Genomic DNA, 136,764 nt, shown 5'->3' with positions numbered 1-136,764 from the left:
CTAATTCCAGAACATTTTCATTACCCCCAAAAGAATCTCTCTACCCAGTGGCACCCACCAACCCCATCCTAAGCAACTACTAATCTACCTTCTGTCTCTGTGGATTTGCCTATTCTGGACATGTCATATAAATAGAATCAGACGCTATGTGGGTTTTTTGTGTCTGGGGTCTTTCACTTAGCATGATGTTTTCAAGGTTCATCCATGTTGTTTTTTTTTTTAATTTTTTTTTCAACGTTTTTTATTTATTTTTGGGACAGAGAGAGACAGAACATGAACGGGGGAGGGGCAGAGAGAGAGGGAGACACAGAATCGGAAACAGGCTCCAGGCTCCGAGCCATCAGCCCAGAGCCTGACGCGGGGCTCGAACTCAGCCCAGAGCCTGACGCGGGGCTCGAACTCACGGACCGCGAGATCGTGACCTGGCTGAAGTCGGACGCTCAACCGACTGCGCCACCCAGGCGCCCCAAGGTTCATCCATGTTGTAACATGAATCAGTACCTCATTCCTCAGTATCGCAGAATTATACTCCATTAGGTGGACATACCACATTTTGTTTACCCATTCATCAGTTTATGGACATTTGAGTTGTTTCTACCTTTTGGCGATTATAAATAAGACTGCTGTGGATATTGTGTACAAACATTGTGATGTTTTTGTATGGACATATATTTTCAATTCTTTTGGGTATACATCTAGTAGTATGATATGGGTCATGTGGTAACTCTGTGTTTAACTTTTTGAAGAATTACCAAATTGTTCCAAAGTAGCCTGTACTACTTTGCATTCCCGCCAGCAACGTATGCAGGTTTCCACTTTTTCTACATCCTTATAATTTATTTGTTTACAAAGAAAGATAAGTCTTTGTAGCTGTTTTAAATTTTTTTTTAATGTTTATTTTTGAGAGAGACAGAGACAGAATGCAAGTGGGTTGGGGCAGAGAGAGGGAGGCACAAAATCCACAGCAGGCTCCAGGCTCCAAGCTGTCAGCACAGAGCCCGACGTGGGGCTCGAACTCACGAGCTGTGAGATCAGGACCTGAGCTGAAGTTGGACGCTCAACCGACTGAGCCACCCAGGCGCCCCAGTCTTTGTAGCTGTTTGAGCTGGGCCCCACACCCTCAGTTTCCTTTTGGGAAACAGGGCCTAGGGCAGGGGAGCCCTGTGCTCTGAGTCCATTCATTACCTGCTCTTCAACAGGGATCTCCCTCCACCTCCCCGCTCCCTGAGCCTGGTCTCTCTTTTCCAGAACCACCTCTAGGGGGCAGCTCACAACAGTTCTTCAACAGTTAAGTTTCTCTCCCCAGAAAAGGGTTCAAACTGTGGCTGAATGTGAAGGGAAAGAAACAGGATTTAATTTCGTGTCTCTCCTACCAGTGAGTGCTGTTCTCTACATTTTAGCTCAGGGAATAGTCAACCCTGATTAACCATCAAAAATCATATGAAGATCTTATTACAATGCCTATTTCCAGGTCCTTTGTAGGAGATTCTGACCCTGTTGGTTTGGAGTTCAGCCCAGGCATTCTGTATTTTTTCAACAATTTCCTTAGGTGATTCTGATGATGAACCATGGTTGGGAAGCAAGGTATTATTATATCCTTTATCCCACAGCAATCTGGCCCATTTTGCAGAGGAGAAAGCTGAGGCTCAGTGAAGAATTAAGTTGCCCAAAATCACAGTCAACTTGACTTTCTCCAAAGCCTATGGTATGTTCTATATGACACTAGGCATTACATTTGCTAGCACAGGCCTGCAGAATAGAGATCCTCTCTCCACGCAGGACTGGGAATTCTGATAGCAAGGACCTTGGCAAACACCCTGCATTCCTCTTCCCTGTTTCCACTGGATATGGTGAGAATACCTATTGTGTTTGATTCCTAAGTCTGCTGTAACAAACTACCACAGACAGGGTGACTTGAAACAACAGAAATTTATTCTCTCATAGTTCTGGAAGCTAGAAGTCCAAAATCAAGTTGTCGGCAGGACCATGCTCTCTCTGAAGGATCCAGGGAAGAATCTTCCATGCATTTTTCTTAGCTTCTATTGTTTGCGGGCAATCCTCAGCATTCCTTGGCTTGCAGCTGTGTAACTCCAATCTTTGACTACGTCTTCAGATGTTGTTTTTCTCTCTGCATGTCTGTCTCTTTTTATAAGGACACCAGTCATATTGGATTAAGGACCCATCCTACTTCAGTATGACCCCTTCTTACATATTAATTACATCTGTAAGGACCCATTTCCAAATAGTCACATTCGCAGGTACCAGGATTAGGGCTTCAAAATATCTTTTGGGGGTGGCGGGGGAGACACACTTCAACCCACAATATCTATGATAATCAGCAGATGTCAAACAAAACCAGATATCCTTCAGATACTTGTATCCTTCAGATCCTTGTGGCTGCCTCAACACGAGACAGAGCATCACCTCTCTGTGCTCTGCCTGGAATTGCCAGACCAGTCCTACTCAGCTGGCTAACTCCTCTGGTTCTTGGGGAACCAGCTGCATCAGCACCTGTGGGTGCATTAAGCGCCCCTTCTCAGAGCTCCCACCTTCTCCCACTACCATTGCATTGTGTTATAACTTTCTTTTCTTTCTTTCCACTAACTGGGACGTCCTCGAGGCAGGAATAATGTCTGATTTTACTGTGATTCTTTCCCCTAGCCCCCTGCCCTAGCCCCACCCTGTGCCTAGACTGGGATCTGGTACAACAATAATGAAGTCCCTTAATGCCCAGCTGGAGGTCCACTGCCCATTGACCACATGCTCCGTACTTGTATTATATACATTTATGTTCCCAAATGGATTTTGACTGTGTGACCTGACGATGTTGTGGATGTGAGACTTCACTGCCACCCCTAGCTCCAACTGCCCCAAGCCAGGGCCCAGGAAGCTCCTGGATAGAGGTCACTGTTGGAAAGATGGGGTCTTTCAGAGGAGCTTCTGCTCCCTCCGGTTCTGCCACAAGTCAGGGAGCCATCTCTGAAGTGCTCCTGTAGCCACTCCCCCCTTATTCCAGCACTTCTCAGGTTCCCACCTCAGTCTTGGGGGGGGGGTGTATATGCATATCTGTCACCTTCCTTTGGAGCCTGCTCCTGGGTCAGCAGGGCCAGAGGATCAGTAAGGCAGGGATGGGGTGCTCATGGGTGCTGGGTTCCACTGGCACCCATAAGCACCTATCAAAAGCTTGGGAACTGAATGTGCTGGGGTGGAGTGGGGGTGCAGAAAAGAAAGTGTTTCATTACTTGCTTTCTGGTATGGGGGGCAGCTCAGCCCACCATCAGGGCAGGTTAATGCCCTAAAGGTGGGGAAACAAGCCCCTCTCCCCATGCCACAGGATGAGTTTCTAGGCAGGAAAGGGACTTCGCTGATCCTTGCCATCAAAAAAAGAAAGCCTCTGCAGCCTCCCCTCCCGGACAAGCCTCTGCTTGCATAGTCTTGGTGACCTGGCAATCAGGACTTCAGATACTGGTTTTGGGAAGTTGGCCCTTTTCCAGAACCAAGACCAGTCTTCTGTAAGCTTCTACCATGCAGGGCCTCTTCCAAGTTTTATCATTTCCTTTAGAGGCACAAAGCCCAGGACCAGCCCAGGGCACCTTAGCTGGCAGGATAGTGCATTTTTTCCAGCTTTCTTGGACCACCTGTGAGAGGGTCAGACAAGTACACATAAACCCCTTGGCCTTTCCCAGGGACTCATCAAGAACAAGAAATTGGGGAGGGTAAACCGTGCCAGAGTCTAGATGACAGGGCTCACTGATCCAAAGCTCAAGGAGAAATATAGGTGGGGGACAACTCCCTGAAGAGCCCCTCCTCTCAGCTGCAGAAACTCACCTCTTGTCACCGGAAGAATTTATTCAGGATTCTGCCAGCGAAGTGACTTACATTCTCCCCATCTCTTTTCCAGAGGTGGTGTTGAGTTGCACGTGGTAGGGTCTGTTTCTGAGATCCTGGAGCTCTGTGCCGCCCCCACCCTCACCTGCTAGAGTCCTTCTGTACACAGCACCCCACCCCCCACCCAACTATGAGTTGGGCAGAATGGCTTATGAGGCTGTTATCTCTCAACAGACAGCTGTGCAGGGCTGGAGGCAGCAGCTTATCAGGGAGCCTGCAGTGATTCACAGCCCAAGTTCCAGCTTCTCTGCTGAATAGTAATTTCCAGCAGTGGATTTGTGCTCATTCTTTCTCCTCACCCTCACTCCTCCCCCTCTCCCAAGGGTGTGCTGTCCTTTCTGAGAGAGAGAGCAGTGAAGGGGAGATCCTACCGATGGCGATGAGGGGTTTTGTGCCAGCTTTCTGGATAAGGCTGTCAATTGGCAGGAGGCTGCGGGTTTAGGGAACCCAGTGGGGTATGCTTCCCTTGGCAGTGACCCTCAGGAGAGTTCATTGGTGCTTGCCTTCCTCCCCTTCTCAGAAAAGCAATGTGGTAATGCATCAACCCTCAGAGGTAATGCATCAAGGGACAAAGGCCCCCTTCTGGCCACAGGCCCCTGAGGCTAGAGCCAGCCAGGGAAGGCTGGGAGAGGGAGAAGCCAGAAACTGGACAATGTACCTCTTGCTCCATTTTGAGGCGATCCAGTCTCTGTGCCTGAGCCTGAAGACTCCAAAGGCCAAGGACTCCAGGCTGGTGGGGACTGAGACACAGGGGGGCAGGCCAAAACAGCCTCCACCTAGGTTAAGTGATAAGGAAAAAACCTGGGGCCAGAGCCATTTTTTGTTTTTGTTTTATTGGAAGCAGGACTCCAGCTGTGAGATTCAGGGAGTAGGCATAGACTCCTGTGCTGGGTCTCTCCCTCTGGGCCAGTGGGGAAGGTGGGGGGGGTGTTAAAAGAGCTAGAGTCCATCCATGGAGGCACTCCTGCAGTATGATCTCAGGATGCTCCTTAAGAGCAGGGTAAGGAAAACTAGAAGGGAGTGGTGTCCCAGGGGACAGTGCAGAATACACTCCTCCCCCCCCCCCCCCCCCACTCAGACTCCCCTGCCCTCCAGCAGTTGCCTTCTCACCCTTGGCCCTTAGCCACCAATGAAGATGATTCCAAGAGCTTTCCCGGGCTTCCACACTCCAGCCCCCCGCATGAATACTGGATGCCTTTAACCCTTGGGGGTCTTGAGCAAGGCTCAAGAGTCCCACTGCCCACCACTACCCACCTTCGCCCCCCCCTCCAAGAAGGTCCTAGTATGGCTCAGAAAAGCTGAAGGTGGGAGTTCTGCGTCTTCAGGCAACACAAGTAGAGAAGCAACCACCCACGAAGCTTCCCTAGGGTCCCTCTCTTGTTGCCTTGTGCTCCACGCTGACAGTCTGAGGAGCTGTGTCCAGAGCACCGAGGCGTAAAAGGCTGGAGATATGTCTCAAGGTCGAGGCGCTGCGGGTGAGACCCAGCCGGTGTAGGTGGCCCAGACCCACGAGTTCTCAGGCCGTCTGGTCCTCTTCCGTAGCACTTGGCTCAGGTTGTGACCGCTTCGCAGAGCCTTCTCCAGCTGCGGGTTCCCCTAGGCTCCTCTTGGACGTCGGTGCAGTTGGCTGGGACGAGGGTGCAGGATGGGAGTTCGGGGGCTGATAGCCGGGTTGGCAGGGATCCAGTGCATCCTTGGAAAGTAGGATGGCGAGGCTGGGCACGTTCTTAAGTACACTGAGACTGGCGGCCGGCTCACCAGGCTCCTGACCCGGTGTGGGCCCCGGCGGGAGGCTCTGCCACACCTCGCGCACGCTCCGGTAGCGCAGCCGCGTGACCTGATGCAGGCCCGCCAGGCGGCGCTTGAGGATCTCTGCGCACGTGACGGTCTTGGTGGTGGCCCGACCGCAGCCGCTGAAGACGATGGCGCGCGTGGCTGGCTGCGCCATGCTGGCGGTGGCGAAAGCCAGCAGGTTCCGGATCTTGCTGCCCTCTTTGACCCGCATGTGCACGGCTCCAGGCGCCAGGTCCGCGAAAGGGCCGGGGGCCGCGCCGCCCCCCTCGGCCCCGCCCCCCACCGGCGCCTCCTCCGAGCGCACCTTACGGAAGTTCTCCATGCGCCGTCGTTGCCCGGACCGCGGGGACGCGGGCTTCGCCATGGGGCCGCCTCAGCCCCGGGGCTGCATGGCCGCCGGTCGCGCCCGGCAAGGGCCGGCAGGGGTAAGGGTGCGGGAACGGCGTGGACGCTGTTGGGCGGGGTGGGACGGCGCGATCCTCGCCTCCGACTTCTCTCCAGTGGGCGCTGCTCTACGCCGCGCTCTAGGCGCGCGGTGCTCCGCGCCTTTAGCTGAGGCCCCGCCTGGGAGCCTGGAAGCCCCCGCCCCTGCCGCCAGGCCCCGCCTCTAACTCGGCTCGGCCCGCCCGCGTCCTAGCCTCTCCCGCCTCCAGGATCCAGTCGAGTCCAGACACTGGGGCGTGGGAGCGGTGCGCACCGGTAGGTGTAATGGCAGCGCCAGGGGGTGACTTGCCAGAGGAAGTTCCCGCATAATCGCCAGTGCCCTCCCTAAGCCAACCCTCATAAACGGACAACCTAAATAAAAACTGCGTTTGCGATGCAAAAGCCGCTTCAAGCCGGTCCCCGAGCCCTTGCGCGTTCCAACTGAAGGCCGCCCCTTGTCCCCTCTCAAGGAGGGATTTCCGAGAGGCCTGCTGGGGCCTCTCCCCCCCACCCCCCAGCTCCTTCCCTCCCGCGCCGGAGCCGCTCTTTTCGCCTCAAGGACAGCCTGTGCACGGTCAGCAGAGTGTGGAGACGCTGGCTGCCGCTGCGCCCCGTGCCGCCCTCGGACGACTACGTCGCGGCGTGGTACTCTCAGTGCGGCCAGAGAATGGGGTCTGAGCTCGCCGCGCCTGACCGGAGCTGGAGGCTCCCGGACCCCAGTACACTCCTGGGCCGAGGGGGTGAGGCTCCAGGCCAGGCTGACCCTGAGGCGAATGGGAAGAGAACAAGGAGAGACCTTATCAAGAGGAGTTAAGCTCCCTCCACCCACGCAACGTCTACTATTAAAGCTGCAGGTTTTAGGGTAAAACAGGCACTGTTCCCTGGTAATGTGGAACCCCCTTCTTCCCAGGTGGTACTCGTTGTTAGTCAGCCTGAGACCCAGTGGGGTCCTTTTTCAAAAAGGAGGCTGGATGAAGGCAGGTTTTGAGAGGGAGAAGAAAGGTGGGAAGTTGAAGCCTCGGGGGCGTTATGAAACTACTGGGTGCCCTTCTCTGGGAACTCCACAGGACCGGGAGGGTGGCCCGACCTCCTACCTGGAGAGGTGGACAGTGAGAGGTGAGGCTGGGATTGAAGGACTGGTGATGGGAGGGGAGTTAAAAGGAGCTGGACCCTCCCTAGAAGTGCCCTAGGGCCTTGCCCTTCACCCTTACACCCCCTCGCTCACGCGCACAGTCAGATAAAGCTGTGCAGACCTGATCCGGGTAGGGGGTACTACCGCCGGGCGTGGCGGGGAGGCTCCCGGAGAGCTGCGGCGGGCGGGAAACCTCAAAGCGTGGGCGGCTTGACGGTGCCTGGGGGGAGCTGGGTCCCAGTCTTGAGACGGAGCTGCCAGGGTCTCCTTCTCCCTTCTCACAGCTGTTCTCATCTCCTCGTCATCTTGTATGTCCTAGCTCTCGGCCCTGCTGTTCAGAACCCGGCTGACCCCATTTTCGCCCCTTAGGGGAGTGGCTGGAGCTAGTGGACCTTTGCGCCCCAACGTATGAGTGACCGACTCCGGCCTGGATCTCCTGATTGCACGCTGGGCTCAGGAGCTCTCGGGGTCGCCTTCCACTTGGAACCGGGACTTCAGCTGTGCCCCAGCTCCCGCGAGCCCCACGGAGAACGGGCACGGCAGCCTCGATAGAACACAAAGACTGCAGCGCGTGGCGGGGCGCAGGGAACCTCAGGCAGCAATTTCGGCTAGGCCTGGAAGAAAGTCCTGGAACGGGTGAAATCTACGTTAGAACGGACTGGTTAGGGAAGAAGCGAGCACTCCTTGCGCAGGAGTATGCAACCCTAGGCTGAACTTTCACTTGGAGGAGATACGGGCAGGGTCTGCAATTTAGAGGAAGGGGCCTGGGAGTTCCGCGTTTGCGTCGGGTTAGCCCGCGGCTGTTCTGCGTCCGCTTGGGTTGGCCCTCGAAAGCACCCTTCTCCCCCTTCTACTACTGCCAGCTGTAAAAGACTCGGATTCACTTCGCTCCCCAGCGAAGCGAGAGCGCCAAACAGGCCCGCATTCCCTCCGGGGCCCCTCCCCTTCCCCGCTTCCTCTGCAGCACTTAAAATGTAAATGTACATCGTGATTAGCCGCCGGGTCGCTAATTACCGCTGAAGCCATTCATTACCCTGTCAGCGCGCGTCCTAGCCTGCCGGCTGTGCGCTCCTGCTGGGCGACAGGGTGGCTGGGCTGGAGGGGTGGAAGTGGGAGGGGTCAGGCGTGGGGGAACTGTGAGTAAGGGTGAGGGAGATTGGCCGGGAAGAAGCGGGGGCGAGAGAGGGGTCAATGGGGGTGTAAAAAACGGGCGGTGATGTACCCGCGCGAGGCTGGAAGAGGGGAGAAATGCTCGGGCAGCTAGGGAGGGGGACGGAGGGGAGGTGGCGAGGATACGAGGGAGGGGGCGATGTGAGAGAGCAAACGGGGACGAGGAGCCGGACGAAGGCAGAACACGCGGGGAGGCGGCCAGGAACCCCGGAGAAGGGGCGAACGCGGTTGGTAGAGGAGTAGAGGGCTGAACTCTGGGAAGGTGAGCAAGTATCTGTGCTTTTCTGTGGCGCATGCCCCGCGAGGATTAGAAACGGAAAGACGGTCAAGGCTTTCAGTGAAAAGAGCTGGGTAGGACCATAAGTATTTTTTTTTTTTTTAAGCGCGCGGCGGAGGGGTGGGGGGATCTATTTCCATATGTGTTTGTAGATGTAAATGTATTTTTAAAATATCTTTAAGAAAAGAGCATACTGCATCTGTTGCCTCTGAGGCAGCATCCAGATTTTGTGAGCCTCTTTAAGAAAAGCACTGCTAAATATGAATACAGAATTAAGCAGAGCCTTGGAACAGCCTGTGTAAACGAGGTACTGACCTTGGAGTCTGAGCTTCGTTTAGCTTCTTTTTGCCTCTATGTGACCTTGGGCAATTTACTTAACTCCTATGCCTTGGTTTTCTCAACTGTGAAATGGGGCTAACATAGGAACCTGCCTCATAAACTGGTTGGGAGACACATAGCATCTTAGAAACTTAGCTGGTAAATTCTTGGGAAATGTTGGCTAATATTTTTCATATATTATTTGAGATTAAGATAAATTAAAATTTTTAAAGGTGGGGAGAAAGCTGCTGAAAGGAAGGGAAAATGGGCAAAGCCTTGGTAAGAGCAGTTTTCCTAATATGTTAGGGCCTAGTTAGTGGCACCGTAGACTCCTTTCATCCTTAGAGGACCTGATGGGGTGGTTAGGCTGGAGCCCAGCTCTGCAAAAGGGCCTTTCCAGCTGTACATCCTGCCTCTGGACAAGTCTCTTCTCACCCCAAGACTGGGAGAAACCCCCAGGCTCAGGACAGGTCTCCTCCTCTTCTGTCTCCAAAGGCAGGAAGAGAATGGGGAGCTCCTAAAGCTGCTGGTCCTAGTCCCAGCCTCTGTGGGCAAGGACTTGGGAACATGCAAAGGGGTCAGGAACTGGAAGAGTAGAAGGGGGCCAGAGGGAGCTCAGATTTATCAGGTGCCTACCAAACATCCAGCATTGGGCCAGGTATTCTCACAGATCTATTCCCTGATTCAGTCTTTATTATCTTCCTTTTCATCATTGTTTGACAGATATGGAAACTGAGGCACAGAGAGGTTAAGTAACTTTGCCCAATGCACCGCAGCTAAAAAGCAGCAGTCACAGGTATTTGAATGCAGGGTTTGCTGACTCACTTTACTACCTCACCTGAGTGTAAGAGGAAAGGAAACTTAAATGATTTGAGCCGCTTGGGAAAGGTATGAGTTGGTTTTGGGGAAAGTGGGGGTTCCTACAGTGAGGAAGATATATTGGTTATCTATTGCTGCATAAAAAATTACCCCCCAAACTCAGCAGGTTGAAACAAAAACATTCACATCTTACACAGTTATTGAGAGCTAGAGATCCAAGGGCAGCTTGGGGGGGGGGGGTTCTAGCTCAGGACCTTTCCTGAGATTGCAACCAAGATGTTGGCCAGGTCTGGCAGATCTCCCCTGCTTACTCACATGTTGGTTAGAGGTCTCAGTTCCTTATCACATTGGATGTCTCCATAGATGTGCTCATTACATATCAGTGGGCTTCCCCCAGAGCAAGTGATCAGAGAGAGAGTGAATGAGCAGGAAGCCACAGTGCCTTTTGTAGCCCAGCTTCCTCTGAAGAGAAATTAGGTTTTACTTCTTGAAGGGAGCAGTGTCAAAAAATTTGTAGATACTTCAAAGCCACAGCAGAAAGGGGGTGTTTGGGAGGCAAATTTAGGAGGAGGGGCAATCAGGAATCAATATATTGAAGCAAATATGTGGCAAGACCTTAAATCAGGAAAGCCGGATTTATTTCCTGGCATACAGAGAGCACTTAATAAATTTTGCCAAATGGGTGCATGCGTGACAACTTTTCTAAGATCGTTTTCAAGACTTTGGTCATGAGCACAAGAGCAGCCGCCACTTTAGAGGGCTCTCCTGAAGGATGCATAGGATTATAGCTATCAGAGCTCTTTGCAAATTTAACGTGGCTAGGCAAAGAAGCCTGGAGGGGAACTTGGCCTGAGAGAGAGCTCGAGGGCCTTGGAGGAGTCCCTGCCCAGGCTGGGTTCCTCTTCTCTAAAATGAGTCTCAAGCCCTAGGGCAATGCTCTAATTCCAGCTTCCCATCTCTGTCTCCCCAAGCCCAGCCCAGCCCAGCCCAGCCCAGCTTCCTTAAGATGTCTCATCTCTAGTTATTGCTTTTGCCCTTGGGCCAGCCACCACAGCCTAGGAGTTCCAACAACAGCCAAGCCTCTGCCTTCAGGCTGCTCCTTCTGTGCTGGCTCTGGCCCTACAGACAGGAGAATAGGAGTGATTCAGACCCAGTGAACCATCAACCTTGCATGAAATTCAGTTGCTTTCCTAGCATCAGGCCGAGACACCTGAGTCCCAAGAGGAAGACGAGGAGAGGGGATATGTGGGGCCTAGAATAAGTGAGGAGATGGGAGTGTAGGAGGGGGAAGGAGAAGCAAAAAACCAACAGAGCTGTTTCCCCATCTTCCCAAAAGTTGGGTGCTGCCACTACCCCCCGCTCCCCATCTTCCTTCCAGACTCCAGAGGCAAGTGTATAAAGCCACTCACCTGGGCAAAGTTAAGAGTTCCCAGGAGAGTGAGTGCTGGTCCCTAAAAGACTTCCCAAGAGCCTGCAGTGATCCCTGAAATCCCCATTATTGTTTACACCTTTGGAGCAGCTTTACCCTCAGAAGAGAAGATTATACTTCTAAGGGGGGAATTGACCCCAAACCAAAGAAACAGGATGCTTGAGAACCTTGGGGGTAGAGGAAGGTAGAGAGCTGATAAGGTGAGGGAACAGTTACCAATAATAGCCGACATTTACTTAGCACTTACGGCGTGCCCCACACCGTACTCTGCACTTACCACATACTAACTCGTTTCATACAAGCAGCACTATGCAGTAGCCGCTACCCATGTCATAAGTAAGGTAGAACCAGATCCAGAGTCAGACAGCCTGGCTCCAGAATCTGTCCTTGACCATGGCACTTGACCCCCTGCAGGAGGAAGGGCAGCAGGGCTGAAAGCCATCAGCTTTAGGCATCCTAGTTATCCATAACGAAGTTCCTGGAACCCCCGGGCACGGTTCTGCTCTGCCAGCGCTTGCCTGGGATGGGGGCACCGAGGCTGCTCTTCCTCCTCCAACCTGGAGGTTCTTAGTTTATGCCTTACTAGAATTAAAACTGTCCTTCAGGGATACACTTCAGGGGTGTGAATTTTTCTACAAATTGCAAAATGCTTGCTCATCTGACATGCAGATGCAGCTAGTGCAGCGGTTCAGGGCATAGACTCTGGAGCCCATTCCCTGGGTTTGAATCCCCAGCTCTGCCACTTGCTAGCTGTGCCCTTGGTCAAGTTTGGAACCTCCCTGTGCCTCAGTTTCCTTCCCTGTTAAATGGAAATGGCGATGTTGGTGGTAGTAGTACTTACCTCCTGGAATTGTCGGGTTATCCTCCCAATACTACCATGAGATCATCACTCCTGCTTTTCAGAGACAGGCTAAATCCCTTGCCCAAACACTCAGGTACTGAGCAATAAAGCTTGTAGGCAAACAGAAGGTGTGATAAAAAAAAAAAAGAGAGAGAGAGAGAGGCAGAAAAAAATGGTAGCCTCCAGGGGCAGCCAGGACTGTTGGGCCCCAGCTGTTGACAGGCAGGAATGCAGGCCCAGTGGTTTTATTTGGCTTGTGTGTGATTTAACGCTTTGGCTTCATTTCAGTGGGGAGTGACTGCATCAGCTTTTTTGCATGCTACATATAGAGAGCCCTTCTCCCATCATATCCTGTTGGAGTCAGGCTTATGAAAAACGATGTCATTTTGTTGCTGTAGAGACATCTAGGGTCTGGAGCACTGGGAAGGAGCCAGGAAACAGTTCTCTCTTCCCTGGGTCACCTCTCTTCCTGGCAATTGCCCCCTTCCTCTCCGTGGTGGTGAGAATAGAAACAGCTCTTTCTACATGACACCCTGTCACCCCATCCCCCTGTCCTACCAGCCTAGAACAGAGCCCCCAAATCAAGCTGGATGAATTGGGGCTCCTTCCAGTTCAGGGAGCTACCTGGTCAAGTCCCTTGATGGCCATGAGGGTTCCCTGTTCTCACCAGGTAATTAATTTTGTCTTTCCTTCTCTTGAGCAGAAGATGAAGTTAACCAAGTGTGCCTGCTGTCTATTGTTCTGAAGTAAGTCACAAGGTGCCCTGTACATACTGTCCCGGAAGATTAATTGTATATATTTCAACAAGGGAAAGAGCATATTTTGTTTGCAGAATTTCTGGAAGAACTCTCTCTGCCTAGAAATAATGTGTATTTGCTGATTAATGACCTTCCTGGTGAACCTGCCTCAGGAAAGGTAATAGAGTTAGGAGTGGATGTCACTAGCCCCTGTCATTTCTGCCCTCCAGGAGAAGTCATGAGGACAGACAGATCTCTGAAGTACTTGTCTTTTTTTTTTTTTTAATTTTTAAATGTTTATTTATTTTTGAGAGAGAGACAGAGCACATGCTGGGGGAGGATAGAGAGAGGGAGACACAGAATCTGAAGTAGGCTTCAGACTCTGAGCTGTCAGCACAGAGCCTGACGTGGGGCTCAAACTCATGGACCGTGAGATCATGACCTGAACCAAAGTCTTGGATGCTTAAGTGACTGAGCCACACAGGTGCCCCTGAATTACTTGTCTTTTGTGCCCACATATCTTCACTGTGGGTTGGGGGTGCACACTTTCTGCCCTGAAGTCCAAGTGTTTTCAAAAAAACAAGTTAAGGGGCACCTGGGTGGCTCACGCGGTTAAGCGTTTGACTTTGGCTTAGGTCTGATCTCACCAGTTCGTGAGTTCAAGCTGCGTGTCTGACCCTCCCCCACTCCCACTCTGTGTCTCTCTCTCTCAAAAATAAACATTAAAAAATTAAAAAAATAACACGGTAAAAAATTTCATGTTTTTGTGTTACAGTTTCATGTCCCAAAATGTTATCAACCTGTTTCAGCTCCCTATTTCTGGGTAGCAAATCACCTTAAAACTTCATGGCTAAAAATAATAATTTATTATTTCTTTTAATTTAATTTAATTATTATTATTTTTTTTTTAGAGAGGGAGAGAGAAAATCTTTTTTTTTAATTTATTTTAATGTTTATTTATTTTTGAGAGAGACAGACAGAGTGCGAGTGGGAGAGGGGCAGAGAGAGAGACACAGAATCCGAAGCAGGCTCCAGGCTCCAGGCTCCAAGCTGCCAGCACAGAGCCAGATGTAGGGCTCAAACTCACGGACCTGAGCCAAAGTCAGACACCCAACCAACTGAGCCACCCAGGCACCCCTAGAGAGAACAAATCTTAAGCAGGCTCCATGCTCAGGGCAGAGTCCAACACAGGAGGGTCCGTCCTTGGGATCATGACCCTAGCTGAAACCAAGAGTCCCATGCTTGGGGCTCCCGAGTGGCTCAGTCAGTTGAGTGACCGACTCTCTATCTCTTTTTTTTCATTTGAGGTAATTTATTTTTTAACAGTTTAAATGGTTTTATTGTGCCCTTTTGATGCTAAGGATACATAAGATGAAAAAGATATAGTTTTTCATCTTATGTATGAATGGTTTAAACTGCAGTGAGAGATGATTTTTTTTAATTTTATAATTTGTTTTTTTTTTAATTTACATCCAAGTTAGTTAGCATATAGTGCAACAGTGATTTCAGGAGTAGATTCCTTAATGCCCCTTCCCCATTTAACCCATTCCCTCTCCCACAACCCCTCCAGTAACCCTCTGTTTGTTCTCCATATTTAAGAGTCTCTTATGTTTTTGTCCCCCTCCCTGTTTTTATATTATTTTTGCTTCCCTTCTCTTATGTTCATCTGTTCTGTGTCTTAAAGTGCTCGTATGAGTGAAGTCATATGACATTTGTCTTTCTCTGACTAATTTTGCTTAGCATAATACCCTCCAGTTCCATCCATGTAGTTGCAAATGGCAAGATTTCATTCTTTTTGATTGCCGAGTAATACTCCATTGTATATATATGCCACATCTTCTTTAGCCATTCATCTATCGATGGACATTTGAGCCCTTTCATACTTTGGCCATTGTTGATAGTGCTGCTATAAACATTGCCTCTTCGAAACAGCACACCTGTATCCCTTGGATAAATACCTAGTAGTGCAATTGCTGGGTTGTAGGGTAGTTCTTGTTTTAATTTTTTGAGGAACCTCCATACTGTTTTCCAGAGTGGCTGCACCAGTTTGTGTTCCCACCAGCAGTGCAAAAGAGATCCTCTTTCTCTGCATCCTCACCAACATCTGTTGTTGCCTGAGTATTTAATGTTGAGTGTCCGACTCTTGATCTCATGGTTCTTACGGTTCATGAGATCGAGCCCCACGTCGAGCTCTATGCTAAAATCATGGAGCCTGCTTGAGATTGTCTCTCTCCCTCTCTCTCTCCCCCTCCTCCGCTCATGCACACACTTTCCTGCTCTCTTTCACTCTCTCTCTCTCAAAATAAATAAATATACATAAAAAAAAAGAGAAGCTCAACCAACTGAGCCACCCAGGTGCTCCATTATTTTTAATGCTTATGTAGTTTGACTGGACTCTGCTGAGCATTTCTTCTGTACCACATCCTGGGGTCATTCACTCCTTTGTATTCAACAGGGAACTTGACTGGGGCTAAAATACTCAGTGTGGCTTCCCTCACATGTCTGGTGCCTAAGGTGGACTGGTTGGAATGGCTGGGGTGCTGGCTGAACTTCTCTCCATATTGTCCCAGGTGTATTTCTTAAGTGGCTTGACCCCCAAAAGATGAAAATGGGGGCTGCAATGCCTCCCTGGCCTCGGCCTCAAAGTCACACAGTATTACTTTCCCTGCATTTTGTTAGTCAAACCAAGATAAATGTCCAGCCTGGATTCTAGCAGTAGGGAAATAAACTGCACCTCTCAGTGGAAGGCCTGACCTGTAGTACAGGCAGGGGAGATAGCAGCCATTCTATGGACAGTCTACCACATCAACTAACTCATGCTTTAAAACAAGACCTCATGCAGGTCTGTGTGGCCCACAGTTGCAATTTCTACTTGAAACTTTTAAGGAATTCACCTGGAAGTTCTTCATGACCAAGAACTTTTTTTTTTTTAATTTTTAAACAAATTTTTTAATGTTTATTTATTTTTGAGAGAGAGAGACAGAGTGTGAGTGGGGGAGGGGCAGAGAGAGAGAGAGAGAGAGAGAGAGAGACAGAATCCAAAGCAGGCTCCAGGCTCTGAGCTGTCAGCACAGAGCCCAAGGCAGGGCTCAAACTGCGAGATCATGACCTGAGTCGAAGTCGGACACTGAACCGACTGAGCCACCCAGGCTCCCCATGACCAAGAGCTTTTTTTTTTTTTTTTAATTTTTAAACAAATTTTTTAATGTTTATTTATTTTTGAGACAGAGAGAGAGACAGAGTGTGAGTGGGGGAGGGGCAGAGAGAGAGAGAGAGAGAGAGAGAGACAGAATCCAAAGCAGGCTCCAGGCTCTGAGCTGTCAGCACAGAGCCCAAGGCGGGGCTCAAACTGCGAGATCATGACCTGAGTCGAAGTCGGACACTGAACCGACTGAGCCACCCAGGCTCCCCATGACCAAGAGCTTTTTTTTTTTTTTTAATTTTTTTTAAATGTTTATTTATTTTTGACAGAGACAGAGACAGAATGTGAGTGGGCTAGGGGCAGAGAGAGAGGGAGACACAGAAGCAGAAGCAGGCTCCAGACTCTGAGCTGTCAGCACAGAGCCCAACGCGGGGCTCGAACTCACGAGCTGTGAGATCATGACCTGAGCCGAAGTCGGATGCTCAACTGAGTGAGCCACCCAGGCGCCCCAACCAAGAGCTTTTTAATGGCTAGAAGAAGGGGTGAGAATAGCCTGGGAAGGAGACCCTTAGTTTTCTTTTGTGTTTATGTGGCCTGTGTTCATTGGAGGAGAAGAATGTCAGGAACTAGGCACTGCCCATGCCAGGCAATTACTACTTCTTATTACCCTGCTTTGGGACTGCTTCCATTTGTTAGCCTGAATCCCAGAGCTGCCCAGTCATAACCTGGTGGGAAGAAGGCCAAGTGATCGCTGACATCTTTTCTAATACCTTAGTGGGCTCACCACCTTTGACTTTAGCCTGCTAAATCATTGCAGGATTAAAAAAAATTTTTTTTAATGTTTATTTATTTTTGTGCGTGCACGACAGAGAATGTGAATAGGGGAGGGTCAGAGAGAGAGGGAGACAGAATCTGAAGCAGGCTCCAGGCTCTGTGCTGTCAGCACAGAGACCAATGTGGGGCTCAGACTCGTGAACCGTGAGGTCATGACCTCAGCTGAATTGAGACACTCAACCGACTGAGCCATCCAGGCGACCCAATCTTTGCAGGATTTTAATCAGGCCTATATTGATTATATTAGTAATTTGGAAAGGTCACACAGAATGCCAAGAGCCCTCTGTTCTAGTTATCAGTTGCTGAATAACAATTATCCAAAATTCAGTTGTGTAAAACAATCATTTGTTATGCTTAGGAATTTAGACAGGGCATTGTGAGGATGCCCTGTCTTTTCCATGATGTCTGGAGCTTCAGCTGGAGGACTTGAAGGCTGGGGACTGAAATAATCTGAAAGTTTGTTCACTGGCTTGTCTATTGGTTCTTGCTGGCTGTCAGCTGAAAGCCTCAGATCTCCGTGGGTCTCTCCATGTGGTCTTTCTGCTTGGATTAGTTTGGGCTTCCTCACAGCATGGTGATCAGGTTCCAGGGTGAGCATGCAATGACAGAGAGACAACCAGGCATAAACCATACTGTGTTTTACGACCTAGCCCTGGGTGTCACACAGTGTCATTTCTGCCACATTCTGTTTATCAAGGAAGTCACTAAGGCCTGCCTAAGTTCAAGGGGAAAGGAAGTAGACTTTATTTCCTGATTGGGAATGGCAATGTTCTGGGAGAGTATGCGGGGCTAGAAATATTTCTGTGGGCGTTTTTGGAGAATGTAAACTGCTGTGGCCTCAAAAAGGAACACGAATGATAGTGAAACTCTCATTACCCTTTTGAAATATACCCAGAATCTGAACACTCATCCCTCCTCTGACCTCCTCTCCTACTCCCCCGTCACTCATTCCACTCAAACATCACTAGCTTCCTTGCTTTTCCTCAAACACGATGAACATACTTCTGCATCAGGGCTGTTGCAGTTGTTGCCCCTTCTGCCTGGAAGGTTCACTCCCTGACTCTCTCCCTCATATCCTTCAGGCTCTGCTCAAATATCACCTTCTCCAAGAGGCCTCCCTGACCACCCTAAAATGACATTCCTTCTCCTTCAATCTCTGTTCTCTTCTCTGGTTTTATTTATTTATTTTTGTCATGGCATTTGTTATCACCTGACATAACTATATTTGTTTATTGCCTTCTTTTCCCACTAGAATGTAGGCTCCACGAGGGCAGGGACTTTCTTCGGTCCCCAGCTGCGTCTCTGGCACTCAAGAACAGTGTCTGATACTCAGTGAACAGTAGTTGTTGAATGAATGAGTGATGGGCTTCTCTGGATCTGAAGAGTCAGCATTCCACCCCCAGGACATGGTCTAGAGCAATGAGTGGTTCTTAAAGTGTGATCCAGGGGAAGCCCCGAGGACTTTTTCTTGGTGGGGGGAGACCATGAAGTCAAAACTATTTTTATAACAATGCTAAGACATTATTTGCCTTTTTCATTCTTATTATTTCATGAGTGTACAGTGGAATTTTCCAAAGGTTGCATGATGTGTGATACTGCAACAGATTTTTTTTTTAGCTGTTCTTTTTTTAAAAATAGCATTTTTTAATGTGTATTAATTTTTGAGAGAGAGAGAGAGAATGAGCGAGGTAGGGGCAGGGAGAGAGGAGGACAGAGGATCTAAAGTGAGCTCCGTGCCAACAGCAGAGAGCCTGACGTAGGGCTCAAACTCAACAAGCTGAGATCATGATCTGAGCCAAAGTTGGACGCTTAACCGAATGAGCCACTCAGGCGCCTCTTTTTTATTAAGTTTATTTGTTTATTTTGAGAGAGCATGCACACATGTATGCGTGAGTGGGGGAGGGACAGAAGAGAGTCAGAGAGAGAATCCCAAGTAGGCTCTGCTGTCTCACAGAGGCTGAGTCAGAACTCCATCTCACAAACCGTGAGATCATAGCCTGAGCTGAGACCAAGAGTTGGTCGCTTAACCAACCGAGGCACCCAAATGCCCCTATTGTAACAGATTAAATGCAGAAGCAGATATGGGACTTCAGCTGTTTCGTATTCATGCAGACATTAAAGAGATCTGCAAAATTGTAAAACAGTGCCACACTTCTCACTACTTTTTTTGTGTGTTTGTTTTGGAAAATAGAATTCTTTTATTATTATTTTTTATTTTTATTTTTATTTTTTAACGTTTATTTATTTTTGAGACAGAGAGAGACAGAGCATGAACGGGGGAGGGTCAGAGAGAGGCAGACACAGAATCTGAAACAGGCTCCAGGCTCTGAGCTGTCAGCACAGAGCCCGACGCGGGGCTTGAACTCACGGACCACGAGATCATGACCTAAGCCGAAGTCGGTGGCTTAACCGACTGAGCCACCCAGGCGCCCCAAATAGAATTCTTTTAAATAAATATATTTTTTTATGTTACCATGTGATGAGTTTATTGTTATTTTAAATGACTTTATGAAGAAACATTTTTTAGATTCCCAATTTTAATTTATAATACAGCAAATCTCGGTAAATCATGCTTACAAAGTGCTATGGTGTCAGGAATAATTTTTAAAAATGTAAAACAGGGGCAACTGGGTGGCTCAGTTGGTTAAGCATCTGACTTCGACTTAGGTCATGATCTCACAGCTGGTGAGTTCCAGCCCCACGCAGAGCTCTGTGCTGACAGCTCAGAGCCTGCTTTGAATTCTGTGTCTCCCTCTCTCTCTGCCCCTCCCCCACTCACACTGTGTGTGTGTGTGTGTGTGTGTGTGTGTGTGTGTGTGTGTGTGTCTCAAAAATAAATAAACATTTAAAAAATAATAATAATAAAATAAAAATGTGAAATAGCTCTCAGACTAAAATGTTTGAGAGAATAGAAAGTAGAGGCTAAACTATTCTTCATGCTACAGAATTGGGGATTTGGGAGCTGATCACCAGCAGTTCCAAAAAGAGATGAGGGTTGGGAAGAGGCTAGGGGCCAGAACCCAGGGAAGAGTTGAAGTGTGCAAAGGAGCCCAGCATCAAGTGGCCCAAGCACCATTGGAGGAACAAGGCCAGAGCAACAAGTCTCTGAATTTGATGATAATCAAAATTGTTATCTAGGGACAGTCATGTATGATATTAACTGTTTTGATTGGTCCAAAAAGATGGGATGCCTGAGTGGCTCGGTTGGTTAAGCATCTGACTCTTGATTTCGGTTCAGGTGATGATCTCATGGTTCATAGGTTCGAGCCCCACATTGGGCTCTGCACTGACTGTGCAGAGCCTGCGTGGGTTCTCTCATCCCCACTTGTGCCTGCACATGTGCATTCTCTCTCTCTCTCTCTCTCTCTCTCTCTCTCTCTCTCTCTCTCAAAATAAATAAATAAAAACTTTAATTGCTTCAAAAAGATTTAATTTTTCTGGAGGAATATGCATAACCATGTTGTTCTTTTCATAGTAAGTTGCATATAAAAACAAAAGAATAAAGCAGCCAGATCCTTGAAATCAAAAGTGAAAAGCATAACACTAGTGCTAGAAGCAGTTCATACTGGCTCATAATAGCCAATTGTTAAATTTTTGATTTTCAATTTTCAATACAGCCATTATTAAAATTTTAATTATATTGGGGGCTCCTGGGTGGCTCAGTTGGTTAAGCGTCTGACATCAGCTCAGGTCATGATCTCGCAGTCTGTGAGTTCGAGCCCTGTGTTGGGCTGTCAGCACAAAGCCCACTTCAGATCCTGTGTCTCCCTCGCTCTGTCCCACCCCCACTTGTATTCTCCTCTCTGTCTCTCAGAAATAAATTAAAAATATATATATTAACAAATTTAATTGTATTAGCTTACAATTAAGTGTAATGGATTAAAAGAAAAGTAATATTCAACTCATTCAGAACTCATCACTTTTTTTTAAATTTTTTTAACGTTTTTTAATTTATTTTTGAGACAGAGAGAGACAGAGCATGAACGGGGGAGAGGCAGAGAGAGAGGGAGACACAGAATCGGAAGCAGGCTCCAGGCTCTGAGCCATCAGCCCAGAGCCCGACGCGGGGCTCGAGCTCACGGACCGCGAGATCGTGACCTGAGCTGAAGTCAGACGCTTAACCGACTGAGCCACCCAGGCGCCCCAGAACTCATCACTTTCTGATAACTTTATGACATTTTACTATTCATGCTCTTGAATTAATTTATGCTTCTCATATTTGTGTGATGGAAATACTATAGGAGGGTGCATTATGGTGTATCTTTGCCCAACACAGCATTTAGTAACATCATATTGGTAGCTTGAAATCAGCCATGGGAGAAGTACATCACAGAAATCGACAAACACTATAAATACAGAGCTTGGGGGACCCTGGGTGGCTCAGTTAATTGTCTGACTCTTGATTTTGGCTCAGGTCATGATCTCAGGGTCGTGAGATCGAGCCCCATGTCGAGCCCTGTGTCAGGCTCCTTGGTGAACGTGGAGCCTCCTTGGGATTCTCTCTCTCCCTTTTTCTCTGTCCCTCCCCCCTTCTCTCTCTTAAATAAATAAACATTGAAAAAAATACAGAGCTTGATGTATTGTTTTTTGTTGTCGTTGTTAATTATCTCTGCTCATTCATCAGGTATAACTGTAGGCTGCTATGGATAAAGGACAAACCAATGAAAGTATTCTGTGAGACTCAATTGGCTATATGGAATTTACAATAAGATTTTATTGTATATTTGATTATGCTTGTTATGTTATACATCCTTTATATCAGTAAAACTTACAATAAATATATATATACTTTTTTTCCCTGAAGAGCTGGTTGTTAAACATTTACCAAACACACGCTCAGCTGAGGTCCCCAGTCCCTGAGACTGGCAGTGGGTCGTGGTGTGCAACACAGATGTGGGCCTGCTCCTTCAGCCCTGGCCCTGAACTCAGTCTGATGGGGAGTCAGAAACCTAGGTAACAACACAGCACTGGGTGGCGGGGAAGGAAGATGCTGAGGTATTTAGTCCAGGGAAGTGTTCAGAGAATCTGAGACTCGTGGGCACTCAAGGGATGAGTAGGAATCAGCTAGCCAAAGGACCAACATGAGCAATGCCCAGCTGTTGACAAACAATAGGGACAGAGGATGGGAAGTTGAGGGACCCAAGGTGTGGTATGCCTTCAGGTAGGATAGAAATCTTCAGGCCATGTGAAGGTGGGTAAAGACCAGCTTTTACTTGACAGTGTCTTCTGGAAGAGTAAGAATTTCTGAGCAAAGGAACAAGGATGGGAGTCGGATGAGGGGAAGAGAGGACAGTGTGCGTGTGCTTAGAACTGTAAGCAGTACTGGGTGGCTGGAGTGTCTGTAGGGGAGGGTGTGCAAGAGGTGAGGCTGAAGAAGTGGCCAAGGGTGAGGTAAGGAGGGCTGTGAGCCAAGCCTGGGGAGAGGGTATGTATCCACAAGAGCAGTGGGAAACCTCAGGAGGGTCCTACATAGGAGAGTGGCACGATTAAGATCCCTGTGGCTGCTTGCAGGAGAATGGCTTGAGAGGGTATCAGGTGGAGAAAGACTGGAGGAGGTGATAATTTTGGGGACACTAACACAGAGATGATGGAATTGGGGAGTGGGTATGAGGATGGAAAAAAGAGAATTGATTCTGAAGGTATGGGGAAGCAGAACTGATAGGACTTAACTTCCAGGGGTCTGGCTTAGAGGACAGAAGATTGGCAGAATCATTTTTTTTTTAAGTTTATTTATTTTTCAGAGAGAGAGAGAGAGAGAGAGAGAGAGAGAGAGAGCACATATGAGTAGGGAGGGGCAGAGAGCGAGAATCCCGTGCAGGCTCTGCACTGTCAGAGCAGAGCCCGAAGTGGGGCTTGATCTCATGAACTGGGGGCTGAAATCAAGAGACACTTAAATGACTGAGACACCCAGGCAGGTGCCCCATAATCATTTTTGAACACTACTGGTCAGTTATTTTGTAGAATGTCCCTCAGTTTGTTTTTTCTGATTTTCCTGTGGTTAGACTAAAGTGCATTTTTTGGCAAGAATATCACAGAAGTCAATCATATCAGGAGGTACATGATGCCAATATGTCTCGTTACTAATGATAGGACCATTCTTGGGGGCAGGATCACTGGAGGAAGAATATAGGGAAAGATCTGGGGTTCCAGTTTGGGATAGAGCTGGAGTGCAGAGAAGAACTCAGACCAGAGACAAAACTCTAGGAGTATCAGGCACCACAGATGTGGCTGAGGACTTGGGAAGGGGTGAGATTGCCAGAGCAGAAGGGTCAGGGGAGGGTAGACCATGGGGGTAAAAGCAAGACTGGCTTTGCAATATATCTAAGTGGTCAAGCAGGTGAGGACTGGAACAGGTCCTATGGATTTGGCATCTAGGGGCTCAGCCGGAGCCCAAGGTCACTACTGCCGAGGCCAGGATCAGGCTGGGACTTGTGAAAGGCATTTTTTTTTTTTCTTTTGGCAGTTGGTAGGAGCAATTTTGGATGGGTAATTCTGTTTTGTTTTGTTTTGTTTTTTGTTTTTATAAACGACAAGATCATGACCAGGGCCAAAACCAAGAGCCAGCTGCTTAACCAACCTAGCCACCCAGGTGTCCCAAAGTGTTTATTTATTTTGGGAAAGAGAGCACACATAAGCTGGGAAAGGGGCAGAGAAAGAGGGAGTGAAAGGATCCCAAGCAGGCTCTACACTGTCAGCTTAGAGCCCGATGCTCGAACTCAGCATTCTTAGGGCTCGAACTCAGGAACTGTGAAATGATGACCTAAGCCCAAATCAGATGCTTAACTGAGACACCCAGGCGCCCCTGAAAGGGCACTTCTGTTCTAAATTGACAAGTAAGCAGTGCGTGTTGCATGTTCAGAGCTGCTGGCTAGGTTATCAGAGGTGGCGGTGAGAAGATGAACTGTGTGTAGGCCAAGGGGGTACTCAGCGCCCAGTACTTACAGCTGCCAGCAGAGCAACCTAGCGGTGGAAAATTAGCTCTTGCAAGTTTTAGTCACTGCAGGCGTGGGTGCCCCCAAGTGGTCTATTGGAGGCACTGATTGTAGAAGGGAAGCACTGAGGAGTGGCTGTTGACTAGGGCTTGTTACACAGCCAGAGGTTGGGGGCTGGGAATCATCCTTGTTTCTTAGGTGCAAGCTGCTCCCAGGATCCCCATCTTTTTAAGCTAACAATACTTTACTGAGTTATAATTTACATACAATAGAGTACACAGATGTTAAGTTTTCAGTGTAATAATTTTTGACAATTTTATATAACTTGTATCTACCACCCAAAACAAGATCAGGAATATTTCCATCACCCTAGAAAGTTTTCTTCTGTCACTTTCTAGTCAGTCTATCTCCCAATCAGCAACCACTATTCTATTTGTATCACATTAATTTTCCTGTTGTTAAACTTCAGATAAGTGGAATCATAGAGTGCGGTTTTTTTGAGGGGGGGCACTTATTTTACTTCGTATAATGTATTTTAGATTCATCCATATTGTTTGCACGTATCAGTTACTTATTCATTTTTATCCTTGAGTCATATTACGTTGTATGAATATACAAAAATTTGTTTATCCATTCTCTTATTGATGGTTATTTCCAGTTTTTAGCTACTATGAATAAAGTTGCAATAAATTTCCAAGTCTTTTGTGAACCTATGTTTTTATTTCTCTTGGGTTTATACTTTGCTAGGTCAAAACGTAACTCTATGTTTAACTTTTTGCAGAACTGCCAGACTATTTTCCAAATTGGCTAAACTATTATACAATCCTACCCACAGTGTATGAGGGTTCTGATTTCTCCACATCTCCATTAATACTTATTATCTGTCTTTTTGATTATAACCATTCCAGTGGATATGAAATGGTGTTCATTGTGGTTTTGGTTTGCATTTCTCTGATGACTAATGATGGTGAGCATGTTTTCATGTGCTTATTGACCATGTGTATATCTTCTTTGGAGATCTTTCTTTCTTTCTTTCTTTCTTTCTTTCTTTCTTTCTTTCATGTTTATTTCTTTTTCAAAAATTTTTAATGCTTATTTACTTTTCAGAGAAATACAGAGACAGAGACAGAGTATGAATGGGCGAGGGGTAGAGAGAGGGAGACACAGAATCCAAAGCAGGCTCCAGGCTCTGAGCTGACAGCACAGAGCCCAATGCAGGGCTCAAACTCACTAACTGTGAGATCATGACCTGAGCTGAAGTCAGATGCCTAACCTACTCAGACACCCAGGTGCCCCTAAAATGTTTATTTCTTTATTTTGAGAGAGAGAGAAAGAGAGAGAATGAGAGAGAGAGAGAGAGAGAGAGAGAGAGAGAGAGTTTGAGTAGGGAGGAGGCAGAGAGGGAGAGAGAGAGAGAGAGTGGATCCCAATCCCTGACTCGGGGTTCAATCCCACAAACTATGAGATCATGACCTGAGCTGAAATCACAAGTTGGACACTTAACTGGCTGAGCCATTCAGGTGCCCCTGTGAATCCTTCATATATTCTACATGCAAGTGTTCTATCAGATATGTGATTTGTCAGTATTTTTTCCTATTCTGTGGGTGTCCTTGGGGAGTTTCTAGTCTGGTTGGGGAGAGAAGACAAACACAAGGAGCAGGGTGGTAAGGAGGAGGTGTGGAGAGGAGAGGCACTGTATGGGGAGACCTAAGGTGAATTCTCTGAGTTTCAGGGTTGCCCACCTTTGTAGTAAGTGAGCTTGATGAGCTACTCGGACATTTCCATGGTTCTGGAGGCAAGAATATGTATCATTGTAAATGCAGTGCTGTGCGATTAGAAACATATGCTAAGTATAGGGATTTGGCATCTCACAAGACCAGGAGTATGGAGTGGGATGCGGGGAGCAGGGAGTTCTTTCTTAACTAAGGAGACTCCACATTGCAAACTTCCACAGGACTAATGGCCTACCTTGGAGGAAGCACGATGTGGCTTGAGAGCCAGGCAGACTTGGGTTTACATCTTGGTTGTAGTAGATGCTACTACATAGTGCTGTCTTCATACTTCCTTAACCATCTGATGGCTTCTTACTGAAGGTCCCTGGAATTTTCTGCATGAGGGCTTTCTTTACTCAGAAGGCACACAGGAAAATCTAGAAATGCCAGAAGCCCTCAACCTTTAGCTCAAACAAACCTCATTTGTCTGGTGGGACAACTGTGTTGTACTCTGCACTGTGTCCCAGAGGTCCCCAGTAGGATGGACCCCTGCCCCCCGTTGCCCATAGTGGTAACCTGCTCATTATTGCACTTTGCTTTTATTATTATTGTTGTTGTTGTTGTTATTATTATTATTATTATTATTATTATTATTATTATTATTTTATTCATTTCTTTGTTTCAACTTCTTCCACTCCTCTACTAGTGCTTCCCAGGATCAGCTCTCAAATAGACTATTTGTACTCACATCCTTATCATGGTGTCCGCTTCTGGGGAAACTCAACCTTAGGTATTTTTAAACCAGGTATTTTTTAAATACCGGTTCTTTCGTTTCTTAGATACATCCATTTTGTTTCCTTGGGCATATCACTTTACCTTTCTGAACCTCACTTTCCTCATATACAGATTGGGGATAATAGCACAACTTTATGGAATAGTCATGAGGCTTAGCATCTCATTTGGACACATTAAATGCTATTTATTTAGTAAAATGCATTTATTTAGTAAATTCTAGAGAAGTCCTCTTGTATTTTCAGTTGTTTACTGACCTGTAACGTATATATTATCCTATATTATCCCAGAGACCCTTTGTTGGACATGCCTCAGCAGCCATAGCTGGGCAAGAAAAGAGAAGCAGCCTGGAGCTGACCCTATGAGTGATTGGATTATTGCTCCCAGTTACTTTCTCCCCCCCTGCAATAGAATTAGACATCCTCACTGTTTTTCATGCCTTGCATCCTCTAGAGAGAGCATGTCTTTCTGTCTATCATGAATTAGCCATATGACAAGGTTTGGTGAGTGGCATGTGGCATTCACCATATTTGAGAAGAAGCCTTATATATATTATTGCATGGTTTGGCCCAGGCTTTCTCATTCCTGCCCTCAACCATCAGAAAGACATATTCCCAGTGTACACAGTATAAACAAATACTGTAACAGGCACTGTCCATGTGTTACATGTGTCTACAGGTGTTAATTCATTTCATCATCACAGGAAACCTAAGATACAGGTCCTATTATCACCTGATAATATCACTGAACTAAGTTTCAGTAAGAATGAGTACCTTGATCAAACTAACACAGCTGGGAAAAGCCAGGTAGTCTGCTTTCTACGTCCATATTCTGAACCACTGCACTATGCTGTTTCTCATAGTAGGTGATCAACAAATAATTGTTGAATAAAAGTTTGTTTAAATGGTTGTCATTACTGACAGATTATTCCCTTCCATTTACCCACATTCTAAAGGTGTAATCTATTGGGACAAAGATGCGCTTATGACTTTAGACATGGATACTTTTCTTTCCTTAGTTGTTGGAGAAATTAAATGCCCTTCTGATTCTCCTGACTGGGAAAAAGTCATCTGTGGTCATCAGATGGGAACCCAAACATTTCTCCTGTAGGACCCACATTAACCACAAATATCTCCTGTAAATTCCATGTGGGTCCCAGACATGTACTCTGTAAGCTCCAATGTGGACCTCAGACCTCTCTCCGAAAGGCTCATGGGAATCCCTATATCTTCCCTGAGGCTCACGTGGACTCCCAGAATCTCTCCTGTAGGAGGTTTGACAACCTCCTCAGGTTTCCATTCATCATCTTATTGGGTCCTCCCCACAGCTCTGTAAGTCAGTTAAAGCTTGCATTATAGCAGGGACAGAGAGCAGTGACCATGTGAGTGAACCAGGCACAGGACTAACAGCAGAACCCAGTGTCCTGCCCTGTAGCGCATGACTTTTTCCTCCTTATTGGCCTGGTGGCTAGATTATGGTTCCTGCTCAACCCTGCATAGCCCCTGAGTCTCCCTCCCTTCTCTTCCCTCTCCCTCACTATTTCTTGTGTGCTTTTCTTCACTCCTACCCCCTTTCCATCCCAGCTGTGGGAGTGAGGCCCCACTCCCAGCAGGCTAGAGCCAGACAATGGGCCCTTATTCTGGGCAAAGAATCCCCGCAGTGTCTCCCACCCACTGAGGCCCCCTTCCAGGCCTAGGATAGTGTTAGTGGAGGGCACTGTGGAGGGCAGGAGCCATTTTCTGGCAGGACAGAGGGTGGCTCTGGCAGTAGAGATCCCACAGGAGGTTTACAATGTAAACACCATTTACAATAAAAGCTTATCTTTCACTCCCAGCCCCACCCCGTCTCTCCAAGTGGGTCTCTCAACTGTCACTAGTTCTGGGTTGTTAAATATTAACTCTGGTCTCTACTCTCTTTAGGTGTTCACCTCTGCCTATCACAGTCTCTTTCATTCTTTATTCTGTGTCTCTCTTTCTAAAGTTCTGTCTTTCTATTCCCTTGTGTAGCTTGCCTGTCCCTGTTTCTTTCTCATCTCTTTCTCACTTCGTGTTTCTCTTTCTCCTCTCTATCTTTTCATGTCTCTGTCTCTCCGTGTTTCTATGTCTTTATACTCGTGACTCTCCTCGTCTATGTCCATCTTTCCATGGATCTATGTGTTGTTCATTCTCCTTATGTCTTGTCTCTGTCTCTTCATGTCTCATCTAAGATTTTCCATCCTCTGTCTTCTCTCTGTCACTTTGGGCCTGCGGATCTGAAGGACCTTCATCAGTTATCCTGCTCGCAAAGCTCTTTCTCTCTCCTCTTTTCTGGTACGTCCCAGCAGCCCCTGGGGTCAGCATGGGAGGTTATTCTTCCCAATTTACAGACTTGTAAGCTGAGGCTCTGGCTGCTGGTACCAGGCTCCCATCTTTGGTTCTTTTTCTCTACGTTCTAGTTCTCCATGTATTCTTGTTCTCTTTGTACCCACCAACCACCTGATCGGCCGTGCCTGGGAACTTAGCACCTCGGACAGTTCCTGTAAGGTGCGGGGGTGGCCAGGCCATCCTTCTCGCGAGCGCGGGAGGAGCGGCCCTAGAGGTGCCGCGGGAGTCTCGCGAGAGCGGCTGCCGCTTCGGGCGAGGGTGGCGCGGGCGCGTGAGGAGCCGGCAGGAGGAGCGCGCGCGCGCTCCCCGCCCCCAGCCCCGGAGCGGCTCGCGGCAGGCTCCGCGCCGCATCGCTGGGTGAAGCGCAGAGCAGGGCGACGGCCTTTCGGCAGCCGAACGGCAGCGGCGGGTGAGTCCTGGGCCTGAAGGCCGGGAGAAGGGATTTCCAGGGAAGCTGGGCGCAGGGCGAGATGCGGTCACCCACTATCCAGCTTTGTACCCCCTACGCTTCACCTTTGCATGCAGGGGCAGGCAGGCCGAGCTGCTAGAGAGGTGGGGAGTCGAGGTGACCTTCCCTGATTGGGGCAGGAGAAGAGCGTCCCAGGTGCTTCCAGGTCCCTCTAACCCCCACCATCCCCATTCCCAGCTCCCGCAGAGGGAACCTGGGTCTCGGGTGACGTCAGACCCCTGGATTCTGGAGCCTGGGCCTTGGGCCCTCCTTTCCCCCAGCCCCACCTGGTGTTCCCTGGAAACCGGCCTCTTCCCCCTGTCGGGGGGTGGGGGAGATGTTGCACATGGCCGAGGATGGGGGCGACTGGAGACGGGGGTGACAGTGGCCTCCTTTGGGTCCTTTCTCACAAGAGGTCCCTGCAGATGGACCCAGGCTGTGTCCCCTGTCCCTCTCCCGACCTTTAGTCGGCGGGTCCGAACCGCCTAAGGGTTATGGGGGATGGGTACACTGGCTTGATTGAGCCTGGGCTCCACCAGGGTTTTGGGGTAGTGAGTTGGGGACGCAGGACGTAGCTCATTCCAATATTGGCAGGAGTTGGCTATGAGGGTGGGGGTGAGGCGTTTGGGAACCCATCCCAGCCCCTACCTCAGGGAGCTCCTGCTCTGGGGGTTGGGGAAACCAAGTAGAGGTTTCTACTGAGAATTCATCACAATCTCTGGCGGTTCAAACCGGTAATGCCCCAGCTCCGGGATGGGGAAATCAGCTAGGGCCTGGCAGACTTTCCCAGGGACATAAGGAGAAAGGGAGGCGAGAGTCAGTGAATAGACTTCTGGGGGGAGGGGAGATTTGGATGGGGGAGAGTGAAGAAAGAGCATTCTCTGGGAGTGGTATGGGCAAAGCGGTAGGAACTAAGCACAGCTGTTGGGGAGGCCCCCCTGGGACCCCAGCCATGTGAAGGTGCCCACGGGGTGGCGGAAGTCTGGAGAATTTTGACCTGTGCCCTACCTGTTCTATCTGCACAGGCGCAGGGCTCTGAAAGAGAAATGGTTCTTGTAGGAGCATGACTGACAGATTTTGTTTGGGGCTATACAAATCTTGTTAGTTTAAATTTAACCTGGGCTCACTTGGTGAGCCTGAAGGCAAAGTCCCTAGAGCTGAGAAAGGATGTCTCTGGTAATAGGTCACAGAAAGAGTTTTCGGTGTAGCAAACCTGTGGAGAGTTAGTGGGATCCTGGGAGGAGAGCTCTGGATAGGGGCCTTGGGCTCTGTAGCTGTTTCTTTCACTTTTTCCCTGGCTAATTGGCTACCTCTGAACAAGTTGGTTCCCCTCTTGGGTAGCTCTTTGCCAGCACTTTTCTCTGGGGAAGAAGTAACAGGACTAAGTACTGTCCTCCCTTGAGGAAGGGACTTGTTCTAGTTTAGAGTGTCCCTCCCAGTTCTTCTAACTTTTCCTTTCCTGCTCCCTCCCCCCCACCTCTTCCCCCTCCCCACAGCATTTCCTCTACTGACTCCACTTTGTTCCCTGCTGACAGCCTGGAATCTCTGAAAGTTTCCAGGAGGAAGTGTGGTAGAGCAGGGTTGACAGAGGTTGTGGGCTTAGCCTGACTGGGGAGAGGGCAGCAGGCACTCCACTCTCACCCCTTGGGAGGGTACTCAAAACTTAAGCAAGAACAGGGATTGACTGTGCTCTGTGCCCTGCCCTGTGCTGCATCCCTGTGCTGTGCTGTGCTGCATCCCTCCTGGAATACTCATCCATGAGGGAGTGAGGAAGAGATTGGATGAGAATGAGTGAGCACTTGCTGCCCAATAACAGATTCAGAATTGAAGCAGTGGGATGTGCAGCAGGGATGTCTGGAAAGTCTTCCCAGAAGAGGTGGGATGTGAAAAAATAGTAGGACTTAGAAGAGGTGACAGGTTATGGGGCACTGGAGGCCAAGGAGGTGGCTGGACATGATCTTCTGCGTGGAACTTGGTTGTGTCAGAGGCAGGTCAGCCTATGGTGGAGAAGCAGAGGTGGTGGTTTGGGAAGTTTGTAGCTGATTGACACGAGGCCTTGAATGTCAGGCTCGGGATCAGCACGGGTACTGAAGAGTAATCACACGACAGTGATAGCAATGCCAGATGAGTGCTGTTTTCTGAGGATGATTCATAGTTCTGGGACTTCAGGGCTGGGGATGTGGGGTCTGGGGTGGGATAAGGGGACCAGAGGTAGAGCAAGAGGGGGGAACTTCCATCTTAGCAGATAGGCTCTGGACAGGCGGGAAGAAAATGACCATTACTAAGCCAAGGATGAGAGACTCATGCTAGAGAGGAGGGAAGGCTGGTAAGCAGGAAGCCCTTGAACTAGCCCCAGGTCTCTAGCCTGATCTGAGGCCAGGCTTGACTCCCTTCTCTCTGCCATGGACCTCACTCTCTCCACTTCAAGATTTTCTGTCCTTCCAGCTTCATAGTAAGAAATGGAATAAATGACAGTCTGGGTTCTTTGGAACAAAATTCAGGTAGTGTTTGCTATCTTATTAATAACTAAGGAGGTGCTTCCTTAGACCTACATTTTTAGGAGGTATGTAGCACCCCTCTAGCTCTCTATCCAATATTATGAAAGCCTCAGTGGAACAACAGATTGTTCCTTCTCCCATTTTGCAGTCTAAGAATTTTGGTTTGCAGAGACCAGTGACTGCAGGCTTTCTCTCTCTCTCTCTCTCTCTCTCTCTCTCTCTCTCTCTCTCTCCCTCACACACACACACACACACACACACACACACACACACACACACACGCTAGCCCTGAAATAAGGGCAGAGTAGCTTAGAGCCCTCCATTACTGTGACCCTAACCTTCCACAGCCCTCCCAATCCTAAATTCTCTGGATTAACAAAGGAAACAGTCTTGCTCTGTCCTCTGGCTTCTCCTGCACTGAGTCATCCATAGTCTGCTACACTGACTTCTCTGTAACCATGGGCACACCTTTGGGTGACAGCCTGGGAGCAGGATGGGAGTCAGGCTGGAGCAGGGTTAGAGTCTCCTCCTTTGAGTCTCCCACAATCTGAGTTATTACCTGCCCCCTATGCACACACACCTCTCTTCTTTGTTTTCGTGGAGGACTTTAGTGCTGGACCACTGTCATTCACTCCATTGCCTCCTTCTACAACCCTTTCTACCAGCCACATTTGAGTCTGGTCATCATTGGCATGTGACTACCTCTGAAATCTTAAGCTTCGGTCTTCTTGAAGCACAGTTTAACTTCTATTTTATCTGCTTTGTGACCTCGAGGAGACCTCTAGTTTTCTGACATCTCCATTTTCTCTGTCCCACACCTTCCATGTCCTTCCAAGACCCCATGGCCCACGGCCCACGCTCTCAACAGCCATACAACTTTGCTAGTATGTCCCACTCTAACAGCAGACCCCTCAAATCTGGATTCTACACTCAGAATGTGGAAGTTTCTGGGGGCTGTCACATACCAGAGCAGTCTGGTTCTACCTCAGAGCATGGTCTACAGCCTCAGCTGTCCCTCCGTTACTTGTAGAAACCCTTCCCCTCTTCCCATCAGCTCCCCATTCCATTTCATGGGAGGAGTTTTCCAAACTGGACTACTCTCCTAAAACTCTACTCACAGAGAGGGTGGTTGGTTAGGTATGTGGGAGGTGAAGCCGCAACCATGTTTCCCCATTTCTTGAATTGGATTTCTCAAATCCTAGGGGAAAGAGGGCTCCTAGTCTAATGCTCCTACTCTGCGCTATGGATGCTGGCCCTTTCTGTCTTCTGAGGTCCCCCTGGCCATCAGCTATTTTCCCTTCTCTTGTATCTTCAGCCTCTCCACTGTTTTCCATAATGCCTTCCTCCCGCTTCTAAATATATATGCTCAAGTATTCTATCTGGATAAATCTTTCTAACCCTATGTCCTCCTCCAGCTGCTGCTGTTGTAAACCTGTTGCTTTGTCCTCCACAAAAGTGATATGAGACCATTGTGGAAATTTTAGAAAATAAAGATAAAAAGAAAGAAAACCAACCACTTTAATTTCACTACCCAGAGGTGACGGCTGTTCGTTCTTTGCTTTATGGTGTTTCAGTGTTGTCACTGATATTCTGTGTGTGTGTGTGTGTGTGTGTGTGTGTGTGTATTTAAAATTTCAGCCAAGGGTGCCTGGGTGGCTCAGTTGGTTAAGTGTCTGACTTCGGCTCAGGTCATGATCTCACAGTTCGTGAGTTCAAGCCCTGCGTCGGGCTCTCTGCTGACCACTCAGAGCCTGGAGCCTGCTTTGGATTCTGTGTCTCCCTCACTCTCTGCCCCTCCCAGCACTCACTCACTCTCTCTCTCTCTCTCTCTCAAAAATAAATAAAAAACATAATTTTTTTTTTTTTTAATTTCAGCTAAAAGTTTGGAAAAACTAGTCTGCTAGACTTGTTCCTTTCTCTTCCTCCTGTTTTCATTTCTTGGCAGCTGGCCTCTACCCCACCCACCACTTCCTGAAACTGTGGCCTCTGAATTGCCAAATCAGCCCATGTCACACCTGCTTCATGGCCGTGATAGCGTCAACCCAGTTGATCAGTCATTAAAAATATTGAGATAACCTGTATTCATTGATATGAAACATTTTCAAGAGATATTGTTGAGTGGAAAAAAACAGGTTATAAAACAGCATGTATAAAATGATCTCGTTTTGGTCATGTATGCTAATATATACATTAAAAACAAAACCCTAAAGGTCAAACTGTTAAAGGGGTGGCCTCTGAGAAGGTGGGTTTAGAAGAACTTTTATTTTCAACTTTATGCACTTTGTTTTTTTAAGATTAAAAACATTTCTTTTAGAGAGAGAGAGAGAAAGAGAGAGTGAGAGAGCACGAGCAGGGGAGAGGGGTAGAGGGAAAGAGAGAGAATCTTGAGCAGGCTCCATGCTCAGTGCGGAGCCCAGCATGGGGCTCAATCCCACATCATGACCTGAGCCAGAGTCAAGAGCCAGATGCTCAACTGATTGAGCCGCCCTGGCACCGTGTGCACTTTGTTTTTTATAACTTGCAAATATTTTTATACATAGCTAAAAAGCAACATATTTTCATTTTATATATAAAAAAAAAACCAAAACGGTGAGGCTATACAAATATATTTTTACTTTTTATTTAAATTACAATTAGTTAACAATGAGACTTTCTCTCTCTCTGTCTCTAGTTCTCTGACACTAAGATTTTGTTTTTAAGTAATCGCTGCACCCAACATGGGGCTGGAACTGACAACCGTGAGATCAAGAGTTGCATGCTCTGCTGACTGAGCCAGCCAGGTGACCCCCCGCCCCTATTTTTTTTTTCTTTCTTTCTTTCTTTCTTTCTTTCTTTCTTTCTTTCTTTCGTGAGTTTTATGCCCAATGTGGGGCTTGAACTCACAACCCTGAGATCAGGAGTCACATGCTGTACTGACTGAGCCAGCCAGGTGCCCCATCAGGCTATATACATATATATATTTTACTATATATTTTTTAAGTTAATTTATTTTTTAGAGAGAGAGAGCTCCAGTGAGTGAGAGGCAGAGAGACAGGGAGAGAGAGAGAATTCCATGTAGGCTCCACACTGTCCACGTAGAGCCTGAAGTGGGACCTGAGCTCACCTGAAGCGGGGCTCAAACTCATGAGCCATGAGATTGCAACCTGAGCCGAATTTGGACACTCAACTGACTGAACCTATTTATTTATTTTTGAGAGAGAGGGAGAGAGAGAGAACATGAGTGGGGGAGGGCAGAGAGAGGGGGACAGAGGATCTGAAGTGGACTCAGTGCTGAGAGCCCCCAGTGTGGGATTCAAATTCACGAATCATGACCTGAGATCATGACCTGAGCCAAAGTTGGACACTTAACCGACTGAACCACCAAGGTGCCCCAAGGCTATATATTTAAAAAAAATTTTTTTTTAACATTTTTATTTATTTTTGAGACAGAGAGAGACAGAGCATGAATGGGGAGGGGCAGGGAGAGAGGGAGACACAGAATCGGAAGCAGGCTCCAGGCTCTGAGCCATCAGCCCAGAGCCCGACGCGGGGCTCGAACTCACGGACCATGAGATCGTGACCTGAGCCGAAGTTGGACGCTCAACTGACTGAGCCACCCAGGCGCCCCAAGGCTATATATTTTAAAAGAAGAAGAGGAATGTAATATTTCAGTGGCTCACAAGGCTCCTGAGGATAAAGCCCAAATTCTGCCGGTGGCCTTCAAGGCCAGGATGACCTGGCCCCTCCTACCTTCCAGCACTATTTTTGCCTTTCCTTCTCTCCCTTCACTTTGAGCTTCATTCTTGCTCTACCCTTTCAATCCCCTGAATATGCATGCTGTGGCTCTCCTGACCTTCACCTGCTTTCCTATCCTCTCCTGGCCGACTCCTATTCATCCTTCAGGATTCAGCTCTGATATTGCTTCTTCTATGAAGCCCTCCGTGGCTCCTCCAGGACAGACCAGGGAGGTGCTCCTCTGTTCCCACAGCTTTTTGTACTTGTTCTTCCAGGGCATCGCTCAGGCTGTGTTGTAATTGTCCATTGACTTAACTGGGTTCTCCACCCTTACCTCTTCCTTCTCAACCCCATCCTGTCTCCTATACAATAAACAAAATTGAGGCAGATACAAGGAGGGGACTCTTACTGTCCTCTCCAGGGTCTCAAGCCTGTATGTGCTTGCATCATGTTCTCCTTCCCATCTGCTAGCTTTGGGGCTTGTCCCACCTCCTTGACCCCGTGCTTCTCCCCTTTTTAGGGGCTTGTTTTTCCGGTTAACCTCTGTGTCTGTTGTAAATGCAACCTTTCACATCCCTAGCTTATTTCCATCTTGAACAATCATCAGCTGCAGCCCTCTCTGGATCCCATATCTCACCTATCTCTATTCTCTTCCTAGGCAGGCTTCTTCAAAGAGCTGTCTGTGTCTACTCTCAGTTTGCTAGTTTGTTCAGCTAGCTGTAATTTGGCTTCTGCTGCCCACCCCACACATCTCCATGGCCATCAAAACAATTCTTGCGGGGTCACAGATGATTTGAGGTTTTTGAGTGTTATATGCACCTCAGTGTTCAGCTCTTTTCATGCCAGACTTCGCAGTGGCACCTGTCATATTTGTCCACTGTCTGCTCTTGGCTTTGGAGACCCCATGCTCTCCTGGTTTTCCTCCTGCCTCAGTGGCTGCTCCTTCTCATTCTTTGCCAGCTCATCCTCTTCTGCCTTTTTTTGTTTTTTCCATTTATATTTTTGAACAGATAATACATTTACGTGATTTTTAATTCAGAAAGATGTCTCGGGGTCACTTGGGTGGCTCAGTGGGTTAAGTGTCTGACTCTTGATTTTGGCTCAGATCATGATCACACAGTTTGTGAGTTCAAGCCCCATGTCAGGCTCTGTGCTGACGGCCTGGAGCCTGCTTTGGGATTCTTTCTCCCTGCCCTCCCCTGCTTGCACTCGCACACTCTCTCTCTCAAAATAAATAAATAAAACTTAAAAAAAACTATTTCCATAATAATACTAAGATGTAATGATACCGAAACATCTATAAAAAACTTGCTTTTCCTGGGCTCTTACTTTCCCACATTGCATATTCTCTCTCCAAACTCTTAACAGTGAGAACCCAGGTTCCAACGACATCAACCCCGGACATCATATGTCCTCTCTTAGCGTACACATGACAAGGTTTCAGCATTGCTACACTATACCAACAGTAACAGTAAAGTTGCTTATACTTCAGGTTTCTTTCCAGTTATTTTTGTCCTTGAGATGTATCCTTTTAAGAGAACACAGAGTGCTCTGATAAAGTTACTTGGCCAGTTCTTTTTTCTATGTGGTTGTTATCAATTTCCTGTACAGTTAGCTTCATTTGATTTTATTTCACTTTTAGAATTGCTTTTCTTTCTGGTGTACATTTTTGAATATGTAAGATATTATATGTACAAAGTATGTATAAATTCTTGCCCAGGGAAGTCTCACTACTCATCCTAGCTCTTCTATCACATTTTTTGGTGGCCATTTTTTTTTTTTTTTTTAGTGTCTGGTTTACTTTTTCTGTGCTTCTTTTGCAAAAATAAGCAAATTTGTATGTATATTCTTTCCCCTTCCCCCCCTTTTTGCACAAAAGATAGCATAGTATTTATACTTGTTTGTATTTTGCTTTTTTCATTTAACGGTATATCCTGGAAGTCATTCCACAGCAATTAATAGAGATCATCTCCATTCTTTTTACATCTATGTAGTACTCCATTGAATGATATACCATAGTTTATTCAAACAGTTGCATTTAGGTTACTTCCAACATTTTGCTATTGCAAAATAGTGTCACATTGAATGACATATGTATTTATTGTTTCTTATTTGTGGGTAAATAACCAGAGTAGGATTATTGGGTAAAAAGGAAAAAACATTTTTATTCTCCTCTCCCCTCCTTTTTTTTTTTTTTCTACTATGAAAGGTAGCATATTGTTTTGACTATGTCTATATCTTTTGTTGTCTGTTGTCTAGACTGTTTTATGTCTGTCATTTTTTCAATGACTAGTAATCATGAAGATCTTCATGTTTTGTTTTGTTTTTTTAAATAGGTGTGGAGCCCAGTGCGGAGCTTAAACTCACTAGCTTGACATCAAGACCTGAGATGAGATCAAGAGTTGGATGCTTAACTGACTGAGCCACCCAGACACCCCTACATCACTGTTTTTTTTTTTTAATAGCTGCAGAGAGGGGTTGCCTGGGTGGCTCAGTCTGCTGAGCATCTGACTTCAGCTCACATCATGATCGCAGTTTGTGAGTTCGAGCCCTGCATCGGGCTCTCTGCAGTCAGCACAGAGCCCGCTTCAGATCCTCTCTCTCCCTCTCTTTCTGTCCTTCCCCCACTCACGCTCTCTCTCTCTCAAAAATAAATAAACATTAGGGGCATGTGGGTGGCTCAGTCGGTTAGGTGTCTGACTTTGGCTCAGGTCATGATCTCGTGGCTCCTGAGTTCAAGCCCTGCGTTGGGCTCTGTGCTAACAGCTCAGAGCCTGGAGCCTGAGCTCCCCCACCCCTGCCCCGCCCCGCCCCGCCCCGCCCCGCCTCTGCTCCTCCCCAGCTCGTACTCTATCTCTCTCTCTCTCTCTCCCAAAAATAAATGAACATTAAAAAAAAAAATTAAAGAAAAATAGCTGCAGAGGACTGCAGAACAGTCCATTGTATGACTGTACCATTTATTTAATCAGTCCCCTATTGATGTGTAGATTGTTTCCAATCTTTTGGTGTTACAAACAATGCTACAATGAATGCATCTGTATAAGGGTGTCATTTCTTGTGGCCCTCTATCATGCCTATCTTTTTCCCTTTTATAGTAGGTGTTGTTGGGTTTCTATATAGGTATTTGATTTAATATCACAGAGGAGCCATTAAAGATTATAACTGCCCGGGGCGCCTGGGTGGCTCAGTCGGTTGAGCTTCTGACTTTAGCTCAGGTCATGAACTTACAGTTCATGAGTTTGAGCCTTGCATCAGCCTCTGTTGACAGCTTGGAGCCTGCTTCAGATTCTGTGTCTCCCTCTCTGCCCCTACCCCACTCGCACTCTGTCTTTCTCTTAAAAAAAAAAAAAAAAAAAAAAGCATTAAATAAAAGATTATGGGGCGCCTAGGTGCACAGTTGGTTAAGCGTCTGACTTCAGCTCAGGTCATGATCTCACCACTGGTGAGTTGGAGCCCCGCATTGGGCTTTGTGCTGACAGCTCAGAGCCTGGAGGCTGCTTAGGATTCTGTGTCTCCCTCTCTCTCTGCCTCCACCCCCCCACCCCCATGCTCTTTCTCTGTCTCTCAAAAATAATAAATAAAAACATTTAAGAAAAAAAAAAGATTATAACTGCCCAAACCTTTAGTTGGATCCAGAGGAGTTTGACTGGAACTCTACGAGGGTTTTGTTTTTTGTTTTTATTCTTGCTTTTTATGCAAACTTTTAATTTCCTAACACACAGGAAAGTGCACAAATTGTAATCTCATGCTTGATGAATTTGCACAAAGTCAACACTATGTAACCGGCTCCCAGACCCAGTAGCAGACCATTACCAATACTTCAGCTTATGCTCCCTGCTCCCTCAATGGTAACACTATCTTGACTTTATTTATTTATTTATTTTTTGTTTCCCTGCCTCTTGACTTTTTTTTTTTTTTTTTTGGAAATTCTCATGGATGTAGGCCTATGTCCAAACTCATTTTTTTTTTTTTTTTTTTTTTTTTTTTGGAAATTCTCATGTGCCTCTTGACTTTTAACACCATAGATTCGTTTTGCCTATACACACACACACACACACACACACACACACACACACATATATATATATACACACACACATATATAATTAAGTTTATTTATATATTTTGAGAGAGAGAGAGTGCATGAGAGCAGGAGAATGAGAGCAGGGGAAGGGCAGAGAGAGAGGGCGGGGGGAGAGAGAATCCCAAGCAGGCTCCGTGCTGCCAGCACAGAGCCCTACATGGGGCTTGATCCCATGAACCATGAGATCATGACCTGAGCTGAAATTAAGAGTCCAACATTCAACCAACTGAGACACCCAGCCTCCCCTTGTTTTGCCTATTTTTAAGCTTTATAGAACTCTCTACCCAACTTTTAAGTGTTGCATCACCTTGGTGCTTGGGCATAGACCATTTTCTGATTTGAATATTCCCAATGCCCACAAGGCAGCCCTGGACTTAGCATGTCTGTAAGGCAGCAGCTTCTTGTATTTCTTGGGACCCTGTGCCTGTTCTTTTGGTTTCTGCCCATGATGGAGATCTCAGTTAATAGCCCCACCATCATGCAATCAGTGGTTTAAGCTGGCAGGAAGTCTTCTTGATGGTCTCACTCCCCCCACTCCCCAGAGCCACCTCTGAGCCCATTCAAACTTGCCTCCTAAGGGCCTCAAGAATCATTCCCTGGTTCCTTCACCTCCCCTCCAGTCTCACTCCTGCTGCTTCCCATTTGTACTCTTTGCTTTGGCCAAGGTCGCCCTCTTTCCCATAAAAGTGTGAGACTTCTTCCTGCATCAGAGTCTGTGCTTGCCTTCTGCTGTGCCTGGACGGCTGCCTTGCTCTGGGAAACTCCTCTGTATTCTTCAGGTCTTTGCTCACTGCTTACATTGAATTTCCCTGACTTCCCACACTGGGTTAGATCACCTTGCTCTATATTGTGCATATTTTCATGGTGGCCACCCTTCCCTTTTAGCGTAGGTACTCCACAGGTTATTGACTGTTTCATGCAGAGGGCAAGAACCACATCGTGCTGTCTCCCGGTGCCTAACATATTACAAATCCTCAGTAAGTGAACAACTGACGGAAGGCAAAGGCGGGAGAGCGGGGAGGCCAGCCTGTGACTGATGCCAGGTCTGCCATGTTCAGGGTCAAGGAATAGAATTTTCTCTTTCAGAGGTCTCTAGCCTCCTCAGGCCTTCTCTGTCATTTGCCTTCCCTCATGGGGTCCCCTCCCAGGTTTGTTTCTGAAGATAGACTTTATGCCTTGAAACAAAGGGCAGGAGTGCTTGGAAGGAGGGCTGGTGGCTCAGTATGGGAGCTGCCTCCATTGGGTTCATCCCACTGTGGGGGGTTACAGCTCAGTTCTTCCCTGAGGAGCTTCTAGCCCTACCAGGGCTGAGAGAGGGACTGGGTTGGGCCAGTCCTGATCTTCATCCTTCTCTGGCTTTTCTTTCCTTCCAGGTCAAGACAAAGAGGCGTGGGCAGGCCTCTGGGCCAGCTGGTGCCACCCGTTCCATCATGGCAGGTAAGGACAGGGTCATGTGGATAGGATATGCAGGTGAGCACAGGGTGGGTGGCCCCCTTCCTAGTTTCCTTATCCCTTTTAGTTTTTGGAGGTCAAGTTGTTTCTGTCCTCCTTTCTGTCCTCCCCAGGCTTTCCCTGGTCTCCCCCTGAGGCTATCTATTTGAGACCCTCAACATGACATTGTCGAGCTCTCTGTCAGATCTCTGACCCTGGGGACCAGAGATTGAGCACCCTGATGCCTTGGTCCTGCTGGCCATCTGAGTGATAAGCAGCAAGGGTGGCTCAGTCCCTGTCCCCTCTGTCACTATTGCTCTTTAATACTCTGAGACCCTTTCCTTCTGATTTCTGAGTTGTTTGGTTTCCAAAGGCTCAAACACAGTGCCAGAGCTGGAGGGACCTTTAGAGACTATCTAGCTCAAGCCCTACCCGACTGGATAAACAGAGGTCCTGGGAGGGGTGGTAACTTGCTCCTAAACATGAATATTGGAGTGGACACGGGAACTCCTGTCTCCAGGCTCACCCATCCTGCTTCATCTGCCTGGAACTGGCTCCCCCACCATGGAGGCAGCTGTGCCCCTGATGGACAGTATTTATTGTTTCTCTTCTGAGAGACAGCAACACTGCCTCAGGGCCTTTGGTTATTTTGGGAACCTTGTAGCAGACTTGAGGAAGCAGGGATGGCTGTGTGGGGATAGCAAAGTAGCCTGTGACCACAGGGGCCGGGGGACCGCTGAAACCAGGGCAAGAGTGATCACACTGGGTCATCGGGGAGTGGGACGTTCAAGGTGATGCTATGTGATATGCTTCACCCACAGAGAAAGTGAACAACTTCCCACCATTGCCCAAATTCATCCCCTTGAAGCCATGTTTCTACCAAGACTTTGAGGCAGACATTCCTCCCCAGCATCTCAGCATGACCAAGCGCCTCTACTACCTCTGGATGTGTGAGTGCTGTAGGATGGGGGTGGGCCACGGGGGCGGGGTGGGGGAGGGAGGACGGCTGGTGCGTGCCAGACATCAAGGTGGGGTGCCTGCAGGCTTGGCTGTCCACCCTTGCAGCATCTGCATGGGCCACCTCCCAGCAGGTTCTGCTCATGGGTTGACTACCCATCTGGGCCCTGGTTTCCCTCATCCTCCCTGCCCCCCATCTAGGCCTCTCCTCCCTTCTCTCCCTACACTTCCCATTCACAGAGCATCTAGGTGAGGGGCTCTGTCTGTAGCATCATTTCTCTTTTTGCTCTCCCTTCCCCTTCCCACTGGAGTGGTTCTCCAGGTGGCTGCCAGGACCTCAGGATTCTGGATTTGGACAGGAATCCTTGTCTCAAAGCCACATTTGTCTTGCTTTCTTTGGAAAACTGCTCAGAGAAAAGAGCACTGACTAGAAGTTGGGAGATACAAGATCAAATGGGGCTGGTTGCCCTATTTCCTAAGCCACAGGTTCCTCACTTATAGGAAGAGGGTGTTGGCTCAGTGATCACCGTGGTTCCAAGGAGTTCTGTGTTGTGCGGTCTGTACTTCTCTAAGAATCTAGAGTTCTGATGTTCTACAATGTCGAGATCCAGAGTTTAAAGACTCCAGTTGCTGGTGGGCTGTGGCAGGTTGGTGGGAAAGTGTCATCTTAGGGGGATGGGACTTTGCTCTGCCCAGGCTGGTCAAAGGTACCTCTTAGGCATGTATACGCAGGGCAGGCTGGTTTTCCTGTGCTGGGTACTGGCCTCAAGGTACCTTAGACCTGCAGTGTGACCACAGCAGGGTGTGTCAGGTGTGATGTTGCCTTGAGTCAGGCCTGCACTTAGCTGCTGACTTGGGGAGGTGATTGCTTGTGCCAGGAAGGTGGTAAAGAATGCTGTCTTTGCAGCAGGTCCTTCATGGAGTGATAGAAAGAGTGTGGGGACAGACAGACTCAGTTTCAAGCCCTGGCCTAGCCTTTGGGCAGAGAAGGAATCTTTCCCTGTGTAACATGAGAGGAGGAAGAGATGGGGCAGGTGTGAGAAGGTCTGTAGATGTTGGGAAGAGAATGAGGAGGTTGCCTCTGATGGCTTCTATTTCATCCCATCAAATGTGATGTAGAAGTGAGGATGGGAGTTTTGAGGAAAGTGGGATTAGAATGATAGCATTTGTGGGCAGAGGGTGAGGACACTATCCAAAGACACATGACCCTGAAGACTTCTGGGCCACACTCAGGGTCTGTTTGGGGTTGGCCACTGTGAATTCATAGTCCTACCAGGCTTCTCCGTAGGCTCCTTCTTTTCTAGCAACATTCGGCTCAGATGCAGGTGGGCATTGTGTTCATCAAGGGTGACTGTGATCAGAAGACCAGGCAGGGGAGGGAATTAGAAAAAGTGTGATGAATTATGGAATCCAAGCTTGACAGAGAGAGAAGTGGAGATAGAAAAAAGCTGATGGTTGGAGAGAGAGTAGCCAAGTCAATGGATGTCTGTTCCAAAGAAGTAGTGGAATAATTGCAACAGAGGCACTAGATCCAGGGAGCTGGAGAGAGATGGGATCTGGGAAGAGAGATAGATATAAACCAATATAAAAACAAGTTAATATCTGTTCTATGTAAAGAGCAAATAAAATCAGTAAGAACACCAAAGTTGTGGGGAATTGGGCAATACACAGAGATGGAGGAAATACAACTGAAGTGGACAGGAAGAAATGCTCCAGGGTTAGGAGGGGCCCTGAGATGGGTTTTTGTGCCCAGGTGACAGCATTGTCAGAGCAGACTTGGGGAGCACCCCACCTGACCCTGAGCTCTGGGAACTCTGCCCCTGAGAAAATCCAGGGGCTGGATTTAAGGGCTATAAATATCTTCCTAAGTCCTCACCAGGCACCTGCCAGATGCTATGCTCCCAAGGAAATGTATATAACCCTTGAGATGCTTAAGGGTTCTATTCAGAAACCAAGACCAGATGTCTCGCTGTTTGAGGCCACGAGTGAGCCCGCCTGCTTTTGTTTATTCAGCAGATCTTTGTGGAGCCTTGAAGGGACTCAACTTAACGTTTGAGGAAGGGAGCACCCTGAGGTCAGAAGCCCTGTGTGTGAGGTTTCTGCTGGCTGTGACTCAGTGATGCTGTGATTCTGAGTTCATCTAGAGTATATGGACACAGAGGAGAGGGAGCCTGGATTCTGCTCTTGCAGAGCTTCTAGTGTGGTTGATAGGCTGGGATTTGTACTTGGGAAACCATGCATGAGAGCAGCCCAGGTCTGAAAGAGGTCAGAGGGATGGGACATGAATAAAGTTGGAGTAGTAAAGGAAGGCTTCTTGCAGGAAGTGGCATAATAGTTACCTAAGAAATGAATTAGATAGAGATTGAGATCCCAGCCACTGCTGCATGCCCTATTTTTTTTTTAATTTTTAATGTTTATTTATTTGAGAGAGAGAGAGAGCGAGCATGAGCAGGGGAGGGGCAGAGAGAGAGGGAGACAGAATCCAACGTAGGCTCCAGGCTCTGAGCTGTCAGCACGGAGCCCAATGCGGGGCTCGAACCCACAAACTGTGAGATCATGACCTGAGCTGAAATCGGAGGCTTAACCGACTGAGCCACCCAGGCGCCCAATGCATGCCCCATTTTGGGTTGGCTTGAAGAGATGTTTCCACGAGGCCTTTTACTCTCCACTTTTTGGACCCCTTGCAAAAGAAGATGTAAGGGTTTCCTGTGCCTTGGGCTTGGTGATTGCTGTGAATATGGGAGGGCCAGCAGCTGAAGCCATTCTTGTAAGAAGAGCATTTCTACCACCTGGAGGCTTTGGGGGCCCTTTAATGGGGCTTGTTGGGCTGAGGCTCTGGGTTCCTGCTCTGGAGACTCTTTGTTCTCCGGATTTCTCAGATCTCTAGGAGTGGGTGTGGGGAGGGGAATGGAATTGGTCTAAGCTTCCAGTTTTCTTTCTTACAGTCTGTACTCCCTCTGTGTGTGTATGCATGTGTGTCTCGTGTATCTGTGTGTATTCACTGATGTGCGTTGTGGGTGTGAATCTCTGTAAATGTGGTTTTCATGCATGTTTGTGTGTATCTACCTCTCTGTGTATATGCTGTTTCCATGTGTTTGATTGTGGGTCTGTTGAGTTATGTGTGTGTGTGTCCATGTCTGGGTGCTCACATATCTCTGCATGGGCCTGGGTGTCTGTGTGCGTGTCTGGTGTTTGTCTCTGTGCGTGCATGTACTCCTGGGTCTGCAGTGAACAGCGTCACGCTGGCCGTGAACCTGGTGGGCTGTCTCGCGTGGCTGATCGGAGGCGGGGGAGCCACCAACTTTGGCCTGGCCTTTCTCTGGCTCATCCTCTTCACACCCTGCTCCTACGTCTGCTGGTTTCGGCCCATTTACAAGGCCTTCAAGTAAGTTGTTGGTGCTGACCCCAGCTCCTAGCCCTGTCTCTTTGCCCATCTACCCTGTCTCTTCCCTACATATTTTCTCACTTTTTTTTTTTTGACCACCCCCTAGACTCACTTTCACTTCTGCACCCTTAGCTCAGATTGCCAGGTAGGACTTGGGCTTCCTGAGAGCTCAGTGCTGGGAGTCAAGAGTCTTAGTTCCTTCCTTTCCCACCCCTCACTTACTTTCTCACTTCCTTGGGTGGGCACCACATAGATATCAGGCCTATTTTAGTTTTGCCTTCCCCAGGCAGCTGTATGTTAAGTTTTGCCAATGGGACCACCTGTCTTGGTGGAGCTGCCCGTCTTTGTGCCTGTGGGGCTAGCTGATTTGGCACCAGGTGGAGTATCTGCCATGTGCTAATGGAACCAGTCATCCAGGTACTACTGACACTATGTGCTAATGATGTCATCCAACTCACTGGATGCTAAATGTGCTAAAGGGAACACCCATTCATGTACAAGTGGGGCTAACTCTCTTGGTGCCAATGGGTGTCTACCTTGTGTAAAACAGACTTTCTGTCTTGGTGGTAATGGGACTATTCATCTATGTACCAACAAGGCTATCTGTCTTGGTGCCAGTGGAGTATCAATCTCAGTGCTAATGGGGCCTCAGATGTCTTTGTCAATCAGATCATCCAGCTGTATACCAATTAGGCTACTATTTGGTGCCAGTAGGGTTCCATTCTTGTACCAACGAGACTTTCTGTCTCTGAGCTTATAGGAATGTCCATCCATGTGCCAGTGGAGCTAGATATCTTAGTGCCAGTAAGGCTGTCCATCCCCTTGACAATGGGGTTACTTATTCCTACCATAATCAACCCATCTATTTCTATGCCGATAGGGCCAACCATCCGTGTACTGTGAGGGTCCATTTATGAGGAGATCTCTCCCTATGTAATGTTGCACGCACAAGATTAATACACGGAAACTTGCAAAGATCCTCGTAAACACTGTCCCATTTTTGCCTCTCAATTAAGGCCTTTGGGTCTCTTCTGTCCATTGCATACTCATTTAAACTTGGAAGGGCTTGGGGGTCCTGAAGGCAGGGAAGCCCTGGCCCTCTTCCCAGGTGATGGGAGTCATCTCCTTTGGTGCAGGACTGACAGCTCCTTCAGCTTCATGGCATTCTTCTTTACCTTCATGGCCCAGCTGGTCATCAGCATCATCCAGGCTGTGGGCATCCCAGGCTGGGGAGTCTGGTAAGAGACCGGGGTGTCTGGGATTGACCCAGGGCTGGTATGGGTGGCACTTCGGGTGTGTCCATTGTTTACCTCTCTGTGTTAGCTGCCTAGCCTGTGAGAGGATTCAGGGTAGTCTGGTTGTCATAGTGACATACCCATAGCATCAGAGGGGAAGGAGAACCTCGCAGTGGCTTTTGGGGGTGCTAAGGTGTGTCAGGCATCATGGGAGAACCCAAGGGAAAGAAGCCTTATGCCTGAGGAGCTTGTGTCCTGAGCCGTGGGGAAGGATTCTTCTGAACCACTGACACAGGCCCTTTGGATGGTCTCTTTGCGTCCAATGATATGGCCCCTCCTTGTGACATTGAGATGGCTCCTGGCTGTGGTGGGGTGGCTCCTGGCTACCCGTCACCATGCCGGCAGCCCTACAGCTGGCCTCTTCCTACAGCGGCTGGATCGCCACCATCTCCTTCTTCGGAACAAACGTTGGCTCAGCAGTGGTGATGCTCATTCCCACCATCATGTTCACGGTTGTGGCTGTGTTTTCCTTCATCGCTCTCAGCATGGTATGTGGTCACCTCAAGGTTGAGAGGGTGGCTTTGGGAAGGGGCTGCGATCTGTAATGACCCTCCTCCAAGTTACAGGAGGACCCAGAGGTCTTCCAAGGGACTCACTCTAGAATGGCTTGGTGGACTTTGCTCCTAGTACACAGGGCAGGTGTGGGAGGGAGGATTGGTTTTTACAGGGACTTGTCTCTGGTTTCCAGGTCTTTCCTGGAAGGTCTGCCCCTTCCCTTTGATTAACCCTTCCTTGTGCTCCTCCTCCTACAGGTTCATAAATTCTACCGGGGCAGTGGGGGGAGTTTCAGCAAAGCTCAGGAGGAGTGGACCACGGGGGCATGGAAGAACCCACACGTGCAGCAGGCGGCCCAGAATGCAGCCATGGGGGCGGCCCAGGGTGCCATGAATCAGCCGCAGACTCAGTATTCCGCCACCCCCAACTACACATACTCCAATGAGATGTGAGCCAGCCACGCCTACCAGGAGGGCAGGGCTGGGGGTCAGTGGGATGGGGACTCAAGCCACATCGTCAGTTGTGGTGACCAAGCAGGGTTCCCCCCCTCCCTTTTCTCCTCCCCCACTTTGTACAAAGAATCAGAGTTATATATATATATACATATATATATATATATATGTATATGTCTCCCCCCTTTCCCCACCCCTCTGGATTTTGCTCTCAGAACTCTGAGAGCTGTGGGCTGCACGTGGAGCTGTCCCGTGCAGTGGTAGCTATGTCCATGTCCCCTTGTGAAATAGTACACAGTGGAGGTCTCTGTTGTTGTGGTGCTAGATGTATGTTTAGAACTCAACCAGCCCCCACCCTCCACCAGGGATCTGACCTGGGCCCAGGGATCCCTTATGGGCCAGGGAGGCATAGCAGAAAGCCTGGCCCCTCCCCAGGGTCATGAGCTGAAACTGTCTCCACTTTTGGTCTTACTGGGAAGCAACAGTATTTAGCGCTCATGGGGGTGGTAGGTAGGAGGGTGGGGACAGGCCAGGGATCTTCCTTTGCTCCTTCTGATCTGGTCTCCTCCACCTCCCACTTCTCCTCTCCTCTTTTCCTGGTGTCAGATTCCCTGTGGCTTCTTTTCTTGCCCAGGGTCTCTGTCTTTCCCATGTGGCTTTTCTTTGTCTTCCCCAAGGCTGAGTGTGCCAGTTGTGTCTGCTCCTGAGACTGAGCCCATTCCCAGATCAAGGAAGTAGACAGGAGCTGAGCTTTAGTGGTGACGTGGGAGGGCACGCAGCTGGAGATGCAGAGCCCACCTGGGAACCCGACTCCCAGGGAGTGGAAGTGCAGGGTCATCTCCTTGATTCTCAGAGCGTGGCCTACAGGGGAAGGCTCCTCTCTTCTCTGTCCTGCTTCTCCTCCTTCTCTTTCCAGAGTCCCCTTGAGCCCCTCTGCCTATGTCACTCTCCTCGTCCCATGCTAGGTGGCATCTGCTACCCATGAAGGCAGATTCCACTGTCTTCTCTGAAGAGCTGGGTGGTGTCCAGGTGATTTGGGGGTATAAAGGTGCAGCTGGAGCAGAGGGTATGCAAATAATAATTGGTCTTTGAGGGAGATATGGCTGGCCCAAGCCCATTGGGCAGGTGCCAGGTGTCTCTGAAAGACCATTGGATTTCTGGGAGCGATAGCTGTTGTTTGGGTCTGGTAGAGGGGCAGGCTCAGAGGGCTGAGCCTGGATGGAAGATTGGAGGAGAAGGCAGGCAGGGCCCAGTGAGAGGAGAGGGTGCCTCTTCCCACCCCAGCTTGCTTTTGGTCACAGAGCAGTTCTGGGCTCTTGAAGTCAGGGCCCAGGAAGAAGCACATGCTCAGTCCTATCCACAAGCACAATGAATGGCTGGAATGGGATTTCAGGGTAGACCGGGTGGGAGGGAAAGCCCTCTGGCTTTTTTTTTTTTTTTTTTTTTTTCAAATCAAGATTACTTGCTCCTTTCTGCCTACTAGACTTGGTTTTTGGCCCTTCCTCACCCTGTCAGAACTCCTTTTCCCTTGCAGGGTGGTGATTTAAGTCTTGTGGGGCTGTTCTGTTCTAAGCATCGTGAAAATGTTGCTGGTGGAGGCCCTGGCTCTTTCTGAGGCCTGGAGGGGAGTGGATTCTCAGCAAAGGAGCAGCCACCTGTTTTCCATCCTCCCTTCTGCCTGGGCTATTTAGCCTGAAAACCCAAACCCAGCTTGGTCACTCTGGGCTGGAACCCAGCACTTGGGCTTCCAGGTACCATCTGAGCTTTGAGCTCCAGGTACTTCATTTTCTGTAAGGGGAGCCAAGGGCTCTGGAAAGTTCTCTTCCTAATGGTCCTTTAGGCTTGGGCCAGAGTATGATTGGCTCTCTGCTCTACCATTTTCTCTCTGGAAGGCAGAGCCTTCTAGTCACAAGCCTCTAGTACCTAAAAAGAGACCCTAGGTCTAGGTTTTCTTCACTTTTCCTCTCCCCTACCCTAGACCTCTGGCTCCCTTTCTCTTGGTCTCTGGTAGCTCCAGGAGGGCTGTGGTGGTTCCCATTCCTGTTGGATGCCACCTGTGGTCGATTTGTTGTCCTACCTGCCCCTCTTCTTTCCTGGCTGAGACCTATATGGCCATGCCCTGGCTCTGCTCTTGGGAAGGCCTGCTACCTGGTTGTGGCCCAGCTTGTCCAGGCCCTGGGATGCTGCATCTCCAGGCAACTATGCACTTTCCTAGGGTGGGAACCGGTATGAGAAGTGGGGGCTGGGCACAAATTTATCTCTGCTGGATGGTCTGTCTTGGGGGAGTGCTGGAGGAAGGCCAGGTCAGTTCTGGGAATCCTCAGGTCTGGCCAGCCAGTGACCTGCTTTTGCATTTTGCTGGTGCCCGTTGCTCCTCCTTGTTTCTGGGGGACACAGACCATTGTCCAACTGGCAGTTGACCTGCCTGAGCTAATGTCTGTCTGTGGTAACTGAGAGAACCATAATAAAGGGGAACATTTGGCCCTGTGTGTCCTGCTGCGTCATGTGTCTTCATGTGGGCCTGTGTGGAGCCTCACTGTGGGCTGTGGGACATGGAGGTAGGGTGGGTCAAGTGGGTCTGTGGCCTGTCATTCCCAGGGCCCAAAAGTCACACATCTGTTTGTGGTTTTTTCTCTGAGGCAGCCTTGAGTAGGCCTTGAAATTACCACAGAGGCCTCCTGCCTGTTAGAAGGAGGAGTTCTGAGTTGCCTGAGGAGGAAGTAGAAGCCTGGATTAACGGGTGAGGGGTGGTTTGGTCCAGATGGTTGCTGCAAGACAAGGGCAAGGATAGAACACAGGGGGTCACCTCAAGTCTCACTGATGGGAGACTGGCAGCTGATTGAGCAGCCTCAACAAACAGGGCTTATGGGGGTCTGGGTGCCAGAGAATGAAGAAGGCAGTGAAGTGTACCCAATATGCTTTCTCATGTTGCTTCCCCTTTGCCAAGGCTGTGCCCTCCATTTCGGTTGCTGTGCTGGCACTGTAAGCTTCTGGTCATCCTTCAAGATTCACCTAGAGTACCTCCTCAGAGGGCTTCCCTGCCTCTCGTTGTTTAGCCCCTATGCTTCCCCATGGAGGATCTTATTCTGTAATTCCCTGTGTCCCTGCTTGTCTGGAGCAGGGACAGGTCTGATTTAGCCTTGTATCCTGTACACCTAACACAGGAAAGGCTCGGCAAATGTTCAGTATTAAGTGCCACAAGGATGAACAGTGCGTATGTGTGGTATGAGGGTGTGGGGTGAGTTCAGACAATTAGGCTGGCCCAGGCGAGAGCACCAGCAGTATCAAAAACAGCTAGCGGACGTCCGCGGAAGGATTCCTTCGAATGGACTACAACTACCAGAAGGCAGAGAAGTAGACTGCAACTCCCAGAAGGCGGCGCGAGCACGTAGACAGCCGGGTGCTCTCGTGAGACTACCTGCTAAGCGGAAACGGCGGGAGTGGCGGCTGAGATCTCGCGATATTTGGGGCTGCCCGAGACGCGCCTGGTGCTGGAGAGGAATCTCAGGGTACTTGGAGGTTGTGTCCTCTCGGCCGGGTGGTAGGGAGGTTCGAGGAGCTTCGCTTGTTTGTGTATCTGCGACTGTTTGTGCGTGACCTTACTGTCCCTGCACGCGTGCGTGTGAGTGTCAAGGCTGTGGGTCTGCAGGTGTGTGTGTGTGACCTCAGTTTCCTATCTATGCCGGTGAAGCTCTGCTCGCCACTGTGGATTAGCCGCTGTGTCTGCGTAGGGACTGTCGAACCTTTGGGACTGAATTTACCTATCTGCCCGTGGGGCCGGAGCATTAGGGTCTTCTTTCTGACTCGAGTCCGGAGTGGGGGATTTGTATCTGTGCGTTCCCACTCCTGCTTTTTGCTGCACTGCGATTGTTTAGTGCCGTTTAACTAAATGCATTTAGTGCCCTATCGGTTCCCCTTATTTTATTTTATTTTATTTTATTTTATTTTATTTTATTTTATTTTTTATTTTTAGTGTTTATTTATTAGTTTTGAGAGAGAGGGGGACAATGCGAGTGGGTTAGGGGCAGAGAGAGAGGGAGGCACAGAATCCGAAGCAGGCCCCAGGCTCCGAGCTGTCAGCACAGAGCCCGTTTGGGGGCTTGAACTCACGAGCTGTGAAATCATGACCTCACGAGGTGTGAAATCATGTCCCTAGCTGAACTTGAGTGCTCAACCGACTGAACCACCCAGGCGCCTCTCAGTTCCCTTTATTTTAAAAGTTAGTAAAATAGAAAATGCAGAGCCTTGGCATGTTGGAATTATATCCCCTAGATCCTCCTAAAATTGCTGAATGGTATTTAAAAATTAGAGTGAGGCTAAATTTTGCCAGAGGAAAACTTCCTACTGTCTTTAGAAGTGTTTAGAAGCCTGTACCAGAGGATAAGTAGGAGACATTCCTAAGTAGGGGAAGTGGTGCATGTCTGGGGAGCAGGGTTTTTCCCACACATCTCTTGTAGTGGCTGTAACCACCTTGCTCGGTAGCGTGTGTGTATGTGAATATGTTACATATGATTTAATGTAATACAAATATATATAAAATATGTACAATGTAGCATATAATATATGTATATATCCCCAACACGTGGGCTTCAGGAGTCCCTAAATGGGATTTCAGAAGCTGTGGAGTCAGCGAGAAGAGCAGAGAAGAGCAGTCTTAGCAGAATGCCAGCCCCTTGAGCTCTCTCTTGAGTTCCTTGCCTAACGTTGGAGCCAGGGATTTAAAGTGCCCTGTGGCCTTTTAATGTCTTTGGGTTTGGGAGCAGGGTGACATTTGGGGGAGCTAGAAGTTGTTCATTATTATGGGGGCAGAGAGTAGAGTGTGTTGACTGGTGGGGGAGAAGGCCAGAGCAGAAGCCAGTAGTGAGGGCATCCTGGCTCCCTTTCCCCCAACCCCCCATGTTTGGTTCTGCTTTGTCCTAGGCTCCGGCCCCTCACTGTTCCTGTGTTGAGCAGGGTTCTTACTCTCTGGCCCTTTTTTTTTTTTTAGCCCTGGTTCTGTGTGGCTCCACACATGCCCCTATTGTGACTGGCAGGTATTCCTGAAACCTTTACTTTGCCCTAATTACACTCAACAGAGGAGGCTTATACATCACAAGCTTGCCACAAGCTGAGGCTCTTTATTCTGGCCCTGTCTTTCTAAAGGGTAGATAGAGAACCTGCCATTTTTCTGGCTGTGGCTTACCTGCATGACTGATGTCCTGGGAGCTTGAGGCTCAGTAATCATAGGCTTCAGCCCTGCAACCTGTCTGCCTGCTAACTCTTCCTGCTGCTCAACAGTTCCTATGAGTCCAGCAAAGCTCAGAAGAATCAAGCACTATCAACAGCTACCTTGGCTGTGTAAATAGGTGGTTCCAACAGGAACTAACTAGAGTAATGGGCCTACTGGTTTGGGATTTGATCTTTTTTGAGCGTAAACATAAAGAACTGCCAGCTGTCACCCTTCACATAACTGTTGGATTGAACCAATTTGACCTCGCCTTCAAACGTTGGTTAAATTATCCACTTTCTATTCCTCAAGTACACCGCCGCCCCCCCCCCCCCCCAACCTGCAACACACACACACTTTTCTAGAAAGGTAAGTAGGCTTTGGCCCTTAGCAAAACTTGCTCAGCAGGCTAAGTAGTAAATCTCGGGCTATACCACCTAACTGTGAGGAAGTAGTTGAAGTCGCCAACATGCATTTGTGTCCTAAGTTTAGCTGATTACTTTCAGTAACATGTTCCTTGGGAATGATCATCAGCTTGATGTAGAGGAGGTTAAGGGTCTGCCAAAACGAAGTTCAGTCTCTGGTTTGGCACCAGTTGGCTGGGGCCGGACAGTGTCAGGGTTTGAGATCTGGAAGGTAGGTTTCCCTGGAGAGTCAAGAAATGTGTTTCTGTCACCTACTGAGGGTGCTAATCAGCGTGCTGATTAGACCTGGGAAGGAGCTTGCAGGTAAGCCCTCTAGACCTTGCCAGTTGCTAACAGGGCTCCCCAAGCCCTGGAGTAGACTCAGTTCTGCTCTGGGCAAGCATGGCCCTGGCTGAGGCCCTGATGTAGAGCAGAGATTGAAATTACTGGCAAATGGAACTTTGGAGGAGTCTTGCTCTAGGGAACTGGCCTGTGCTTAACCTCCTGCTGATTAACCCCTGGGTCTGGGCCTCTGGGAGACCTTTCCAGTAGGAGTGGGATAATAGACCCAAATATGATCCTCAGCTCATGTGGGTGTGTGCTTGAGTCTCGAAGGCAAATACTGGGCAAAGAGACCCTAGGGAGCCGAGGGGTCGGTGGAGTGAAGAGGCAGACCCTTTGGGTGTGCAGTCACTGAGGTAGCCACTGCGTGACTCACAGATGCTTCTCCTTGGAGTTGGCCTTGGTGTCCCCTCTTGCTGCTGATTCTGCCCATTTTGAGTGCATCTGCCAGGACTCTGCTACAGAGAGTCCTCACCGCTGTCTTTTATACATTGACTCAAGTTTCAGCTGGAAGGAGATCACCTGGTCCTACCTCCATATTTTTCAGATGAAGAGACGGGTCCACAGAGGGAAGTACCCAGAACTGAGCTCACACACCAGCTCGGGAGCCCAACCATGGGCAGGGCTTAGGGCTCCTGCTTCATCAGCCAGACTTCTGTGCCCCACCTTGCTTTAGAAGGTGCAGTTTATTATTCATCCAGCAGGTGCCTGGTGGTTGACAATTAGACCTGGTCACAGTGCAGGGAGCTTGCTGGTGGCAGCAGTGGTGGTGGAGAAGTATAGAGGAAGAGGCAAGGAAACAGATGAACAAATTGAATCACTGATCACCAGAAAGGTGCCTCCCAGAATAGGGCCCATCTCAGATGATTGCAGGTATGACCCCTGTCTTCTCAACTCACTTCCCTGAAGGCAGTGGCATGTTTTCCACAATTCCTTTGCCCAGTGCTAGATTTCACTGTCCCTCAGTGATTGTCCTGATGGAGCGGGTACGTTTTGCTGGCCCAGCTTGTAGAGTATAGGTTTTGGTGTGTCCATCAGTCATATTATCGTGGGCACTGGTTTCTGGCAACATCTGAGGGCCAGAGGAAGAGACTAAGCAGCTGGTCTCATGGGGGTGGCCAACATCCCTTTTATGCTTGTTTCTTCCTGGACTTGGATTTGTAAGGTTTGAGATACCAGGACAGTGACAGAGAGGCCAATCTCTCAACTGCCGGGAGCACCCAAGTCCCCTTGTTGCCTAGGGTTTTACCACCTCTCAGGCATCCCTGCACCTGTCCCATCCCGCTACTCCCTTCAGTCAGCCCAGCCTCCTCCAATCTCCGAGTCCTGGGCCCCCTCCACAGTCGGCGCCAGCGCTGTTTTTCTAAAATGAAAACTCACCCTGGCCCTCACTGCCCTTGACCTAATTGCAAACTTACCTCCTGCTACCCCCAACCTCCCATCGCACTTCAGCCTCATTACTGAGCTTCTTCTTGTTCCCCAAACCTGCCGCCTTCCTTAGGCCTCTTCACCTTTGTGAGATGGTTCCTTCTTGCAAAGTTATTTTCTTCTGTCTCTGGAAAACGTACTCGTCCTTCAGGACTCAACCTAAATGTCATTTTTTTGGTCTCTGACTTTCTCAGACAGTTACTCCTGGACAGGCACTCCCCGGTATAGATGTTCTTCACAACACTGGGCTGTGTTACATGGTGACTGACTGGTGTCTGGTGAGGGTATCTGACCTCATTAACTTGTGTTCTCCCAGCAGCCGGGACTGCTGACCCCTCTGCAACCCCAGCATCTGGCCCTAGGTAGTCTGTACATTTTGGTCGAATATATGAATGAAGTGGGTACCCCTTGTTCTGCTTTTAGATTTTAAATCCTGATAGAGCCCTCTGGAGGCCAGTCCTGGCAGTTTCCCAGCATTCGAAGCTATTAGACCCCACATGGAATCAAATGCGTCATGTCCAGCAGATGCTGCACCCTTGGCGAAGAGACAGTTTCGTGTTCTCGTGGGTGTCACTGGGAGTGTTGCAGCCCTGAAGTTGCCTCTTCTGGTGTCTAGGCTTTTGGACATTCCTGGCGTGAGTATCCTTATTAGACGGGCATGGTAGCCTCTGGCCTTGGAGAGCTGCTGCTCCTGGAGCCAGCCCATTTATGCAGTGCTTGGGGTTTTTGTTGATGGTGTTTGTGGAAGCCCTCTGTGTGCATTGGTGTGTAGGGGGTCCCTGAGACAGTCCAGTATAACCCGGAGCTAGATTAGCAGGTGTGGACAGAGCGTGAGGGGAGGAATTCTTTGCTAGTGGAGGGTTTGTGTTCCCATATGTTGACCCTGGTTCCCTGAGCTTCTGACGGGGGAGGAGGCTGGCTGCAGAAATGTAGCACATTCACCGGGTCCCCTTGCTGCATTGGACTCCCCACCCCTGCTTCCACTCCGTCTCGAACACTGCAGCTCTGTTCTCCCTCTTTGTTAGACACCATGGCTGTCCTGTCAGTCCAAACGCACTGGAGCCTTAGGGGTACCCCACTGCCTGTGGCTCTGGTTTTAAACTGTTCCTTCATGTGTTCAGAGATGCCTAGGGGCCACCACAGTGTACTGGGGGGGGGTACCTCAATTTTGATTAGTTTTATGTTTTTATATATATTGGGCTTCTGGGGCAGATTCTTCTGTGGGAAAAGTTCAAGGCTTTAGACCGTGTGAAAGCCAGCAGGTAATAACCTCATTTCCTTGTCTAGTATCTAAGGTCCTACATTTGTCTGTTGAACGCCCACTGCCTATACTCACCCTGATGGCCTTTGCTTTGGCCTGTCCCTGCCAGGCTGTGCTGCCCTCCTGCTCCTCTGCCTCTCTAAATTCTGCACAAATACTTCACAAGAAAGCCTTCCTGGCCTGCCTCAACCCATGTGGCTTTGGTCTGTTCCTTTTCAGACTCATTTGATGAGGGGTGCCTGGATGGCCAGTTGATAGAGCACACAACTCTTGATCTCCAGGTTGTGAGTTCAAGCCCCAGGTTGGGCATAGAATTACTTAAAAATACATAAAATACTGGGGGTACCTGGGTGGCTCGGTTAAGCATCCGACTCTTGATCTTGGCTCAGGTCATGATTTCATGGTTCGTGAGTTCGAGCCCTGTGTTGGGCTCTATGCTGACAGTGTGGAGCCTGCTTGAGATTCTGTCTCTGCCTCTCTCTGCCCCTTCCTGGGTTGCATGCTCTCTCTCCCTCTCAAAACAAACAAACAAACAAACAAACAAACAAACTCATTTGATGCATTAAAGAAAAACCAGGGTGACTCCATCTGTTAAACATCCATCCAACTCTTGGTCTCAGCTCAGGTCTTGATCTCAGGGTTGTGAGTTCAAGCCCCACATTGGGCTCCATGCTAGCCGTGATGCCTACTTAGAAAAACAAACCATGGAGCGCCTGGGTCACTCAGTCAGTTAAGGGTTCGACTTTGGCTTGGCTCATGAGCCCTGCATTGGGCTCTGTGCTTGGAGCCTGGAGCCTGCTTCAGATTCTGTGTCTCCCTCTCTCTCTCTGCCCCTCCTCCACGCATGCTCTGTTTCTCTCTCTCTCAAGAATAAATAAGCATTAAAAAAAAAAATTTTTTTTTTTAAAAACCCAGAGATGGGCAGTAGTTAGAGTGGTAAAAACAGATTTTGTTCAGAAAACCTATCATAATACGGGAAAAGAGGCCTCAGCATAGAACTAGGTTTTGATTACAAATACAAGGAAGAGTGGGGATTTATAGGCAAGGAGCCAGGTGGAGGGCAGTGGATGGGAAATTACTAAGAGGAAACATCAGGAATAAGGAGGGTTCTGGCTACACTGCCCTGACAGGATTCTTGGTGCAGGCAGGCCAGGGTGATGAATCACCGGGGGTGGGGGTGGGGGGGTGGGGGGTGGGGGGGGGGGGGGGGGGGGGGTGGGGGGTGGGGGGGAGGTTGTTGAGGGATGAAGAGCCTGATGAGCTGTCCAGGCTGGTTAGACATTGAGGGTGGGGGATTCTGGCTAAACCCACTTAATGGGAATCTTGCTCTTAAGGACCAGGCCCCAAGATGGCCCTAGTCAAAAAAGGGACACATAGGAGCCTGACTAGAGTTTGACCATATCTTGACCAAGATATGGGATCATTGGTTGCCTTTGATATTGTTCATGTTGTTGCCCATTGCTTTTGTGTGTACGCTGCTGGGGCCCAGGCTGTACTTTTTCCTTGTATCTGCCCCATAGCTTAACGTGTGACACAGGTGCATGTACCCAGTGTGTCCAGCAGGGGGCAGTGCTCACCTGCAGATGACCATGTCAGCACGGAAGGCAGGGGTGAGAAATCTTTCATTTTTTTTCTTCTTACTTTCCACAAACTTCTACCCAGAAAGTCACCCCCTCACTCCACCCCTCATGCGGAACAAGCAGTGAAAGGCAGCCAGGGATGCCAGCCAGGTCAGAAGGGGGAAGGGAGGTGAGTCTCATGGATGCTCTGAGGCACCACCTGTGGCCTCCCCCACCCAGACACATGCCCAGCACCTTTGGTACAGCTGACTAGCTACACCCGGAATGGGGGGAGGCCTGGGGCCTGGAAAGGGTTGTTGCAGCGGTGACAGCCTCCGCCCCCTCCAGAGGGAGGGAGCCATACAGTTCCCTTTTCCCATAGCCCCAGAGCAAGTGAATTTCCGGACTGGGGGTGAGTGGGGGCAGGGCGTCCTATCCCAGGAAACAGATGGGCAGCCTCAGAGCGGAGGGAAATGGCAACTCCACAGCTTCCTGTCATCCCACACAGCCAGCATTTACAGGGGTGTGAGGAAAGGGTTGCCTGAAGTGGGGAGGCTCTCCAGCCCACCCCAGGCCTTCTGGCCTGGCCCACTGTGGGGACAAGCCTTGTCTGGAGCAGGAACTTTGCTCTCCCTCTTTGGCTGGAGTTGAAGCTGAAAGTCAGGCAGCAAGAAGGGCACTGACCTAGGAGAGAGGACTCCATGACTTGGCCTCTTGGAGCCTGCCTTTCTCATTTATGTTTTGTTTTTTTTTAACATTTATTCCTTTTTGAGAGACAGAGTGTGAGTGACGGAGGGGCAGAGAGAGAGGGAGATGCAGAATCCGAAGCAGGCTCCAGGCTCTGAGCTGTCAGCATAGAGCCTGACGTGCAGCTCGAACTCACGGACCTCGAGGTCATGACCTGAGCTGAAGTTGGACGCTTAATTGAGCCACCCAGGTGGCCCCTGCTTTTCTCATTTAAAATAAAGCTGATTGGGGTACCTGGGTGGCTCAGTCGGTTAAGTGCCCAACTTCAGCTGAGGTCATGGTCTCGTGGTTCATGAGTTCGAGCTCCACATCGGGCTCTGTGCTGACCGCTTAGAGTCTGGAGCCTGCTTCGGATTCTGTGTCTGCCTCTTTGCCCCTTCCCCACTCGCACGCGCGCTCTCTCTCTCTCTCTCTCTCTCTCTCTCTCAAAAATAAACAAATATTAAATTAAAATAAAGCTGATTAGTGGGGCACCTGGGTGGCTCAGTTGGTTAAGGGTGACGCATCTGACTCTTAAACATCTGACTCTTGATTTCAGCTCAGTTCATGATCTCGAAGTTCATGGGTTTGAGCTCCACACTGTGCAGAACCTGCCTGGGATTCTTTCTCTCCCTCTCTCTCTGCCCCTCCCCTGCTGGTGCTCGCTCTCTCTCTCAAAAAATAAACTTTAAATAAAAAATAAAGCTGATTACTGCCACCCATCCCCTCAGGCTCTTGTAAAGGCTTCAAGAAGGGATAGAAATAAAAGTTTCTCATCTTGTGCCAATAACTGGGTGCAGCTCCTGGCACATGGACGCACTTACCAGTGTGTGTTTCCTCTCCTTCACCCTTTTCTTTCCCCTTGCTGTCATGTCCTTTGGGCCAGGCACGTGGTGGGCTTGGCTTGTTGGGTTGGTGAGAGACAGCCCATGTGGGAAGAGCCGTGGGAGCCACAGTCCATCTGCTCCTGTGGAGGGGCCTGCCACCTTCTCACTTCTTCCTGCAGATAGAACAGCTCTCCAGAGAGCCTGGGTTTGCTTGGTTGTGTCCTTGTGAGGTTTTGGTAACCAAAGGGGGATCCTTGCTTGCCTCGTGTGGGCCTCGATGCAGTGGTTTTCCCCCTCTTCCTACCCCGCGCACTCCCCTTACTCCCTGGTGGTACTGATCTCCCCTTTGCCGTCTTTCTGTGTCACCCCCAGGAGCAGTCTTTGTCGCTTGGAAAGGTCCTTCTCAGCCCTTTGCCTACATTGTGAATTCATATGCTTGGGTCTTTTCTGAGCTCCCTGGGCATTGCTAGACTTTGACCAGCAAACAAGCAGCTGAAGTGTGGGGTGCAGGGAGCTGAGTGAGTCTGCAGACCTGGCTCATAACTATAGGTATACTTAATTTAATTGTGCTTTGTACATAACTGAGTTTTCTTACAAGTTGAAAATTTGTGCCAACCCTGCATCGAGCAAGTCTACTGGTGCCATTTTTCCAATAGCATTTGCTCACTTTATGTCACATTTTGGTAATTCTTATAATATTTCAAACTTTTCCATTATTTGTTATGGTGATCTGTGATCAGTGATTACAACTTGCTGAAGGTTCAGATGAGTTAGCCTTTTTTAGCAATAAGATGCTTTTTAAAAATTTACTTTTGGGAGAGAGAGAGAGAGAGGGACTGGGGGAGGGGCAGAGAGAGGGAGACAGAGAATCCAAAGCAGGTTCCAGGCTCTGAGCTGTCAGCACAGGGCCTGATGCGGGACTCAAACTCACGAGCTGTGAGATCATGACCTGAGCCGAAGTTGGACACTTAACTGACCGAGCCACCCAGGTGCCCCAGCAATAGGATACTTTTAATTAAGGTATTGTTAGAAGTGGGTGAGAGAGAATAGAGTATCCTCCAGACTGAGAAGGCACTTTGAGCTACTCCGTTTATACCGTTTATAGAGATTTATTCTCTATACCGTTTTGAGCTATACCGTTTATAGAGATTTATTCAGGGTAACTTACTGATGAATGGGAGGGCAGGCAGGTTGGGCAGATGATGACCCAGGCGCTATGCAGCTATTCTCTGCAAAGTCTGGACCTTAATCCACAGCTTCTATAGAGTGCAGGTCATCGTGGTGAGGTCAGAGTAGTTTTCTAATGTGGTGCCCTCTGTGCGCAGATCATCTGTGGTGGTTTTCTAAAGTGATCCCCTCTGGGGCACCTGGGTGGCTCAGTGGGTTAAGCGTCCGACTCTTGGTTTTGGCTCAGGGCATGGTCTTGTGGCTCGTGGGTTCAAGCTCCGCATCGGGCTATGTGCTGACAGTGCAGAGCCTGCTTGGGATTCTCTTTTTCTCCCTCTGTCTCTGCCCCTCCCTGCCTCTCTCTCTCTAAATAAACTAAAAAAAAAAAAAAAAAAGCTTTAAAGTGATGCCCGCTGTGTGCCTGTCATCTGTATGTTACCTCAAGTGGCTCCCTCTGTCCAAACAAACCTTCCTACATTCTGGTCAGGGCATACGTACATGCATCTGCAGGGAGGTCATTGCACAGGATGAACAAGATGGAGAGTCCAATATGGAGTCGGTGTTGTCAGCACTCCTACAGCACAATCCTGCAGATATGCGCGTTGCTTTTTCAGACATAATGCTCTTACACATGTAAGAGACTACAGTGTAAACCTGACTTTTATATGTCCTGGGAAACCAAAGAAAGTTTTGTGATATTTGCTTTATTGCAGTGGTCTGGAACCAGACCCACCATATCCCAAGGTATGCCTCTACTCCTGATTCACCAGTGTGCCCAGGCATGGCTAGAGCCAGACCAGGGAGATTGTGAGGGGGTGCTGGAGAAGGGTGGATTTGGCCTCATGACCCATATACCAGCATTCAGGAAGAATGGTCCTTGCAAAGAAGCCTTGGAGCCTTTATATGATCGGGGAAGTTGGATAGTGGGGGTTAGCTGTACCTCAAGAGAGGCAGCTGAGCAAAAGGATTGTGGGCAACTTAGGTCTTCATATGTCCCTATTTTTCTCAGCCCTGCAATGAAGGGGTTGGGGGGGGAGTACTAAAATGATCTGTCTCCAAGGCCTCTTCTGGCACTAGTGGTGGAAGGTTCTAGATGTGAGGGCAGAAAGGAATAGGACATGAAGGCAGCCTGGGAGAAGGTCCTGGGATTCAGGAGCTTCAGGGCGCTTTTGCAGTTCCATAATTGTCATGTTAATTGGGCTGCAGTTCTGTCTGAGCACCCTTCTCACTTGGGAGAAGACAGACACCTCTTTAGCTTTTGCCAGGGCAGAAGTCAGCAGGGCTGGAGCCAGAAGGGGATTTCTAAATTTTTTTTTTTTAGTATTTTTTTAAGTTTATTTATTTTGAAAGACCACATGCAAGCAGGGAAGGGACAGAGAGAGAGGGAGAGAGAGAATCCCAAGCACGCTCCACACCATCAGTGCAGGGCCCAACACGGGGCTCGAACTCACGAACCATGAGATCATGACCTGAGAGAGTCAGACACTCAATTGACTGAGCCACCAGGCACCTCTGGCAGGGGATTTCTAAAGGTGGAGAGAGTCTGCCATTTGGGGAGTTGGCAGGCCTTGGGCTTAGAGAAGGTTAAGTTTCTAGAATGCCTGTCAGGACATTCAGGGCTGTCAAGGGTGAGGGGAAGAAGTTCCCACTCACGTGCAGGGTGAAGTGAATTCTGCTTCTCTGGAGGACCATTTGACAGTGTCTGGAGAGGTCAAAAGAGTTCATAGCTCTTGATTCACCTGTAGGATTGAATCCTGTAGTGTGCCAAAATTCACCATATGTAGGAGGATGTTCATTGTAGCATTGTTTATAATTTTAAAACAAAAGTAAAAGTGGAAACAAAACATCCAAGGAGAGAGAGCTTTGGTGCAGCCTCACAGTGGATGACAGGCGCCCTTCAGAACAATGGCTGGATCTCTGTGTTGATGTGGGACCGTCCTCAAGATAGAAATGAAATGAGTTTGGTACAGGAGTTAGCAAACCATGGGCCACAGGCCAAATCTGGACTCATTACCTGCTTTTGTATGGTTTGTGAGCCAGGAATGGTTTTTATATTTTCCAGTGGTTAAAAAATTTTTTAAAGAATACTTTGAGAGCACAAAATTACGTGAAATTCAAATTTCTGTGTCCATAACGTTTTGTTGGAACACGGCCACACATTTGTTTAAGTATTGCCCGTGACTGCAGTCTTGCTACTACAGAGTTGAGTAGTTGTGACAAAACCGAAAATAGTATCTGGCCCTTTATAGAAAAAAGTTTGCTGACCGCTGGCGTATTGTCTGGTTCCTTTTATATGTTCACGTATCTGAGTTAGTGTCTACAGATTTTCCTCTGGAGGTAGTTACCTTTGTGCAGAAAAGGGGGCAGGAAAGGAGACTCACATTTGGTATCATTGTGTTCAATCTTAGTTTTCTAACCTCTGTGTATATTTATTTTTAAAGTCAGTGGGACTCTTAGTGGGAATATTATGGAACATTCTTTGTAACTGTATGCTTTTTTTTTTTTTTCTTTAAATGCTCGCTGAGGAAAGGAAGCAGGAGAAACAGGACCTGGTTTGAGGTTTTCCTTTCTTTCTGGGCAAGGCCCACCTGCCTGCTCTGTGGTGGTGTTGTGGAAAGGGGTGTGTTCAGTAGCAGTGGTCTGAGGCGCTTATCTGGGCTTCTGCTGGTTTGGCCAGCCCCTTCCGTCCTTGGCCCGCTCCTCCAGGGAGTCAGCTCTGCAGTCTGCCTCTCGAGTTCTGTTCTTGAGAATTTTCTCTAGTTGGGGAAGGGCACAGAGGGATTGGCAGCCTGGTCTCACTTGAATGGCAGGAAGGGCTGGTGAGACCAGAACACCAGCTCCCCCAGGAGGCCCACAGGGAGGCCCAGGAGAGAATGGCTCCCCCCGCCCCCAGAGCCTGGTGGGAAAGGGCAAGGGCCACAAGAGGGCTGGGACAGCATAGTGAGCTGGATGGGCCCCTGAAGGCCATGTGGTTTAAATGGCTTATGGCTCAGAAGGGGAAACCGAGGCCAGAGAGGAAGGGGATTCGCCCAAGACCACCTCCCCCCACCTGGCCCCCATGTATATAGTAGGCTCAGTAAATGTTTGACAAGTCAAGGCATCATTATGAGCTGGAACATTATAAGTTGGGACACCCACTCAGCCAACCGGAACACTCTGGGGTATTTGTTAATGAGGCCGCCACCGCCACAGCTCCCCACCCTATGTGCTAACTGCTCTGGGCACCAAGGGTCCTTTTTCCTAGAGTATACCCTCCCACCCCCGCCCCCATGCTCAGGTTTGGGTCAGCTTTTTGGCTGCTCTCCAGGCCCTGGGCACTGCCAGTGTCAACACCGGTCAGCTCAGTGTCAGAGTCTGCTATGTGTGTCAGCCCAGAGGCCTGAGCCACCAAATCTCTGGGTTCCTTGCCTTGCAGGTTAAATCATGGCAGGTGCTTCCACTTTAGAATCCTTACAGCCTCCTGTGGAGCCACCATCACACGCCCTACTAGAAACACCTGCTCTTTTGGGGCCACTCAGCTGGGGGTTCCCGCTGGGTCTCTCCTTTACTTGTATATGCCAGAGCTGTGCTATCTAATACAGTAACCACTAGCCACATTCAAATGTAAATTTAAATTATTAAAATTAAATAAAACCAAAACTTCAGTTCCTCAGTCACTCTAGCCACACCTCAAATGTTCAGTAGCCACGTGTAGCCAGAGACTGCCATAGGGGACAGCACAGGTGTGACATGTTTCTATCGTTGCAGAGTTCTGTTGAATAATCCTGCAGAGTGGTCGTTCTCAACTGGGGCAGTTTGGCCTCCCAGGGGACATTGGACTATGTTCAGAAACATCTTTGGTTGTCTGAACTTGGGGAGGGGGTGCTGCTGGCTCCTGGTTATAGGTAGAGGCCAGAGATGGGATTGGAGGGGAAGTCAGGCCATGGGATTTGTCTCAACCTATGGCTGTGACAGTGCTGCTTCCCAAGATCCTTTGATAGTCTGCCCCAGAGGCAGCCTGGGCCAGACTCGGGGCCTAAAAGTCAAAGTGGAGGTTTCATCCCCAAATCTGTTTCCATTTCCCCTCTCTGACTCTCCAGGAACCCCAGATGGGATTGCTAACGTACCTTCAGCAGAGAAAAGGAAACTAGACTTGCCAACTGGTTTCAGGAAGGAATCTCTGTAAATGCCAGGCAAAATGCAGACAGCTTATATAATAAAGTCTGGCCAAACCTCAATCGCATCACACAAAGAAGTTCAGGTTTTAAATATTAGATATAAAAACTCTTGGCAGGGGTCTCACTAGGGGACCAAGCACAGAGCTGCCTTTCAGGAACTCTCTAATGTGGGGGAGATTGTTTTCATCCCAGCCCTACTTCTACCAGGACCCAGGGAGGGTGTAAGAGAAAAGAGGGTTCCTGCCCCTCCAGGGCTCCTTGGCATTTGCTAGGAGAAACGTCAGGGTGAATGAGTGAATAGTCTGAGTTATTTAGTATTTCAGAAGGTAACCCAACATGTCCTTTTTTTTTTTTTTTTTTTGAAGAGTGTGCAAACCCAGGACCTAGCCTTTGGCTCCTAGGACGTTTGGCAGAGTGAATGAAAATGAAAGAACAAAGCCCATGGGGTTGATGAATCAGATCAAGTGACATCCTTCTAAAACCAGAAAAACTGGCCTGGGCCTGCTGGACAGCCTGGGGGTCAGGGTCACTGCCAAGGAGAGGTAGCTGCTTCAGTGGGGTCAGGGGACGGGCAAGGAGAAGGTTGGCTCATCACATTCTCTTCATTTGAGGTAAAGACATTGACCCCGGACGCTCCCTAACAATGACTATGTAACCTGGGAGGGTAGCCAGAGAAGGAATTGATTTAGAGACTGGGGGAGGAGCTCAGAGGAATAATTCATGCTGGGGCCCAAGGTGGGAGGCTTACCTGGCCCCCTGGTCAGAACTCCCTAGGGGCCAGGGAAGGCGGGGCTCAAACGGTGAGTGGGGATGTAGGCGTAGCTGAGAGGGAGGAGGGAGCCCCAGAACAGGGCCATTACCAAATTGAGAACATTTCTGAAAGCTGGCCTTTGGCACAGTCCTCACTTGAGAACTGGCAGGCAGTTTGTGAGTTAGGGAAAGTAGGGGAACTAGATCTTCAGGAAGCTGCTTTCTGTATTTCAGGATAGAGGATGAACTGGAATATTCTTTTTTTTTTTTTTTTTTAACATTTTTTTAAGTTTATTTATCTTGAGAGAGAGGGGAGGGGAGGGGCAGAGAGAGAGGGAGAGAAAGAGAGAGAATCCCAAGCAGGCTCTGTACTGTCACAGTGCAGAGTCTGATGTGGAGCTTGAATCCACAAACCATGAGATCATGACCTGAGCCGAAATCAAACATTGGTCACTTAACCAAATAAGCCACCCAGTTGCCCCAGAAAGCATCCGTTTTTGATTCTTTCCCATCATCTCTTACCCCCACCTTGTGGACCTTGTGGAAGAGCTTTTCTCTTGACCTTATGTTCAGGATTTGGATTCATGTCTCATCGGGGCTCCTGATGGTGGTGCTAAGAAGACTGAGATCTTAGGAACTCTCTGTGGGCCTCCTCTGGAAAGTGGGATTTACCAGGGAAGCGTGACGGACCAGAAAAGTAGCTGTGCACTTATAGGCTGGGGTTTGTGGTTTAGCAGCAACAGGGGTGAGAAGAACTCTTTTGAGTTTGCTGATTGCAAACTCCGTATATGTCAGCAGGAGGATGTTGCTTCCAGAAGAGCTGATGTGGGCTCAGGCTCCGTAGGCAGACACTCAGTGGGTGCCAGGGACTTTTACTCCAGGTCTCTGAGCCTCACCAAACACCGGGCAGGCAGAAGAGCTGTCTCCCACCTCTGAGTTCTTCAGTTCTGGGAAGTTTCCTTTAATTTCTTTCATAATTTTCTCACCTCCATTTTTCTGTTCTTTCTGGAACTCAGATTTTGGACCTCTTGAATTGATCCTCTGACTTTCTCATCTATTTTTCTAACATTACCCATCTTTTTTTATCTTTTCTGTTCAGCTTTCTGGAAGATTTCTTCTAAACTTATATTGAGTTTTTTATTTTCCTGTTTATAATTTTAATTTCCAAGGCTTTTTTGTTGTTGTTGTTCCCTGAATGTTCATAAAAAAACATTAGCATCTGATCTCATCTGATTTGATCTGATCTTCCAGAGTGTTGACATGTCTTAACTGCTGGTTTCTGGGTTTTTTTTCTGTTTGTTTGTTTTCATTTTCATTTTTTAATTTTTTGGTCCTCTTTTCATTCTTGGTTTATATCATTAAAAAAATCCCTTTACTTTTATTTCATTGGGCTTTTGGGAGGGAGCAAAGTTGAATCCACATTATTTAACTGAAAGTTTATTCTTTTATTTAACATTTATGTATCCTTTTTTAAGATTTTATTTTTTATTTTTTAATTAAAAAATGTTTATTTACTTATTTTGAGAGAGAAAGAGAGAATCTTAAGTAGTCTCCACACTGTCAGTGCAGAGCCTGATGTGGGGCTCAATCTCGTGAACCATGAGATCATGACCTGAGCCAAAATCAAGAGTCAGATGCTTAACTGACTGAAGCACCCAGGAGCCCCTATTCTTTTTTTAATTTTTAAAAATGTTTTATTTATTTATTTTGAGAGAGAGCACGAGTAGGGAGGGGCAGAGGGAGAGACAGAATCCCAAGCAGGCTCTGTGCTGTCAGTGCAGAACCCGACATGGGGCCCGAACTCCAGAACTGGGAGATCATGACCTGAGCTGAAATCAAATCGGCATCCTTTACCAACTGAGCCAGCCAGGCACCCCAATATATCCTTTTGTTTTAAATGTGTCTTTTTTGATGTGATTGATGAATTTTAAAACTCCAATATGAGAGTCTGAATTTTGATCAGAGAACTTAGCTCATTATATATTACTATTCTATTAGGGCTAAATTTCTGCCATCTTATTTAATGCTTTCTACTTGTCACGTGCCCTCTGCTTCTTGTTTTCTCTCTCCTCTCCTTTATCATATAGATTGAGCTTTCTTCTGCTGGTTTGAAAGTTGCCTATTCTTCTTCTGGTTACCTCTGACTTACCATTCCCATAACTTACCTTGTCACTGTCTTGTGTCTTGAGAGTCTCAGCACCATTCTGCCTCCTTCTGCTCTCCCTATCTGTGCTGGGCCCATGGACTGAGCTCTGTGGACAGATGGCAGCCCTATTCATCTGCCATTTTTTTTTTTTTTTTAGTAGGCTGAGTACTTTTGAAGTAGGCTTCATGCCCAGCGTGGAGCCCAGTGTGGGGCTTGAACTCACAACCCCGAGATCAAGACCTGAGCTGAGGTCAAGAGTCAGATGCTTAACTGACTCAGCCACCCAGGTGCCCCACTGCCATCTTGTTCAGAGCTGTCCTAGAAAGGGCTCCAGTGCTCAGTGGGAGTTTGGTTTAAATGACCTTTAAAAAGGTCACCGAGGTTTTGTGCAGGTTCTGGGGATGCCAGGTTCTAAGGGGAGTGAGAGAGAACGGACACGCCTGAGAGCTCTCCAGCAGAGCTAGGAGCGGCAGACCTTCTGAAGTTGTGCACTGTCTCTCTGAGACTTCTGCTGCCTGCTGCCGGCTTTGCTCTTACATGCTATGCAGAATGCTGTCGCTTGGTAGGCAGGAAGCATGAGGGGGGCCTCAGTGACACGGTAGGGAGGGTTGGGGGACCGGAGTTGGCACGGGCACGTCCCATTCCGAGAGGCGGCCGTTACACGATACCTGCAGTACCGCCATTATCAAGTAGGAATGTGGGCTGGGCCGTGCCAGAGCTTTTAGTTTTCAAGAGAAGCCAGGAAATTGGATTTTCTATGTGAAATCTCCCGATTTGTATATATTGGCTCAAAAATGTTTGTAACCTCATGCAGGCCAAATAGCATGTCTGTAGGCTGGATCTGGCCTGCATGCCATACGTGATTCCTGTTCTAGTCAGTTGATGATCCTGCCCTTGTCACCCTTGACTCTTCTCTCTCCTGGATAAAATGTCCCCCAAAGATATCTCCTTCACCTCCCAGCCGCTTCTGAGCCCCTTTACTGTGCCGTCTTAGTTTAACATCTCATTTTACAAATGATGACAACTGGTCTAGCGCTGCCCACACTACGTGTGCTGTTTCTCACAACCGTTTGTTCTGAGCACCTTAGCCACCACCCCACCCCCCTCCTTGTTTGCTTTATTAATTACTTGTGAATGAGTAGTGTGGAGGTGAACTCCATTTTTGCCCCATGAGTGAAGGGCACACTTCCAGGTTTGGTTTTCCTGGAGTCTGTCTGCAACCAGAGCCCACGAGGCCTGGTTCCTAGAAGTAGAGAAGGGACCGACCGCCTATTTTCTCTCTGGGGCTTGGATGCAGCCACTGCAAGCCAGGCCCCAGCTCCCTGGTACCTTGGCCTGCAGAGGGCAGGGTTGCGGTGTGGATTAGAGCTCAGGACCTGTGAGCCTCTTTGAAGTGGCCCCTCCTGCCTTCTGCCGCCTTCTTGCCCTGCATTCCTTCCCGGCTGCCTCTGTCTTTCTGCCTGAGTGGCAGGAGCCTGCAGCTTTATATGCACTGGGCAGTTGGTGACTCATTCCTCGGCAGCCCCTCAAATAGGGAAGTGAAACAGCCACATCTGGTGGGGCCTGACCTTTGGGTGACAGCGGAAGTAGCTATGCAAACATGGGGCTCCCTGCCGAGGAGGGAGAAGTCTCCACAGCCAGGCCCTGAAGAAAGCACTTGCCTGGCCTGGCCCCGTGTGGCATCCAGGCCTGTGGCTCTGGTAACAGTTTTCTTTCCCTCTCTCTCCCCGCCTCTATTTTTTTCTTGGTGACAGCTGGAAGTAGCAGTGGTCACCACTGAGAGAGCCAAACATTTCTACAGCCCCCAGGACATTCCTGTCACTCTCTACAGCGACGCTGATGAATGGGAGGTCAGTGTTGGGGGCCCCAGGGCTGAGTTCCATCGTGTTTCCACCAACGGGACAGGAGTGTCCTCCTTGCAGTTCATAGTCCTGGTGGCCAGAGCAGACAGGCCGGGCTCAAGTCAGTGGTCAGGGCCCTCTGGGCAGAGGCGATGAGGAAAACATCTGTCTAGCTTCTGGCCTGCGGGAGGCCTGAAGTCTCCTCCCACCCCAGGCAGAGCTCAGCTTTGGCCCTGTGCCTGAGGTTGAGTGTCCTTGTACTTATCTGGGCTGATGAAACCACAGAGGAGCTCTGTTTCCCACCACCCTTGTCCACGTGGCTCCCAGTGTCGGGCCTGTCGAGAGCGCCTCACTTCCCACGGCCACTGGGCTCTGCTTTGCTCTCCCGCAGAGGGGCGGGCACCGGCCGATTCACCAGACGTCGAGTGTGGGCCTCACAGGGGTGCCCTGCCAGGCATTTTTAAACATTCTCAGCCTAGAACATTTCTGGCTGGCCTGTCTTCTCCACCCCACCCCCTCCATTCTCACCGCCCCAGAGCCCTTCCACTGGCTTGGACAACCCAAGCATCCGCCTCAAGCAGACAGGCCAGGAGTTCCCTGCCAGATGTCAGTTCTCTTGAAAACCAAACCATAAAGGGAATAGCTTGGAGAGACAAGGGGCGTTTGTTTCCTCAGGCCTGGTTTCTCTCAGGCGGTTGGCTCCATAGCCGGTGCTCACCAGCTTAGCTATGAGGGGGAACAGCAGTGGACTCGGGCCGGGGTGCTCAGGTGGTCTTCCTCAGTTTCTGACTTAGTGCACCTGGCCTGCATTGCCCCCCCACGGCTTCCTCCCACCATGCTGAGAGAGTAGCTAGCTCAGTGACCCCATTTCCTTCCCTCTGCCAGATGTGGAAGTGCCGATCCGACCCCGTTCTTCACATTGACCTGCGGAGGTGGGCAGATCTCATGCTGGTGGCTCCTCTTGATGCCAACACCCTGGGGAAGGTGGCCAGTGGTATATGTGACAACTTGCTTGTGAGTGATTCTGCTTTCTTCCTCCCTGGGCCTCACTCCCAGTTTGCTGAGCTGCAGGACTGCCTTTGTATGGGATTCTTGCCTTGGAATTCTTTATGGTGGGCTGGTTTGCCCCCTGGACCCCCTGCCCTCCACCTGGTCTCACCTGTGTTCCGGCAAGTGGGCACATGGATGGACTCAGCTTGTATGTACTCTCTGAGGGCATCCACCTCTCACCTGCCCCTTGACACTTTGTCCTTCGTTCACGGGCTACCCTCCACATGCTCGTCCATTGGTCTCCCTGCCCGGCCCCATTGCCTTTCCCCCTTAGCTCTGCCTTCTCCCCAGGATCTGGACATCCACATGTGCAATCTGATAAGAGTGTTTACTTCCTCATGGATCTCTTGTGCACACTTATCTCTCCTGTAGCATTGGCCGCAGAAATGCGGTTTTCCTGTATGTTCTGGAAAACTTAGAGAGGAAGAGAGGAGCAAGGGTGAGAGGTGCCAGCCGGTGGATGGTGGAGGAGAGGAACAGAAGTCCTGCTACACAAAGTGGGGATTGTCTTAGGCCTAAGGGACCTCCAGGGAACTGTTGTCCTTAAAGGCCTTGTTTATGTGATCACCCTGGGAGGAGCTAGGTGTGTGATCTCTCTCCCCTCCTCCCTCTCCATTGTTACCCACTTCCCTGTGCACTGAGCTTTCCCCTATCATGAGCCGGGCCCCGTGCTGAGGGACCCACAGGACACTTGGAGCTCTCAGTCTGGAAGGAGAGAGTTTTTGGTTACCCGTACAGGTGAGAAGGGAATGTGCTCTGGTGTGTGGTACAGCCTTAAATGACCCCAGTCGGTCCTTTGACAGTGGAGTCACCACTTTGCACAGTGCTAGGCATATAGTAAGTGTTCAGTGAATACTGTATGTACGAGGGAATTATTCTACTTTGGCAAAGAGCAAAGAGTTTTTCAGAGTTTAATGTGATAAGCTGGGCCAAAGTTTTTGGTGGTCAGACAGGAACTTAGTCTCCTTGTATGCTTGTTGATGGGTGCATAAGGCACTTCTCGAAGAATCTGCTAGTGACTGAAGCATCATTTGAATAAGAGCACAGGATGACCAGAAGAAGAGCAACACACAGATTGTGTGGCAAGGAGCAGGGGTAGGGGAGTAGAGACAGGGGCGAGCCTAGGGGCAGTGTTATCAGGAAGGCTTCCCAGTGGGGCTGGTGCATGGCTGGCCGGCAGTTGGAGCAGGTGAGGCTCTTGGCCACTTTCATCTCAGTGGGTCTGGGCTGTGTGTGACCTCTGGGCTTCCCACTGGCTGGCCAGCACTAGCTGGTGGGATGAAACACACTGGCCTCTGGGAGTCATGCCCTGGGCTGGGCTGGCTCTCCGAGGGCTCCTTTCTTCCTCTCCAAAGCGCTGCTTCCTTTTTTTTTTTTCATCAGAGCTGCCCCTGCTCCCTGAAGTCTTGGGGGTTCCCTCCTCCTGAGTTGGCTGAGCAATGTAATATGTTCCCCCAGGAATTTTTTTTTTTTTTTCCTGAAAAGGTTTCACTTGAACACACAAATATTTCAGGCAATTAGAAATCTCATAAAGTTTAAATTGTCATCATCCTTGCTCTGTGGCTCTGTCCTCACTCAGAAGATATTTTGTCCTTTTATCCCTGAAAAGATCACCCTGCTGCCCCCTTCCTTCAGATCTTGTCCCTTTTCCAGGACCCAGAACTTGTGGGGCCTTTAGAGCAGTGTGCTACCTGTGACCTGTGACCTGTGCACCAGGCCTCTGGGCCCTTGGCCTGGGTGCTGTGCATCTCCATCCACCTTCTCGCCTGCGCGGGCCCCGGCCCCTTCTGTGTGCTAAATAGCCCAGCAGAGGGGCACCTGGCTGGCTCAGTCTGTAGAGCATGCAACTTTTGATCTTAGGGTCGAGTTTGAGCCCCACGTTGGGTGTAGGGATTACTTAAAAAAAAATTTTTTTTTTAAATATCTAAGCAGATCTAGAAATAGGAGGTGACTTCCCTGGGTCACCAGTCAACTGGGAGCTGGCCTCCTGATCAGAATCTAGGCCTTCTCTCCACCCAGGTGGGTTCTCAGGGGCAGAGCCTGAGGTACTGAACACAGCACTGGCCAAACAGATGTGACTGTAGGAACTGACGCCTCCTTTCATCCCTCCTGCTGCCAGAAGGTTCAGAGGAGCTGTGGTTTGTCCAGGAAGCACTGAGCTTCGAGATGAGGTGGGAAAGCTAGAGAGGCATGAGACACGGACATACTGGTTTCTTCTCTGTTGGTGTGCTTTGCTTTGAAGACACTCAGAAACCCCAGCCCAGCCCCCACTGTACTTGACACTCAGGGGGCTCTTCTAGGTATGTTCGTGACTTTTGCAGAAGCGGCAGGTGGCACGGGGCCAAGAGGAAGTGTGACTGAAACTGTCCACTCAGCCCAGTTGCCAAATTGGGAGGACTTGGTGGGAAACAGACGCTGGTGTCTGGGACTACACAGGCAACCAGATCCTGAGGCTGTGTGCTGTCCCACTTCCTTCCTATCCCCAGGAGGGGGCAGGGGCACTGAGAGGGGTAGGCATCAGCTCTGGCCTGTTCACGGCATTGTCTTCTGGACTCCCCCTTCTTTTACCAGATGGGTTGCGCTTCGGGGAAGGGCTGTGTTGACCACTGTCTCCCCAAAGGGCCCACAGCTGGAAAGGAGGTGCTGGAGCAGTGAGGGCCCAGGGGAGCACGCTCCTGCGGGCCCCAAGGCTTATTTCTCTCCCAGGCAGCGCCTGGTCCAGGGAGCCTGTGCCTGTAGTAATCACAGGAGCTACTGTTTCTGGAGCCCGTACTTGAGGCCAGGCCCTGTGTGAAGAGCCTTAAGCATGTTCACCTTCTGTGCTCACAACCATCCAGTGAGCTTTTGCAGAGAGGAAGCTAAGACTCCTGAGGTTAAATTATTCATCCAGGTTCTCACGGCTAGCAGTAATCGTACATAGCACAGCCAAGATTTGAACCAAGGTCTGTGTGATTCCGCAACTCACTGAGCCGGTGGGTCCCTCTCACAGCTGCTCTGGCATGCACGTGGCGGGATGGCCTCGGCGGAGGATCACACTGGGTGGCGTGCAAAGCTTCATGCCCCGGATCATTGTCTGTGGGACTGTGGGGAGTGCAGCTTCCCCATCTGGGAAACAGGACAGCACCTTCTTTGCAGGGTTGCGGTGAGGGTGCATGGGATAATACATATGAGAGAGTTTTTGTCACGTGGCAGGTGTTCTCATTGCCCAACTCTAGTCAGCCTCGAAGTAGAGCCTGTGTTGGGGTAGGTGAGCCGCACCTGATGAGTGGTCTGAGCCTTCGCTTTGGGGGGTAACTGTGAAGCTTGACTTCTGCTCGCCTGGCTGCTTTCTGTCTGTGGCGTGTGTCCCACAGTGGAGAAGCCTTGTGGTTTGGCTCAGAGGCACCTTTTCTGCATAGGAGTGGAGGTCTGCGTGGAGGTGGCTGGGCCATTGCGAGTGTTGGAGGACCTCCTGTGTGTCAGGCCCTGTGCCAGCACCTGTGGAGAGGGGGAGAGGGTGAGGAGATTCGAGGTAGGGGGATACAGACAAGTGTCACCCGGTCATCCCAAGGTGGCTGCGACCCAGAGGATGGTGGGTAGGATTTGGGAGTCCAGAGCAGCAGGCACCCACCTGCCCCACTCTGGCCGTTCTTCACAGACCTGTGTCATCCGGGCCTGGGACTGCCGAAAGCCCCTGCTCTTCTGCCCAGCGATGAACACCGCCATGTGGGAGCATCCTGTCACCGCGCAGCAGGTGGGCCTGCTCAAGGCCTTCGGCTATGTGGAGATTCCTTGTGTGGTCAAGAAGTTGGTGTGTGGAGATGAAGGTGGGCATCTGGCCAGGCTCACAGCCCAGGGTCTCAGAAGGGCTCAGCTCTGGGGTCACACCCCAGTGTGTTGTGACCTTGGATAAAACCATTCTGTGAGCTCAGCTTTCTCATCTGGGAAATGGAAGTCCTAGTTCCTCTCAGAGTTGGTAAGATTAAACGAGGTAGTGTTTGTAAAGGGCCTGCGTTGTCCCTGGCACGCAGCCCATATACAGTTCATGATGCTCCCGTAACTGTTACTGAGTCCTGTCCTGGGGGTGCCTTGGAAGGGATTTGATGGGTCTGGCTCATGTAGAGGTGGCTCTGGCCTTCAAGGCCTTGGGCTTTGGGTGGAACACTCGGCGGGGGGGGGGTGCATTGAGCAGGGTGGGTGGGGGATGGGCCCTGCCTCGGTCTGCAGGCCACAGCAGAACTTTGCTCTCTAGGTCTAGGGGCCATGGCTGAGGTGGGCACCATTGTGGACAAGGTGAAAGAAGTCCTCTTCTGTCGTGGCAGCTCTCAGCAGAGCTGAACCTGGGATTTCTGTTGTTTGTATCCTTCTGTACCCTGCGTGTTTTCAGGCCAAGTCTATGAAGAAGATGGACATCGGCAAAATATGGTGAAGACTTCTGGGTTTACCCAGAAGTAGGGGTGTAGCCTGGGCCTGCTCCAGAGCCTCCCCAGGGGCCTCACTTGCCTCAGGTTAAATTAGACCAAAGGCCCAGATCCCAACTTCTTTCCAACTAAGAGATGGATGCATTCTGGGCCCCTCCCCACCTTCTCCTGGGATAGACATAGCAAGCTGCTGCTGTGTGGCCCTGTGCTCTGGGAGGGGGACTGAGGGAGGACTGAGAAACCTTGATTCTGCATCGTGCAGGGGACCCGCTTCAGCTCCTTGGTGGGGTGCCCAGCTGCCATGCAGAGAGTCAGGGAAGCCTGTAAGTTGGCAAGATGCCGAGTTTCTCCACAGACCATGCTGTGAGATCGGGGGTACTGGGTAATAAAGAAGAGTGACTTTTAGGAGACTGTGTCCTTCCTTTACCTGTGGCCTCGGAGATCAGGGGCATTGCTTGGGGTGGCTGGGGGAGGGTCTGGGCTGACGACTGACTGGCCAATATCATATGGTGGTTAAGGGCAGAGGGCTCTGAAGCCAGACAGACCCTAGTTCCAATCCCAGCTCTGCCATGTGCTAGCAGTGGACCTTGGCTCAAGGCTCAGCCTTTCTGACCCTCACTTTCCTCATCTGTATTATCCTACCCTCATGAAGTTTTTGAGAGGATTAAATGAGATAATGTGTGCAAGATACCCTCTTCCCCCCCTTACATAGTAAATGTCAAAGGGAAGTTAAAGCTTGGTATGCATTCACGCCAATGAGTTTTTCTAACATTGACTGAAATAGACCCTCTCATTTTGGGAAAAATAAAATCCCCAGCCCGAGGCCGAGATGGCCTTTATGCAAATAACAGGCACACAGCAGGGTTGGAACCCACCTTGGAATCCAGGCCCCTTGCTTCCTGATGTCCACATCAGCTTTGCTGCACCTAGGACTGGGAACCTGGGTGTCTCTGCCTCCCCTCCAACCCCACCCAGTGGCACCTGTGATTATGGGAAGTAGACTCCAGAGAGAAGCATGTTCTGCCCTAGAAAACCCCACCACCCTGTCTTTGACCTAATTGCTGTTTGGTGGCTGCAGTGGGGAGGGGCTTGTTTGCCTGTTTGGAGCTGAGGTTGGGTCTGATTCCTGCTTTCCAGCCCATGGGTGAGTCGGCACTCCGTGCATGCTCTTGGACCACTGATGGGGGGAGGTACCTCTGAGGGGCACCAGGAAGCCTGCTGGCTGGGACCAAGACCTCCAGTAGCCTCCAAGAGCCTTTATCTCTACAGTGCTTGACTTAATCAAAGTGGCCCTTTGGGATGAAATTGCCAATAAAGAAAATATAACTAAAGTTGTATTGCAATAAAGAAAATATAACTAAAGTGGTAGCACCACAAACCAACCTCTTGACAGGTTTGAAGGTTGAGGTGTGGGGAGGGCCTAGATAATTGAAATCCAGAGAAAATCCCAAAGTTCCATTTAAATGGTTTCCAACTCCCCTCCTCATGTCCACATTGCCCTGTCTTTTCCTCAGCAATGTGCTAATGAGTGGTGAGGCTCTCCAATATAAACAGAAACTGCTACCATTTACTGAGTGCTTATTGTGTGCAAGGCTTTGTGCTGGGCATTTTAGGAAGACCTGCTACATAATGCCTGTTTTATTTTTTATTTTAAGTTTATTTCGAGAGTGCACATGTGCACACACACACACACATGCATGCATGAGCAGGGGAGGGGCAGAGAGAGAGAGGGAGAGAGAGAATCCCAAGCTGGCTCCATGCCATCAGTGCAGAGCATGAAAATGGTGCTCGATCCCCCAAAACCCTGAGATCATGACCTGAGCCCCAAAAAGCAGTTGGATGCTCAACAGACTGAGCCACCCAGGTGCCCCCACAACACCTGTTTTAAAAGGCCACAGGAGCAGAGAGGTTGATAGGCCTCTACCTAATATGTCTGCAAACGGCTGTGACTCCTCAGAGCAGGACTGAGCCTTGTTGGCTGGAAGGGAAGAGATGTCCCCATGGACGTGGGCCAGCAAGAGATTCTGTCCTGGGGTCCACCTCTCCCATCACTGCAGTCCTGATCCCTGTTGCCCATTTTGAATGAGGGTCTGGATGAATGGGCCTGGGCTGGAGCTGAAGAGCCCAGTTGTCCCCTGAGCCCCTAAGGTTGGAGTTAAGAGGAGAGGGCAGTTAGCATCCAGACTGCATTTAGCTGGCCCCAGCTGCAGAGGAGTGCTGAGGTGGGAGTAGTGGCCACAGCTTTCCCCACCAAGAGTCAAAGCTCTTAAAGTTGTCAGCATTTAAGTTCAAAGTGTTTCTCAGAGAAGGCGCTAGTTTCTCTGATTATTTTTATAGAATTCTGGAAGCTTGACAGAACAGAATACTTGGGTCTAAAAGTCACACTCTTGTTTGGCACCCTGGAGCCTCTCTAGGCTCCTGTGGCTACTGCCGGGTGAGAGGCAGAAGTTTCCAGGCCAGGGCCCAGCCTCTACACTGGTCTGTCTCTAGCTCTTCTGATGCCTCCCCCTCCACCCGCCACTGACTCCTGGGCAGTACACAGCTTGGCCCTCCATGATCTGGTCCCTGCCTACCTTTCCAGCTTCACCCCTATTACATGCCACCATGCAAGGCTCCCTGTCTTCTAGCCAGACTGGACAGCCTTGACTGAGCCCTGTAGCTTCTTACCTTTGCACTTGCTGCCACTTTTACTGGAAGGCCATTCTTCACCCAGCTAACTCCTATTCATGCCTCTGATACACCTGGGTGCCACCTCTTTTGGAAAGTCGTCCTTGGCCAACTCAGGCTAGATTAAATGGTCTTTATTCAGGCCCTATTATTATCCACTGAAATTGGGATCTGGAGGGTAGGAGTTGTCCTATTCCTCACAAAGCCTGGTAAGTCATTCCAAGCTTCTTATACTGACAAAATAAAAAAAGGTGTGGGGCAGGGGGAAGGAGGGGGAGTCTGTTCCTTTCTGAGAAAGACATACAACCTAGGAGCCATAAAAGCAAAGGCTGATAAATTTGCCTACAGAAAAATAAACAATTCCGCCTAGCAATAGCCCATAGGCAAGGTCAAAAGGCAAACATAAATGGGAAATTATCTGCAGGTCATATAACAAAGGACTAATTCCCTTAGTATATAAAAAGCCATACATTGATTAGAAAAAGACCAAGAATGGGGTGCCTGGGTAGCTCAGTCGGTTAAGCATCTGACTCCTGATTTCGGCTCAGGTCATGTTCTCATGGTTTGTGGGATTGAGCTCTGTGTAGGGCTCTATGCTGACAGTGCGGAGTCTGCTTGGGATTCTCTCTCCACTCTAAATACATACATACATACATACATACATACAAGAGAGCAAGAATATAAAAGAAGTGAGCAGAGGATAAAAAATAGAGTCCACGTGTGTATGCGTGTGTGCATGTGCGTGTATGTGACACGTGGCTCTTAAATATTAAATGCTACTCATAGGGCCGCCTGGGTGGCTCAGTTGGTTAAAGGTCAGACTCTTGATTTCACTCAGGTCATGATCTCACGGTTTGTGAGTTCAAGTGTCATGTCAAACTCTGTGCTGGCAGCTCAGAGCCCGGAGCCTGCTTTGGATCCTGTGTCTCCCTGTCTCTCTGCCCCTCCCCTGCTCTCTCTCTGTCTCTCTGTCTCTCTCAAAAATAAATAAACATTAAAAAAAAACAAGCTCAACCACATGCATGGGAGAGGGGTGCAAACCAAATGGAGACTGCACTGCAAGGGAGGTTCTAGTAGATCAGTGAGGGCAAAGGCACTGGCATCCTGCTGCATTGCTAGTAGGAGTGCAGATTTGGTACAACCTTGTTGGAGAACAATCTGGAAATATCTATGAAAATTACATATGTACTTTACCCTTCGACCCAGCAATTCTACTCCCAGGGATTTGTCCCACAGATACATTATGTTTGAATAAGGCTATTCATTGCAGTGTTGTATGTGGCAGTAAAAGGCTGGGAACACCCTCGCTATCTCAACAACTGGAGCTTTGGTTACATAAATTAGAATTGTTCCTACACTGGACACTACGCAGCTACAAGGTAAGTGTGAGGGAGCTCTCTAGGCGTGGATGGGGGATGCTGTCTGAGATACATTGCTAAGCAGAAAATGCAAGACGCAGAACAGTGTCATTGCACGCTGGCTTGTGTATAAAAAAAAAAGTGAAGGGCGAGAAGGAGGATATGTTTCTATTGGCTTGTAGATGCATCAAACACCTATTAAAAAATGAACAGGAAACCAGCCCAATTGTTTGCCTGTTGGCCGCAGAGCTGGGCGGTTGAGAAATGTGGGAGGCCGACTTCATTCTAAGTTGTGAGGCAGATGAATGTATTATCTACCAAGACAGTGGTAAATACACACATTTTTAAAAGGGTTCCTTCTGTCCTTTAGCCAGAAGTTCCTAAAAATGACTTGGCAGGGAGCTAATGCAAAAGACTTGGCAGGGGCGTCTGGAGATTTCCATCAAGGCGTTTGGAGTAGAAACGGATCTGTTTTTCTTGTTGTGAGCTAATAGACGACAACTTTTGAATACTGGGTGCTACTTACAAGCCTTTGAGGCCCCTGATCTCAAGGAGCTTATGGGAAGAAGATCTAAGGCCTTAAAACAATCAAATGACAGAATCAAACACCAGACTGTGTGGTACAAAGTGTGTTGTTCAGAATCAAGAAGTAGTTAGGGTGGGCCCTTTTGGAGGGCGGGGAACTCAGGCCCATGTGTACTGGAGGACCAGTGAAGTTAAAAGTGGGTGTGAAACTGGGGTACCTGGGTGGCTCAGTCGGTTAAGTGTCCAACTTCAGCTCAGGTCACGATCTCGTGTTTGGTGAGTTCAACCCTACATTAGGCTCTCTGCTGTCAATGCAGAGCCCGCTTCCGATCCTGTCTTCCTTTCTCTCTGCCCCTCCCCAGCTTGTGCGTGCACACGCGCTCTCTCTTGCTCGCTTGCTCTAAAATAAATATTAAAAAAAAAAAAAAAGTGGATGTGAAGGGTGAATACATGCTGCCATATGCTTCATGTGGGGTACCTGGATAGGCACGTAGGCTTTGTGTGTGGTGGGACATCGGGAACTTCAGCAGGGGAGCAGGACGAATGGGGAGTGTGGCAAAGATCAGCTGTGTGATTCATGGGACAGAATGGAGGACTGAGACCCTGGGGTCAGGGAAGAAGCCAGATGCGAAGCCAGGGAAGCAAGGCTGTGCTGAAGGCCTTGGTCAGACCTGTGGTTCTGGAAAGGAAATGGAGTGCAAAAGTGAGTGATGATGTGAAGAAAAGTCAGCATGATTAGAAAGTATAAGAACCACTGTCCTTGTGGCGAGTCTGCGGGGGTTTCTTAATAGCAATTATGTGTGTGTGTTACTGTAAGATTTATTAACAGTCCCCAGTGCCACCCACTAAAAGGAATTTTGCTTTGCCTGCCACTGTTTTTTCTTTTGGGATAATTTAGTCTGCCCTCATGGTTCCTGGGCATTTTGTGTGTAGAACTGGAAAAAGCAGACTGAGCTAGAGAACTGGGGAGATGCGAAGGAAGGGAAGGGAGGGAGTCTTACTTTTGGGGTTGTGTCTCCTTTGTGTGGTACATTCTGGTACTGGGTAAATGGGGACAGAAATTAAAGCCAGGAGCAGAGACTTGAGTAACTCCAAAATAGCTGAGAGAGACTCTCGTGAAAGGCCATGCAGGCTGGCCGGGAGTTGGGGTACAGTTTGTGTGTTAGCTTAATAGTTTTTGAGCTGCTAGGGGGCACAAGAACCTGGAGGTGGGGAAAAAACAGATTTTTTGAGGGATGTTGCTGAGTGATGAGGTTTTTTGGGGTGACACTGGGGTTCATGGGGTTCAGAGCCAAGGACCAAGAAACAATTCTTGAAGATGTCTTTGGTGCAAAAAGTTGATTTTATTAGAGCACCGGGACAGGACCCATGGGCAGAAAGAGCTGCCCTGGAACCATGAGGAGAGACTGGTTTTATACTATGGGGTTGGGGGAAGTAGAGTCCAGGGGAAGTTTCCAGTGAGGTTTCCATATGCTGAAGAAGACTCCCACTCCCAGGATGCTGGAGGCCTAGCTATTGTCAAGCTAAGGTGGTTTTCCCTCTAGCAAAGCATTAGCATTAGGACTGTAGGGAGGTCCTGGGGAAACCTTTTACTCTGCCTGCCTCAAGTATTTGTCAATGCAGGTTATAAAGAAATTTAGTTCTGTCTGCCATTTCCTTCTGCCTTTGTTTCCCACATCACTCTGGAGGGGTGATGTTGGGACTCCAGGAACCGGAGTCTATAAGTTTCTGAAGATTAGGCTATTGATAAGATTGCCTTTTTCTTGTAATTTACTAAGATATTTGTAAATAGATGGAGACTCGAGTCTTGCAGAACTATGATCTCTATCAGTTAGCCATTTGTTTTTCCCCTTTCCTTTGTTCTTGGGCAGCCAGGAGTGCCCGAGGAATATCACACATATCCCACCTGGGGGTGGGGAGGGGGTGTTTGCGGCCTGTGAGCTTGCCTTACACTCCTGAATTGGGCACACTTAAAGGTTCTTCAAGAGACCCATGTAAGGATTGAGGATTGGGGTTCCTTTTCTTTTTTTAATGTTAATTTTTGAGAGCGAGAGGGAAAAATGTGAGTGGGGGAAGGGGCAGAGAGGGGGACAGAGATCCAAAGTAGTCTGTGCTGACAGCAGTGAGCCCAATGTGGGGCTCGAACCCATGAACCATGAGATCATGACCCGAACTGAAGTCAGATGCTTAACTGACTGAGCACCCAGGCGCCCCAGGATTGGGGTTCCTCTTAAATTCCTCTGCCAGTGTGTGCTTCTCCGAATGTGACTCTGTGCAGGACTGAGCCACCTGGAGCCCTGGATTATATTCAGGTTGTGCATATATGTTATGTGTTGATTTCATTTCACCCTCCTAACACAACAACAGCTTCAGGATGGAGTCAACTAATATATTTAATTCCGTCTTATAGATGGGGAAGTGAGGGTCCCCCACCCAGTTTCTCTTTCTGCCCTACAGCCACCTCCACTCTGGCTGTCGCCTCAGAACCAGAGCTCCACCCTCATTAGCATTTACCTCGCTGGGGTCCTTTGAAACACTCCTTCTACCACACGCCACTACTACCCCCAGATACCTGTTTTTCTTAGCCTCAATTTAGTAGCTGCCTCATTAGCTTTGTCCTCCTATGGCTTCCTTCATACATGCATTGTGGTTTCTAGGGCAGCACAAAAATCTGAAATGTCACGCAAATGCCTCTGAACAAAGAGGCCTGGAATCAGATCCCAGTGACTGACAGGTTGTTTATACCAAGAGCTTCCTGGTGGAACCGAATATTCTACAACGTTCAAGGCAGGTTTGGTGCTACCTGGAGCAAGGCAAGGATCAGGCTGGAGGAACTGTCAGTTGTCTAATAGCAAAGGAATGTCAGGAGTGGGTGGGTGTGAGGGCAAGAGGCATGGGAGATTTGGGCTTCGGGGCCTTTGGAGGATATGCTGCTAATCCAGCTATGATCTGAGAGCATGTCATTTCCTTGCTGCAACAGGCTGGTCTCATGGTGGCTTTATCTGCTGAAAGTACATGGTTACCCTTTGCCTGTTGGCCCAGATAGCAGGTCCCTGGGGATTGGAGGCCCAACAAATTCCCTTTTGGGCCTCTGGATTCCTGGAAGAGCAGAGAGAGTTCAAAGGTGCCTTCACTCCATGTGGGCCAGGTGGTGAGGGCTGAGGTTTTCCAGCTGTAGCGGCGGGCTTGGAAGCAGCCGACGTGGGTAGAAACACATGGATGCATGCAGGAAGGGGAAGCTGGGATGCCCCTCAGAGTCTGCAGTGGAGCATGGGTGGGGGTGGGGGTGAAGATCATTTCTGGCTCTCAAGAAAGAGCACAACTTGGGAGCTCGTATGTCACTTTGATGGGGTTTCGGAGTGATGGTGGGGTCCGGAGCCAACAGCCAAGAAAATTCTCGACACGTCTCTGGTGCAAAAAAGGTGATCTTATTAAAGCACGGGACAGGACTCGTGGGCAGAAAGAGCTGACCTGGGATTGTGAAGAGTGACTGGTTATATACTATGGAGGTGGGAGAGGTAAAGTCCAGAGGAAGTTTCTTAAAGGGATTTCCATATGCTAAAGAAGACTCACAGGTTACTGGAGGCCTAGCTATTGTCAAGCTTAGGTTGTTTGTCCCTCTAGCAGAGGATTAAGAAGGTAGGAAGTTCCTGGAGATTAGGCTATTGATAAGATTGCCCTTTTCTTCTAATATGACTAAGATATTTATTTGTAAACTGGTGGAGACTCTATCAGTTTAACCATTTGTTTTCTGTCCTTTCCTTTGTTCTTGGGCAGCCAGGACAGACTTAGGAATGTCACACTTATCCCATCTGAGGGGGGCGGGGTATGTTTGTAGGGGTGCGTCAGCTTGCCTTAAGCTCCCTCATCAACTTGGAACTTTGAACACTCTCTCTCTCTCTCTCTCTCTCCTTTTTTTTTTTTTTTAAACGTTTATTCATTTTTGAGAGACAGAGAGAGCATTAGCGGGGAAGAAGCAGAGAGAGAGGGAGACACAGAATCTGAAGCAGGCTCCAGGCTCTGAGCTGTCAGCACAGAGCCCAACGAGGGGCTCGAACTCACGAACTGCAAGATCATGACCTGAGCCGAAGTCGGACGCTCAACCAACTGAGCCACCCAGGCGCCCCAGTCACTCTCTCTTTTTAATGTTTTATTTGTTTTTGAGAGAGAGAGAGCACGCAAGTGGGAGAGGGGCAGAGAGAGAGAGAGGGGAACAGATGATCTGAAGTGAGCTCTGCGTTGACAAGCAGAGAGCCCGATGTGGGGCTCAAACCCAGAACCGTGAGATCATGACCTGAGCCGAAGTTGGAGGCTCAACCGACTGAGTCCCCCAGGTGTCCCTAACAATCACTCTCTTGACAGGGGAGAAGTTGAGCTCTGGAGCTCCACTCTTGTGGGAAAATTGGCATGATGGGAACGAGGGAGAGACCATGGAAGGGAAATCTTGCTTATCTGGCACCTGGCATGTGCTTTGTATACCTTATCTCATTTAATCCTCCTAACCATCCTTCAACGTAGGCATTGTTAGCCCATTAAAATAAAGAAGCCGAGGGGTGCCTGGGTGGCTCAGTCAGTTGGGCGTCCGACTTCGGCTCAGGTCATGATCTCACAGCTCGTGAGTTCAAGCCCCATGTTGGGCTCTGTGCTGACAGCTCAGAGCCTGGAGCCTGCTTCGGATTCTGTGTCTCCCTCTCTCTCTGCTCCTAACCCACTTGCATCCTGTCTCTGTCTCTCTCAAAAATAAATAAACATTAAAAAAAAAAAAAAAAAAAGAAGCCGAGGTTCAGAGAGATGGGTGCAAAAGTTGTCCTAACTACAAACCAAGACATGGCTTCTTGGAGAGTACTGTCATGGGAGAGTAGAGGTGGGTGGTGCTGCTCACATGGGCTGGGCCTGATCTGGAAATAGAAAGACCTGCAGGTAGGCTGAAGATGTATTTGTCATCCAAAGTGAGCACTTCTGAGAGTAAAAAGGGGCACTAAACACATTTAGGACAACAGGCATCAACTGGGACTGACCTGAATAAACCAGACTGTGTGGTCACCTATACACAGGGCACCAGAGGGAAGTGACAGGCACGATTTCTAATGTAATCCTCATGGCAATCCCTAAGGTGGAAATTATCCCCATTTGGCAGATGAGCAAACTGACGCTTAACTTCCTACAGCTTTGAAGTGGGGAAGCACTGGCCGGCTCCAAGCCCTGGCTGTCTGCCAGGCCCAGAGCCTTTGGAGGATGACCAGAGGAAGAGGCCAACTGGAGAAACAGCTGGAAAGCTTGGGTCTTGGAGTGTGACAGACTGTGTGGCAGGCAGTCTCCGTGTGGCCTCTTCCAGGACTGGCCTACGAGCAGTGGCTGGGGAAGGTGAGTGAGTGTGTGGTAGGAGGCTGGGGCAGGGTGGAGGTCCCAAAGGCTTCTGCAGCCTTTCCTGATCTTCCCGGACCTCCAGGGGGGCAGTGGCCAAGGCATGGAATTTCTAGGGGAAAAAAATCTTCACTGAGTTGCCCCCTTCCTACAATCGGTGAACAGGAACACTAAGAAATCTCATGGCATACTTCCTGGAGCCAGGAATGTCCCCTCTGGTCTAAAGATCCTGCCCTTGGCTCCGGCTCAGTCCTTCTGGGGCTCCCAGAGAGACTGTGGTAGTCTGGGATGCCAGAATACTCTAGGTTATGGACAGAGAGTAAGACCATGCATGCCTGGAGGGGTTGTGAGCCTCCGAGTCACTTCCTCCTACATTCACTAGCCAGTCTGGCCTTCCAGGAGTGGGGTCAGCGGCAGACACAGAGGGCCTGCCCCAAAGGTCAGGTGGCTTTTGCAGACCCTTCGACATATTGCATCCCAGGTGGATGGGCAGGGTTGGCTGCTGGGCATCCAGCCCGGCAGACCACACCACCTGGGTGCACCCACGCCCTGGTGGGTTGCAGGCTGGAAGGGAGGGGAAGTCTTTTCCCTCAGGGGTGACTGGTCTGTGGGTGGCGTCTCCACAAGTACAGTAGCCTGAGGCCTCTGTAAGCCAATGTTGTGTCATCAAAGGCTGATCATCTTTCTTCATTTCTTCATTCACTTAAAAAAGAATGAATGGACTTTAATTTTTAGAGCAACTTTAGGTTCACAGCAAAATTGAGTGGAAAGTATAGTGAGTTCCTACATATCCCAACCCCAACACATGCACAGCCTCCTTGTATTCATTCATTTTTCGAACTCTGTGTCCAGATACTGTCCTGGGGCAAGGTCCAGGCTTGTTCTTAGGGCACTTCCTTCTTAGTGAAGTAGACAGAAGAGCAGATAGACCAGCCCAGGGAGGGGGTAAGGGACGGAGGTAAGCAATCCTAGGGTGCCAAGGGAGCTCTGCAGGACAACCCACCCAGCCTGCAGACGCGGTCTGAGGAACGAGGAGCTCTATAAGGAGACTGCCTGGGCTGAATTCTAAAAGAGGGGTAGGCATTAGCAAAGAGGACGGGGAGAGCAGGAGTAGGGTGCAGTGTGTGCAAAGGCCCGGGGCTAGCTGGCCCATCTGATACAGACAGGTTCTAGGTCTGGCTTTGAGTTTGGATGTGGTAGCTGGAGGCAGGAGGAATTCCATCCTGCAGATCCTAAAACTAAGGGGTTTAGTTGAAGAAGGAAGGGTTCAGATGGGCCAGAGCAGGCAGGAGGAGCTTATTGGTGTGGGCTAGGCCAACAACGGCCCTTAAAAGAGTCTGGGAAAACCCAGGTACTGGATTGTGCAATTTGTGGCTTTAAATGTGTCCTGAAGATGCTTCAGAGGTTTTCATTGGTGCCTCAAATGCAAGCTCCTTGAGGACAGGGTCATTTTTCTAATGGCCCAGGGGCTGATGCCCCCTTCCCTTCTGCCCAGAAATAACTTTGACTACTCAGTCTTATCTCACAGGGAAGCAGATAAGACCCACCTGGCACAAGTCTGTGCCTAGAAGGGCCTCTTAGATGATGTCAGGTTTTTTCCATTTACTTATCCCTGGTGCTTATTGTAGGAAAATGGCAGGAAGAAAGGAAAACCCCCTCCTTTTAAAAATATTTATTTATTTATTTTGGGGGGGGAGGGGCAGAGAAAGAGAGAAGGAGAGAGAGAGAATCCCAAGCAGGCTCTGAGCTGTCAGCGCAGCTGACATGAGATCATACCAAAGCCAAAATCAAGAGTCCGGTGGTCAAGCGACTTAGCCACCCAGTCACCCCACAGGAAAACTCCCTTCCTTCCTCCCTTCCTTCCTTCCTTCCTTCCTTCCTTCCTTCCTTCCTTCCTTTCTTTCTTTCTTTCTTTCTTCTTTCTTTCTTTTTTGAAATTTATTTATTTATTTTGAGAGAGAGCAAGTGTGAGTGGTGGAGGGGCACAGAGAGAGAATCAGAAGCATGCCCCCCCCCCCCCAACCAACCATGTGGGGCTCGATCTCACAAACTGGGAGATCATGACCTGAACTGAAATCAAGAATCCATTGCTTAACCGACTGAGCCACTCAGGTGCCCCAGGAAAACTCCTTTCTAATAATGTGAGCCAAGAAGGCACAGAGAGGGCAAGGACTTGGACCCCTCTCCCCAGCAAGCCTGAGGCACAGCCAGAGTCACCTGGCCCCCCAGAGTCCCCTGTGAGGGACATCACCAGGCCTGGAGTAGACGAGGGTGCCCCGTGCAGCCGGCGCGCAGAGCCTCAGCTTGCTTGGTCAGAAAACGGCGACAGTGAAGTGTGTCCTTTCCTTGTGATTCTGAAAAAGGGATGAGGATAGAGGGGCTCTGAGGCCATCTGAGAGTGAAGATAGTCCCAAACTAGATTAGAAAATTCCCAGAGCAATTCTCCTACGAGGGACAACCTCTTCCCCACCCCCACCGTTTTGGGCCTGCAGCGGAGGAGCCCTGCACAGGTGATGAGGACATACCTGTTGGAGGTCCTAGGATGTGAGCACGCCTTTCTCACCGCCTGGAAAAGAGAGTCATTATGTTCTGAGCACTGTGTGTCAGGTTCTTTGTGTACATGACTGTATTTCACCTGTCATCCTGTGCGGTAGACACTGTTAGCATTCCCATTTTACCGGTGAGTGAACTGAGGCCTGGAGAGGTGAAGTGACTCACCAAAGGCGTAATCTTGGTAAGCAGCAGTGCTGGAGTACAGGCCCACGTGGGCCTGTGTCTCAAGCCCACATTCCACATTGCGGCGTCTTGCTCTGTCTTGGCAGGGTGGAGTGGTGTGGCAAACCGTCCGTTCATTCATTCCCTTGATCCCTCTTTATTGTACATATACCTCAGGCCAGGCACTGTGTTCAGTGTTGGGGGTACAGTGAGGGGCAGAAGCAGATAGGCACCCTGCCCTCAGGGGCTAGCTAACTAGATTAGGGGAGAGACAGACTTTATCAGATAAGGAAGAGGAAACACTCTGATAAGCACCCTGGAAAAAAAGTACAGAATGCTGTGGGAGTGGTAACTGTGGGGCCTAATTTAGTGAGGGCAAGAGGGGGGCTTTGGGGAAGATTTCTGGGGGAAAGGAGCAGAAGAAATATGAGTGACCAGGAATTAGTTGGAGAAGATGAGCCAGAAAATTCCAGGCCGAGGCTACTACACATGCAAAGGTAGGAAGGGGAGGGCTAGCTGGGGGAACTGAAAGAAGAATCTTAAATAGGGCATAGGATAATGGGTGAAGGTGGATAAGATGGGCAGAGGCCCAGTGGGGCAGGGTTTGGAGGGGCACAGCAAGTATCTGTGGGAAACCAAGGCAGGTGCCTGTGAAATGAGAGTTTCCTCTCTTTGCCACGAGGTAAATGAGAACACACAACAATGCATGTATCTTCCCCAGAAGTTTGGGCTGCATTAATAGTGCCATAGCATACAGATCAAAGGAGGTGATTGTTTCTCCTCCTGGCCCAGACTGCACCTGAAGGGTTGTGATTCTTTCAGAGTCCTCACCACCCAATATCTGCAGAAGAGCCAACAAACTGAACCGGTGCACAAGAATGCTGGATGAGCAGAGAAGAGCAGCCCCAGGGGACAGGAGTGTGTGTTAGACTCCAAGGAATCTACTGGAGACAAAGTTCAATCCCATAGAGAGAGAAATATCCTGGGACTTCGGGTTTATGAAAAACGGAGCGAGTTGCTGTGAGGTGCTGAGCCTTCCGCTCTGGGGGATCAGAGATGTGGAGAGGGACACTGCTTAGCTTAACGGGCAGTCTAGATTCAGCCCTCGGCACTGATTCAGCACATCCTGTCTGCCCTCTCTCTTCCACCTCTGAGTTGGAGACTCACCCACACATGTCCCCAGAATACAGGGTCTTGGGCCAAGATGGTGGTGGGCTGACCTTGGCTAGCCTAGAGTGGGCTCTGGGTTTGTTCTGTTTAGATTGCTTTCAGGAAACCAGCCATTGGGAATGGGGATGGTCTCTGGGCTGTGGGCTAGCTGCTGCTGCTTATCATTTGAAATCATTAACCAGGGCACCTCTTCCAAAATCCTGAGTGTTTTCTGGTACCCTGGACATTCTAGCTGTCCATCATATGGTCCCCATTCAGTCAGAATCTAAAAGAAGCCAGCAAATCCGTCCCTCACTTCCCCATCAACTGTGTGCATACTGAGACTTTCCAGAACTCCTGTTTCTCTAAAGAGAGGGCTGCTGTGGCTTTTGTACCCCAGAACGCTCACTCTTGATCTTCTCCGTCTTTGCCATTCTGTTAGTCCCCAGGCCTTTGTCTTCTTTCTTGACAAGGGCTCCATCCTGTACTCTTAGCTCCTTCCTACTGCCGCCAGACCTGTTCTTCCCCATGGCACTGCCTCCTGCCTTCTGTTCCCCACTTGTCTACTCTCTGCTGAGTTCTGCGGTTGGGGCCAGTTACAATTTTTTTGTAACTGAAATGTAAATATCTTAACTGTGCAGCTTGATGATTTTTACATGTGCATACACCTGTGTGACTACCACCCAGATCAAGCTAGAGAACATTTCCAGGTCCATCCTTTTTTTTTTTTTTTTTTTAAATTTTTAAATTTTTTTAAATGTTTATTTTTGAGAGAGAGAGAGCATGGGAGAGGGGCAGAGAGAGAGGGGTACAGAGGATCTGAACTGGGCTCCGTGCTGACAGCAGAGAGCCCGATGCAGGGCTCAAACTCACAAATTGTGAGATCATGACCTGAGCTGAAGTCAGACACACTCAACTGAGTGAGCCACCCAGGCGCCCCTCAGGTCGATCCTTTTAAAATAGATCCGTCCTCTAGGCTCCTACTGCATTATTATCGGACACTTAGCAAGTGTTGCCCTTTATTCCAACTAGCTGGAGGACAGGGATACATCCTGTTTACTGTTTTTGCCTTATCCTACCTGACCTAGCACAGAGCAATGCCCATAGGAAGTGCCCCTTGAGGTCCATTAGATGGAAGGGTGTAGAGTTCGCCAAGTATATCTCAGAATATGTGCCCAGTATGTGTCCCTCAGAAATGTGGGAGAGGTGACAGAGATGAAGGATGGGGTCACTGGAGTGCAGGAGAATCCCTGAGCACCGACTGTGCTGGTTCCACTCAAGTGACCCGCCACCTCTAGGGTGAGGTACACAGGTCTGGAGGCACATATTCTCAACAGAGGGCTCAGATGTGTGGAACTCCTTGCATGGAATGCCCTTCCCAGAAGGCACTGTTTATGGCATGGGCGCTAGCCAAGCTCCCAACCTGGGCCCAGAGACCTCTGGTTTGAGCACTAGCCATGGTTGGTTCAGAGACCTGAAGGAATAGGGCCAGACCCAATTCAGAGGAGACTTTGAATGGCTGGTGCAGAATGTTCTGAGGGTGGTTAGAGGGCATGGATTCTCACTAGGAAGCAAAACCTTCCCTGCTGGGTGTCCTTCCCTGGGAGGGCCTGTCCCTTCCCTTCTCTTAGTTCACAACCTTGCTCGGGACATGGTACCCTCAAGAAAATAGAACCTTGGCCTCGGCTTGAGCAGCAAAATGGGAATGGCAGGAAGAAGTTGGGGGGAAGTGGGAAGGCAGGGAAGCATGTGTATGTGGCATGGGAAGTCCAACAGCTGTTCCGGAGAACCGTGTCTTCTCCAGGCTGTTGAGACTTGAAGATGTGCTCTTTGCTCTAAGACATGACTCTCCAGTTCTTTGGGGGAACAGAGAGGGACCTCTTTTCTGGGGTCCAGATGCCAGTTGTCACTGAGGATCTTCCCCTTGGGTGGGCTCTACACCCCTCAGAGTATATTGTTCCTGTTTCCTCTCATCTTTTTTGCTTATTTTTATTTTTTTATTTTAAAATATTTTTTTAAAGTTTTTTATTTATTTTGAGAGAGAGAGCATGGGAGAGGCAGAGGGATAGGGAGAGAAAATCCCAAGCAGTCTCTGCACTGTCAGCACAGAGCCCAGTGTGGGGCTCACACTCACAAACTGTGAGATCATGACCTGAGGTGAAATCAAGAGTCAGATGCTTAACCTACTGAGCCACCCAGGCTCCCCTCCTCTCATCCTTTTGACTGTAGTAAATACGGGTCTCACATAAGGCTTGGAGACATTGGGTGAATCTTTGCTTTTACATCATATCTGTTGTTTCAGGGCTCAGTGCAGGGCGTGCATCCCAGGTCCACCTGATACCAAAATTTGTCTAGTTAACCACTCTTCTTAAGACAGCATGATGGCAAACTCTTATGATTAGGAATGGCCTGTTCCTCCGTAATTGGCAGAGACATGGTCATGACAATATGTCAGACAGGAAAGGAGGGAGAGAAGGAGAAGTGCACATCGATGCTCAATGGAGACAATAAGGATTAACTAAAGTACCTTACATTGGGTTACTAATGGGAACGTCTGGGATCTGCAAGGGTGTATTATTATCCTTATTCTACTAAAAGAGAAACTGATTCTCAGGGGATTTACCCAGTCATATTCAAGAAGCAGGGAGGTGTGGAGGTGAGGTTTGAGTCAGGTGTGACTAGCTGCCAAGCTGGCTCTTTTTCTCTTCCATGGAAAGTGATGTCCAGGTGCCATGAACATGACTTCAGGTTGGGATGTCTGTCTCCAAAACAAAGAGCCAATCCCCAGGCATTTGAGGGAAGCTTCCAGCATGTAAGAGAGTCCAAAACAACAGAAAGAAAGAACTCAGAAACGAAGATCTCAGAATGAAGATGCTGCAAAGAACAGAAGAAAACCTCAAAGAAACTATCATTGATAATCTCAGAGAGAATGGGAAAAGTATTGCACCCTGAAACAAGAACAAGATGCCACAAGAAGGGGAACAATGAGAGAACAAGTACATTTAAGTGATAGAAAAGATAGTCAAGGAAACCTTTCAGAGAGTTAAACAGAAAGAAACAGAGATAGATAATAGAATAAAAGAGATAAGAAAATTAGATCTATTTGAGATTCACCATCTATCTGACTGATTCCAATTCCTGAAAGAGAGAACAGGGACAACTGTCAGGGGAGAAGATATATAGATATAGATGATATAGATAGATATAGATATAGATATAGATATAGATATAGATATAGATATATAGATAGATAGATAGATATAGATAGGTATGAGATATATATAAGATATATATTTGCTGCTCATATAGATATATATGATATATGATCATATATATGATCTTATATCCTATATTTATATCTATATATATCTGGGTCTACCTACAACTAAAACCCACAATAAACATTTCCACATTGAGTCCACTGACTATCCAGCACACTAAATGAAAACAAAACAAAGCTAAACCTCTCACCAAGGCTTGTTATTGTGAAATCTTAGAACACCAGGATTTAAGAGATCTTAGGGAGATGATTTCTGGAATGGTGACAAGAAGAGCTCCACAGATCTTCTCTCTAATAAAACAATGATAACCAATGAAATTTAATTTAAAAATTCTCTCAAAAGTATTCTGAAGACATACAGCAAATAAAGAAACATTTATTTAAGAAAATCTACTAAAACTTGGTAAGAAGAATAGGAGATTGTGGCATCTGAGCTATGACTTGCTTCCTCCCTCTCTCCTTGCAGCTCACTGTAACAGAAGCACCACTCTAGGAGAGTACAGCCAAGAACACAGGGTTCTTGTTACCTTGGCTCCCACTTGAGGGCTACTGTATCTCTCTGGGGGTGACAGACCACCAGCATTTCCCATTTCCTTCACCCTGGTGTTGCAGAAGTTCTATTTCAGGAAAGAGTAGCTAAGAGGACTTTCTTTCTCAACCCATCCCCAACTCATAGGATGAGAAAACTATCCCAAACATGGCAGGCTGAGACTATGGGGGCCCTGATCTTCTTCACCCTGGTTCACCCATGGAGTGGAGTTTCCACACTGGGAGAGGCTAGTTTTCTAAACTAGCTACTGCTAATTAGGCTACTGCTCCAACCCAGCACCCTTGTAAAGTAGGGGAGTCACTCCAAGACACACACTTCAGAGGTTTGGTACAGAGAGAGAGAGAGAGAGAGAGAGAGAGAGAGAGAGAGAGAGAAAGGCCTTAAGAACAGAACCCTGAAGCTTTCCCCGAGGGAACTGATTTTATTTGAAATAGAGGATGGGGAAATTCAAGCCTGCGGATGCTCTCACAAACAATGGAGATATTGGTGGTAAGCAATGAAGAGAAAGCTGGTAGCTCCATGAGAAAAACAAGCTACACCATTTAACCAGTTAGAAGTTTATCTAAGAGAAGAAGGGAAAGAGACAGCTGAGAAGAGCCCTTCTGGGTTCAGAACAGAACTCGAAATCTAGCCTCAAAGACTGCCCCTGCAAAGGGCTTAATTTAATTGGATTAGATTGTGAAGCAATTTATGTCCAAGGGCATTGTTGAAAACAATACAGTAATCAGCAATTAGTGGAGACTAATAGATAGGTGCGATACTTAACAGAAAGTCAAGGAAAGAGAAAAAGCCCTCTCAAAACCACTGTCATCCTGAGGTGACAGTGCACATGTCCAACGTTGTGTCTTTTAGGAGTGGCATCAGAGACTGCACACTGCAAAAGAAATACTTTTCAAAATAGTCCAGCCAGATCACTAAATAAATAAGCAAGAGCAAACTGTGTCGGGGTTGAGGCTAGTATCCAATTGCTGCAATATATTATCTAAAGTGTTAATATATTTTTATATTACAAATACACATTTGTAATATAGTAAATAAATACAATATAATTTTCAACAAAAAAGTATGATGCATGCAAAGAAACAGGAGTGTGACCAATACACAAGAAAAAAAAGAGCAAATGACAAAGCTGCCTCTTGGTCCCAATGTCAGATATAGCATGCAAAGACTTTACAGGTGTCATTCTAAATATGTTCAAAGAACCAAAGGAAACCATGCATACAGAAGTAAAAGAAAATATGATGATACGATCTCATCAAATAGATAGCATCCATAAAGAGATAGACATTATATGAAAGAATCTAATAGAAACTCTGAAGTTGAAAAATATAAGAACTGAAATGAAAAAATCCACTAGAGAGGCTCAAAGCAGATTTAAGCTGGCAGAAGAAAGAATCAGCAAACTTGAAGATAGATGGTATAGAATATGCAATCTGAAGAAAAGAAAGAAAAAAGATTTAAGAATAATGAACACAGCTTTAGAGAAAAGTGGGATACTGTTTAGTGCACCAACATAAGCATAATAGGAGTACCAGAAAGAGAGGACAAAGAGAAAAGAACATAAAAAATATTTGAAGAAATAATGGCTGAAAACTTCCCAAATTTGATGAAAAACATTAATCTATACATCTAAGATGCTTAATGAACTCCAAGTAGGATAAACACGAAGAGATACACACACACACATTCACACACACATGCACACACATGCACAGACACAGACACACACACATTATAGTAACTTTTGAAAGTTAGAGACAAAGAAAATCTTGAAAACAGCAAAGAGAAAAATGACTTGCCATGTCCAATGAAACCCTAATAAAAATAAGAGCTATGTTCTCACTGAAACAATGGAGGCCAGAAGGTAGAGGGATGACATATTCAAAATGCTGAAAGAAAAAAAAAAAACCTGTCAACCCAGAATCTTATATTCAGCAAAACTAGCTTTCGAAAATGAAAGTGAAATAAAGACATTCCCAAATATGAGAGAATTTGTTACCAGCAGACCTATCTTATAAGATATACTAAAGGAAGTTCTTCAGACTGAAAGCAAGTGAACCCAGAAAGGAATTCAAAACCATATGAAAAATGAGAATGCTGGTAAATGTAATTATGTAATTATAAAACAGTATAAGTATATTTCTTCTTCTTTCTTCTCTTAACTTATTTAAAAGGCAGTTGTATAGAACAATGTCTACAATTGTATTGTTGGGTCTATAACATATAGACATGAAATAAATTTGACAATAACAACAGAAAGGAGGTGGGTGGAAACAGCTCTATTGGAGTAAGGAAATGACAACAAATTTTAACTTGGATCCACAGGAACAAAGGAAGAGGTCAAAACTGGTAAGTAACAAACTCTATAAATACACACCCGTTCTTCTCTCAGCTTCTTTCCAAAACATACAACTATATAAATGTAATAATCTCAACAATATACTGTTGAATTTGTAACATATAGACATTTATAAACATAATTTATAAACATATCAACATGTATAATAACAATATATAACAATAATAATAGCACAAGGAAAAGAGAACAAAGCTGTATAGGAGTAATGTTCTTATATCTCACTGGAATTAAGTTAGAATAAATTTGAACTACATTCTGATAAGTTAAGATGTATATGGAGGCTCCTGGGTGGCTGAGTTGGTTAAGTGTCCAACCCTAGATTTTGTCTCAGGTCATGATCTCATGGTTAATGAGACTGAGCCCCACGTAGGGCTCTTCACTGACTGCATGGAGTCAGCTTGGGGTTCTCCCTTTCCCCCTCTTTCTCTCTGCTCCTCCCCGACTCATGCATGCTCTTTTTATCTCCCCCCTTCTCCCCCCCTCAAAATAAATAAGTAAGCATGTGAAAAAAAGAGTAGAAGGGCACTTGAGTGGCTCAGTTCGTTGAGTGTCTGACTTCAGCTCAGGTCATGATCTCGCAGTTCATAAGTTTGAGCCCTGCATTGGGCTTGCTGCTGTCAGTGTGGAGCCTGCTTGCATGCTCGCTCTTTCAAAAAAAGACAAAACATTTGAAAAAAAAATTAAAAGTAAATAATTAAAAAAGAGTAGAAAAACAGAGAAAAACAATAAGAAGTCAGATCTTTGAAAAGACCAACAAAATTGAGCAAACTTTTAGCTAGACTAACCAAGAAAAGAGAAGGAAGTCTCAAAATTCTAGAATCAAGAATGAAAATTTCACTACTGACCTTAGAAACTTAAAAAGGATTATAAGTGAATACTATGAACAACTGTATGCCAATAAATTAGATAGCTTAAATGAAATGGACAAGTTTCTAGAAAGAAAAAATGACTGAAATTGATTCAAGAAGAAATAGAAAATATAAACAGATCTATAATAAGAAGATTGAATCAGTAATTTAAAAACTTCCCAAAGAAGTGCTCAGGCCCAGATTTCACTGGTGAATTCTACCAAATATTTGAAGAAGAATTGGCAACAGTTCTTCACAAAGTCTTACAAAAAAAATAGAAGCAGTAAAACTTACTAACTCATTCTATGAGGCCAGTATTACCCTGATATCCAAACCAAGGACACCATGAGAAAATAAAATTACAAACTAGTATCTCTTACAAATATAGATGCAAAAAACCCTCATGAAAATACTAGCAAACTAAATCTAGAAACATGAAAAGACTCTAGGTTCTTTTTCCAGATACTAAAACAAAACAAAACAAAACAAAACACCATGACCAAGTGGAATTTTTCCTGGAATGCAAGGTTTGCTCAACATATAAAAACCAATCAATAAGATACACCGTATTAATAGAATAAAGGAGAAACTCACACAATCATTTCAATAGATGCAGAAAAAAAGCATTTGACAAAATCCAACACTCTTTCATGATAAAACAAAAGGGGGGGGGGTGCCTGGGTGGCTCAGTCGGTTGGGCATCCGACTTTGGCTCAGGTCATGATCTTGTCGTTTGTGAGTTCAAGCCCCCCATCGGGCTCTGTGCTGACAGCTCAGAACCTGGAGCCTGCTTCGGATTCTGTGTCTCCCTCTCTCTCTGCCCTCCCCACTTGCACTCTCTCTCTCTCTCTCTCTCAAAAATAAAACATTAAAAAAATTAATTAAAAAAACTAGTAAACTGGGAGAGCGAACTGCCTCAACTTGATATAGGGCACCTATTAAAAACCTACTACTAACATCATACTTAATGGCTAAAGACTGAAAACTTCTCCCTATGATCAGGAATAAGACAAGGATGTTTACTGTCACCACTTCTATTCAACATGGTACTGAAGGTTTTCCCAAGGCAATTAACCAAGAAAATGAAATAGAAGACATTGAAATTAGAAAGGCATTTTTATTTGCAGAGGGCATGATCTCAAATATTAAAAATCCTAAGGAACCCATAAAAAACTGCTAGAACTGATAAACAAGTTCAGTAAGTTTTCAGGGTATAATATCAATACACAAAAATCAACTGTATTTATACATGTTAGCAATGAACAATGTAAAAGTGAAATTAAGAAAACAATTCCATTTACTATAGCATCAAAAATAATAAAATATTTAGGAGTAAATTTTTAAAAAGAAATGCAAAACTTATACTCTGAAAACTCAAACATTGCGGAAAGAAATTAAATATGATCTTGGGGCTCCTAGCTAGCTCAGTCATTGGAGTGTGCAACTCGGTCCCAACGTTGTGAGTTTGAGTCCCACATTGGTTGTAGAGATTACTTAAAAATAAAATATTAAGAGAAAGATGATCTAAATAAATAGAAAGTCATTCCATGGGAGGGGGACACCTGGGTGACTCAGGTAAACATCCAACTCTTGATCTCACCTTAGGTCTTGATCCCAGGGTCATGAGTTCAAGCCCTGCATTGAGTCCATGCCCAGCATGAAGCCTGCAGGAAAGAAAAGAGAAAGGAAGGGAAAGGCAGGGAAAAGAAAAGAAAAAAGAGAAAGGAAAGGAAAGGAAAAGAAAAAAGAAAAGGAAAGAAAAGGGAGGAGAAGGGAAAGGAAGGGAAGGGAAGAAACACATCCCGTATTTGTAAATTGAAAGATTTAATATTAAGATAACAATATTCCCCAAACTGATCTACAGATTTAATACAGTTGGCTTCTTTGCAGAAATTGACAAACTGTTTATAAAATTCATATGGAAATTCAAGGAATCCAGAGTAGCCAAACAATCTTGAAAAAAAAAAAAAAAGAGCAAAGTTGGGAGACTCACATTCCCTGGGAGACTCAAAACTTCCCACAAGTCAGTGGTGATCAAGACAGTGTGGTACTGGCACAAGAATAGACATACGGATAAATGCAATAGAATTGACAGCCCATGGGGTGCCTGGGTTGCTCAGTTGGTTAAGCATTCGACTTTGGCTCAGGTCATGATCTCGCAGTTCATAGTTTGGGCCCTGTGTCAGGCTCTGTGCTGACAGCTCAGAGCCTGGAGCCTGCTTTGGATTCTGTGTCTCCCTCTCTCTCTGACTCCCCCACTTGTTCTCTGTCTCTCTCGAAATAAGAAAGAAAGAAAGAAAGAAAGAAAGAAAGAAAGAAAGAAAGAAAGAAAGAAAGAAAGAAAGAAAGAGAAAGAAAGAAAGAAAGAAAGAAGAAAGAAAAAAAGAAAGAAAACATTAAAAAATAAAAAAAGAATTGACAGTCCAGGAGTAAACCTATATATCTAGAGTTAACTGATTTTCCACAAGGGTGCCAAGACCATCCAATTGGGAAAGAATAGTCTTTTCTTTCTTCTTTTTGAAACATGGGGGTTTGAACTCACAACTCTGAGATCAAGACCTGAGCTGAGACCAGGAGTTGGAGGCTTAACTGACTGAGCCACCAACGCACCCCAAGAACAGTCTTTTCAACAAATGGTTCTGAGGATCTCGGTATCCACATGTGAAGAAAGAAATTGAATCCTTACTTTACACCATATACAAAAATTTACTCAGGGCTGCCTGGCTGGCTCGGTCAGTAGAGCATGTGACTCTTGATCTCAAGTTTGTAAGTTCAAGCCCAATATTCATTGTAGAGATTACTTAAAAATAAAATCTTTTATAAAAAATTGACTCAAAAGGCACCTGGATGGCTTAGTCAGTTAAGTGTCCAACTCCTGATTTCAGCTCAGGTCATGATCTCATTGTTCGTGGGATCAAGCCCCGCATCAGGCTCTGTGCTGACAGCACGGAGCCTGCTTGGGATTCTCTCTCTCGCCCTCTCTCTGCCCCTCCTCCATTTGTGCTCTTTCTCTCTCTCAAAATAAATAAACATTTTAAAAAATTGACTCAAAATGGATCAAAGACCTAAATGTAAGAGCTAAAACTAAAAAATCTCTTAGAAGAAAATAGAAGGGAAAGCTTCATGACCATGAATTCAGTAAAGTATTGCTAGATATGACACTAAAAACATGAGCAGCAGAACAAAAAATAGAACCATTAGACTTCATCAAAATTAATATTGTTTTTGCCTCAAAGGACTGGTTTCTGTTAGTATTGGCTAGAAAGGCCCAAGGCACTCTCCTGGACCCATACTACTGTACTGACCCCCCATAGACATTTCTCCATCTGGAGCCAATGTTGAGGCTGGACTGGCCCTTGACGGTCTTATGATTTTGAGATGTACCAAAGCGATATCCATCAGGGAAAAAACAAGATTTATTACTTATAGGTTCTTACATGGCCACCCTGAGGGTCACACACCAAAGGCTTCATGGAGAGAGAGAGAGAGAGAGAGAGAGTGCAGACCTGGAGGTCTGCCTTTGGGGTTGAGAGTGGGTGCCTAGGGTTTCATGGGTTCACTTTTTATTGGAAAATTTAAAACATAAGAGTGGGAATTAGGATGTTTAAAGAGAAAAACAGGGGTCTGTCAAGTGGTTCATTATCTAGGTTACTCAAGACTTTCTGAAAGTGGAACTTCATGGGTGGGGGTGGCCTGGCTTCTTATCTAATTGTTTAGCTAGTACCTGTGTCATACAGCTGGCAATATGTTTATTCAAGATGTATGCCTTTGAAATGGATGCCTCAACAATGAGAAACTTAATGTCACATACTTATATTACAATTTTAAAAAAAAGCTTAATATCAGGCACTTCCACTACAAGGACACTATATTAATTTCACAGGGCTGCCATTAAAAAAGTGTCTTGGGGTGCCTGGTGGCTCAATCAGTTAAGTGTCTGACTTTGGCTCAGGTCATGATCTCATGGCTCGTGGGTTTAAGCCCTGCGTCGGGCTCTGTGCTGACAGCTCGGAGCCTGGAGTTTGCTTCCGATTCTGTGTCTCCCTCTCTCTCTGCCCCTCCCCCACTCACACTCTGTCTTGCTCTCAAAAATAAATAAACATTAAACAAAATTTTTTTTAGAGTATCTCGGGGAGCCTGGGTGCCTCAGTCGGTTAAGCGGCCGACTTCGGCTCAGGTCATGATCTCACGGTCCGTGAGTTCAATCCCCGCGTCGGGCTCTGTGCAGACAGCTCGGGGCCTGGAGCCTGTTTCGGAGTCTGTGTCTCCCTCTCTCTGACCCTCCCCGTTCATGCTCTGTCTCTGTCTCAAAAATAAATAAACGTTAAAAAAAAAATTTAAAGTATCTCAAACTAGATGGATTAAAACGAGAGAAATTTATTGTTTTGTAGTTCTAGAGTCTGGAAGTCCAAAATCAAGGTGTTGACAGAGCCATGCCCTCTGAAACATGTAGGAGAGAATCCTTCCTTGCCATTTCCTAGCTCCTAGTTGCCAATCCTTTGCATTCTTTGGCTTGCAACTGCGTAATTACAATCTCTGCTCTGTCATTACCTGGTATTCTCTGGCATCACAGTGACTGGTAATGGATACAGGGTTTCCATGTGTGTTTTGACGTCATCTTCTTATAAGGACACCAGTCATATTGGATTAAGGCCCACTCTATTCCAGTTTGATCTTGGCTTAATTAATTACATCTACCATCCCAAATAAGTTCCCAAATAAGTTCCCAAATAAGTTCACATCCTGAGATACTGGGGGGTTAGTATTCAACATATCTTTTTGGGAAACACAATTCAACTCCTAACATACACTGTCAAGAAAGTGAAAAGACAACCTATAGAAGGGAAGAAAGTACTTTAAAAGTATGCATCTGATAAGGGGCTTGTATCTACAACATATACAGAACTCTTTCAACTCAATAATAGAATGACAAACTTAATCCAATTAAAAAAATTGACAAATGAGATGAATAGACATTTCTCCAAAGAAGATATACAAATAGCCAATAAGTGCATGAAAACATGCTCAACATCATTAAGCATCAGGAAAATGCAAATCAAAGCCACAATGAGACACCACTTAAAAAAGTTTTTTTTTTTTTTTAGTATTTAATTATTTTTGAGAGACAGAGGGAGACAGAGCACATGCAGGGGATGGGCAGAGAAAGAGGGAGACACAGGATCCGAAGCATTCTCCAGGCTCTGAGCTGTCAGCACAGAGCCCAATGTGGGGCTCGAACTCATGAACCATGAGATCATGTCCTGAGATAAATTTGGATGCTTAACTGATTTAACCCCCAGGTACCCCGAGCCACCACTTTATATCCACTATAATAACAAGGACAGATAACAAGTATTGGCAATGATATGGAGAAGTGTGAACCCTCAAATATTGATGTTGGGAATATAAAATTGTACACTTGCTTTGAAAAATTGTTCAGCTGCTCCTCCAAGGTTAAACATAGAGTTACCATATATGACAGCCTTTCTATTCCTAGGTATATACCCAAGAAAAATGAAAACTATGTCCATATAAAATTTATACAGGTATGCTCATAGCAGCTATATTTATAGTAGTCAAAAGGTTGAAAAAAAAACCCATTTATCAACTGACAGATGGGTAAACAAAATGTGATATATCCCTACAATACAATAGGATTCAGCCATAAAATGGGATGAAGTGCTGATGCATGATACATTGTAAATGAACCTTGAAAACATGGTGCTAAGCAAAAGTAGCCAGTAACAAAAGACCATATATTGTATGATTTCATTTTTTTTCATTTTTTTAAATGTTTATTTATTTTTGACAGAGAGAGAGACAGAGCATGAGCAGGGGAGGGGCAGAGAGAGAGGGAGACACAGAATCCGAAGCAGGCTCCAGGCCGTGAGCCATCAGCACAGAGCCCGACACGGGGCTCGAACTCACAGACCGCAAAATCATGACCTGAGCTGAAGTCAGACGCTCAACTGACTGAGCCACTCAGGTGCCCCTGATTTCATTTATATATATGTCAAGAATAGACAAATCCATGTATAAAGTAGATTAGAGGTTACCTAGAGCTGAGTGATTTGGGGGAAGTGGAGAGTGACTTGTAATGGAGACCGTTTCATTATGGGTAATGAAAATATTCTAAAATCAATTGTGGTGATAGCTGTACAACTCTATTAATGCCTTAAAAACCATTAAATTGTACAATTTAAATGGATGAATTGTATGGTATGTGAATTGTACCACAATAAAGCTGTTTTTTTTTTTTTAATGTTTATTTTGAGAGAAAGAATGCATGTGTGCGAGTGAGGGTGGGGCAGAGAGAGGGAGAAAGAGAAACCCAAGCAGGCTCCATGCTGTCAGCACAGAGCCAGATGCAGGGCTCAGTCTCATGAACTGTGAGATCATGACCTGAGTAGAAATCAAGAGTCGGATGCTTAACTGACTGAGCCACCCAGGCACCCCAATAAAGCTGTTTTTAAAAATGGAAAGAAGATCCTAGGAAAGTCCAGAAAGTGACATCAGATCTTATACAAAGGATCAAGAATCAGACCAGCATCAGACCCCTCTATGGCAACATTAAAAGCTAGAAGGCTATTGAGCAATGCCTTAAAGATGCTGAGGGAAAATAATTTTGAACTGAAAATTCTATATCCAGCCGAAGTATCAGTATAGTGTGAGAGTAGGATATAGATATTTTCATATATGCAAGGTTTGAAAAATTATCTTCCATGCAAACTTCCTCAGGAAGCTACTAGAGGATGTATTTTACCATAGAAGGGCATAAACCAAGAAAAAGAAATGGAATCCAGGAAAGAAAGAGAAGAAGTTTCAGGAAATGGCAAAGAGAAATTCCAGGATGACAGCTGTGTAGCTGATCTAGAAAGCCTTTAGCTCAGATGGAGACAGGAGAACCAAAGACCCCAGAAAGGGTGTCTGTGAGGGAAAAAAATTTTTTTAAAGGAACTGGAACTGATAGTGGAAATGTGTATTAACAGTCATTTTGTAGGGCATTTGTAGGATGTGGGAAGGTTTAACTACAGGTCAAAAAAAAATAAGCAAGTGAAAAAAAATGAGTCAATGATTAACTCTGAAGGGGAAAAGAAGTTTACAAAGAAAGGAAAGGCAGGTAGTACTAGCATATTAGTTGGTTCAACAGTGATAAAGGAAATTTTCAAATTTTAATGTTTGTGTGTACTGCTCCTGGGCTCCCACAGAAGCTATACTTTAACATTAACCAGAGTCAAAATGACTTGGGAAAATCCTCAAAGCATGGGCTCTATTTCTGCCCCCAGCACACATTGCACATCTGCTTCATTAAAGAGAATAACCAAGGGGCTCCTGGGTGGCTCAGGTGGTTAAGCCTCCAACTCTTGATTTCGGCTCAGGTCATGATCTCATGGTTCGTGGATTCAAGCCCCAAGTTGGGTTCTGCGCTGATGGCGTGGGGCCTACTTGGGATTCTTTGTCTGCCACTCTCTCTGTCCCTTGCACGTGAATGCACGCTCTCTCTCTCTCAAAAATAAATAAGCAAACATTAAAAAAAAAAAAGGAAAGTTACCAAAAAGGAGCATTCTGAACAAAAATAAGACAAAGGAATCCACTTCCCTGGTCCCCATAAGATTAAGTCATACCGCCCTGTATGATACCAGAAACATAAGATAAGGTCTGTTTTCAAAATGTCCTTTGTTTAATGATTTGTAACTTTTCTTCCTTTCTTTTTTTTTTTAAGTTTATTTATCTATTTTGAGAGAGAAGGGCAGAGAGAGAGGGAGAGAGAGAATCCCAAGCAGGCTCTGCACTATCAAAACAGAACCCAAAGTGGGGCTCGCTGTCACAAACCATGAGATCATGACCTGAGCCGAAATCAAGAGTCAGATGCTTAACTGACAGAGCCACCCAGGTGTCCCTGATTGGTAACTTTCATGTAAAAAATGTATATAACCCTACACCAAATGTTCCTTTGCTGGAGAACTCTCTGCTTTGTGAAGATTGTGTATCCCAGGCAACTGTCCTAACTTGGGCTTCAATAAAACTCTCTTCCTTTTTTTTTTTTTTTTAGAAATTCTAAAAGATTTGTTCCTTTTGTGTCAAGAGCAGTGAGCACTATTTACTGATGAGAATGTAATTAAGAAATATGGGGTTGGTGATATTGAAAGGAGAGGAGAAAGGACGTAAGTGAACTTCACTTGTCATGACAGGAAGACCAAAGAGACAGTATCTAAATTGGACCTCTCTGGTGATAGCAATAATAGCAATAAATACTTTCTTTAGGAGATAAAAACCAGAGGAAATAAGTGAATGAGTTGGAGTGGTTGATTTTGGAGAGCAGGATGGAGTGGGGTCGGAGAGTGCTGTTTTTGCTACAGCCCTTTAGCCCACTGTGACTCTGCAAACACTTTGCATGTATTACCTTGGAAAATAAAAATTAAAAGACGTATGAGGAGAAACTATGACCACAATAAGGGTCTTCCCTTTTGAGAGTTTCCTGTCCTCTGAAGCAATTCCCCTTTAAAAACTGAGCAAATAGTTCAATCCAGTTTGTCAGTTATGCCATAAAGTGCATTCTCACCCTTGTCAGTGGTCCAGGGAGGCAGGCCTTGAGAGGGTTCTTGTGAGGGGTGCTTTGTAAAAATAGGAAGTTGCATGTTGTTTGGATGGTTGGTATCAGGCATGGCAGAAGGAAACATCTCTCATGTTACACACACAAAAAAAGAGATCCCCCAAAAGGGAAGTAACCTTCCAAATCACACAGCCAGGTAGTGGCACAGCTGGAGTCCTGACCGCCTGTCTAGTTTCTACTCAGCTGGCATCAGGCCCAGCTACCTCTTAGCACTCATGCTTCCTCCTCTCACCTCTCCCCCAGGCATCCCCCCGCTGCCTTCGGGCACTGTCCACAACTTCCCTGGCTCTGAGCCCCACCCAGAGGGTGATCCTTAATGTGAGGGCCCTGATGCCAGCACAGACTGAGCTCTCATCCTGGTCACGCTGTGAACCCTGATCCTGGTCATAGACAGTCTTGATGCTGGTTGCAGACTGAGCCCTCACCCCTCGTCATTAGCTTCCTTAATAGTGTTTACAACTGAACATAAGTTGGGCCTGGCCTAGAAGACATGGATGGCCGGGTTCCATCCCTCTCCAGTGCTTTCTCAGGGACAGAGTTGGTGCAGCTGTGGCCTGGCTAAACTTTCTGACGTGGTTTCCCTCCGTCCTGGACTAGACTCAAAGCCACAATCTGTGCCCAGTCCATTTCTGTCCCCTCCCACTGCTCCTCCTTGAGCGGGTGGAGGATTGTGGGGCCCATGGTGCACTCTGTGATGAGTCATCCTTGTTCAAAACAAAGGAGTCTGGCATGGAAAGCACTTTTTACGGCTTCTCTGCTGCAAGGGAGTAATCTCACTAATCAAAATATTCAAATACAACCTTGAACTGGCTGTTTCCCACACTGGACTCTTCATTCCCATCTTTCACTAAGTCAACATTTCTCCAACACGATTTCTGGGAGTTGCCAGAAAACTGGCTTATTGCAGCTGCTGCCCTGCTCTTAGTGATGGACATCTCCTCTAAGCAGCCCTCTAGGGTCAGTTGGGAGGGCAGGCTGACTTCTAGCCACTCTCATCTCTTATCAGCCCCAGGAGAGTTCCCAGAGCTAGACAAGTCAAATAATTAGGAAGGACTTCCTTCTGTCTCCCTGGGCCTTCTCCAAGAGTCCTCTGCCGGCCTTGAGGGCCATGCAGTCTACCCCTCAGCCCAAGGCTGATCTTCAAACCAAGAATCCACACTTTGGGCTTCCACTCTGCTTCCATGTCACTGTGGGATCTTAGGAAATTTCCTCTACTGTAGACCTACTTCTCTCACTTTGTCTGGTGAAGGGGCAGGAAAGTCTTACAGCTTCCTGACTGCCTCGCCAATTTATGACTCAGTGGTGTATCAAGACCATCATCCTGTGCCTGCTTCCTTCTGGCCCCTTGTCTTCTCCCCTCCAGGTATCCCAGACCAGACCCAGCATCTGCTACAGCCCCACCCCGACCTTCCACCCTCCTGGGCACCAAGTCTTTCCCTGAAGGGGAATATGAGCACTGCATCTCTGTGTCTACTGTCCTGGATTTTAGTGGGCTTTTGAGGAATGTTGAATGAATGAATGAATGAGTTGATTACGTTGAAAGAAGCCCCTAAAACATTTTGGCCTCATTTTCTGCATCTATTTAATGGGTATATCTTCTACAAGCATGCTCTGAAAGGCATAGCTCATTAAAAACACCACAGCCCATGGATGTGTGAACCCTTCCCGGTTCTCTTACAGTTGACACCCTGAGGTTAGGGCAAGGGCACTGAGGGGTGGGGTGGGGAATGGAGGGTAGGTGGAATGGGCTTGGCAGTTTGTGGTTGTTGCTTCGGGGGAAACCACAGCTGCCTTCTCTTCAGGGTGGTCAGTGAGGCCCAGGGGAAGGGAGGATCACTTTTGGGGTGGGCCCTGGCCACTGAGTCACCACCCAGAGGAAAACCACAGCTTCAAGAACCCCAAGGCTTAAGTAAAGGTGGCAGGATGAGTTGGGTGAGCGCCAGCACTTGAGCGTTTGGACAGCCTCCTCACCTCAAGAGCCATCTCTATCCTGTCTGGCAAGGCAGAACCTATTTTATGCCATGAGAAAGAATGGATCAGTCACAGATCTCTGTGTAATAGACAAAGCAAGAACGAGATCCTGGGAAAAGAAACACCCCTCTCTGGTATCCTTCTCTCTGATCTCTCAGGAAAATGAGGACAATTCTTGAATTTGAGAAAATTCATCTAGGATATCCTCACCTGAAGACTCATGGTCTGCAACGTTGCTTATACAATAATTTTACCATCATCATTACAGTCTAGATTGCTGTTGTCTGTCACATTGCATTGTAATAACCATGAAATGTCTTCTTCTGTCAGTCTTCTCCTTCTTTGTAGGAAAATGAAATATTTTGAATTCTCATCTGTGTGCAATGGAAGCTAAAACACACACACACCACACACAAAGATAATGTCTCCAGACTCCTTTTACACCTCCTCAAAAGATGGTCTAATGCTTTGGAGAAAGCAGTAAGAAAAGCTGAAGAATTGTGGAATAATAGTGATTCATATCACTATTGAATCAATCTTCCAGGAAGTTCCTTCACTCTTCTGTTTTATTATTATTATTTTAGTTTCTCTCTCTTAAAAAAAAAAAAACATGATTGGGAATAAATGAATAATGATGAAATAATTCTTAGAGGAGGATGAAACAGCAAAATGCTTTAAGATCTAGGAAAAAATAAGATCACTCAAGTCTAGGTGTGCTTGGGTGGCTCAGTTGGTTAGGCGTCCAACCCTTGAACTAGGCTCAGGTCACAATCTCACAGTTCATGCGTTTGAGCCCTGCGTTGGGCTCTGTGCTGACAGTGCAGAGCTTGTTTGGGATTCTCTGTCTCCCTCTTTGTCAGCCCTTCCCTGCTTGTGTTCTCTGTCTCTCAAAAATAAATAAATACATATTTTAAAAAAAAGATCACTCAAGTCCAATGATATGTTTTATTTATTTATTTGTTCTTGTTTGGTAAAAAAAAAAATTATATTTATATTTAGCCAGCTGGACTCAGTTTAGATGATCCCAATTTTGTTGGCAACATCCAAGGCATCATAATCAGGAGCCAGTTGAACATTTGCCTTCTTGTCTTCATCAGGCCTGATCATGGTGTTGACCTTGGCCATGTCAGTGTCATAGAGCTTCTTCACAGCCTGTTTGATCTGGACCCTGATGGTATACTGTGAGTTAAAATGAAATTCCCCAAGGGATTTAGCTGGAGGCCCACCCTCTCCTTGCATCCAGATAGGGAAGAGTAAGTGGAAAGAGTGAATTTGGCATAAAATGAGACCCCGTGAAAATGACAAATGACATGCAAAAAGATGCAAATAAATGTGAACACTATTAAGGGCCCTGGTGTTTCTAGTAGACATGGGATACTGTGTTCCTCTGGGTGGAGGATAGTTCCAAGAGAGCTGTCTCATCTTATTCCATGGCCTCTCTGACTGAGAGACCCAGGCCTGAAGGCTGTTCATGCTTCCTTACTCCCTCTTCCAGCCATCCTCAGGGGCCCCAGTGGCTCACAGGAGCCCTAGGGCTTGATTCTCTAGGCTCTTGACTCTGCCCTGACACTCTGCTTTCCAGGCTGCATGGACACTGGAGCTAGAGTTTGGCACAGGGTGTAGGGCACTATAGGGTCAGGACAAGAAGGCATGGTAGATAGCCTTACAGCACTTCCTGACCTCCTTTGGGGTTTCTCCTCTTCTGTCATACCCCCCCCCCCCCCACCATATGTTCAGTTTTCTCTTCCTCATAGCAAATTATTTGTTTCTACTTCTTCATCTTTTAGCTTACTGGGCATGACCTCTGAGTTCAGACATAGTTTCATGACCTCTTTGATACTCCCCTTTTCAACTTAGCCTCAAACTTTTAAATTCCAAAGGGAGGAGCTTCCAGTCATGGTAGAGGTTTGGGTTGAACCTTCCCTGGTAAACAACTATAAACCCTAAGCAAATATATATATATGATATATATATATATATATATATATATATATATATATATAATATATATATATATATATGATATATATATATATATATATATATATATGACAGTCTTTTGTAGGCACTAGACAGCAGTCAGTATAGGGCTATGATCTTTGAAAGACAGAGGGCACACAAGGTGAGTCCTACATTTACCCAGCTTACCCCCTGAGGCTATTTTCCAAAATGAAGTGCAAGAAGTTGGACCAAGCAGGAAGTGAGTGTCTCACTGCTCCCCCGCCTCAAAATTAGATATGTGCACTTGGATTTGGAGTGTAGGATACAAAAATCTTTGTAAAAATTCCTTTTGGTTCCTTGGTCAACCCCTAACCTACACATGTTTCAGGGTGAGGGTTTGAAAGATCCAGGGAGCCGGGCAGATTTCAGAGGCTGAACAATCCCAGGGACACTAAAATTCAGGCCCAGGCAAAGGGGAGAGATGGTGGTAAGTATCCCAGAGCTTCAAGTAGGATTCTAGAAAGGCTATGCCCTAAGAGTAAAGGCTAAACTCTGGGAGAAAGGGCAAAACTGAAATGACTACCTTAAGAAAGCCTAAAACCAAACCTCTACAGATGAAGGTGACCCACTGGTAGTTTAAATGCTTACCAGAACACAACCTAACACTTGTCAAAGGAAGATAATAAGATTCGCAGATTCTAAAGTGTAGTAACTACCATCAAGATTACTAGATACATGAAGAAACTGGAAAAAGTGACATGAAATCAAAAGATAAAAGAGGTAATAGATTGAGAGATGATCCAGATATTGGATTTAGCAAACAAGGGCTTTAAAACAAGAATGGGGCACCTGGGTGACTCAGTCAGTTAAGAGTCCAGCTCTTGATTTTAGCTCAGGTCATGATCCTATTTGGGAGTTTGAACCCTGCAGCACAGAGCCTGCTTGGGATTCTCTGTCTCCTGTATCCCTCTCTCTCAGTCCCTCTCCTGCTCATGCTGCCTCTCTCTAAAAAATAAATAAATAAACTTTTAAAAATAAAATAAGTAAGATTAATATATTGAAGGGAATAGAACAAAAGATGGGTAAAATGGGTGAGAAGACTAAGTATGTAAACAGAAAATTTGAATCTATAAAAATGAAAAAGTTGACACTGGAGGCTGCAAAATAAAATATTTGAAATTAAGAACTTGCTGTATGGGTTTAACAGGAGACTGTATACAGCAGAAGACAGGTTAGTGACCAGTCAATAGAAATTATCCACATTGAAGCACGGAATGAACAAAAATAAAGGAGTAAACAGAACTGACCATAAGTGATGTGTAGGACATGCTCAAAAAGTCTAATATGTGTTTTGAATCTCACAAGGAGAAAAGAAAAAGAATAGGACAAAAGCAATATTTGAAGACATAATGACTGAGAATTTTCCAAATATGATGAAATACATCAAGCCACAGATTCAAGAATATCAATGAGCTCTAAGCAGGATAAGTGTAAAGAAAACTATGCATAGGCCCATCATAGTTAAACTTCTGAAAATTCAGACAAAGCATAAAATCTTAAAAGCAAAAATAAATAAATATGGTTATATATTTTATTTATTTAGTTATTTATTTAGTTAGTTATTTTGAGAGAGAGTGTGTGTGGGAGGGGTAGAGAGAGAGAGAATACCAAACAGGATCTGTACTATCAGTGCAGAGCCTGATGCAGCGCTCAAACTCATGAACCGTGAGATCATGACCTGAGCCGAAGTCGATTTGGAGCCACCCAGGTACCCCTAAAGCAACCATATTTTTAAACAGAGACAGACAGAATATCAACAATACAATTGGTGGCTGACTATGGAGGCCAGAAGACAATGAAATGACATTTTTAAAGTGCTAACAGAAAAAAACCCTGTCAATTTAGTCTATACCCAGCAAAATATTCTTCAAAAATGAAGGCAAAATAAATGTGTCCAGATGACAAAAATTGAAAGAATTTGGTTTGTTAGTAGTACATATCTCTACTACAGGAATTTTTTTTTTTTTTTTTTTTTTTTTTTTAGGATTTTATATTTAAGTAACCTCTACACCCAATGTGTGGCCTAAACCCACAATCTTGAGATCAAGAGTCACACGCTCCACTGACTGAGCCAGCCAGGTTCCCTACAAGAAATTTTTATGGAGTTCTGTAGGCTGAAAGAAAATGAATTCTGATGGAATTGCAGGAAGGAATGAAGACTATGGCAAAGGGTAAGTATGTATATGATTATAAGTTATATTGACTATTTAAAATAACAAAATATAAGAATTTAACATAAAAATAAATGCACAATAATAGCACCAAAGATGGGAGAGAACTAAATGGAGTTATAAAAAGCTAATAGTCGAGTGGCGTCTGGGTGGCTCAGTTGGTTAAGCATCCAGCTTCAGCTCAGGTCATGACCTCATCTCACAGTCTGTGAGTTTGATACCCACATCAGGCTCTGTGTTCTCAGTGCAGAGCCTGCTTTGGATCCTCTGTCTCCCTCTTTCTCTGCCCCTCCCTCTGTCTCTCTCTCAAAAATAAATAAACATTAAAAAAAAGGTAATAGTTGAGCAAAATGGAATAATAGCAACAACAATAATTAAAACTTGAGTAACTCAAAGGAAAGTGAAAAAAGGAATAAAAGTACAAAGAATAAGTAGAAAACAAATAGCAAGAGATATCCAACTATATCAGTAATTACAATGAATGTAAACAGTATAAATATGCCATTAAATGACAAGGATTATCAGATTTGATAAAAAACCAAAATTTAATCCTGCTTCATACAAAAGGCTCACTTTAAGTAGAAAAACACAGAAAGTCAAAGTAAAAGGTTACAGAGAAGTATGTCTGTAAACATTAAACAAAGAAAGCTGGTATGGATACACTAGTATTAGAAATATAGACTTTAAGAAGTATTATGAGAGGAAAAGAGGAATAGTTTAATAATATAAAATTCCTAAAGGGTTATCTATTTGGCCCACTTGTATAGCCAGACCAGGTTCCAAGCCATCATCAGCTGTAAATTGGCTGCCCTTACCCATCCCCAGAATGTACTGGGGCTGGGAGAACTGCCCTTTCAGCAGCTCTGAGGGGAAAGGTATGGGCCACTTGCCACCCTAGTCACTCTGTTTGAAGTCTAAAAGAGTACCCAGATATGTCTCCCTCATCCTAGGCAAGCTCTCAGCTGCTAGGGATTCAGCTTGAATCTGGGGTGCACGAACACTCCAAGCTTGATTCTGGAGTGGACTACAGGGCCTGTGGCCTTTGAGTGGGGGTTGGATAGTCCTCGATGGAAACTGCCATCTTCTTGGCCTTAGCCACCTTCCCATGGTCAATGACCATGTGGGCTCCTGACTGGTGGCTCAGCCTATTCCCTCAGCCCAGTGGCCAGGCAGGTCTTTGCCACTCAGTTGTTGGGCAGGTGGTTTAGAGCAGGACCTGCAGCTCCCCAACAGGGTCACCTTAGCACATCATCACTCGATTTCTGTGGCCTCCTTCTTCTATGCTTCAGAGGAGGCGTGGACAGGGCAGGCTACATTGTGTCTAGGTCTCTGTGGCTGTAGATCTAGTATTTTCCCATTTCAGGCCCCATTCCATACTTCCAGCTCAAACTGCTCCTGCTCCACTGTTGGAATCCCTCCCTCTGAAAGAAGAGATGAGATCCCTTTCATGGTTCCCCATCTCTGGCTCCCCTTCCTCCCCATTCTGGTGTCTTTCAAGGCCCTGGCCACACAGTTTGACAGGCCTCAGCACAGTTCTTGGCTGGCCAGCCCCAAGGCCTGCTCACCTGGGTGGATCCTGATCCACTTCAGGTCATAGCCTGCATTAATTTGGGTACAGGCACCACTTGTACTCACAAGAGTCATTATCTGTCCTGTTGGAATTGGATGTTCCCTGTCAGACTTTATTAGCTGTGGCAGGTGTGGCATGCAATGGTTATGCTGAAAGATATTAATTGGTTTTAACCTTGTTCAATGTACTATGGGACAGGCCTAGGCTTGAATCCCATCTCTGTGATTCTGGACATGTGACATAACCTCTTCAAATCTAAATTTACTCATCTGTAAAATGGGTTAATATTTACCTCCTAGGAGTGTGGTAAGGAATAAATAAGATGATATGTGTAAAGTGCTTAGCACACTGCCTGGTACATAAATAATGCCTACTTACACCAATGTTAATTGTTATTTCTGAAGACCTCTGCTATGTTATAAATATTCTTTTTAAAAAATTTTAACGTTTATTTATTTTTGAAAGAGAGAGAAAAAGAGAAAGAGAGAGATAAGGAGGGGCAGAGAGAGAGAGAGAGAGAGAGGGAGACACAGAATCTGAAGCAAGCTCCAGGCTCCGAGCTGTCAGCACAGAGCCTGATGCGGGGCTTGAACTCACAAACCATGAGATCATGACCCGAGCCAAAGTCAGAGACTTAACTGACTGAGCCACCCAGGTGCCCCTAAATATTCTTTTTTTAATTGAGATACGATTGATATAAATTATATTAGTTTTGAGTATACAACACAATGATCTGATATCTGTATATATTGTGAAATTATCTCCACAATAAGTCTAGTTAATATCTATCACCATACATAGTTAACACATTTTTCTCTTGTGTTAAGAACTCTTAAAATCTACTCTTTTACAAACTTTCAAATAAATATAATACAGTATTATTATTAGCTATAGTCACCATGCTGTCACCATTCAAGGACTTACTTATAACTGGGAGTTTGTGCCTTTTGACACCCTTCACCCATTGTGTCCATCCCCAGCCCCCACCTCTGGCAACCACCAATCTGTTCTCTATATCTATAAGCTTGATTTTTCTGTTCGTTTTTTTTTGTTTTAGATTCCACATATGGTGAGATCATATAGTATTTGTCTTTCTTTGTCTGACTTATTTCACTTAGCATAATGCCTTCAAGTTTCATCCACATTATAGAAAATGGCAAGATTTCATTCTTTTTTCTAAAAATTTTTTAAATGCTTATTCATTTTTGAGAGAGAGGGAGAGACAGACAGAGAGAGAGAGACAGAGAAAGAGAGAGCAGGGGAGGGGCAGAGAAAGAGGGAGACACAGAATCCGAAGCAACTCCCAGCTCTGAGCTGTCAGCACAGAGCCTGACACGGGGCTTGAACTCATGAGCTGTGAGATCATGACCTGAGCCAAAGTCAGACACTTAACTGACTGAGTCACCCAGGAACCCCAAGATTCCATTCTTTTTTATGGCTAAATAATATTCTGTTGTACATATACACCACATCTTTATGCATTCATCCACTGGTGGATACTTAGGTTGCTTTCATGTCTTGGCGGTTGTTAATAATGCTGAAATGAACATGAGGTTGCATATACCTTCTTTAATTAGTGGTTTATTTTTTTTTTCCTTCAGATAAGTACCCAGAAGTGGAATTGCTGGGTCAAATGGTAGTTTTATTTTTAATTTTTTGAGGAATCTCCATACTGTTTTCCACTGTGGCTGTACTAATTTACATTCCCACCAACAGTGCATGAGTGTTCCCTTTTCTCCACATCATTGCCGACACTTGTTATTTCTTGTCTTTTTGATAATAGCCATTGTAACGGTGTGAGGTGATAATTCATTGTGGTTTTGATTTGCATTTCTCTGATTATGAGTGATGTTGAGCACCTTTTCATGTACCTGTTGGTCATCTGTATGTCTTCTATGGAAAAATATCTATTTAGATTCTCTGCCCATTTATAAATATTCTAAGAGACCATATTTGTTTTGTTGTGGTTGGGTTTTTCTATTTGGGGGGAGGGGTTCAATTTTTTTACTTTTTAAATTCTAGAATATATCATATATACAAAAGGGTATGCCTTATATAACATATGTACAGCTTAAATAATAATAAAGTTAACACGTGCATACCTATCACCCAACTAAAAAAAAAAAAAATTCCCAGTTCCTTGAAGCCTCTTTTGTCTCCTCCCAAATTATATCTCCTTTTTCCACTCTAGGTGTTACTACTATCCTGAAGAGTCCAGTGTAAGTGGAGGCCATGTGGGGAAGAGGAAGGAGACATATCTGCCCCTCACAGCCAGAGAGTTAGCAATGGGGGTGCAGTGGGAGCCAGAACTCTTATGCCCTTCCATCAGTAACAAGCAGTACCCCAAATTCAAGAGTCAATGGAGACTGTTATAAACTGGATTGTTGCCCTTCTCCCGCAGTCACAAGTTAAAGCCCTGACCCCCCCAAATGTGACTGTATTTGGAGACAGTGCCTTTAAGGAGGTCATTAAAGTTAAATGATGCAATAAGGAGTCCCTAATCCAGTAAGACTGGCATCCATATAAGAAAAAGAAAGAGACACCAGGGATGTGCCAGTAGAGAAAAGGCCATGTGAGCACACAGTGAGAGGATAGGTTGTCTTCAAACCAAAGTGAAAGGTCTCATCAAGGAACCAACACCTTAATCTTGGACTTTCAGCCTCCAGAACCATGAGAAAATAAATTTGTGTTCTTTAAACTACCCATTCTGTGGTATCCTGTTATGGCAGCCCTAGATGACTAATACAGAGGCTGAGTGAGGGACCTGGACTTCTAGTTCCACCTTGCAGTAACGAGGTGGCGTCTCCCTTTCTCTTCTGGAGCAGTGTCAAAATGGAAGGTTTAAATAAGATCCAGAGTCTCATAACATAATACCTAAAATGTCCAGGTTTCAATAGAAGATTATGGTCATACCAGAAACCAGGAGAGTCTCACACTGCATGAAAAAAGACAATGAATAGACGCTAATGCCAAGATGACAGAAATGTTCCAATCATCAAAGGAAGATTTTTGTTTGTTTTTGTTTTTTTGAATTTTTTTAAATTTAAATTTAAATTCCAGTATAGTTAACATACAGTGTTAATATTAGTTGCAGGTGGAAAATATAGTGATTCAACAATTCTATACATTACTCAGTGCTCATCATGATGAGTGTACTCTTAATCCCTTTCACCTATTTCGCCCATACCCCACCCCCCCCTCGGATAACCATCTATTTGTTCTCTATAGTTAAGAATCTGGTTATTTTTGTTTGTTTGTTTTGTCTCTTTTCCCCCCTTTGTTCATTTGTTCTGTTTCTTAAATCCCACATATGTGTTAAATCATATTGTATTGGTCTTTCTCTCATTGACTTATTTCGCTTACCATTATACTCTTTACATCCATCTATATTGTCGCAAATGGCAAGATTTCATTATTTTTTATGCCTGAGTAATATTCCATTGTATATACGGAATACCCCACATTTTCTTTATCCATTCATCTAGTGATAGACCCTTAGGCTGCTTCCATAATTTGGCTATTGTAAATAATGATGCTATAAACATAGGGTGTATACATCCTTTCAAATTAGTAAATACCCAGTAGTGCAATTACTGGATCACAGGGTATTTCTTTTTTTAAAAAAAGTGTTTTTTAAAAATATTTATTTATCTTTGAGAGATAGAGAATGAGCAGGGGAGGCGCAGAGGGAGAGGAAGACACAGAATCCAAAGCAGGCTCCAGGCTCTGAGAGTCAACACAGAATCTGATGCGGGGCTTCAACCTACGAACTGTGAGATCATGACCTGAGCTGAAGTCGGGCGTTTAACCAATTGAGCCACCCAGGCACCCCATGGGTATTTCTATTTTCAATTTTTTGAGGAATCCCCATACTATTTTTCACAGTGGCTGTACCAGTTTGCATTTTCACCAACACTGCATGAGGGTTCTTTTTTCTCTACATTCTCACCAACACTTGTTGTTTCTTGTTTTTTTGTTTTTGTTTTTGTTTTTGTTTTTTAGCCATTCCAACAGGTGTGAGGTGATATTTCATTGTAGTTTTGATTTACATTTCTCTGGTGATGAGGGATGTTGAGCATCTTTTCATGTATCTGTTGGCCATCTGTATGTCTTCTTTGAAAAAACATCTGTTCATGTTTTCTGCCCATTTGTTAAAGCTCATTTATTTTTGAGAGAGAAAGAACATGAGCAGGGGAGGGGCAGAGAGAGAGGGAGACAGAGGATCTGAAGCGGGCTCTGCACTGACAACAGAGAGCTCGAACTCAAGAACTGTGAGGTCATGACCTGAGCTGAAGTGGGATGCTTAACCAACTGAACCACCTAGGGGCCCCTGCCCATTTTTTAACTGGATTTTTCGTGGGTGTTTTGGTGTTGAGTTTTATGAGTTCTTTATATATTTTAGATACTAGCCTTTTATTGGATTAGTCATTTGCAAATATCTTCTCCCATTCAGTAGGCTGTCTTGTAGTTTTGTTGACTGTTTCCTTTGCTGTGCAGAAGCTTTTTATTTTGATGTAGTGTCAATAGTTTATTTTTCTTTTGTTTTCCTTGCCGCAGGAGGCGTATCTAGAAAAAAGTAGCTACAGCCGATGTCAGAAATTTACTTCCCATGCTTTCTTCTAGGATTTTTATGGTTTCAGGTCTCACATTTAGGTCCTTAATCCATTTTGAGTTTATTCTTGTGTATGGTATAAGAAAGTGGTCCAGTTTCATTCATTTGCATGTCGCTGCCCATGTCGCAGTTTTCCCAACACCATTTGTTGAAGAGACTTTTTCCTATAGTATATTCTTGTCTCCCTTGTCATAGATTAATTGACCATACAATTGTGGGTTTGTTTCTGGGCCTATCCTGTTCCATTGATATATGTGTCTATTTGTTTTGTGCCAGCACCATACTATTTTGATTACTACAGCTTTGTCGTGTAACTTGAAATCTGGAGTTGTGATACCTCCAGCTTTGTGTTTTGTTTTCAAGATTGCTTGGGCTACTCCGGGTCTTTTGAGGTTGCATGCAAATTTTAGTATTGTTTATTCTAGTTTTGTGAAAAACTGCTGTTGGTATTTTGATAGGGATTGCAGTAAATCTGTAGATTGCTTTGGGTATTACAGACATTTTTGTAATATGTGTTCTTCTAACCCATGAGCATGGGAGGAATATCTTCCCATTTGTTGGTGTCAGCTTTAATTTCTTTCATTAATGTTTATAGTTTTCAGAGTACAGGTCTTTAACCTCTTTGGTTAGGTTTATTCCTAGGTATCTATTTTTTGTGCAATTGTAAATGGGACTGTTTTCTTAATTTCCCTTTCTGTTGTTTCATTATTGTTGTGTATAAATGCAGTGGATTTCTGTACATTGGTTTTATATCATGAAACCTTACTGAATTCATTTATCAGTTCTCATACTTTCTTGGTGAAATCTTCAGGGTTTTTTATATACACTATCATGTCATCTGCAAATACTGAAAGTTTTACTTCCTCCTTACCAATTTGGATGCCTTTTATTCCTTTTCCTTGTCTGATTGTTGTGGCTAGGATTTCCAGTACTGTAGTGTTGAATAAAAGTGGTAAGAATGGATTTCCCTACTTGTTCTTGACCTGACAGGGAACGCTCTCAGTTTTTCACCACTGAATATGATGTCAGCTGGCAGTTTTTCATAGATGGCCTTTATTATATTGAGGTATGTTCCCTTACTTTGTTGAGAGTTTTTATCATGAATGGATGTTGTACTTTGTCAAATGCTTTTTCTGCAAATATTGAAATGGTCATATGGTTTTTATCCCTTCTCTTGTTGAATTGATGTATCACATTTATTGATGCATCAATATTAATCCACCCTTGCATCCTGGGAATAAATCCCACTTGCTCGTGGTAAGTAATTTTTTTTATATTTATTTTTTGAGAGAGAGAGAGAGAGAGAGAGAGAGAGAGCGAGCGCCAGGGAGGGGCAGAGAGAGAGGGAGACACAGAATCTGAAGCAGGCTCCAGGCTCTGAGCTGTTAGCACAGAGCCTGACGCGGGGCTCAAACTCAGAAACCATGAGATCATGACCTGAGCCGAAGCCGGACACCTAACTGACTAAGCCACCCAGGCATCCTGTGAATTTTTTAAATGTATTACTGGATTTGGTTTGCTAATATTTTTTTGAGGATTTTTGTATCTTTATTCATCAGAGATATTGGCCTGTAGTTCTTTTTTTTTCTGCTTTTCATTGGGGGTCTTTAGTCCCTAGATACCCTGTTTTTATTAGCTTTTAGTATTATTTTTTTAAATTTTATTGTTTATTTTTTAAAATTTACATCCAAATTAGTTAGCATATAGTGCAACAATGATTTCAGGAGTAGATTCCTTAGTGCCCCCTACCCATTTAGCCCATTCCCCTCCCACAACCCCTCCAGTAACCCTCTGTTTGTTCTCCATATTTATGAATCTCTTCTGTTTTGTCCCCCTCCCTGTTTTTAGATTATTTTTGCTTCCCTTCCTTTATGTTCATCTGGTTTGTCTCTTAAAGTCCTCATATGAGTGAAGTCATATGATTTTGTCTTTCTCTGACTAATTTCACTTAGCATAATACCCTCCAGTTCCATCCACGTAGTTGCAATGGCAAGATTTCATTCTTTTTGATTGCCGAGTAATACTCCATTGTATATATATGCCACATCTTCTTTATCCATTCATCCATCGATGGACATTTGGGCTCTTTCCATACTTTGCCTATTGTTGATAGTGCTGCTATAAACATGGGGGGTGCATGTGTCCCTTCGAAACAGCACACCTGTATCCCGTGGGTAAATGACTAGTAGTGCAATTGCTGGGTCGTAGCATAGTTCTATTTTTAGTTTTTTGAGGAACCTCCATACTGTTTTCCAGAGTGGCTGCACCAGCTTGCATTCCCATGTAGTTTTTTCTGTGGTATCTTTATCTGATTTTGGTATCCGGGTAATGCTGGCCTTGTAGAATAAGTTTGGAAGTTTCTTTCCCTTTCTATGTCTTGGAATAGTTTGAGAAGAATAGGTATTAACTCATCTTTAAATGTTTGGTAGAATTTGTCTATGAAGTCATCTGGTCTTGGACTTTTTTTGTTGGGGTTTTTTTTTTTTTTTTGATTACTGATTAAATTTCATTGCTAGTGATTTTCTATTTCTTCCTGGTTCAGTATTGGGAGGTTATATGTTTCTGGGAATTTATCCATTTTTTTCTAGGTTGTCCAACTTGTTGGCATATAATTTTTTCATAATATTCTCTTACAATCTTTTGTATTTCTGTGATGTTGGTTGTTTTTTCTCCTCTTTAATTTCCGATTTTGTTTGAGTCCTCTCTGTTTTTGATGAGTCTGGCTAAAGTTTAATCAATTTTGTTGATCTTTTCAAAGAGCCAACTCCCAGTTTCATTGATCCATTTTATTGTTTTTACTTTGTTTGCTTTCGTTTGGTTTGCTTTTTTAGTTCCTATTTCATTTATTTCTGCTCTAATCTTTATTGTTTCCTTCCTTCTACTCTTTTTGAGTTTTGTTTGTTCTTTTTCTCGCTGCTTTAGGTGTAAAGTTAGGTTGTTTATTTGAGTCTCCCCCCCCCCCCCTTCTTGAAGAATTGTATTGTATTAGAGCAATTGTATTGCTCTAAATGTCCCTCTTAGAACAGCTTTTGCTGCATCCCAAAGATTTAGGGGCATTGTGTTTTCATTTTCATTTTTCTCCGTGTATTTTTTGATTTCCTATCTAAGGAAGATTTTAAAACAGCCATTATAAAATGCTTTAGTAAACAACTATAAACACACTAGAAACGTGAAAAAAGAGAACATCTTGGTAAATAAATAGAAGATATGAAGAACCAAATAGAAATTTTAGAACTAAAAAGTACAGTAACCAAAATAAAACCTCAGTGGATGTGCTCAGCAGTAAAATGGAGGGGGACAGAAGAAAGAATCTATGAACAATAGAAATTACCTAATCTGAACAAGAGAGAAAGTAGAAGTAAACAGAGCCTTAGAAACCTGTAGGATTATAACAAAAGATCCAATATTCATGTCATTTTCATCTAAGAAGGGGAGAAGAGCATGTGCAATGGTATATATTGTGGTGACCATCTTTGGAAAATATAATTGGCTTCATCCATGTTGATGCATGGAACTATAGTTTTCTATTTTTTTTAACATTTATTTATTTTGAGAGAGAGTGAGAGAGAGAGAGAGAGAGAGCGCACACGTGAGCGGGGGAGGGACAGAGAGAGTGGGAGAGAGAAAATTCGTGCTGTCAGCACAGAGCACAATGTGGGGCTTGATCCCACAAACTGTGAGACCAGGACCTGAGCCGAAATCAAGAGTCAGATGCTTAACCGACTGGGCCACCCAGGTGCCTCTGTAGTTTTCTATTTTACTATAATAGTTTATTGTATGATTGAGCTACAATTTATTTCATTTTACTGTAGTGGACATTTGAGTTGTTTTTTTTTTTTTTTTCTTTCTTTCTTTCTTTCTTTCTTTCTTTCTTTCTTTCTTTCATCTTTCTTTCTATCTTTCCTTCTTTCTTTTTTTTCTATTATAAATAGCAATATTTATAGAATAGAATAGAATATTCCCTTCATGTCTCCAGAAGTGGAATTGCTGGATCATCAGGTATGTGAATGTTCATCTGTACCAAATAATGCAAACTTATTCTTCAAAGTGAGTATAGTAGTTTCTAGCCCCACAGCCATCTAGTAGTTATATTTCACCAGGGTTTTGTCAATCTTTTCAATTTTTTCCACATCAGTGGGCATTAAGTGGTAATTTGTGGTTATATTTGCATTTACCTTTTTACTTACAAGGTTGAGTATATTTTCATAAATGTAATGGGACATTTGTGTTTTCTCTTCTGTGAAATGCCTGCTCATGTTTTTGAAAAATGTCCTATTGGATTAGTTGTCCTCCTAATTGATTTATAAGACCTGACTACTAAGTTTTTTCTGGTTTTATGTGTGAAAAATTTTGCTAGGATTTGACTGGAATAGCAATAAAGCTATTAATCAATTGGGGAGAAATTACACCCTTACAGGATTGAACCTTTCTGTCAAAGAACATGGTGTTGTTCTCCACTTAGTTTTCTTATTGTCTTCCAATAAGGTGCTATAATTTTCTACATAAAAGTTTTGCACATCTTTTGTTAGATTTATTTTCAGCTACCTTATATTTTTCATTGCTATTGTAAATTTTTAATTGCATTTTCCTTTTTTTAATTTTTAAATTTTGTTTTAACATTTGTATTTGTTTTTGAAGGAGAGAGAGACAGAGCATGAGCGGGCGAGGGGCAGAGAGAGAGGGAGACACAGAATCCCAAGCAGGCTCCAGGCTCTAAGCTGTCAACACAGAGCCTGATGTGGGGCTTGAACTCACGAACTGTGAGATCATGACCTGAGCCTAAGTCAGATGCTTAACTGACTGAGCCACCCAGGCGCCCCTTTAATTGCATTTTCTGACTTTATTGCTGATGTTTAGAAATTCATTAGACTTATGTTTGCTGGGTGTTGAATTTAGATCTATTCTCAGGGTATGGATTCCCTTTTCATTTTATAGAATGTCTTTTTTTTAATGTTTATTTATTTAAAAAAAATTTTAATGTTTATTTATTTTTGAGGCAGAGAGAGACAGAGCATGAATAGGGGAGGGTCAGAGAGAGAGGGAGACACAGAATCTGAAGGAGGCTCCAGGCTCTGAGCTGTCAGCACAGAGCCCGATGTGGGGCTCAAACTCACAGACCGTGAGATCATGACCTAAGCCAAAGTCAGAAGCTCAACCGACTGAGCCACCCAGGCACCCCTATTTATTTATTTTGAGAGAGAGAGAGCGAGAGGATGTGCATGAGCAGGGGAGGGGCAGAGAGAGTGAGAGAGAGAGAGAATCCCAAGCAAGATTCCATCTCACAAATCATGAGATCATGACCTGAGCCAAAATCAAGAGCCAGACACAACTCACTGAACCACCCAGGTGCCCCTTGGAGAGTGTCTTGAAGATCACTGGTTTCAAGCATTTTGATTATGACGTCCCTTTGTATAATTTTCTTCATGTTTCTTCTGTTTGGGTTTCATGAGCTTTTTTATAATTATTGGTAATTTTCATAAATTTGGGAATTTTATGCTGCCATTACTTCTTCAAACCCTTTTCTGTGTCTCTCTCTCTCTTTTCTTCTTTTGGAATCTCAATTAGATGTATGTTGGGTTTAATGTCTTTTTTCTGTCTGTATTACATTTTGGATAGTTTCTACTCTGTGTTTTCAAATTCACTAATCATTCTTCTTTGTTGCCTAGTCTGCTGCTAATTCTATCAAGTGTATTTTTTTTTAAATTTTTAATGTTTATTTATTTCTGAGACAGAGCATGAATGAGGGAGGGGCAGAGAGGGAGGGAGACACAGAATCCGAAGCAGGCTCCAGGCTCTGAGCTGTCAGCACAGAGCCGACGTGGGGCTTGAACTCACAAACCGTGAGATCATGACCTGAGCCGAAGTCAGTCGCTCAACAGACTGAGCCACCCAGGCGCCCCTATCAAGTGTATTTTTAACCTCATATACTGCATTTTTCTTATCTAGTAATTAAATTTGGGTTTTTAGATATAGATTTCGTGTCTCTTACTATGTTTAGGCTTTTGTCTACTTTCTCAAAGACATGGAATATATTTATAATTATTGCTTTAATGTCCTTGTCTACTAATTCTGAGTGGTTTCTGGTGCTGTCTCTATTGACTTGTTTTTCTCATTATGGGTCATATTTCCCTACTTCTTCATATACCTGGTAATTTTTTTTTTCTTGAGAATATGTCAAATTTATTAACTTGCTAGCAAGGAACCAGCAAGGTGACCAAATTATGCTGCTTCACAGAAGGTGTGAGAAGGAAGAGTGAAATAATGTGGATATAGACGCCTGCCTAAGCAAACCGTTGCATATACAAGAAAGGGGGCAGTTCTTCTGCAAGAACATGGCAACATTAAGTCTATATCATTTTATCAGTTGTCACAGAGAACCCTTCTGTGTCAGGTGGCCTGAGGTGCCTGTCATCAAGAACAGAAAGACATAATGAGGACACACTGTGTGTGAATAGGAACCACAAGGCTCACCCCCTCCCCCAGCCCGCCCCAAGGGTGTCTCGTGGGCAGATTAGCAGAGGGCAGGAAGTAGTGTCACTTCAGACCAGCAGCCTGACAGTGACAAAAGGGAATTGCAAATGGACACAGGCCATCCCCAGTGCGTTTTCTCAACCTCAGAGATGCAACATCCTGCAGGCTGCCCATCCCTTAGTTGGCAGACAAGCAGAAGTTTCCATGCAGCTTCATTTCCGGGTGGGAATTCCTAGTTGTGCGTCAATCAGCACTTGCGCAACTGCAAGGTCTCTGACTGACAGTGGCAGCCCCTTCTGGCGGTTTCAACACCACTTGGCTCTCTTGCTGGCATACCTCTATAGTCTGTTGTCACTTGCATGATGATGGCATTGAAGCCTCCTCTTAGTCTGGCTCCAACCCAGGTTCACAGTTTCTCCTGGCGTGTCCCTAGGGCGTTCTTGGCCGTGATCGGTTCCTTGGCGCCTGACCCCATGCTTTTCCTCGCATGGTCCCATCTGCCTGCCCTTAGGCCCAGCTCCTGAGTAAGCCTCCTTGGGGGATGGGGGTGGGGGGTGTCTGTGGATTCTCGGGCGGGCTCCTTTTGAATGCCTTGCCAGTGTCACCCTCTCTGTGCCCCCCCCCCCACTTTGAGTCACCCTTGTTACAAGTTAGAATGCTGTCATCTTCCTCCACTGGGCTGGGGACTGCTAGTGGGCAAGCCCCCATGGCACAGTTTTACATTTAGTAAGTGGACAGAGGCAGAAGGAGAAATGCTTATTATATTAAGGGGACAGCTTCTCTTATGAACTCTTGTCCGGATAGTAGGATTTGATGAGCATGTGTGGGATGTTTTATTACTATTCCTAAGGATGCCTTTTCTGTTGGCAATAATGCATCTGACCGACCTTGATTGATTCTGCCTTTTTCTTCTTGGGGTCTATCATTTCTTCTCTCACTAAGACAGTCCCTACCTTTCCTTCTCTCCCTCTATCCATTCCTTGCTTTCTTCTTCCCTTTTTTTCTATTTCTGCTGCAACTCTTTAGTTCAGGTCCTTCTTGCTCATAGCTTCTAACCGGTGGCTGGTGCACTCCAGCTTGCACGCTATATTCCTGATGATCTTTCTAGACTATCACTGCTAGTAATGTTTGCAGTGAGACCTTGCTATGCCAAGGAATTTCTCAGTGCTTCCAGCCTGACCTCTGTTCCTGCCAGCCTGTCCCCTCCCAGCCTCCCTGGAGCCAGACTCTTTCTCTACTTCTCACCATTACAGAGTTTTACTTCCAGATCTGACCACGCAAAGGACTTCTATGAACGCTATGGTGCTTGTGGTCAAACAGTGTAGTCTCCAGGGTTCTCCAGGTTCTTCTTCCTCTTCTCCTTAAAAACTGTGGTAAAATACACATAACATTTACCAACCTCATCATTTTTAAGCACGTGGTTAAGTACATTCACACTGTTGTGAGGCCATCACCGCCATCCAGCCCCATAACTCTTTCCATCTTGTAAAACTGAAAGTCTGTACCCATTAAACAACAACACTCCATTCTCCCCTCTCCCCAGCCCCTGGCAACCACCATTCTGCTTTCTGTCTCTATGATGTCGACCACTCTCTTTACATCATATAAGTGGAATCATACCGTGTTTATTTTTTTGTGACTGGGTTGGTTCACTTAGCATAATGTCTTCAAGGCTCATACTCATTGTAGCATGTGTCAGAATTTCCTTCCTTTTTAAGGTTGAATAATATTTCACAGTATTTTTATACCACATTTTGTTTATGCACTCATCTGTTGATGGACACTTGGGTTGCTTCCATGTTTCACCTATTGTAAATAACGCTAGCACGAACATGGATGGGGGTACAAATATTTCTTTGAGACTCTACTTTCAATTCTTTTGTGTATATACCTAGGGCAGAGTTGCTGGACCATATGGTAATTCTATTTTTAATTTTTTGAGAAACAAAACTTCTTTCCACAGCAGCTGTACCATATTCCATTCCCACCAACGGTGCGCAAGGATTCCAATTTGTCCACAGCTTTGCCAACACTTGTTTCCTGGTTTTTCCATAGTAGCCATCCTCATGGGTATGAGGTGGTATCTCATTATAATTTTGATTTGCATTTCCCTCATGATCAGTGGCATTGAGCATCTTTTTCATGTGCTTGGTCAATCATGTATGTTCCTTGGAGAAATGTCTATTCAAGTGCTTCGCCCATTTTTTAATCTGATTGTTTCTTGTTGTTGAGTTTTAGGAGTTCTGTATATATTCTGGATATTAATCCCTGTTCAGGTATATGATTTGCAACTATTTCCTCCTGTTCTGTGAGTTGACCCTCTACTGTGTGGATAATGTCTTTTAATGCACAAAATCTTTTAATTTTCACGAAGCCCAATTTGTCTATTTTTTTCTTTTGTTACCTGTGCCTTTTGTATCATAGCCAAGAAATCATTGCTAAATCCAATGTCATGAAACTTCTGTCCTATATTTTCTTCTGAATTTAACTGTTTTAGATCTAACATTGAGGTCCTTCCTTGATCCATTTTAAATTAACTTTTATATATGGTGTTAAATAAGGGTCCAACTTCATTCTTTGACGTATGGTTACCCAATTTTCCCAGCACCATTTATTGAAAGAGTATCTTTCTCCCATTGAATGGTCTTGGTACCCGTGTCAAAAATCTTTTGACCATATATGTGAGGGTTTATTTCTGGACTCTCTCTTCTATTCCATTGGTCCATATGTCAGTCTTTATGCCAGTACCACAGTATTTTGATTGCTGTAGCTTTGTAGTAAGTTTTGAAATCAGGAAAGGTGAGCCCTCCAGTTTTGACCTTCCTTTTCCAGACTGTTTTGGTTATTTGAAGTCCCTTGAGATTCCATGTGGATTTTAGGGTGAGTTTTCCTATTTCTGCCAAAAAATAATTGGGATTTTGATAGGATTGCATTGACTCTGTAGATCACTTCAGGTAATGACATTTTAACAATGTTACTCTTCTAATTCATGAATGTTGGTTGTGTTTTCATATACTTATGTCTTACTTTTTTAACCTTTATGTATTTATTTTTAAATGTTTATTTATTTATTTTGAGGCAGAGAGAGAGGGAGGAAGAGAATCCCAAGGAAGTTCCACACAGTCAGTGCAGAGCTCAATGTGGAACTTGAACTCACAAACTGTGAGATCACAACCTAAGCCAAAATCAGGAGTCTGATGCTTAACCAGTTGAGCCATCCAGGCCCCCCTAAGCATCTGACTTTTGCTCTCAGCTCAGGTCTTTTTTTTTTTTTTTTTTTTAAGATTTTACTTTATTTATTTTAATGTTTATTTCTTTTTTTCAAGTTTGTTACCACACAAATCCTCTGAAATTAACTATTTTTTTCATTCTCAAGTTAGATAAGATACAATGTAGTCTTGGCTGTAGGAGCAGAATCCAGTGATTCGTCACTTACATACAACACCCAGTGCTCATCCCAACAAGTGCCCTCCTTAATGCCCATCACCCATTTTCCCTACCCTTGTCAACCCTCAGTTTGTTCTCTGTATTTAAGAGTCTCTCATGGTTTGCCTCTCTCTCTGTTTTTGTCTTATTTTTCCTTCCCTCCCCCTATGATCATCTGCTAAGTTTGTCAAATTCCACACATGAGTGAAATCATGTGGTATCTGTCTTTCTATGACCAACTTATTTTGCTTAGCATAATACCCTCTAGTTCTATCCATGTTGTTGCAGATGGCAAGATTTCATTCTTTTTTATTGCCAAGTAGTATTCGTGTGTGTGTGTGTGTGTGTGTGTGTGTGTACCACATCTTCTTAATCCATTCATCAGTCGATGGACATTTGGGCTCTTTCCATAATTTAGCTATTGTTGATAGTGCTGCTATAAACATTGAGGTGCATGTGCCCCTTCAAATCAGCACTCCTGTATCCTTTGCATAAATTTCTAGTAGAGCAATTGCTGGGTTGTAAGATAATTCTATTTTTAATTTTTTGAGAAAACTCCATACTGTTTTCCTAATGTTTATTTGTTTTTGAGAAAGAGAGAGAGAGAGAGAGAGAGCACAAATGGGGGAGGGGCAGAGAGAGAAGGAGACAGAGGATCTGAAGCAGGCTCCATGCTGACAGCAGAGAGCCCAATTTGGGGTTCGAACTCATGAACCATGAGATCATGACCTGAGCTGAAGTTGGATGCTTAACTGACTGAGCCACCCAGGCACCCTTCAGCTCAGGTCTTGATCTCAGAGTCGTGTGTTCAAGCCCCACATTGGGCTCTGCACTGAATATGAAGCCTACTTTAATTAATTAATTAATTAATTGGTGTTGAATTTTCTCAAATACTTTTTCTTCATCAATCAAGTTTACCTTGTGGGTTTTTTCCTTTCATTCTGTTGATATGGAGTATCAGATTGGTTGATTAAAAAATTTTTTTTTAATGTCTTAATTTATTTTTGAGAGAGAGAGCAAGCAGGGGAGGGGCAGAGAGAGAAGGAGACACAGAAGCAGAAGCAGGCTCCAGGCTCTGAGCTGTCAGCACAGAGCCTGATGCAGGGTTCAACCCACGAGCTGTGAAATCATGACCCAAGCCGAAGTCGGACACTTAATCAGCTGAGCCAGCCAGGTGTCCCCATATTGGTGATTTTTGTATGTTGTATCATCATTGCATTCCAGGAATAAATCCCATTTGGACTTGTGTGTAATCTTTTTAATATGCTGCTGAATTCTGTTTGCTAGTATTCATTGAGGAGTTTTGCATCCACGTTCATAAGGGATATATTGGTTTGTGGCTACCTTTTCTTGTAGTGTCCTTGTGTGGTGTTAATATCAGGGTTATGCTGGTCTCATAGAATGAGTTAGGAAGTGTTTCTTATTCTGTAATTTTTTGGAAAAATCTGAGGATTGGTGTTTGTTGTTCTTTTAATGTTTCATAGAATTAACCAATGAAAGGAGCATGTCCACTGGTTTTCTTTGTTGGAAGATTTTGATTCCTGATTCAATCTTCTTACTAATCCTAGGTGTATTCAGATTTTCTTTTCTTTTCTTTTCTTTTCTTTTCTTTCCCCCTTCTTCCCTCCCCTTCCCTTCCCCTTCCTTCCTTCCTTCCTTCCTTCCTTCCTTCCTTCCTTTCTTTTTTCATGATTTGGTCTTGGTAGGTTTTGTGTATCTAGGAATTTTTCCATTTCATCTAGGTTATCCAACTTGTTGATGTACAATAGTCATTGTACTCCTTATAACCCTTATTTCTGTAGAATTGGTAAGAGTGTCCCCACTTCCATTTCTGGTTTTAGTAATTTGAGCCTTCTTTTTTTCCCCTTAGTCTATCTAGCTAAGGTTTTTCAGTTTTGTTGGTTTCTTAAAAGAACTAACTTTTGATGTCATTGCCTTTCTCTATTGCTTTTTTGTTTTCTATTTCATTTATCTTGGCTTTAAATTTTATTTTTCCTTCCTTCTTCTAGCTTAGTTTGTTCTTCTTTGTCCAGATCCTGAAGTTGCAAAATTAGATTGCTGATTTGAATCTTTCTTATTTTTTTTTTTTATAAAATTTTTTAACGTTTATTTATTTTTGAGACAGAGAGAGACAGAGCATGAACAGGGGAGGGTCAGAGAGAGAGGGAGCACAGAATCCGAAACAGGCTCCAGGGTCTGAGCTGTCAGCACAGAGCCCGACGTGGGGCTCGAACTCACGGACCGCGAGATCATGACCTGAGCCAAAGTCGGACGCTCAACCGACTGAGCCACCCAGGCGCCCCATCTTTCTTATTTTTTAATGTAAGCAATTATGGCTACAAATTCCCCCTTAGCTCCACTTTTCCTGCATCCCATAATTTTTGGTACACTGGGAATTTTAATTTTCACTTTTATTTTCTTTAAGTATTTTCCCTTGTGATTTCTTCTTTGACCCATTATTTGTTTAAAAGTGTGCTGTTTAGGGGTGTCTAGGTGGCTCAGTTGGTTGAGCATCTGGCTGTTGATTTCAGCTCAGGTCATGATCTCGCTGTTCATGGAGTCAAGTCCCATGCTGTGCTCTGTGCTGACAGTGTGGATCCTGCTTGGGATTCTCTCTCTCCCTCTCTCCTCTGCCCTTCCCCTGCTCTCTCTTGCACATGCTCTCTCTCTCTCTCTCAAAATAAATAAATAAACACTTTAAAAAATAAAATAAAATAATGCTGTTTAATTCCCACAATTTTGCAAATTTTCCAGTTTTCCTTTTGTTATTGATTTCTAACATCATTCCATTGTGATCAGAGAAGATATTTTGTATTATATCTATCTTTCAAAATTTATGGAGACTTAGTTTGTAGCCTAAAATATGGTCTATCCTGGAAAAGGTCTCATGTGCACTTGAGAAGAATGTGTATTCTGTTGATGGGTAGAGTGCTCTGTATATATGTCTGTTAGGTCTAGTTGGTGTGTTGTGTTGTGTTGAAATGCTCTGTTTTCTAATTTACCTTCTGTATGGTTGTTCTATCCATTATTGTGAGCAGGGTCTTAAAACTTCCAACTGTTCCTCAAAAAACTAAAAATAGAAACACCCTATGACCCAGCAATTGCACTACTAGGCATTTATCCACGGGATACAGGTGTGCTGTGTCGAAGGGACACATGCACCCCCGTGTTTATAGCAGCACTATCAACAGTAACCAAAGTATGGGAAGAACCCAAATGTCCCTCGATGGATGAATGGATAAAGAAGATGTGGTATAGATATACAATGGAATATTACTCGGCAGTCAAAAAGAGTGAAATCTTGCCATTCACAACTGCGTGGATGGAACTGGAGGTTATTATGCTAAGTGAAATTAGTCAGTCAGAGAAAGACAAAAATCATATGACTTCACTCATATGAGGACTTTAAGAGACAAACCAGATGAACATAAGGGAAGGGAAGCAAAAATAATCTAAAAACAGGGAGGGGGACAAAACAGAAGAGACTCTTAAATATGGAGAACAAACTGAGGGTTGCTGGAGGGGTTGTGGGAGGGGGGATGGGCTAAATGGGTCAGGGGCACTAAGGAATCTACTCCTGAAATCATTGTTGCACTATATGCTAACTAATTTGGATGTAAATTTTTAAAAATAAAAAATAAAATTAAAACAATTAAAAAAAAGATGTTGATTTAACAGAAAAATAAATAAATAAAATGCAATTCCCTAAAAAACAAAACAAAACAAAACAAAAAACTTCCAACTGTTATTGTAGAATTGTAACCTTTAATTTGGTTACTTTTTGCTTTATGTATTTTGATGGTCTGTCATCAAGTGCATAAACGTTCGTAATTGTTATATCTTCTTTCTCTATTGAACCTTTTATTAATATATACTGTCCTGGGGTGCCTGGGTAGCTCAGTCAGTTAAGTGTCTGATTCTCGGTTTCGGCTCAGGTCATGATCTCATGGTTTGTGGGATTGAGCCCTGTGTCAGGCACTGCACACTGACAGTGTGGAGCCTGCTTGGGATTCTCTCTCTGCCCCTCCCCTGCTCACTCTCTCTATCAAAATAAATAAATAAACTTAAAAATATATCTATACACCTTTGTCCTTCTTTATCTCATATAACCTGTTTTTTATTTAAATTCTATTTTGTCTGATATCAGTATAGCCACCACTATTCTCCTTTGGTTACTGTTTGCATGGAATATCTTTTCATCCTTTCAATATCAACGTGCTTATGTCTTTGGATATTAAGTGAGTCTCTTGTAGACAGCATATAGTTGGATCATGTGTGTTTTTTTTTTGTTTTTTTTTTTTAATTTTTTTTTCAACGTTTATTTTATTTTTGGGACAGAGAGAGACAGAGCATGAACGGGGGAGGGACAGAGAGAGAGGGAGACACAGAATCGGAAACAGGCTCCAGGCTCCGAGCCATCAGCCCAGAGCCCGACGCGGGGCTCGAACTCACGGACCGTGAGATCGTGACCTGGCTGAAGTCGGACGCTTAACCGACTGCGCCACCCAGGTGCCCCGGATCATGTGTTTTTATCCATTTTTCCAATCTCTGTCTTTGATTGCAGAGTTTACTCCATTTACATTTAAAGTAATTACTGATAAATAAGGACCTACTTCTGTCATTGTGCTATTTGTTTTCTATATGGCTTATAGTTCTTTTGTCACTCATTTCTGCATTACTGTCTTCTTTTGTGTTTATTTCTTTTTTTTGTAGTGAAATGTTTAAATTCCTTTCTCATTTCCTTTTGTGTATATTCTATAGCTATTTTCTTTGTGGTTACCATGGGGATTATAGCTAACATCTTCAAGTTATAATTTGAATTTATACCAGCTTAACTTTAATAACATACAAAAACTCTGTTTCTACACAGCTCCTTACCCACTCCTTTTAGCTGTTGATATCACACAATTATATCTTTATACATTGTATGTCCCCAAAGATAAACTAATAATTATTTAGGGGTGCCTGAGTGGCTCAGTTGGTTAAGCATGGGACTCTTGATCTCAGCTCAGGTCCTGATCTCATGGTTTATGGGATTGAGTCCCACATCAGGCTCTGGGCTGACTGTTCAGGGCCTGCTTGGGATTCCCTCTCTCCCTCTCTATCTGCCCCTCCTCAGTTCATGCTCTCTTTCTCTTTCTCTCTCGCAAAATAAATAAACTTAAAAAATAACTATTTAGAAGTGCATTACTAGTAATTGTGTAGAAAACAAGATTTGGAGTGAAAAACCAAAGTTACATTAATACTAGCTTTTACACTAATAATTTTCTTTTAACATATCAATCTCTTAAATCATGTAGAGAACAAAAAGATATAAACCATTGTTACAATAAAACTAGCTTTTATAATTACCCATTTACTTTTACTTCTTTATTTTTAAAGAAATAAAGAGATCTTTATTTCTGTAATAACTTTGAGTTATTGTCAAATGTCCTTCATTTCATCTTGTAAGACTCCTTTAAACATTTCTTGCAGGACAGGTCTAGTGGTCACAAACTTCCTCAGCTTTTTTAAAAATCTGAGAATGTCTTAATTTCTCCATTATTTTTGAAGGGTATAGGATTTGAAGTTTTGCTGGATATAGGCTTCTTGGTTGCTGGATATAGGATTCTTGGTTGACTTCTTTTTCCCCTTAGTACTTTTTTTTTTTTTTTTTTTTTTAATTTTTTTTTAATGTTTGTTTATTTTTGAGACAGAGAGAGACAGAGCATGAACAGGGGAGGGGCAGAGAGAGAGAGGGAGACACAGAATCTGAAACAGGCTCCAGGCTCTTAGCAGTCAGCACAGAGCCTGATGCGGGGCTCGAACTCACGGACCGCGAGATCATGACCCGAGCCGAAGTCGGACGCGTAACCGACTGAGCCACCCAGGCGCCCCCCCCTTAGTACTTTGAATAAAGCCCACTCTCTCCTGGCCCAAAATCTCTGATGAGAAATCTACATACATCTTATTGATGATTCCTTGCATGTGATGTTTTGCTTTTCTCTTGCTGCTTTCAATATTTTGTCTTTGTCTTTTGAAACTCTCATTTTAATGTATCTCAGTGTGGTCTCTTTTAGTTCATCTCTCTTGGAGTTTGTTGAGCTTCTTGGATGTTTGTACTCATATCTTCTATAAAATTTGGGAAGTTTTCAGCCATTGTTTCTTCAAATATTCTCTGCTCCCCTTTCTCTTTATGGTATTCTGGTACTCTCACAAAGTATATGTTGGTCTGATTGATGATGTCCTGCAGGTCTCTTAGGCTCTGTTTACTTTCTTCAATCTCTTTTCTTTATGTTCCTTAGATCAATAATTTCCAGTGTCCTATTTTTAAGTTCACTGCTTTTTCCACCTGCTCAAATCTGTCTTTGAGTTCCTCTAGTGAATTTTTCATTTTAGTTATTGTACCTTACAACTCCTGAATTTCTTTTTGGTTCATTTTTAGGTTCTCTCTCCCTTTATTGATATTTCCACTTTGTTCACATATCATTTTCTTGACTTTCCTTTAGTTCTTTTGAGCATCGTTAATACAGTTGTTATAATGTTTTTGCCTTGACATCTTCCTTTAGTTCTTTTGAGCATCTTTAATACGGTTGTTATAACGTTTTTGCCTAGTATATCTGCCGTTGTGTCTTTTTCAGGGAGAGTTTGTTTATTTTTTGTCTTTGAGTGGTCCATATTTTCCTATTTTTGTTTTGTGTTTTTATATACCTTGTCATTTTTTTTGCTGAACACTGGACATTTTAATCTAACAATGTGGTAAGTCTGGAAGTCAGATTCTCCCCTTTCCCCAGGGTTTGCTATTATTTGGTTATTTATTTATTTATTTATTTATTTATTTATTTATTTATATTGTTGTATGCTGTCCCTGTGTTGAGGGTCAGCCTGAGGTGCAAACTTAAGATTTCTTAGGTCTTTTCCAAGCCTTTTTCTGGGAATGCATGGTTACTTTCTAATATTCTCTCTATATGCAGTTGTTTTTTAATGTCCTAGTCTTTAATGTCTGGTTTTCAAAAAGGAAAAAATGAAAAATAAAGGAGGGAATAATAGGATGCTGACCCTTTAAATCTCTTGGAAGTCACTTCAGCCAGAGGGGAGGTGCAAAAAACAATGGCAGCCCTCCTCTCTGCCTGCACCTGTATTGAAGCAATCAGCAATGAGAACCGAGATCCCTGACAGTTGGAGGACAGGGCCCTTTTGTGCTCTCTAGTTCCCATAAGGTATGTGCTAGCTGCTCTAGGGATATGTGTACAGCTGCCTGCCATGTGGCTGGAGGTGGAGGATGGGTAGCTGCTATAGTGCTGAGAGCTGAAATTGACTGAAATTAATCACAATTTACCATTGAAGTCTTTCCCTGGAAGCTGTAAGACTTCAACAGGATCCAGAGCTCTAATATAGTTATATCAAACAGTTTCTGCCAGTGCAATTGTTGCCTAGATGGGGAGACAGATTCTTGGTGCTTCTTACTCCACCATCTTCCCAGAATACTCCTGTATATGGGGTAACTTTTTATTGGATGTCAGGCATTGAATTTTACAATGTTTTGTAAAATTCTAGAGGATTTTAAAATTCTTTTAATTTTAAGCTTTGATCTTGGATGCAGTTGTTACTTGGAAGCAATCTGATTCTTGGGACTTGTTTGTAAGCTTTTTCACATGGGTCCAAAATAGTCTTTAATCTAGAGTTTAGTTGGCAATACCCTTCTGAGACCTCTGGGTGATGCCTGGTTTCTCAGGAGTTCTTTCCATTCTGCTGTTGGAAACATGAACTATTCCCAGCTGTGTTCTGGTGATTGTTACCCCATTCTTTTCAGTGTCTTTCCCCCCAGCATTGGTAGCTTTCTCACAGATCTGTGCTGATCAGTACTCACTTGAAGACTGCAGATTACTGGAGCTGTCTTTCTCATGAAGCTTTGCTGTCTCCAGTACTTTGCCTTGCAAATTCTAGCCCCTTTCTCCTTCCGGAGTTCTCAGCTCTGTCTCCTCAACTCTGGTATAAACATTAACATACAGGTTTTTGTGTAGATATATGTTTTCATTTCTCATGGGTAAATACTTAAGAGTCAGACTGCTGAGTCATATGGTAAGTGTATATTTTACTATAAGAAACTGCCAAATTGTCTTCCAAAGTGGCTGCACCGTTGTACAATTCCACCCTGAAAAATCTTTGCACTATTTTATAATTTCACTCAGTAACATAAGAATTCCAGATGCTCTCCACTCTCTCCATTCTCTCCATTTTTCTTGTAGCCAATCTAATAGGTGTGTAATGGTATCATATTGTGATTTAAATTTTAATTTCCCTATTGACTGGTGATATTGACAATTTAAAAGGTGCTTATTGCCATCTATATATTGTCTTTGAGGAGGTTTCTGTTAAAATGTTTTCCCAATTTTTTTAAACTAGGTTGTTTTGGTCATATGATTGAAGATTTAAAATTTTTTTTAATGTTTATTTAGTTTTGAGGCAGAGAGAGACAGATTGTGAGCAGGGGAGGGACAGAGAGAGAGGGAGACACAGAATCCAAAACAGGCTCTAAGCTCCAAACCATCAACACAGAGCCCGATGCAGGGCTTGAACTCACAAACCATGAGATCGTGACCTGCTTAACCAACTGAGCCACCCAGGAGCCCCTGATCGAAGATTTTGAAAAGCAGCTGTATTGAGGTATAATTTACATGACATAAAGTTCACTCATCATAAGTGTAAAATTGTGACATATCAGCACAATACAGGGTTTTTTTTTAAAGTTTATTTTTATTGTTTATTTTTGAGAGAGAAAGAGAGAGAGCAAACGTGCATGCACATGCACGTAGGGGACGGGGAGAGAAAGAGGGAGACAGAATCTCAAACAGGCTTCACACTGTCTGCACAGAGCCTGATGTGGGACTCAGTCCCATGACCCTAGGATTATTACCTGAGCCGAAATTAAGAGTCAGATGCCCAGCTGACTGAGCCACCCAGGCGCCCCTAGCACAATACAGTTTTAGTACATTTTCGTCACCCCCAAAATTTTCCTTGCGCCCATTTGCTCTCTATCTCTGCTCCCACCCCAAAGCCCATGCAACTACTAATCTGTTTTGTGTATTTATAGGATTGTATTATTTGGATTTTATATAAGTGGAATGATACAATTTGCTGTATCTTATGTCGAGTTTCTTCCATTTAATGTTTTTGAGATTCTTTGATGTTATAGCATCTACCAATAGTTTGTTTCATTTATTTATTTATTTATTTGAGAGAGAGAGAGAGAGAGAGAGAGAGCAGGGGAGAGGGGCAGTGGGAGAGAGAGAGAATCTTAAGCAGGCTCCGTGCTCAGTGTAGAGCCTGACATAGGACTCGATCCCACGACCCTGGGATCATGACCTGAGCTGAAATCAAGAGTCAGATGCTCAACCAACTGAGCCACCTAAGTGGTCCTAGTCTGTTTCTTTTTTATTGCTGAATACTATTACATTATGCGGTTATATCACATATTGTTTATCCATTCACTAGTTGGTGCACATCTGGATTGTTACCAGCTTTTGGCTATTATAAACAATGCTACTATGAACGTTCACATATGTCTTTGAACATATGTTTTTATTTTCTTGGCTAGATAACTAAGAGTGGTTTTGCTTGATTGTATAGTAAGTATATGTTTAACTTTTAAAGAAACTTTCTTTGGTGAAATATTTAATTAATCTTCTGCTCATTTTTTAACTGGGTTGTTATTGTTGAATTATAGAGCTCTTTATGTGTTCTGGATGTAAGTCCCTTAGATATATGATTTGCAAATAATTTCTCCCATTCTTTGGCTTATCTTTTCATTTTTCTTGATAGGGTCCTTTGAAGCCAAGAGTTTTATTTATTTATTTTTTAAAATAAGCTCTACGCCCAACATAGGGCTTGAACTCATGACCCAGAGATCAGGAGTCACATATTTTACTGACTGAGCCAGCCAGATGCCCCCAAGAGTTTTTAATTTTGAAGTACAATTTCTTTATTTCTTCTTTTGTTGCTTATGCTTTTGCTGTTTCATCTACAAAGGTTTTGCCTCACCCAAGGTCATGAAAGTTTATGCCTATGTTTTCTTCTGTTTTATCATTTTAGCTATTATGTAGCTATATATAGCTATTATATAGGTATATGATCCATTTGGAGCTAACTTTTGTGTGTAATGTAAGAAGGGATTAACTTCATTCTTTTGCATGTAGATATCCAGTTGTCCTCACATCATTTGTTGAAAGACTATTTTTTCCCTAGTGAATTGTCTTGTCACCCATATTGAAAATTAATTGATCATAATGTAAGGGTTTATTTCTGGACTCTCAATTATATTCCATTGATTTATATGTCTACCTTATGACAGTACTACAGTCTTGATTACTGTAGCTTTGTAAGAAGTTTTGAATTCAGGAAGTGTGAGTTCTCCAAACTTGTTCTTTTTGCAGATTAGTTTGGCTATTCTGGTTTCCTTGAATTTCTATATGGATTTTAGAATCAGCTTTTCAGTTTCTGCAAAAAAG

The 136,764-nt window shown here is 45.8% G+C and overlaps 3 protein-coding genes across 8 annotated transcripts; 2 read left to right on the top strand and 1 right to left on the bottom strand.

Moving 5' to 3' along the window:
* Positions 1-4,946: 4,946 nt before the first annotated feature.
* RPP25 (ribonuclease P and MRP subunit p25) lies at positions 4,947-6,215 on the bottom strand. The gene has a single exon (XM_007084688.3). It carries the CDS (start codon positions 6,044-6,046, stop codon positions 5,405-5,407), a length of 642 nt encoding a protein of 213 aa, XP_007084750.3. The 5' UTR covers positions 6,047-6,215; the 3' UTR covers positions 4,947-5,404.
* A 22,701-nt stretch (positions 6,216-28,916) lies between these two features.
* Positions 28,917-49,845, top strand: SCAMP5 (secretory carrier membrane protein 5). The gene is made up of 7 exons (XM_042988368.1): positions 28,917-29,012; positions 40,721-40,784; positions 41,600-41,728; positions 44,964-45,120; positions 46,257-46,358; positions 46,786-46,903; positions 47,168-49,845. Exons 2-7 carry the CDS (start codon positions 40,778-40,780, stop codon positions 47,360-47,362), a joined length of 708 nt encoding a protein of 235 aa, XP_042844302.1. The 5' UTR covers positions 28,917-29,012; positions 40,721-40,777; the 3' UTR covers positions 47,363-49,845.
* Positions 49,846-50,808: 963 nt separating this feature from the next.
* Positions 50,809-75,031, top strand: PPCDC (phosphopantothenoylcysteine decarboxylase). Of its 6 annotated transcripts, none has more exons than XM_007084603.2 (6): positions 50,809-50,871; positions 55,166-55,377; positions 69,090-69,185; positions 70,062-70,190; positions 73,864-74,032; positions 74,458-75,031. In XM_007084603.2, exons 2-6 carry the CDS (start codon positions 55,240-55,242, stop codon positions 74,541-74,543), a joined length of 618 nt encoding a protein of 205 aa, XP_007084665.1. In that variant the 5' UTR covers positions 50,809-50,871; positions 55,166-55,239; the 3' UTR covers positions 74,544-75,031. The 6 variants fall into 6 exon arrangements, with proteins under 6 accessions (XP_007084665.1, XP_015394163.1, XP_015394164.1 ...); XM_007084604.3 differs by having other exon boundaries at positions 50,844-50,881; XM_042988365.1 differs by lacking the exon at positions 50,809-50,871 and adding an exon at positions 53,862-53,993.
* The last annotated feature ends 61,733 nt before the right edge of the window (positions 75,032-136,764 follow it).

This window comes from Panthera tigris, chromosome B3, assembly GCF_018350195.1.
Source record: "Panthera tigris isolate Pti1 chromosome B3, P.tigris_Pti1_mat1.1, whole genome shotgun sequence".
Classification (NCBI taxonomy): domain Eukaryota; kingdom Metazoa; phylum Chordata; class Mammalia; order Carnivora; family Felidae; genus Panthera; species Panthera tigris.
The sequence above is the reverse complement of the archived record's forward strand: the minus strand, read 5'-3'. Positions and strand labels throughout refer to the sequence as shown.

Excerpts from the sequence above, each read along its gene's own strand:
- RPP25 (XM_007084688.3), bottom strand. The coding sequence starts at position 6,046 with ATGGCGAAGCCCGCGTCCCCGCGGTCCGGGCAACGACGGCGCATGGAG.
- SCAMP5 (XM_042988368.1), top strand. Across the intron at positions 41,729-44,963 it reads CCTCTACTACCTCTGGATGT|TGAACAGCGTCACGCTGGCC; the intron begins GTGAGTGCTGTA and ends CTGGGTCTGCAG. Across the intron at positions 46,359-46,785 it reads ATCCCAGGCTGGGGAGTCTG|CGGCTGGATCGCCACCATCT; the intron begins GTAAGAGACCGG and ends CTCTTCCTACAG.
- PPCDC (XM_007084603.2), top strand. The coding sequence starts at position 55,240 with ATGGAATCAAATGCGTCATGTCCAGCAGATGCTGCACCCTTGGCGAAG. Across the intron at positions 55,378-69,089 it reads GGCTTTTGGACATTCCTGGC|CTGGAAGTAGCAGTGGTCAC; the intron begins GTGAGTATCCTT and ends TCTTGGTGACAG. Across the intron at positions 69,186-70,061 it reads GCGACGCTGATGAATGGGAG|ATGTGGAAGTGCCGATCCGA; the intron begins GTCAGTGTTGGG and ends TCCCTCTGCCAG.